The sequence below is a fragment of the Physella acuta genome, unplaced genomic scaffold, assembly GCF_028476545.2.
Source record: "Physella acuta isolate Inbredline_101_S28 unplaced genomic scaffold, ASM2847654v3 ptg000276l, whole genome shotgun sequence".
Lineage (NCBI taxonomy): Eukaryota > Metazoa > Mollusca > Gastropoda > Physidae > Physella > Physella acuta.
In genome coordinates this window covers 26,502-155,000 of record NW_026731795.1, presented here as the reverse complement: position 1 = coordinate 155,000, position 128,499 = coordinate 26,502, and the positions used below count along the sequence as shown (strand labels likewise).

At 34.9% G+C, this 128,499-nt stretch overlaps 9 protein-coding genes and 2 long non-coding RNA genes across 12 annotated transcripts in view; 5 read left to right on the top strand and 6 right to left on the bottom strand.

Moving 5' to 3' along the window:
* Positions 1-2,262: 2,262 nt before the first annotated feature.
* On the bottom strand, positions 2,263-5,027 carry LOC131939369 (uncharacterized). The gene is made up of 3 exons (XR_009386411.1): positions 4,945-5,027; positions 3,476-3,579; positions 2,263-2,358 (listed from the first exon to the last, which is right to left on the bottom strand). It is a non-coding gene; the product is annotated as an uncharacterized LOC131939369 (long non-coding RNA).
* A 5,761-nt stretch (positions 5,028-10,788) lies between these two features.
* On the bottom strand, positions 10,789-17,392 carry LOC131939393 (uncharacterized). Its single transcript, XM_059297675.1, has 7 exons — positions 17,240-17,392; positions 16,881-17,088; positions 15,837-16,121; positions 15,516-15,620; positions 14,425-14,455; positions 13,144-13,187; positions 10,789-11,076 (listed from the first exon to the last, which is right to left on the bottom strand). The coding sequence occupies exons 1-7, from the start codon at positions 17,390-17,392 to the stop codon at positions 10,820-10,822; spliced, it is 1,083 nt and encodes a 360-aa protein (XP_059153658.1). The 3' UTR covers positions 10,789-10,819.
* A 3,042-nt stretch (positions 17,393-20,434) lies between these two features.
* Positions 20,435-31,329, top strand: LOC131939392 (uncharacterized). Its single transcript, XM_059297674.1, has 8 exons — positions 20,435-20,499; positions 20,758-20,939; positions 21,474-21,681; positions 28,759-29,034; positions 29,386-29,493; positions 29,940-29,970; positions 30,407-30,450; positions 31,108-31,329. The coding sequence occupies exons 1-8, from the start codon at positions 20,448-20,450 to the stop codon at positions 31,191-31,193; spliced, it is 987 nt and encodes a 328-aa protein (XP_059153657.1). The 5' UTR covers positions 20,435-20,447; the 3' UTR covers positions 31,194-31,329.
* A 3,538-nt stretch (positions 31,330-34,867) lies between these two features.
* Positions 34,868-39,029, bottom strand: LOC131939368 (uncharacterized). Its single transcript, XM_059297656.1, has 4 exons — positions 38,843-39,029; positions 36,425-36,604; positions 35,537-35,689; positions 34,868-34,978 (listed from the first exon to the last, which is right to left on the bottom strand). The coding sequence occupies exons 1-4, from the start codon at positions 38,961-38,963 to the stop codon at positions 34,944-34,946; spliced, it is 489 nt and encodes a 162-aa protein (XP_059153639.1). The 5' UTR covers positions 38,964-39,029; the 3' UTR covers positions 34,868-34,943.
* Positions 39,029-48,310, bottom strand: LOC131939391 (uncharacterized). The gene is made up of 12 exons (XM_059297673.1): positions 48,209-48,310; positions 47,676-47,725; positions 47,461-47,541; positions 46,728-46,891; positions 45,995-46,125; positions 45,773-45,862; positions 44,278-44,467; positions 42,685-42,823; positions 41,853-41,987; positions 40,725-40,877; positions 40,223-40,413; positions 39,029-39,034 (listed from the first exon to the last, which is right to left on the bottom strand). Exons 4-12 carry the CDS (start codon positions 46,887-46,889, stop codon positions 39,029-39,031), a joined length of 1,197 nt encoding a protein of 398 aa, XP_059153656.1. The 5' UTR covers positions 46,890-46,891; positions 47,461-47,541; positions 47,676-47,725; positions 48,209-48,310.
* Positions 48,311-48,815: 505 nt separating this feature from the next.
* On the bottom strand, positions 48,816-61,872 carry LOC131939389 (uncharacterized). The gene is made up of 15 exons (XM_059297672.1): positions 61,862-61,872; positions 61,285-61,463; positions 60,679-60,788; positions 60,384-60,570; positions 58,901-59,022; positions 58,235-58,293; positions 57,705-57,886; positions 57,164-57,296; positions 56,991-57,061; positions 55,901-55,918; positions 51,803-51,820; positions 51,448-51,465; positions 50,995-51,095; positions 50,506-50,603; positions 48,816-49,035 (listed from the first exon to the last, which is right to left on the bottom strand). Exons 1-15 carry the CDS (start codon positions 61,870-61,872, stop codon positions 48,816-48,818), a joined length of 1,527 nt encoding a protein of 508 aa, XP_059153655.1.
* Positions 61,873-62,373: 501 nt separating this feature from the next.
* On the bottom strand, positions 62,374-63,708 carry LOC131939370 (uncharacterized). The gene is made up of 4 exons (XR_009386412.1): positions 63,546-63,708; positions 63,167-63,238; positions 62,968-63,039; positions 62,374-62,449 (listed from the first exon to the last, which is right to left on the bottom strand). It is a non-coding gene; the product is annotated as an uncharacterized LOC131939370 (long non-coding RNA).
* Positions 63,709-78,773: 15,065 nt separating this feature from the next.
* Positions 78,774-91,890, top strand: LOC131939366 (uncharacterized). The gene is made up of 9 exons (XM_059297655.1): positions 78,774-78,840; positions 80,095-80,281; positions 82,715-82,787; positions 85,302-85,454; positions 87,566-87,772; positions 87,871-88,059; positions 89,835-90,020; positions 90,879-91,025; positions 91,836-91,890. The coding sequence occupies exons 3-9, from the start codon at positions 82,757-82,759 to the stop codon at positions 91,856-91,858; spliced, it is 936 nt and encodes a 311-aa protein (XP_059153638.1). The 5' UTR covers positions 78,774-78,840; positions 80,095-80,281; positions 82,715-82,756; the 3' UTR covers positions 91,859-91,890.
* Positions 91,891-94,553: 2,663 nt separating this feature from the next.
* Positions 94,554-98,706, top strand: LOC131939388 (uncharacterized). Its single transcript, XM_059297671.1, has 6 exons — positions 94,554-94,596; positions 95,796-95,989; positions 96,580-96,772; positions 97,520-97,798; positions 98,404-98,508; positions 98,672-98,706. The coding sequence occupies exons 1-6, from the start codon at positions 94,554-94,556 to the stop codon at positions 98,704-98,706; spliced, it is 849 nt and encodes a 282-aa protein (XP_059153654.1).
* A 1,408-nt stretch (positions 98,707-100,114) lies between these two features.
* On the top strand, positions 100,115-116,297 carry LOC131939363 (uncharacterized). Of its 2 annotated transcripts, none has more exons than XM_059297652.1 (16): positions 100,115-100,222; positions 103,627-103,690; positions 105,684-106,022; positions 106,142-106,239; positions 107,128-107,347; positions 107,785-107,946; positions 108,622-108,663; positions 109,259-109,357; positions 109,520-109,574; positions 110,422-110,462; positions 110,814-110,853; positions 111,255-111,295; positions 111,783-111,843; positions 112,045-112,085; positions 112,681-112,714; positions 114,219-116,297. In XM_059297652.1, the coding sequence occupies exons 2-16, from the start codon at positions 103,630-103,632 to the stop codon at positions 115,108-115,110; spliced, it is 2,226 nt and encodes a 741-aa protein (XP_059153635.1). In that variant the 5' UTR covers positions 100,115-100,222; positions 103,627-103,629; the 3' UTR covers positions 115,111-116,297. The 2 variants fall into 2 exon arrangements, with proteins under 2 accessions (XP_059153635.1, XP_059153634.1); XM_059297651.1 differs by lacking the exon at positions 100,115-100,222 and adding an exon at positions 103,246-103,321.
* Positions 116,298-123,728: 7,431 nt separating this feature from the next.
* The window catches only part of LOC131939365 (N-acyl-phosphatidylethanolamine-hydrolyzing phospholipase D-like), a 5,981-nt gene continuing 1,210 nt past the window's right edge, over positions 123,729-128,499 (top strand). Inside the window, exons 1-4 of the mRNA XM_059297654.1 lie at positions 123,729-123,961; positions 124,558-124,859; positions 126,677-126,857; positions 127,996-128,144. Coding sequence (XP_059153637.1) covers positions 123,809-123,961; positions 124,558-124,859; positions 126,677-126,857; positions 127,996-128,144 — 785 coding nt within the window. The 5' untranslated portion in view covers positions 123,729-123,808. The remainder of the gene's footprint in view (positions 123,962-124,557; positions 124,860-126,676; positions 126,858-127,995; positions 128,145-128,499) is intronic.

Sequence of the window (128,499 nt, the reverse complement as noted above, 5' to 3'; positions counted from 1 at the left end):
ACAATTACCATTTCACTTACTCCCTGTGTATACTGCTGAGCTAGAACAAACAGCAAGTATTTCACTTACTCCCTGTGTAAAGCGCTGTACGACAACTACCATTTCACTTACTCTCTGTGTAAAACGCTGTACGACAACTAACATTTCACTTACTCCCTGTGTAAAACGCTGTACGACAACTACCATTTCACTTACTCTCTGTGTAAAACGCTGTACGACAACTAACATTTCACTTACTCCCTGTGTAAAGCGCTGTACGACAACTACCATTTCACTTACTCCCTGTGTATAACGCTGTACGACAACTACCATTTCACTTACTCCCTGTGTAAAACGCTGTAAGACAACTACCATTTCACTTACTCCCTGTGTAAAGCGCTGTACGACAACTACCATTTCACTTACTCCCTGTGTAAGACGCTGTACTGTTTATTCCAATGAGAGAACTGGAGCACCCTCATGGACTCGACGGCGCCGTTGTTGTGGCTGACAATCAACACAAAGTCTACCGGCACGGTCGATTTGACCTGAATGATCATGAAAGCTGCAGTGGATGTTTTCCCACCCGGTAGGGCGGCCCTGTTTAGAACCAATGTATTATGTTGTGAGTATAAGATGTATCATTAGTTTTAGCAAAGTGTTTGTACAGTGTGCATAGTCTGGCTCTATTGACTTGTATAATTACATAATTACATATTTACATATTTTCGAACTTAAATTATTATTACTGTTACGATTAATTAGTGTTTCAAATACTACGTTTAAAAAAAAAAGTCATTTTTTTAGGACTTATTTTTTAAATATTGTATTCTTTCTCTGTGATATTAAAACGTTTTAACGGAAATAACAAATATATATGAATATCTCTCTCTCTCTCTCTCTTTATATATATATATATATATATATATATATATATATATATATATATAATTCTCTTTTTGGAGACGATAGAAAACACCAAGCTGTAAGCGCGCTCCCAAACACCCCCACCCCCACATGGTCAGGTGAACTGTGGTTCACACTAAATGTTTACAATCGTAGAGCCGGTTTTGTGACGGCTAATAGGGGCAGATAATGTAGTTTGAAATTATTTTAAATTTAGGGGAGGTAACTAAGAGGAGTTTGCTTTCAATGGGGGGGGGGGATTGGGGTAGGGGTTGGGGGAAAGGAGGGGGATATCGTCCTTAAAGACCATCTGATAGCGTTTTAAAGCAAATATTTTCAGTGGCAGCATTGGTACTGTCGAATTCCCAAATTATGAATTACTGAAAAGTAGAAAATAAAACAACTAAATAGCAGCGTATGATACGCCGCGGGTCGGCTCATTTAATATAAACGGTTTCAACGTATTTAGCATTACACTCAGTCTTAATTTTCTGAACTATGTTGTAAAAAAAAAATAAAGCTCTCCTTTAAGATCTAATGACAAACGTCTTCAAGACTAATGTTTAACACAAATCTCGACCACTTCAAGACTAATGTTTATCACAAAACTCGACCACTTCAAGACTAATGTTTAGCACAAATCTCGACCCCTTTGTCAAAACTGTTTAGCTCAAACCTATCCCCCATTTAGGACAAATGTTTAGCGCAAACTATACTCCCTGTAGACAAATGTTTATTCTAAAACCCGATTACTTCAAGACTAATGTTTAGCGCAAGACTCATCCATAACACGTAGCCGACTTGTTTACCTAAATTGTTTATCTTTTGACTTATCAATCACCACCTGTCAATCATCCCCCAGGGTAAAATACTGCCGTTGGATGTTACCCCCTTTTAGTCACTTATCGTCTTCTCTTATACAGATAGAGATAAAGATAAAAAGATAGAGATAGATTAAGGATAGATTAAGGATATATCTGTGCAGTATTTACTTATAACATACCACGAACAAAGTTTTCTTTGATAAAACATGTAAAATACACTACCGCCTAATATAATGTCTGTAGGTCTTAAAAGTGGTAATTAGTAATGAAATTTTCAGGTTATATATTCCACAATACAATTTTTTTTTTTGTCTTTCTATTAAATCAGGGGTCTCCAAACTTTTCAGTCCGAGGGCAGCATTAACTATCAAATTTCAGTTCGGGGGCCAGTTTCTTCCAGACATGTGATTTTTCTGGGCAAATTTCCTCAGCCATCACCAACAAACGTTTTTTTGCTTGGACAAAAGATCTCCGCGGGCCGGATGAGAGGACTTCGCGGGCCGTAGTTTGGAGACCCCTGTATTAAATCAATTGTTTTATGTAATACAATATACCATCCTCTGAACTTGTGAACCGTTGTTTGTTTAGGCAAAAGGTTGACTTTATCTAAGACGGTCGTTTTCCCAGCTGCGTAGTCATAATACTTCATCTGTACAATAATAAAACAACGACAAAACGGTAAATTTACATGGAATTTGAATTAGAATAACATTTTCAATGTAGTATTTGTCTCGATAAAAATAAATATTTTAAAACTTTTCTCAAATTTACATGGAATTTGAATTAGAATAACATTTTCAACGTAGTATTTGTCTCGATAAAAATAATTTTTTTAAAACTTTTCTCAAATTTACATGGAATTTGAATTAGAATAACATTTTCAATATAGTATTTGTCTCGATAAAAATAAATATTTTAAAACTTTTCTCAAATTTACATGGAATTTGAATTAGAATAACATTTTCAATGTAGTATTTGTCAAGATAAAAATAAACATTTTCAAATTTTTCTCAAATGAGTAAACATTGCAACAGTACATTAAACACAAACTACGTACAGTAAATATAATTTTGTATCATTAAACATAAACGGGCTAATTAATCACAATTGGGTGACGATAAATACATATTAGTCCCAGTCAAGACATATAAGTGCATATAGGTCAAATGGTGGGAGGGTGTGGCCTAGTTGTAGAGCGTTAGACTTCTAAGCAATAAGTTTCGAGTTCGGATCCGAACGTCCCTGAGTCCACCCAGCTCTAATGGGTACCTAACTCACGATTGGGAATGCAAAGGCGGCTGGGTATAGTGCTGACCACACTATCCCTTCATATGCCGAGTTTCTCTGAAACTGATGAACTCTGCTTTATCTGTTCTAAATGTTTTGTGCATGAAATAGAAAAAAAAAGATGACGATGTGTCGCAGAAAACACATATGGGTCATGATAAGCATAAACAGAACACAGAAAACATATATGGGTCATGATAAGCATAAACAGAACACAGAAAACATATATGGGTCATGATAAGCATAAACAGAACACAGAAAACATATATGGGTCATGATAAGCACAAACAGAACACAGAAAACATGTATGGGTCATGATAAGCATAAACAGAACACAGAAAACATGTATGGGTCAAAATAAGCACATACAGAACACAGAAAACACGTATGGGTCATGATAAGCACAAAGAACACAGGAAAGACGTATGAATTACAATTAACACACACGGTTATCATAACTTGAAACAGTGGATTCTCACCTCAACGACGGTCGATTGGAGACTGAATAAGTGCCCTGTGACGGTCATTTGCTCCACAGTTACAGAATGCAACCATATATACCAGAGTTCTGGCGGAACCTTATCTAAAAAGCACACATAAATACATACGTATATATATATATTTGTGTGTAAAACAGTGGCGTCGCTAGGTTGGGTGTTACTCGGTAGGCAACTCATGGTGTCTCCCCACCCTCATCGGGTGTTAGTTTTATGCACAGTTAATAGTAAAGATATTCATCTATTTGACAGATATTTTAATATAGGTGGATTAACTCTAATTAACCATTAGTAGAACTGGCGAAAAGCATTTTTCTTCTATATATTTTGCAACTTTTCGCCATGGTGTCACCTCCCTAATTGGTGTCACTCGGTGCGGTCCGCAACTCCCCCCCCCCCCCGTTCCCGCCAACGACGATTCTGGTGTAATAAGCATCACATAAACTAGTATTCAATATTATTTTATTTTGTTGTAGTTTCAGAAAGGTCCTCAATTTTAGCCCGAAACTGCTACTTAAGACAAAGAGGGTTTGAAAAATGTTGAAGAAAAGTAACAATTGTTGAAATGGGTCTCCCCTTCTTGCAGTTTGATTGAGTGACCGCCTGTAAATAAAGACCTCCAGGGTTGTCTATAGATTTTCAAATGAATTGTTTTAAACACTAATAATTAAGAACGAAGAAGAAGAAGTTTTAAATTTATGACACGCAGGGTAGATGGAGTAGAGTTCGTCTGTTTCAAAGTCCTCAGGGATAGAGTGGTCAGCACTATGCACAGCCGCCTTTATTTTCCTAACGCGAGTCAGGTACCCATCATAGCTGAGTCGGCTCGGGAACGTTCTACAGTTGAGAGTTAGGACCGAGATCCGAACGCGAGACCTTCGGATTAGCAGTTGAACTCTATACCGCTCGACCATACCCCGCAAAATGTATTACTTTAGGGACTGGAAATAACCTACTTCTTTTTCTGTCGTGTTGAAAGTTAAAAATCTGATTAAAAAATTGTTTATTTTTTTATTATTCTTTGTGTATTCTTTGATTTTTATTTAGGCATACAAATAGCATGTTCTATTATACCCTCTATAAAATAATGTGGTTGCGTATATACACCATTCTGTAACAAGTGAAAAAAGTAGTAGCAAATTCTAAAATTAAGCAACTGCTGTCTTGTAGTGTGTTCTATATCTAGATAGGAAACTAATCCAAAAAGAAAAGCAGGCTGAAATCGGAGTCAATTAGCAAGTCAACATTCAATTACCAAATTTTGTTTTAGGGCATAACCTTTAAGATCACCATTAGAATGAAAAGGAAGAAAAAAAAATAACAGTATTGTGTGGAATAGCCCCTGTGTTTTTTTTTCCTTTGTGAATGCTAGATCTAGCTCTAAAGTACGGAACCCGGGCTAGATCTAGATATAGATTCTATATTAAAATGATACTGAAAACATATCTCACCCATACAAATGACGTTTATAATCGAGAGAAAAATGAACAGAGCTATCATGTTGCTATGTTAGCAGCCATCCCCATTGTTTGCAATCGTAGAGTCCATTGAAGACTTACAAGACTTACAAATAAGTATTTTTCTTTAGTGTATTATGATGTGTGTCAACTTCCGTTGAAATCATTACTATATTTCTCACCTATACGCGTTCATGAAGTGAAAAGATGGGGAAAATCTATTTCACGCGCAATTTATAATAGCAAATTATAAAAAGAATGGCGTGTAGAATTGTAGTAGTTGTAGAAGTATAGTAGTAAGTAGTAGTAGTAGAAGTAGTAGTAGTAGTAGCAATAGTAGTTGTTGTTGTAGTAATAGTATAATAATAATAATAATATTAATAATAATAGTAGTAGTAGTAGTAGTAGTAGTAGTAGTAGTAGTAGTAGTAGTAGTAGTAGTAGTAGTAGTAGTAGTAGTAGTAGTAGTAATATTAGAAGTAGTAGTGTAGCAGTAGTAAACTGAAACTCAAACTTTATGGAGCTGGGTGTGGTGGTAAAGGGGGGGGGGAGCTATGCATGGGTTAAAGCAGGGGTTCCCAACCTTTTTTTACTCTAGAGCACATTCTAAAATATCGGTAGGGTGGCGGGCACCACCTATTTTAAATCGACCAACTCCTTCCATAACTTGTCATTTTCCCATAATTTATTTTCTTATTTTCTTATAGTCATAAGGTATTAATAAATAATAAACAAAAATGTTTCAAAATAATAAAATAATTTGGCATTTTTTTTCAAATTGCATACACACACAGAAATGTATTTACAAAATGTAAAGAAAGTAAACATATCACATAAATACAAAGAAAACATTTAATTAAAAAATATAATACAGTCAATGTGATCTTCGGCATTGCATTTCATTGGCCAGAGCTTCATAATTAGGAGCGTATAACGATAATCCTGTTAGCAGACAACCACAAAGATGCTCATCGTTGTCGAGATCTATATCTTGATTTTATTAAGTTCATGTTTGAAAACAATAATTCGCATAAATATGTCGAACCGAAAAATGATTCAAATGGCACTAGTAAATAGTGCAGTCTGGCTCGCCGCTAGACAAGTGGGACAAGTATCGAACATATAAACCTAGGCAGTCAAAAAAAATTAAAACTGTAACAAACGAATACAAATAAATCAAATTTTAAAATAATGTTTATGAAAAAAATTCTGTCTCTGTCGAATAGTGAGAGGCGGGCACATACGAATCGTTCAGCGGGCGCCATGGCGCCCGCTGGCACAGGGTTGGGAACCCCTGGGTTAAAGTATATATATTCTACATAAATATTACATTCAATTACGTCTACGTGCTAAATGGTATGGGCGGGTGATGTGCTCCGGATGGCGCTAGCGATGACTGAAAGAAACCCAGCTTTACCGTAGGAAAATACGAAAACGTATTTTCCTAATGTCATTCTCCTAAACGAGATTCGTGAGATTGAAACTCCCCTGTTAAGGTGTAGAGCTGATGTTGTTGACAGCACAAGGTTCGCCAGATGCCACAAGTTCTTGTTGATGTTTAAGGTGAAATCACATTCACAAAATATATGATACGTCTTATGTACGAGCTGTATGCGTTGTTTGATTGTGTTTAAATGACCGAGTTTTTTAATCCAAAGCAGTTCAGTTAAGAATTTATTTTTTTCTGGAATAGGATTACCAAAATAGAGCCGATAGCACAAATAGAAAAGTGCATTGTTTAAAAAACATTTATTATAAGTCCAAAAATTCCATTGGCAAAGATCGAGCTTTGATTGAAATAAAATATGTGTTAGTGATTTTTTTTTCTATCTACAGTATATGTTTAAAAAGAAAATATAATATGTATCATATAATTTAGAAAAAAGTATATGGACCAATTTACTAAATTGTTATCATGTGAGGCGAAGGCCTACCATGTGATAACACTTAATATCCTTAGATAGGCTTTGTTTGTCTATTCGTTATTTGGTCTGTTCGCCTGTTTGTCTGTTCGTCTGTTTCTCTATGTGTTTGTACGACAGAATGACAGACACACCGACAAATGTAACATGCTTCTTCGTAAAAACAGTCGAACAATTAAACACCTGTTATTCGATTTGTTTCTTTGTTTTTTTTTGTTTTTTTTTAAATGTAGAATACGGCATGAACTATGAAAATGTATCAGCAAACATGATCAAGAATAGACAGTTAGACGACACTCGTATTACATGATTTATACAAAGGGAATCAACCCAAATTAATATTTAAAAATTAATATTCAATTTAATTTAGGTAATTATGGCTCATTTGTAGCATGAAATTAAAACCACATTTACAATAATGCAATCCTTTTTTTTTAAATTATTAAAGTATTGATTATGTTTTCCATAAATAATAAGAAGCTTTTATATAAGGAAGGATAATGCATTACTATTTAAGTAACTATAAAGAAAGTGTTGGATCACTATATTACCTATTGAATAGCTTTAAATAATGCTGCGGTAATCCTACATGTTTATGTATTTGTAAACCAAAACCATCGATATATCTAGTTCAGGGGTCGGCAACCTGCGGCTCGAGAGCCGCATGCGGCTCTTCAGCTCGATGCACAAACATAAATAATTATTTTATTTTTAAAACTCATAAATGTATTAGCCTGCAACACTCAGTAATGAACGATATAATAATAAATATAAACATTAAATACTCGCTATTATATAAGAACATTTAGTTACTAGATATTTCAATGTAGAACTACTTCCTTGTTTCCTAATACGTGAGTTATTTAAATGTAAATAATTCCTGTGTTTGGATCATAGTTATCGGGGAACTGGTTTCCTACACTACCGTCCACCACCTTAGCGTGCTGTATGAAAGCCTCGAGTGTAAGTTAATCACTCATCGTAATATCACCGTTAATCACTCACCGACGGTAAGTGGCGCTCTCGTGAACCCGATAACACTACCGCCGGGGCGTCGCGTAGCCCCTAGCTGGGTTTAATTATCGAATGTGGTATTGTAGAGTGCTCCTTAAAACTAAGGTAGGCGCTTAGTGCTCACGGGATAGCCCTGGGCGCCAAATCGCACCCTGCAGTGATTCAATTTAGTGAGCGACTATAGCAATCCATTGTATCCGAAGCCTATTGCGCTGTTTAAAATTAACGTATGTTGCTCATAGTGTACAGCCTTAAAAAAACGAATGTAGGCGCTATAGTGCTCGCAGGTGAGCCCGGGGCTCTTCGGGTCACGCAATGGACGAGGTGCCGGCGGTTGCGTCTGTTGCGGTGTTGCCGCTGAATATAGTAGTACCCCTTACGACTTGGCAATGCAGAACGCCCAATTAACGGATGCCAAGTACTAATAGCCGCTCTGGAACTCTGGGCGTCAAAACGTGTATTGACAAAAAAATGCACTAACTCGGGTGTCGCCCATAAGAAATTTTAATTTTTTTTCGCAGAAATCTTCTCGGGAGTATTTTCATTTACTCCCCAAAGTTTCGTGGCACTCGGATAAACTGTGTCGAACCGCATACAACTTTTTTTCACCGTATATAGAGAAAAATCGCACCTCTACCCCACCCACCACCCCCTTCCCCTGGGGCGCCGCCCTTGCGAAATTAATTTTTTTTTTTTGCACACACCTTCCTAGGAGTATTCTCAACAATTTTCCCAAGTTATATATATATATATATATATATATATATATATATATATATATATATATATATATATATATATATATATATATATATATATATATAAAATATATATATACACAAAATCCTAATTAGAGATCATAATATTAATAATAATAATAATAATATAAAAATGTTGGCGGCTCTTTAAAAACTTGGAAATTTTGTAAATTGTAACTTTTGGCTCTTCTGTCTCAAAAGGTTGCCGACCCCTGATCTAGTTTCTTGCTAACTGGATGGTTCACTTGCTTTTTTTAGCGCAATTTCCAAACTGGCAATTGCGTTTAATAATGCGCCATTTCTGGATGGATGGATGGATGTTTGTCCGCAGCTTTAAGTCGCATCTCCTCCTCAACGAAGCAATATCGAGGACTAGTTCCAAAAGCAAATATGTTAAGCAAGTTCCAAGGATGATTGTGGGCCAAAAAAACTCCCGGAATTTCTTCCTGGATTTCCCGGAAAAGCCAAAAAACCTCGAACAAATGCAGTTTTTGCTCCATATCTCGGCAACCAGACCACTTAGCGACTTGAAACATTTATCAATCGATTCCTGCCATAATTTAGACCAATATATTGCCGAAGAAAATTTTCAAAAATACCCTTTCGTTCGGTCACAAATTTTTTTTATAAATTATTTAAACTGAGCATCTTGTAGGCCTAGGATGATATTTACTACTTATTTAAACTGAGCATCGTGTAGGCTTTTTTCCCCCTTTGATGCGTAGCTGGACAAGTTCTGCGGTACACGCTGCCATTGGCCAGATTCGCGCAGATCTCGCGAGGGGGCGGGGACTAGCTCTGCTCGTGTGGAGAGAAACGAAAAGGGGTGCAAACATCTACGGGTGATTCGTTCGGTCACAAAAAATTAATTAAGGAAATTGCGTTTAAATTGTCACTAGACTTTTTATTAACTTGTTTTTCTTGTTTTATACAAGGGACGTTATACTGTTACTTGTGCATGTGACTAAACCACTGCGGCCTTCAGTTATAAAAATCAACGTGTTCCTTGTGATCAGAAAAACTGTGTTATATTTCTATGTTACTAGCAAAATCTTCAAGAGTGATCGGGTTCAGGGGTTAGTGTTTTTGTGTGACTATGGACAAATAGTTAAGTGGATTGTTTATACCCAAATTACAAAGCAAAAAAAAAAAACGAAAAAAAACACTTCAAAATATTTTTCACCACTTCAGTTCACTTGTTCTCTCTTCCTGAACTAGTGTCTGATCGGAAAGTCATGTAATCAAGTCAAAACACCCCGCATGAGTCAATTAACTGCGTGACTTATCGTATCGCGAAAAACTTTTCAACAAGGAAGATTAAGGAAGTACGGTAAACATGTATTATTTGAACGTTTGATTAGACAAACACACTTTAAAAAATATGAAATTCTTATTTATTTCAAAACTTTGAACCCAATAGAATTCCGATTTTCATATTGCTTAGATTTATTTTCAAATTTTAACCATCCAGTTTGTTTTAAATAAAAAATAAGCTCTAAATAAGCAAGCTCATGTATATATATATATATATATATATATATATATATATATATATATATATATATATATATATATATATATATATACATATATATATATATATATATATATACATATATATATATATATATATATATATATATATATATATATATATATATATATATATATATATATATATATATATATATATATATATATATACATATATGGTGACAGGACAAATGATCTCAGGACAAATGATCTCATGATAAATGATCTCACAGTCAAAAGATACCAGGACAAAATATTAATTTATCATGGCAAATGATACTATGGGCAATTGATCTCAGACAAAATAACTCGGACAAAATGTATATATATATATATATATATATATATATATATATATATATATATATATATATATATATATATATATATATATATATATATATATATATATATATATATATATATATATATGTGTGTGTGTGTGTGTTTGTGTGTGTGCGTGTGTCTATCTGTGTCTATGTGTGTGTTTATGCGTTATACAGACCCTATGTGTATAGTCTGCACTTAAAATTTTTTTAAACCATTGAACTTTGATATAATAACTGTCATAGCTAAAACAGTTTTTTTTTTTAGTTTTTTCCCCTGTCAAAATGTGAAAGTCCGGTTTGTTCGGACTGAGAGTCAATTTATTTTCACATTAAGGTACACGGACATTTTTTCTTTGGGACCTTGGCTCAAAGTTGGGTTCAGGCTGATTTGCCTCCCCTCAGTGTCGTCGGTGGTATTGACAATATACCTGGGGTCAGGGCCCCCCAAGGGCGAGCCCAATCCCGTGACCTCTGACCCCACTATGGGGACAGAGTCGTAGGGGCTGGGGTTTCTTGGGATGCTGTACGCTGATTGAGAATCCTGGGTTGGATCTTCTAGAGGTGGCGATCCTGTAAAATATATAGATATGACATTATTGTGATGGGTTTGGATAATATGCTCAGTGGCGTAGCGAGGTCGGGTGTCACCCGGTGCGGCACTTAATGGTGTCACCCCCCAGAGGCGTAGCAACCCTTCCCGGGGACAAACTTTCAAATTTTCGATTTGCACCCCCCTACTCAAACATTTGATTTGCACCCCCTCCCCCCCCCCCCCCCTCAAGTTTGTCTTTATATATTTTGCTATTTTTTGTCTTGGTGTCACCCCCCCCCCCCTAAATGGTGTCACCCGGTGCGATCGGCACCCCCGCCCCCCCCCTCTTTCGCTACGCCTCTGAATATGCTGTCATACGTTTTTAATAGTATACTAAAACGATTGCATTAATTGTCGTAAAAGCCTTTAATAAATGGAATTTATAAAAGTAACATTGCTTCTATCTTAAAAACTACTGCATTAATTGTCGTAAAAGCATTTAATAAATGGAAAATATAAAAAATTCATAAAAAACGTTTTAATAACAAGCTTTTATGTAATAATGCACTAAAAAGTAGAAAATAAATTATAGACTACTATTTAAATAACTATAAAAAAAGCGTGGGTGTCTTCCGTAACATTAGTAAAGGTATCCAATAGATACTAAAGTGACCCACGCTTTTCTTTATAGTTATTTAAATAGTAGTCTATAATTTATTTTCTACTTTTTAGTGCATTATTACATAAAAGCTTGTTATTAAAACGTTTTTTATGAATTTTTTTTCAGTACTTTACATGTTTTATTTACAATAGAGTTACATGACTAAAAACCATTGCGCGCCTACTGAACATCACGTTCAGTAGGCGCGCAATGGTTTTTGAACGCAGCCATTGAAGCTATTGAAGGTGATGACGCGTGTGGTGTGGTTGGCTAGACATGCCTACTAATTCGGTCCAAATTTTTATTAATTCATAACAAATTAATTAGGCATCCAATTAAGTCAAATTTAGTTTCAGATTGCATTGTCTTCATGTCTTGACCCACGTGCCAACTGTGAATCGTATCGGTCAAGTAGAACTGTCCGAATTTTCACTCCTGCGTTTCCGTCTAGACAGACTGACGACTGACGAGGAAGTGAGTTAAATAAAAGCTTGTAAAAAAAATTCATAAAAAACGTTTTAATAACAAGCTTTTATGTAATGATGCACTAAAAAGTAGAAAATAAATTATAGACTACTATTTAAATAACTATAAAGAAAAGCGTGGGTCACTTTAGTATCTATTGGATACCTTTACTAATGTTAAGGAAGACACCCACGCTTTTCTTTATAGTTATTTAAATAGTAGTCTATAATTTATTTTCTACTTTTTAGTGCATCATTACATAAAAGCTTGTTATTAAAACGTTTTTTATGAATTTTTTTTTTCAGTACTTTACATGTTTTATTTACAATAGCGTTACATGACTAAAAACCATTGCGCGCCTACTGAACATCACGTTCAGTAGGCGCGCAATGGTTTTTGAACGAAGCCATTACGTGATGGCGCAGCTATTGAAGGTGATGACGCGTGTGGTGTGGTTGGCTAGACATGCCTACTAATTCGGTCCAAATCTTAATTAATTAATAAAAAATTAATTAGGCATCCAATTAAGTCAAATTTAGTTTCAGATTGCATTGTCTTCATGTCTTGACCCACGTGCCAACTGTGAATCGTATCGGTCAAGTAGAACTGTCCGAATTTTCACTCCTGCGTTTCCGTCTAGACAGACTGACGACAGACTGACGACAGACTGACGAGGAAGTGAGTTAAATAAAAGCTTGTAAAAAGTAACATTGTAGTTGGTATACATTGTAGTTGATGTGTATCTATAAAAACATACTACTACATTACTTGTCGTAAAAGCATTTAATAAATGAAATAAAAAATTTAACATTGCAGTTGATGTTTATCTTTCTTAAAAACTACTGCATTAATTGTCGTAAAAGCATGCAATAAATGGAATATGTAAAGTAACGTTGCAGTTGGTGCGTATCAAAATGGAAGGAGATTTTAATTAAATATCAGGACTACCGAAAACTAAAACATAATTTTTTACACAAACCTGTCATGCTGTTGTGTGAAAAGTACATTGGGGTATAAACATTTCTGAAAGGAAATAGATATACGTATAAAATATGACAAATATCATTAATTATTTTGCTATATTTATCAAGTATTAGTTAGAACCTCGAATAAATGCTGATAAGAATTATAAAATTCATTAAAAACAATTAAAAAGTATATAGATGTTTAAGTATTAAATGTATTTGTTTATCGTTTTTACTTAAAATATAGAATTTGAATTTCAACACTTACTTTTTATAAAATTATGGAGGGGCTACAATACACTAGAATAATTTTAACTAGTGGATAAATTATCAAATGATTGAAATATTTAAAAGAGACAAGAATATTTTTATAGACATTATTTTCAATTAGGTATAAAAAAGAGAAACAGAAATAAAGTGATTTTATTGCGTGTGCTAAGGCACATTAAATAAAATAAAATTAGCTTTTTGTTATTAACAATTTATTATGTGTAAATTAAAAATAAACCGGGAGTGATCTCCCCAAAACTTTCTCGAATATTCTTATATAAAATAACAGGGGATGGGAACTCGGGCTATAGACATGATTTTTAATCCATTTTAAATACTTAAAGTTTTAAAAATAGAATAAAATCTCGTAGAAAAAACAATTGCACACCAAGTGAACTAGTGAACGCCAAATAAAAAAGTGCACAATAGCGCGCAATATTATTAGTACTTTAAAAATTTACATTAGTTTTTTGAGAAATCGGAAGTAGCGTAAATTACTACTTCCGGTCAACGGAAATTATTCAAAATTTAACAAAAGGTAGAGAATTAGATCTTTTACTTACATGCGAAATTTCATTTATCTATCTGAAATAGTACTCAAGTTATAGGCTTTTGAAAAATTCAAAGTAGAAAAAGTACCACTTCCGGTTATTGGAAATCGCTCAAAAGTTGATACGGATCTACGATTTTGATAAAATACTTATATATTAAATTTCATCAACCTAGCTGTAACGGTACTCAAGTAATCGTGTTTACACACGGACACACACACACACAGACACACAGACATACGGACAGAATTGCAAAGGCCAGTTTTTCAGACTGGATCACGCATAAAACCTCTTAATTTTGATAAATCTGGATTGATAATTTTTGCCCGATTAAAATAAGTCCTCTATACTTCGGATGTGATGAAGGACTGAGGTGTAATACGGTGAAAATTGTTAAAATTTCAAGTGATTTTTGTGCACGATTACAATACTTTCTCTATACTTCGTATATACGAGAAAGTAAAAACAACATACCTTTCGTGTTTTAGCTCTCGGCCATGTTTGGCTGGAGAATTTGAAATTGTGTATTACATATGCATGGTATGTGTTACATATCAGTATTGAATATTGAATATATATGTATATATATATATATATATATATATATATATATATATATATATATATATATATATATATATATATATATATATATATATATATATATATATATATATATATGTATATATATAAATATACATATGTATATACTAGATAAAGGGCCCGTTGAGGGGAAAAAAACAACGGGCGCTAGACAAATAATGTTTTCTTCTCTAAACCGTAACTAAAACACCACCTCAACTTCACATTCAACAGCAAACGAAAAATGTGATTGAAAACGGATTTTTATCAATAATCGGCATTTATCCGGATCCGGAAATCTTGAGATAAAACACGTAATAGACCCAGCCTTTATCCTGGGACTAAAGTTTTCTAAATTTATTACTTTTTGAGTATTTGTTTTGAATATCGATCTACATTCACTTCTAAAATAAGGCTAATCTAGACCTGTTTACTACATTTGGACGCTAAACCTCAATCATGCAGTGTTTCTTTCAGATTTGTTTCTCTCGAAAGGGAGGGGGGAGGAAAGGGGGGGGGGGTTGAATTTTTCTTGAGGGCTTGCTAAATATTGGGGGGGGGAATACACTGGTAAAATTATATATTTCCCATATAAATTATATTTTGTTCGCTATAATATAGAGCGTTCGATGTTTAAAATGACAATATACATAAACCAATATACACACACACATATATGTACATATATATATATATATATATATATATATATATATATATATATATATATATATATATATATATATGTCTATTATATATATATTATATATATGTACATATATATATATATATATATATATATATATATATATATATATATATATATATATATGTCTATTATATATATATTATATATTATGTCTAACACATACGCTAACGCAAGCATACACCAATATATATATATATATATATATATATATATATATATATATATATATATATATATATATGTGTGTGTGTGTGTATTACCTATTAAATATTACCTCTAATGTAACAGACAGAAACAATCAAAAGTGATGTAGATACAGAAACAGCTACCACCAGCGAAAGTAAAACTATACTCATCTGACCTTCTGGTAATGATGCTGCTGTAGACAGAAATACATGTGTCATTACTTTTCTTTTTTGCGCAGATATTTTTAAATGTAATGTATTTAAAAAATTATATTCTTATAATATAATAATGTCCTCAAATTTATTGATATATAAAATAAACTAACAAATATAACATTTTTTATTATTATTTAACCCATGATTTATTTTTAATAACAATTTTAATAAAACAAAAATTAAGCTATTTTTACCGATTTCTATTTTAAAGGTGATTTCCTTTTCTTTTGTAATGTTACAGATATCGTAAGCCAAAGTGAGATTGAAACTCCCCTGCAGATATGTAGAGCTGATGTTGTAGGCAGCACAAAGTTCACCAGAAGCCACAAGTTCTTGTTGATGTTTAATGTTTGCTCTACAAGGTGACGGCAAATCTCGGCAACAGAACGTGATTGTACTCTCGTTGTTCTGAAGTTCAAATACATTCGAGTCTGGCTGTAGACTAAGACCATTGATGGTGTAGTTTAGAGCTGATAGGCCTGAAAACATAAAAAATAGGACAGCATCAAAAAATATAACAGACCACTTTAAATTGTAAAGTTCCCTTTCAAACCTGACGGTCTATGGGGCAAGAGAAGTAAAGTTAACCTCTTTCTGTGACCTCGGCATATGAACGGATACTGTGGTCAGCACTCTACTCAACCGCCTTTACGTGAGTTAGGTACACATCAGGGCTGGGTGGACTCAATGACGTTTTACTGACTTGAACCCGGATTCAAAAGTGAGCCTTTCTTATTAGTAGTTTAGCTCTCTACCGCTAAGCCTTTATTCGAGATAGTAGTTACTACTATTTATTTAGTGAATTTTTTTTATTTGAATAGAAATTTTAAAGACGAAAATGGTAAATTGGTCATTGTTGCTGTATAAAGGAGTCGAATAGATCAAGGTTATTTGTTGGTGCACCATTTATTTAGCTAAATATGCAAGAACTTTAAGTGATCAAAATATTAATATATTTCATTTTAAAGTTTTTTTAATTTAATTTAATAATAATTGTAAATTAAATTAAATTTAAGATGTACTCATGTCTCTGCGTTTTCGGTCTTAATAAAGATACTTTTTGTTTTATAAAATAGACTGTGTAAAATATTTTGATGTCAAAATTAAGCATTTGCATTTTTATTGGCAACAGCCGATAATTATATAAATCATCGGAAATAAATATTACATGTTCTTTACATGTGTTTGAAAAATAGAAATAAATTTGTTTAAATTTAAATATGAGAATATAAACATACTGTAAATTTTAGGTATTTTCTGTGTGTTGTTATATACTTGTCTGTCTTGGTCTTGGACAAGTTCAACTCGTACTTCAGCTTCACTGAATTGCTGCGTAGCTGTTATGTTAACGACAATGTTATACAACCCATTGGGTTCTATTTTACTGCAGTAACAGGTTGGAACTACTGGCTTCTCACATTGTTGTTTGAGGTTTACAATGCAGAGCTAGAAATAATGAATTAAATGATAACGGTTATTGGAAAGTAAAAGATCGAGTTCACAAAATCATTTGTAGTGGACATATTAATTAACACTGTCTTTTAAAGATTAACATATAAAAATGTAAACCAAATTAGAACTTTTCACCATGCCTTACATGTACGTCTCTTGTATTTGTATCAGCAGTAAAGCGCAGGGTGTAGTTTCTTTTTGTTAAAGAAACATTTACCGCAGCATTAAAGGTTATTAAATCTTGATTTTCTATCAAACATGTCGAGCATCTTGGACTCATCATTGAGGTGAAACTCATGTCCAGTCCCAGTAAGTTTCCTGAAGACGTGTTATATACTTATAATATATATATATAAATACATATATATATACATATATATATATATATACATATATATATATATACATATATATATATATATATATATATATATATATATATATATATATATATATATATATATACATATATGTAAATATACTTATATATATATATATATATATATATATATATATATATAAGTATATATTGAGACAGAGAGATGGTAGATAGCTATAGGCCTGTACATTATATATTATAAACACAGAATAGTTAACCAAATGACAAATAAAACATTAACGTTTACTTGGCAACACAGAAAAGCCCTTTGAACTTACCAAACAATACAGTGATTTGAAGAAATAAAAATTGAAAAGTATTTTTGTCCCACATTATATTGTCGGCGCCTAATGCGTTTCTTACTCTTGTGTAGATTATATAATCTTCCTTAATGGAATCAAGGTTCACGCTAATTTTTGCGTTTAAATCATAGATGTCGTCATTCACCATTAATCGCTATTGATGCTGGATGACTCATATCCATAAAGGCAAGTCGCTTCTATTGAATTGAATAGGTTTTGAATTTCCCCAAAAAAAAAATCACTGTTATTAGTGGTTTACCCTTTGGTATTTATTAAACACACATCATGCTTAAAATATCCTTTTTTTAATTTTTACTTATAAATTGCGAATGTAAAAAAAAAATTACCAGCTACATTAAATTAAATATAAGAGGTAAATTGTAAAATATTCTATAAGTTATGATGTTGTTTACAACAGAGGCGTAGCGAGGAGGGGGGGGGGGGCGGGGGGACTAATGTCCCCGGGTGCTGACCTTAGGGGGGGGGGGGAGCGCCAAATTGAAAGTTTGAAGAGGGGGGGGGGGGTGCAAATGAAAAGTTCGAGGGGGGTGCAAATCGAAAGTTTGAGGGGGGGGGGGTTGCAAATCGAAAGTTTGTCCCTGGGCGCCGGGAAGGGTCACTACGCCTCTGGTTCACAATAAGTCTGTATTGTATCAACAACAGACAGCATAACATTTTTTGTTTGTCAGTCACACTGCAGTGTCCACAATTGGTTTTGAAACGTGTTCTTTAGGTAGAGAAGTTACATGCCATTGACGTGCTTTAAATTTAAGTTGTTTCCACTCCCTCCTTTTCGATGTGTACTTGGTCTTATTGGCGCCCGGGGCCAACTATCAATATGCACCCCGATTCTCCCCGTAAAAATGTATACAGTTATTCGGGTTGACGAAAAGTGTCTCCCCCCTTCCCCCTCCCCCCACACACACATATACCGTCCATATTAGAAAAGATCAGGACTGTCATCTAACAGTTTTTTTTAATATGTTTCATACAATAAATGTAGATAAGTAATATATGAAAGTGGCAAAATATTGTCTTTACTTCGACTGTTAGGAGCTCAGAATAAGCTTTTTAATTGTTTATTTTTACTTAGTTTGGCTCCCCTTAAGGCTGACGCCCAATGCGACTGCCCCACCCGTCCTTATTGTATGGTAATGTGCTTAAATGACTCACGTATTGAAATAACCATAACAGTAAACTCATACATTAAACTTCTTATAGAATTTAATTGTATCTAAATTTCCATTACGCCAGTACATCTGCTTTTTACAAGACTACTATTTACTTCTTAACGTATGGTATTTATATCAACATTAGTAATACGAATATCTCATACATGTACAACATACCGTCATTTCTAGTCGTTGATTTTGTATTTGGTTACGCAGCTCATGATATAGTTTGCGAAGGGGGTGGAACATCATGAGACAATATACCAACAAAGCAAGCGCTAAAAACTTTTATTCTGTGCTGTTTGGATAATAAAATGATGTTTGTATTTAACTCTTTCAGACATTCCAGCCTCTAGAGATACATTTACTTTATATATTTTCCATTCTTCTTTTTCATATTCATTTTTCAAAGTGGAAATAGTTGTATATCTTTTTCTAATAGCTCTTTAAGACATCCGTTTTAAGTTCAATGTTAAATTGTTGTCTAAATCGTGTCTAAATCATATCTAAATATTGTCTAAATCGCACCTCTCTTACACTTTCTTTTCTTTCCCTATGTCTTCAGCTCTTTCTTTTTCTCTCACCCTTTAGTTCTTACCCACCCCCCCCCCATATTTTCCCGTTTCTTTAAATATTTCTCCCCGTTTATCTTTCTATATCAATAACTCTTTAGCTCTCTCTTTACCTTTCTTTCAACTTCTTTTGCTCAGTTTCTATAATTCTCTATCAATTACTATGTAGTTCTCTTTCGGTCTCTATCTCTATCTATCTATCTCTCTCTCTCTGTCTACCTCTCCCACTTTCATGATTTCTTTTTCTTTCTTTTTCTAACTCTATTTCTTTCGATTCCTTTTCTGTCTCCTACACGCTCTCTGTTACTAACTCACTAGATCTTTTGTATCTCCTTTTCCCTTTCTCTATTTATCTCTCCCCCGCTCTCACAAATGTGTGTATCGTTCCATGCGTCACGTTCTTTAACAATTTAACTTTCCATTAAAGGAAATATGTTATTACACAACAACTCGAATGAGTAATGACTGTCATATTATTTTTTTTTGCCTTATTTACCATAACGTAACACAACCTAATTCATTATCATTACCTACTGTGCACAGTGTTTAAGTTCCATGGAGCATTTATTTTAACATTGTAAATTAAGGGATAGTTTTCATTAAATTAATTCTATTCGACACAGAAATTTAAAGAAAAAAAACTTCTAGTGCTTAACAAAAATAATTGAATGTTTACCGTAACAGAAGTAAAACAAAACACACATAGATGTGACAATTTTCTTAAAAAATCGATTTAGAGTTTATTTACTTCCTGAAAACTATATCTGAAACTGCACAATGAAATGTAACTTAAAGAGCAGGGTATCTCGTTTATATTTTAAATTAATTTAAATTAAACCTTCATGTGTAATACACTGCTGCGTAATTTAGGTACATTTAAAAATGGAAATAGCAGTCCGAAGTGCTGAATAAAACTTACGTAGCAAACATGTGGATGGGTATAACAGCATGCATTGTTCTATTGTGCATCTGTTGTCATGGTAAGTTGTTTTTATAAAAATAAATGTTACGGTACAACACTATGAAGTACCAGAACATGACTTCAAAATAACTATGATTTAGTAAATAAATACTTATATATTTTCATTATTTATTTTATTATCTCCAATAATGGTATATTTTCTTTTATACTAGCATTTCGAATAAGAGAAACGAATTATTTTTAAACTATGTAGGCCTACTGAACATTTCCATTTCCATTTCTTTTAAATCAAATATATTCCTTGCCGTTTATCCAGCAGGTTGCATCAGTTCCAGCATAACTTTAAATGCACCAGACACCTCCACATGTGCAGGTGTGATACAGGTCAATGCTAAAGTAAAGTTTACTGCAGTTGTAGATTTTTCATCATGGCATGACAGCTGGTCAAAGTCTGTGTTGTTTGAATTTAAACCAACAAGTGCTGCAACGTTTACACATGTAAGAATAATTAAACCGTTGCTCTAAATATTATTTTGAATATTTTGATATTCTGATTTTACTTTGAAATGTTTACACTATATAACTTTATTTTAATGCAATAAATACTTGATGCTTTACTTTTTTAGATGTTCTGTACAGTTCATAAAGGGGCTAAAGCTACATTTGTTTACACTAATAAGAAAAAGCATTACTTAGAATTATATAATTTTATTTATCATTACTAAGATTTATATCGTTTATTTAATATTTCTCATTAGTGAAGTAAAAGTTTCCCTTTCAAACCTGACGGTCTATGGGGCAAGTGAAGTAGAGTTCACTTGTTTCTGTGACCTCGGCATATTTCTCATTAGTGATTCAAATATTAATTGTGTGAAACGAATCGATAAACAGGACATGAGTAGTCAGGCATGACTTAGAAATCAAACATAATAGTTACGTAAAACATTAAAAATTATTAACCTGTGTTGAGTTGTACTGAATACACAATTCATACATTATATATTTGTATTGTTATTTCATTAAAATTGGCAGCTTTGTGTGGTCAACTTAAATAACACAACGTGTAGCTATACAAGTCAACTGATGTGCTACTGCTCTCACAACACAAACAAAATATATCACATCGTGATCAACGCCACACTGTATGAGAAGAACAGCAGGGCAGAGATACGTGGCTATGTCAAATACACGGAGGGGCAACAATGGTATAGTGAAGTACAGAGATATCCACCATTCTATAGTGAGTAGAGATTCTGTTGCGGATCCTCAATGTATACAAAACAGCGACCCCTCCCGGCGCCCGGGGAAAAACTTTCGCTTTGCGCCCCCCCCCCCCCTCAAACTTTCAATTTGGCGCCCCCCTAAGGTCGGCGCCCGGGGACATATGTCCCCCCCCGCCCCCCCCCCTCGCTACGCCTCTGATACAAAAGGTAGTATCACTGACAAACAAACTGAGTCTAAGTATTACCACTTCTATTGACGTGTTTATTGATTTTTTATATTGATGGACATTGCATAAACCAAAAATCATCCATTCCCTTTAAGATTTTTAAACTTGATCTATGTTGCCTTGAGTTATTGGCGACCTAATTCAGTTTTTCTTCCAGACTTTTTTCTAAGGGGGGGGGGCACTTGATATTTTCGGGGGGCGGACATTTCCCAGGGGGGGCGGTAGACTTTCTTAGGGGGGCGAGCCCTCCCCCCCCCCCCCCCCCCCAAAGAGATGCCTGGAAGAAACTCTGACCTAATTCCTTACGTCCGTAGTGTTTCAATTTAGTGCAAGTCTGATGAATTAGTTCACTTCAACTGTCTTCGGCATTTGCAGTTTTAATTTGTAACCAGATGTTGAATTTTCGTTAGAAAAGCATTCAACCTAATCATTACCTGAAGTTAGTTGTCTATGAATTTAGACATACCCTTTCATCCAGATTATACGATAACAATCTTTGTTGACTGTAATAGATTGAAATAATTGTGAGGTCAAGGGAACTCACTCTCCTGTATTAGTATTATATTTATATTGTTATCTTGAGTGATGTCCCTTACATGTTGTTATGTATATAAGTCTCTCGCCACTTCTCACTTCCTCTCTTACCAACATGGCGTCTGTACATAATAAAGATTGTTAACAACCAACGCGGCTTCTCGTCAGTCATTACAATCCACTTCATTTGGCGACGAAGGATAAACATCTACTAGAAAGAGCACCTACTTACGCAAAAAAGAGGTTTGCTAGAGCTTATTAGCTAATTATTTCTAGAATTATGGCGCTGTATGGCCAAATAAAAGAATTTGATGCGAATGATGAAATCATTCAAGATTACCTAGAGAGGTTAAGCTTTTACCTAGAAGCTAACGACGTGACGATAGAAGCCAAAAAGAGAGCTATTTTGTTAACAGTCATAGGGCCTCAACAATTTAGGCTACTAAAGGACTTATGCGCACCAGCTAGTCCAGATACCAAGAGCTTTAACGAGCTGAGCAAATTGCTAACAGACCACCATGCGCCTACCCCATCAAAGTTTTTATGTAGAGCTAGATTTGACAGTAGGACTCGTCAACCAAACGAGTCAATATCAGAATATGTTGCTGCTTTACGTCATTTAAGTAGATTCTGTGAATTTGGAGAAACGCTGTCTGACAGACTATGTGAAAAGTTTGTGACAGGTGTAAACAGCCCTGATATTCAAAGAAAGTTGCTGCTCGAGTCAGATCTAACATTAGAAAAAGCAATACAACTTGCAACTTCATACCAGCAGTCATCAGATGCGGCGAGATCTTTAGCACCTTCAGAGATCCATGCAGTAAACAGCAGGTTAGTCAATAAACATCAACCCCATCAGAGCATTCCAACTTATGCTAAACAGCCTGCTCGTTCAAATCCTAGATCTAAATCTAGTAATAATTATCAAAAATGTCATCGATGCAAAGGTCCCCATGCATCTCATCGGTGCAAGTTCAAGTCTGCAACTTGTTATAAGTGCGGTAAGCAAGGTCACATTGCCAAGGCCTGCTTTGCAAAGTCTTCGTCTGTTGCTAAATCTAGCCAGTCAAGACAGTACCGCAACCAAGGGCAGCACTATGTTAACTCTCACCAAGACTACCTAACCCAACCAATGAACCACTCTACCTGTGAAAATGCTCAAATTGATTCGCAGCCGGATTTCAGCCTGTTCTCTGTGAAATCAATAAGTCATGCTCCCATCAATGTACAAGTTAATATCAACGGTAAGAGCATCAGCTTCCAACTTGACACTGGAGCATCCCTAACAGTCATCACAAAGAAAGATTTTGACGCTGTCATAGGAGGATCAGTGCCTCTACAGCCATGTCACAAGTGTCTAACAACATTCACTGGTGACAATGTTCCGGTAATAGGAGAGTGTATGGTTCATGTAAGTTATAATGGTCAAAGTGTTAAACTTCCTCTTCTTGTGGTTGAAGGAAATGGACCGCCATTACTAGGTAGGAACTGGTTAAGTGATCTTAAGTTAAATTGGGAGAGTATTTGTTCATTGAAGAATGTAAAAGAATCTAGTCTTACTTCACTAGTTAAAGTTATATCTGAAAATAAATGTGTTTTTGGTAACTCTGGATTACTAAATGATAGAACAGTGAAGTTAAGCATTAAAGACACAAATCCAAGATACTGCAAAGCTAGAGTTCCACCTTATGCAATGAGGAATAAAATTGAAAATGAGCTAAGTAGATTGGAATCTAATGGCATCATAAAGAAGGTAGACTATTCCGATTGGGCGTCGTCCATTGTGCCAGTGTTAAAGAAGGATGGTTCTATAAGAATTTGTGGAGATTATAAAACTACACTGAATAAGCAAATAGAGCTAAATAGGTACCCTATACCTAACATTGAGGAAATCTCTTTGAATTTGGCAGGAGGAGACAAATTCACTGAATTAGACTTTAGTCATGCTTACACTCAACTAGAACTGCATCCAGATTCAAAAGTCTATACAACAATAAACACACATAAAGGACTCTACCAATATGAAAGACTATGTTTTGGCATATCATCCAGCCCTGGAATTTTCCAAGCTGTCATGGACAGTATTTTTAAGGATATTCCAAATGTTTGTATGTACTTTGACAATGTGTACATAACTGGTAAGAATGACACTGAACATCTTAAAACACTTGATAAAGTATTGAAAATTGTTGGTGAAAAAGGTTTAAAGATAAACAAAGATAAATGTCAATTCATGTTGACAGAAATTAGTTTTCTTGGTTATATATTAAGCAAACAAGGTATCAGACCTCAACCTGAGAAAACAAAAGCCATTAAAGAAGCACCCAAACCTGAAAATACCCAACAACTAAGAGCTTTTTTGGGCTTGATAAATTACTATGCAAAGTTCATAGGAAATCTGTCTGGTAAACTATCACCACTGTACAAGCTGCTACAGAAAAATGCAACTTGGCACTGGGGTAAACAACAACAAGCTGCTTTTAACACAGCAAAAGAGGCTTTGTCTGCTGACACCTTACTAACTCACTATGACCCAGGGAAAAGACTTATATTAACATGTGATGCTTCACCAGATGGTGTAGGAGCAGTCTTGTCCCACATGGATGAGAAGGGTGACAGACCCATTGCTTTTGCCAGTAGATCTTTGAATCAGGCTGAGAAAAATTATTCTCAGTTAGATAGGGAAGGCTTAGGCATCATTTTTGGTGTTAAGAAATTTCATAAGTTTCTGTTTGGTAGGAAGTTCACCATCTTTACAGATCATAAACCATTGCTAGGTTTATTTGGAGAAAACAAAACCCTACCTGAGCATGCCTCACCAAGAATTCAAAGATGGGCTATCACACTAACTGCATACAATTATGAATTGAAATACAAACCTGGATCTGAGAATAGTGCAGATAGTCTTAGTAGATTACCTTTAAAAAACCAAAGCCTGAGCTATGTACCAGAAGATGTTTTTGTTCTCTTCACTATCATGGATAACTCCAATATAAATGTGAATGATATTAAGAGAGAAACACAAAAAGATGAGTGCTTAATAAAAGTATGTGAGTACTGTAAGAATGGTTGGCCTGAAGAGTCAGTGAATGAGGACTTAAAGCCATATAAAATAAGAAAAACAGAGTTAAGTCTAGAAGATGGATGTATACTATGGGGGTCAAGAGTAATTATCCCCAAAATGTTACAAAAAGAAGTTTTAAGAACTTTACATGATACTCATCTTGGTTCTTCCAAAATGAAGAGTCTAGCAAGATCATGGTTCTGGTGGCCACATATGGATGCTGATATTGAAAAATATGTAAAACTTTGTTCAGGCTGTGCACAACATTCAAATCAACCAGCTACAGCACCTTTGCAAAACTGGGACTGGCCAATTGAACCATGGAAACGTATACATATAGATTTCGCAGGACCTTTCATGAACAAAATGTTCTTAATTGTTATTGATTCACATTCTAAATGGTTAGAAGTTAAAATCATGAACACAATCACTGCAAATGATACCATTATAGAACTTAAGGAAATATTTTCAACTCATGGATTACCAGATCAAATTGTTTCAGATAATGGGCCTAGTTTCACAGCTCATGAGTTTAAACTGTTTTGTGTGGCAAATGGTATTGAGCATATAACCACATCCCCCTATCATCCTGCTGGGAATGGTTTAGCTGAAAGAGCGGTAGGCATATTCAAAACCGCTATGGTAAAAATGAATACCGGTAACAAGTTTTCTCTTAGAGAAAGAGTAAACAGGTTCTTAACCAAATACCGCACAACTCCTCATATAACAACAGGTGTTGCACCATGTGAATTGCTATGTGGTAGGAAAATTAAAACTCATCTTGACCTACTACATCCAACTGTTCAAAGGTCTGTTTCCCAACATCAACATACACAAAAAGTAAATCATGACAAATCATCCATTGAAAGAGAATTTGCAGTTAATGATAATGTGTATCTGAGAAATTATGGGAGAAAGGAAAAATGGATACCAGGTCAAATTGTTCAATGTACAGGACCTGTGTCTTATAAAGTAAAAACAAATGATGGACTTATTGTCCGTAGACATGCAGACCAGTTAAAAATAACTTGTGCAGATAATAAGTGTGAATCTATCAATCCCACCAAGTCTGATCAGTTCACACCAACTCAGTTTGTTCCACAACCAAGTTCTGTTGATATGAGTGAACCAAGTTGTCTGGAGTCAGGAAATGTAAATTCTGGAGTTAATGATTTAAATCCTAGACCTCCTGAGATAGAGAATCCAGATGGTCAGAATATTGAGTCACCAAATCAAAAGCCACTGAGAAGGTCAAACAGGACAATCAAAGTCCCAAATAAGTTAGACCTATGATTTTAAAGGTCAAAAGGACTTTGACATTATTGTTTTGTATTTTGATTATGTTGTAGCATATTGTGCATTGTTTGTAAGGATGTAATCTACCATAGTGTTCATGTTACAATATAATTGGTGATTTTAGGATACTATCAATTGTTCTATTGAGAGATGTGTTATTGTGTTCTAAGGGTAAAGGGATGTAATAGATTGAAATAATTGTGAGGTCAAGGGAACTCACTCTCCTGTATTAGTATTATATTTATATTGTTATCTTGAGTGATGTCCCTTACATGTTGTTATGTATATAAGTCTCTCGCCACTTCTCACTTCCTCTCTTACCAACATGGCGTCTGTACATAATAAAGATTGTTAACAACCAACGCGGCTTCTCGTCAGTCATTACAATCCACTTCATTGACAAACACGAGGAACTGGTTAAATAAACAATAAATAAAAGTAATACAGACACTGGGTTTACAACATGTCACAGGAGCTATTGGTTGGTCACTGGTCACTGCGGCTGCTTGGTCTTCTTCATCACACCAAGGACGTCAGTAGTTGCAATGTTGTTTTATTTAGTTCAGTTACATACATTTTTATCAAAATACCATTAAATTTAACACGTACAATTATATATTTTCCACACTAAAACAATTATTAACATTTTACTGAATACAATTAACAAATACGTTAGTTTCATCCTTATCATCTTCTACTCACGGTGCCAAATAATAAAAATAAGCTTCTCCGTTGAGAACAAATGCGGTAGCACCACAATCTATCTATCTCTCTCTCTCTCTCTCTCCTCTCTCTCTCTCTCTCTCTCTCTCTCTCTCTCTCTCTCTATATATATATATATATATATATATATATATATATATATATATAATTCTCTTCTTTGGGACCATAGAAAACACCAAGCTGTAAGCGCGCCTCCAAGCAGCCCCATCTCTTCCTCTCTAGGCATATCGCTACCACACCCATCCCCACATGGTCTGGTGAGCTGTGGTTCACGCTAAATGATTACAATCGTAGAGCCGGGTTTAGTTACGGCTATTAGTGGCAGATAATTTAGTTTAAAACTATTTTAAACTTAGGGAGGTAACTAAGAGGAGGCTGCTTTCACGGGGAGGGGGGGATGGAGGGTAGGGGTTGGGGGAAAGGAGGGGGGGGGGGTTATAGTCCGTAATGACCTACTAATAGTGTTTTAAAGCAAATATGTTCAGTGGCAGCATTGGTACTGTCGAATTCACAAATTACGAATTACTGAAAAGTAGAACATAAAACAACTAAATAGCGGCGTATGATACGCCGCGGGTCGACTCAAATTATTATTTACTCCTTGGCAAGTGCCTTAGCACAAAAAATACGTGGACCTCCGAAAAGGGGAGGAGGTAGAGTGACTGGACTATAGCATCCCTACCCTACAGGTCACATGACTCAGACATCGCTCTCCTGTCGCAGTCCCATTTCAATATCCGGTCAGCATTAAGATACTGCTAGACACCAGGTCCAGGGGTGTACCATTACTTGTGGGTAACAAGAAGGGGGTGAAGTGGAGACAACACGATTGATATTTAGAATCTATCAAAATAATTGAAAGGAGTCTAACTCTCCCCCTCCCCCTACTCGAGTATTTAAAGGAGTGCTACAGGACCCCTATTTGACTATTTAAAAGAGTTATGAGCCCAGCTTTTAAACTATATATAGAAGAGCAGAAAGATATTTAGAAATTGGTTTTACGATCTGTTCACACTGCAGTTCGTTTTTTTAAGTCAAAGCAACAGCGTGGGTTAATGATTGTAGAACAGTCACCTAGAGTTTTTTTTTCCACAACACTACTTACATGTTGCACAATTTAAACTTACTTTAGAATTTTAGAAACATTATTTATCTAAGGACGAATTTTTATTTTAGCCATATTACCGGCTAAACATTTGATGAAGAGTTGCTAGTTTCCTACAATTTCATTTATCTGTCCCGATTTTCAGACATATCAGCTCTAAACTTCACCATCAACGGTCGCAGCCTACAGCCAGACTCAAAAGTTTTTGAACTAAAGACCAACGAGAGTACAATCACGTTCTGTTGCCGAGATTTGCCGTCACCTTGTAGAGCAAACATTAAACACCAACAAGTTGTGGCTTCTGGTGAACCTTGTGCTGTCTACAACATCAGCTCTACACATCAACAGGGGAGTTTCAATCTCACTTTGGCTTCCGAATTTTGTAAACGAACCAAAGAGATGAACGTCTGGTTTTCCTATGGTGAGTAGAACTACACGTAGTAGCAACAATGTATAAATTAGTTCATCATTGAAACAGTGGCGTAGCTAGGATTTTTGGGCCCCTATGCAAAAAGTGTTAGTGGGCCCCTTCAGAGGCGTAGCGACCCTTCCAGGGCACCGGGGACAAACTTTCGATTTGCACCCCCCCCCCCACTCAAACTTTCGAAAAAGGGCCCCTATTTACCTTGGGCCCCTATGCCTTGCTTACGCTAGCTTTACGGTAGCTACGCCACTGCATTGAAATCTATTTGTTATAAAAATTCATTTTCTACAATAATTACACTCTAAACATGTTATATGATGATACGCATTTTTCATTATATTTTTACAGAAAACAACGACGAGGGCTTAACGGAAAATAATGTCTTAATAGTGTCACTCGTTACAGCTCTCATTGTCCTTATCATTGTCATACAAGCTTCTCTCTTCTACTTCAAGGGTAAGATTAGACAATGTTGTCAAATATAACTAGATGGTCTTGATAAAGGATAGGTTTTATGATAAAGATAAGATGGGCACTGTTGATAAAGTTACTGATAAAAAGTTACTGATGATAAAAAACACTGATAATTAAGAACGAAGAAGAAGAGAAGAAGAAGATAAAGTTACACTGGACTGTGTTGAAAAGGGTAACTTAGACAGTGTTGATAAAGATTACTTGAGCAGTTTTGATAAATGTTTGTTTTGATTGACATTTTTTGTGAGAGTACACTAGGCAGTTTTGATAAGGGTTTAATGGACACTGTTGGTAAATTTAAGATGGAAAGTGTTAATTAAGACTGGGCAGTGGTATTGAAGTATTACGAGAAAAAAGGTAATTAAGCCTAATTTATAATGTTTGAACTTCGTTAAGAAGACACATATTTTTGTGTATACACTCCACAGCACTTCAGAAATCGAAAGAGAACTCGATGAGGTATGTATTCCATTTTTCATTTGTATAACTTATCTTTTTTATAGAGTCTAAAGAAGAAAAATGTATTTGTACGTAACATATATTTATCAATCATATAACATTTTAAATACAATTTACTTTTAATTTTCTTTTCTACCAAAATGTACAATTTTGCATTTATGTATTTTGTGTATTGTATTTATCTAAATCATTTTTAAGAAGAAAAACAAAACTATTTTTCCTTAAGTTTATCCCTTTATGAATAGTTAATACAAGATAAAATAAACCTTAGCAGTCATTAATCTTATAAATCATAATAAGCTTCCCAAGCATTTCATATGTCTGATGTTGATAATGCCTGTTACAAATATATATCACCGAATAACTTATGAGCACCATTTTAAACTATTTGTTTCATCTATATATGTTAAAGTGTTTCTTTGCATTTTTTCTTCAGCGTAAATGGCGTGTCTTTAAAAACTGTGTCGGAGAATGTAAATGGTATGGAATTAAACAAAAACATTTTTTTAAATTTAAACTCTTTAGACATATTAAGACTGTATGTTAATCTAGTAAAATACGATGACTTGTTGGTGTTGAATTGATCAAGTTATTATAAAAAATATAATCATATAAACTGCTTAACTAAATCATAGGCTTAAGATTATTCCAGAATACATGACATAAGATTTCCACATCTAAATGTCGAGATATTACAAATGATGATTTAAAGCCAAATTTACATTTCACATTGGAACTGTATTACTTATGAAGAAATAGATGTATGTCAAATGCTAAGTAAAAAACGTGTTTGTAAAGTAAATTTCATATCAATAGTAAATACTGCTTGTTAAATTATAAGGTGTAGTCTAGTTTGGATCTCGTTTTGGGCTCGTAAGAACATGACTTTTAGTAAGGGGAAAGAGGGTTTAATGCTGATAACATTATTCATTTATTTGCTGAGGTTACAGAAAAAAATTGAACTCTACGTCATCTGCTCTATAGATCTATGTCTGAATCAGGCTTTGCTTTTTGTATTTTTGTAATCCAATATGCCCACTTAGCACATGTAAACAAATGCATTCTCATTTATTAAATAGATTTGTTTTCATTAAAGTAAGAAAAGTGTACTATTAACTTATGAATTGTTTTATTCAGCGGACGCCAAAGACGACGGTTTCTCTGAGGAAGATTCATACAGCGATGGTTTCTACAGCAGCGTTGATTCTGTTGGAAAATACTGAACTAGTGCTGCCATATGTCTGGTTTCTACAGCAGCGTTGATTCTGTTGGAAAATACTGAACTAGTGCTGCCCTATGTCTGGTTTCTACAGCAGCGTTGATTCTGTTGGAAAATACTGAACTAGTGCTGCCCTATGTCTGGTTTCTACAGCAGTGTTGATTCTGTTGGAAAATACTGAACTAGTGCTGCCATATGTCTGGTTTCTACAGCAGCGTTGATTCTGTTGGAAAATACTGAACTAGTGCTGCCATATGTCTGGTTTCTACAGCAGCGTTGATTCTGTTGGAAAATACTGAACTAGTGCTGCCATATGTCTGGTTTCTACAGCAGCGTTGATTCTGTTGGAAAATACTGAACTAGTGCTGCCATATGTCTGGTTTCTACAGCAGTGTTGATTCTGTTGGAAAATACTGAACTAGTGCTGCCATATGTCTGGTTTCTACAGCAGCGTTGATTCTGTTGGAAAATACTGAGCTAGTGCTGCCATATGTCTGGTTTCTACAGCAGCGTTGATTCTGTTGGAAAATACTGAACTAGTGCTGCCATATGTCTGGTTTCTACAGCAGCGTTGATTCTGTTGGAAAATACTGAACTAGTGCTGCCATATGTATGGTTTCTACAGCAGCGTTGATTCTGTTGGAAAATACTGAACTAGTGCTGCCATATGTCTGTTTAGACCTGAGCAATCAACCAGATAATGTGAAGATTTACAAAACATATGATTGACTCTTGATAGATTTATCTGTTAAGGCACAGGTTTAGGTAATAAGGGCAATCAACTGAAATTTGAGACGTGAAATAGTGGCACCATTTGGTAAAATGACAAGCTAATGACATTTTTTGCAAATGTCTTCGTGGTTTTTTTTTGTGGACCAGTCCTTTAATTATTTTTTTTATGCTATTTGATGCGATAATTTAAATTTTGTTTGGCATTTGGCTACTCGGTACATGTTCGCACTAAATTTTATTTGATTGATATAGACTTTAATAATGCGTTATATTTAAATGAAGTATGTATATTATATTAATTAGGAGTAATGCTAGATGCATAGCGTCAGCTAATTATAAGGTTAGAAGGTTCCTTTGTATGTGTATCAAGTTTTTGAACATCATTAGCAATTAGATATATGTCCTCATGTAAATGTTTTGCTACTTTTAATGAACACAAGAAGTTTATGGTTTATGATTTGTGTTAATATATATATATATATATATATATATATATATATATATATATATATATATATATATATATATATATATATATATATATATATATATGGAGAGAGAGAGAGAGAGAGTAAGAGAGACATACAATGGCCCCATTGTTTTTCTCATTAATTATCTTCTTTAGTACATTCCGTCCGTGAAACTGTGAAAAAAAGTCTCTCTCCTGCCATGATTACCATCATGAAGCTATACAGGACTTGACATTAGTTTTAAAGCGTAAATATGCGGTAAAGACCGTCTTAGCTAATGAGCCTTCAATATTTATTTATGTGTATCTAAGTTAGCGTATTTAAGGGGAAATATTTGCATGCACTTTAGACGCTTTTGAAAATATGGTTACCGTGGCAACAGCGTCTGTCTTGAAAAAAAAACGTTGTGTGGAGGTCCAAATTAAAAAAAAAAACTCACATACTGAGCATTTAATCATTAATCTTTTTTAATAATGTCAACTGGCAAATTTTAGTATCAAAAACACTATTGAAAAAAATTTAATTTTGTTATTTGTCCAGACTAAATTTTGAAAATGAATGATGCATGCTAATACTTTCCCTAGATTACCATCGAATAGATAAATAAATAAATAAAGCTGAACAATTATTTAAGTTTTTTTTTCAGGAGCCTAACCCTTTAAGATGTGAGTATTTTTGTTGCATTTGTATATTTAAGTTTGCTGGGTGATAGTTTAATATACTCGTCATTTTTGTGTTTATATTATAGCTTTGCTTTTAAATAAATATCAGTTTCCGAATGGAACTCCGCATAATATTTTTTTATTTTGTTCTCACAAAATCGTTAGTTATGCATATATTTTCAAACAAAAACCAGTTTAAAAAAAATTGTATCCACTAAAGCAAGTACAAAAAAAGGTGGAGTATGCTCTTTCTCAATAATTAATTTTTGTCTATATATTTGATGCTATATTTGAAGTAATAATTTAACTTTAAAAATAATTTCTATAATTGTGATTTCACGGTAATCTCAAAGTACTAGCCTTCGACACGTCATTTGAAATGCATAGAATATATAAAAAGTTCGCTTTGTTTTTTCCGTTTGTTTTGTATGATTTTACGAAACAATGAAGATGGCGCTGGGTGTGTCACATCTAATGGGTTAAGGTGAAAACACAGCAGTGTTGGTTAGCTGGACGACTCAGGGTATCAGGAAACAAGGAAATACAAGAGAGGCGTGACGTAGAGACGCGCAGAAGAAAAAAAAGTTCTAAAATTTTGTTTGAATATAAATAGAAGCATTATAAATCGGCGTTGAGCGAAATTAGAAATGGGTTAATTCAGACTACCTATTACCGAAATAAGAACTTCCTCTAATAATAGGCTAAGAATTAGATTATTTAGATATAAATTGAAGTCGGGACTTTTTGGCGAGAGAAAAGTATATATAGTCAAGCAGTGGCAAAGGCAGGGGGGGAGGGGGGTAGGGGGGGGGTCATAATCCCCCCCCCCCCCATAGACCCCTCGGTATATATATATAAAGTATGAGGGGGATGCAAATCGAAAGTTTGAGGGGGGATGCAAATCGAAAGTTTAAGGGGGGGGTGCAAATCGAAAGTTTGAGGGGGAGGGTGCAAATCGAAAGTTTGTCCCCGGGTAAAAATTGGAACTCCACCCCCCCCTTGAGACGTTCCTGGCAACGCCACTGTAGTAAAGTTGATAGATTCTAGAGTCTGTTGGAAAGCTTCAATTTTACATGCGTGTACTTTCATAGTTGTTTGACTCATCGATTCTATTATTAATCGCACAATCGAGACGTTACATTTTATGGTCTTGTTTAACTTTTTTATTTTTTTCTTGTTCTGTATTCTTTAACTTTATTCAGGTATTATTGATCTAGTTTTATTCTTCTTCTACGTTCTTAACTTTAGTGTTGGAAGAGAATCCCTCCAACACAAATTAAGTATGCGCGTCAACTTATTATGCGCCATTGAGGTCATTGACTCCGATTTCAGCCTGCTTTTCTTTTTGGATTTGCTTCCATAGCCTATGTCCAACCAAGAACAAACTACAAGGCAGTAGTTGTTTGATTTTGTAGTTGTCTCTCCTAGAATAGTGGCTATACCCAGCTGTCGAGCCTTATCTGCTCGAGGTTTCGAACTATATAAATTATATAAATTTCATTTCGTTCGGGGGGGGGGGGGGCGGTAAAAAAATTTCGGGGGGGCTTCGCCCCCCCCCCCCCCGAAGAGATGCCTGGAAGAAACTCTGTTCGAACTTGAGACATTTCGGTTCAGCAACCAGTTGAGTAAGCCCCACATTACACTACAGCTCCTCTAAAATATCTATTACGTTATATAACGAGATCAAGGGTAAGAAATTAAATGAAACTACAATGTATTCAGAAACTCATCGTAACTACCCGTGAAAACAAAATAATGGAACAAATTTAAAAAAAACTAAAGAGTTTTCGTTTTTTACAATCATAGTTTATTATCGAAATTACAATCTCAAAAGATTTTGGAATCAACACAATTTAAACAAAAAAAAAAGCCTGTTTTAAAGTTTAAGAACTATACATTCCTTGTTTCTGATTCAGTCAAATCTTCTGAAAAAAAGTTTAACAAACCCTGTTAACAACGCATACACTTCTATACTGAGATATGTAGTGGTGTTTTGTCATCATCATTATTTATGTGACCCAATATGAAGCATGGAGACTCAGTGGCACATTTCAATCGTATTTAAGACCGCAAAATTTAATGTTTTTTTACCGGACCCAGAATTTTTGAAATTCATAATAAATTAGTTTGAAGGTCTGCTCTAAACATTTTAGCTAAGTATCCCAAAACATGGTAGAAGATTACAAATTCACTCTTAATTGTGCTTAAAATATAATTACTTTATGAATGGTGGAAATACTACAAAAAGGTTAATTTTTCGAAATGGTTGCACATTTACCAAGACTTCCTCAACATTTTTTAAAAAGTGAAACACATATGCGAATATAACCTTTAAAAAGCTACAGAGAAATTTTCCTAACGAGTATTATAAGATTATTTTTTTTTTTACCATAGCCAATCCTCTTAATTTAAGAATGCGCGTACAACCACACCATCTGTATTATTGAATCGTCAATGTGGTAAGTCTCGTGAACAAAGCTTACCTTCTGGCTTTTCAAGATCTTCCAGTTTGGAGATGATTATAGTAAACAGTATACAAATTAATAGTATGTAAAGCAGATTAGTTTCTGTGATCGGTGAAGGCAGAATTAGAACATAATCTTCTGTCTTAAAATTTACTGCAATCGCATTTATACCTGTTGAGTAGGATATTTTTTTTTAAAGATGGGTTGATATTGAATAGAAAGAACGTGAATTATTTATGCCTTGTGGCACTCTTTACATACGCTATATAGATTAACATAGTTTTTGTTGGTATAATTAACCTACGTAGTCTTGTAGATATCACTACGTTATTTTTACATCTACTACAGCAAATCGCTTCCATTAATTGTTTTTGCGCAGTAGCTGTACATACATCATCATCGTGGGGAAGATGAAGTAGAGTTCATCTGTTTCAGAGACTTCGGCATGTAGAGGGATAGTGTGGTCAGCACTATCCCCAGCCACTTTGTTTTACACTACCGTTTGTTGGGTACCCATCAGAGCTGGGAGGACTCAGGGACGTTCTACTGACTTGTACCCGGATTCGAACTCGATACTTTCGGGTTAACCGTCTAGCTCACTACCGTCCATCTTTACGTATATATATATATATATATATATATATATATATACATATATATATATATATATATATATATATATATATATATATATATATATATATATATATATATATATATATATATATGTATATATATATATATATATATATATATATATATATATATATATATATATATATATATATATATATATATATATATATATAGTTACCACTTCATCGTGTTGAGAAAAAATTATGAAAAAAAAAGAATATTGTAAGAGAATTCGTTAAAAAACACAAAATTATACCATATCTTGCTTACTTCCATAGATTTCTATCTCACATAAAGAAAGTCCCATCCCATTTGTTGTTATTTCTATTTGGTAAACATAAGCGTCTAGATGAATGAATGAGGGCCCCCATGTGTGTGTTAGAACCTCTGTGTAGAAAATGGTTCGATTAAAGGCACCTGTGCAGTTCACCGCGTACTTTATCACCAAATCTGTGGAATAACATCACTCATCATTAAATCTGTGGAATAATTGCAGTCAGTATTAAATATGTCGAATAATGTCAGTCATTGTTAAATTTGTGGAATTATTTCATTCACGTTTTGACAGAATATTTTCTCATGCTGTCTGTTTATCAGTCTCGTCTGCAGAGTTTCTTCCAGGCATCTCTTATGCAAAGCACCCCCCCCCCTGAAAAAATTCTACCGCCCCCCCCCCCCCGAACGAAATTAAATTTATATAATTTATATAGAAAATATATACTTTTAACAGTGTCCGCCCCCCCCCCCCGAAGAAAGTCTACCCCCCCCCCTCCCCCCGAAAATTTCAAGTGCCTCCCGGAGTAAAATGTCTGGAAGAAACACTGCTCGTCTGTCTTTCTGTACAGCTGTCTGTCCGACTCTCTGTCTGTCGTCTATCTTTTTGTCTGTTTGTCTTTTTTTATTCCTTGCTACACTTTTGATACGATTTGTCATCATATTGATGGAAGTTATTTCTGCGATAAAAAATGTTTATGTGTGTCTATGTGTCTACGTCGGTGTCTACGTCTGTGTCTGTGTGTATGTGTATATGTGTGTGGATGTGAATGCGGATACGTATATATATATATATATATACTAGCTGCATCCCGTGCTCCGCCGTGGTAAATCTTTTTTAAATGTACCAACTTGGGAACAGAACAAAACTAAACACAACACAAACGAACGCAAAAAAAAAACACAAACGAAAAACAAACACAACACTCATAACATAAACACAATTTAAATGCAATCATAAAGGCATATTGCTCACAGTCTAGCCCGTAGCTCCAAATCGCGCCCTTTCCGAGCGCCGGCGTCTGACACGGTGAATGACTACAAAACAGAGGCGTAGCGACCCTTTCCGGCGCCCGGGGACAAACTTTCGATTTGACCCTCCCTCAAACTTACGATTTGCACCCCCTCCCGTCAAAATTTCAATTTCCACCCCACCCCCTTAAACTTTTGATTTGCATCCCCCTCAGACTTTCGATTTGCACCACTTTTGTTTTGAAAATCCCCCCCCCCCCCCCGCTAAAACATTTGATTTGCACCCCCCTCAAACTTTCGATTTGCACACCCCCCCTCCCTAAAATTTTCGATTTCCACCACACCCCCCCTCCCTAAAATTTTCGATTTCCACCAACCCCCCCCCCCCCCCCGCAAATTTTTTCCAACCCACTTTGGCGCCCCCTAAGGTCGGCACCCGGGGACATATGCCCCCCCCCTCGTTACGCCTCTCCTATAAAAACCCCCAGCTTGTCCGCAAACCGAAAGATAGAATAATAATTAGTAAACAGTATAAATAATAGGCAGTATTTAAAATATCCGTGTTTTACCAACATATATCACTTTATCAATTCACACATTTTTTCACAGTACTTTAAATTTTAAAAATTTACAATAGAGTTTCATAACTAAAACCTATAATAATGCGGAATAGTTGATTAAAAATTAGAAGTAATAAACAGTACATTCAGTGAATAAAATAAATAAAAGATTGCCTATTATCAATCCATGCTAATTATAATTTTCTAACAATAATTTCCTCTTACACATCCGCATAATTTGCATTCACATTTTGCTAATTATATTATTGCAACACTAATTCCTTCTATGACGACCGTATATTTGCATTCACATTTTTTATTAGCGTGAGTTTAATTTTTTTTTTAATTACCTCTTTTGTCAAAATTAGAAAAAAAAGTTGAATTAATTTGATTTTTCTACCGTACTGTTATTATGTTATTAAAATGTATCCACTATTTCTGGGAATATAAACGAAAATGATATTTGACATTGATATGTTTTTGCAATGTGCGTGTATTTAATATTTTCTTTACGTTATGCAAAAAAGAAAAAACAGTGGCAATTATAGAATAGCTCTATGTCGTTATATGAACAAACCCTACTCTATTACTTATACTAAGACACTGCAATGCACTGAAAAGCACAGCATGGTGCGCTGTTTACTTTTATGGTTCCAAAAGCTATAGCGATGACAGAAGGAAGGAAGGAAGGACTGACACACGCTCAGCCCGCTTATATTATATATATATATATATATATATATATATATATATATATATATATATATATATATATATATGTGTGTGTGTGTGTGTGTGTAGGCTATATTTATATGCATTTTCGTATGTGTATTTGTATATGTTCAACACTTAGAGAACCAAACGTAATACCGTTGTGAGTTACCTGTAGGGTAAATGGCAATTCTATAGACTTTGTTCAAACCATAAAACGTGATGGAAAGTGTGTCTGTAGCGTTGGTAGTTATGCAAGTAGTGTCGCGGTCTCCGTCGCTGATTATTTTCATGAGTTCGTCGTTCGCATCAAAGCCATTGCTGGTTAACAGAGCTGTTGCGTTATAGTTTATTAAATTTACACCTGTAAAGTCAAGAAATGCAATAGGTTAATTTGTGGAGCACTTTTTGCTAACACGAAAGTATTTTGTTTGTTGATTTTTATGCAGACACAATGGTAAAACTGTACGGGTCCAGTAAGTTTGAAATGTGTAGTAAAGCCTAAATAAGGGTCTGGAAAATAAAAGTTAACAATGCCTTTTACATGCCGAGGAAGATTAGTTGGGATGTTTAATAAATTCAAAAATTAAATCCCTGTTTGGAAACTGCTAATGTTTTTATCTTTAAGCCAAACTTTTTTTTGTGTTAAATTAGAAGTAGGCCTACACGCTAACATTTGGAGAATTCATAAAAGCGAATGGAAATCATCAGATGTAAAAAACAAAACAAAAAAAAACGAAATCTTCCACGGACTAATTCACAATTAATAGAACAGACCCTTATAATAGTACTTTGTGAAGAGGGAAGCTTGCATTTGCAGCAATCACTACTTAGTATTAGCACCGTTGAAACGCAAACTAAAAGGATTAAAATTGCTGAAAAACTAAGACTACTTGGAGTGATGGAAATAAAAACAGTTTCCGAAAAAAAAAATGATGGCTCTGAATAGGGGACTTCTTAAGGATGAATGCCTGTGATATCCCATGAATGGCACTAAAAGAAAACAGAGAAGGCCAAGACAGACGTAGAAGCGCAGGGAAGCAGATGGAAGAGTCAGGACTGTCTAGAAGGACTTCAAGGACATTTCCGGAAACCGACACAGTTTCTATGGCGGTCCCATATGTCTTGGGCACAAAAGGGAAACAGTGATGAAGTGTACGAAGCACGAGTAGATACTCTTCAATAATTTGAATGTAAGGTTCAAGAAAAACCGACGCGTCTATCTCACGAAGCTGTTGTTTTATAGGGAAAATATAGCAAGTGGAACAAAACAGAAGCGTAGCGACCCTTCCCAGCGCCCGGGGACAAACTTTTCGATTTGCACCTTCCCTCAAACGTTTGATCTGCACCCCCCCCCCCCTCTCAAATTTTAGATTTGCATCCCCCCTCAAACTTTCGATTTGCACCCCCGTCGACCTTTCAATTTATTTTTCCAACCCATTTTGGCGCCTCCTAAGGTCGGCGCCCGGGGACATATGCCCCCCCCCCCCCACCCCCCTCGCTACGCTACTGGAACAAAAACAAAGTTAAATAGTTTCTCACCGCCATGTACATATATAGAGCAGATGGATAAGTCTTTCTTAAACTCAAAGTAAAACTTTCTTTTTCTCAAAACAGCTTTCATCTGCAATCGGAAACGATTTGGCTTCTCTGTAAAAACTAGTATTCTTTCTCTTGAAAAATCGAAGGTTTTTGTCTTCCCGTTGTAGAATTTTACAACGACCTCTTTTTCTTTGACAGTTTCTTTTGTAGAGTGAAAGTTTAAAAATAAAGGATTATTTCGTTAGTAAATATTTTTAAAAAAAATATTTAGTTGCTTTAGAATGTTAGAAATGTTGATGAGTGTATAAAGTAAGGTATTCCTTTCCATTTGTAAAATGTATACTTTGAAGTACGCATAACAAATAAACAAATACAACAACGTGTATTAATCATACTGTTATTAAATAAACATAGAATCCATTCGACTTAAAAAATAAGTGAAGTCCACTAATTAGTTTTCAAAATTCAAATCGATAGCAATTGTATATTTTAACCTTGGCACATATAAATACCTGGTTCTTCTAAAACAAATGTAAATGAGGTTAAGTAGAATCGATCATATAGTTCTATAAACACTTGTTTGTTTTCCAAAGGTCTGCAAGTTGTTGAATCTCCATCGAAATATGCCGAAGGTGAAGCATGCACAGCATAAACCGTTAAGTCCTCTGTGGGTGTTGAAGTTATGTGAATTAAAAGATGTGCACATAAATGCTACATACATTTTGTTACGAGTTGACCACATATTGGAGCCGGCGTGGTCGAGGAGGTAAAACTCATGTTTGCTTTACCGAAAGGCTTGAGTTCGAACCATCGGGGAGATGAGGTTCGACACCCGAGGACAGCAACTTTTCTAAGAGAGACAACACCAAAATCAAACAACTGCTGACTTGTAGTTTGTTTTTGGTTGGTCAAAGGCAATGGAAGCAAATCCGAAAAGAAAAGCAGGCTGAAATCGAAGTCAACGGCCTATACGGGACACTCTAAGTTGACACGTAATACTTAATGGAGTGGCAGGAATTCCTTCGAATACTAGAACCAAGAACGAATAAGGAGACCACTTCTTGATTGCACATTTTTAAACTCATTATTAGTAATTAAATGTATTCATGGGCTATTGTTAAATATGAATCCATCTGTTGTGTGCGTTGTTTTTTTTTATTTTTATTTTTTATTTTTTTAGAATTTCAAACTTTCAAATCGCAGCTCGTGTGTAATTTGTTTCTTATTCGGTCGTAATCGTAATATTGAACTGATATAATTGAATGCCGTTAACATGCTTTGTGCTATTAGGTCCATTGTCACCGACTTTAGCCTGTTTTTTTAGGGATTAGCTTCCAGCTCATTTCTCCATCCAAGTCAATCTGCAAGGCTGCCGGTGTTTCATACATGAGTTCTCTTTCCTTGATGGGATTGTTGTCCCTTTGCTGTTGAGCATTCATTTACAAAAACATCTAACAGTTTCAATAGACACGACCGTTCACATTACCTTTTTTTTTATTAATTTTCTCTATTGTTTATTTTACATTAAATAAGGACGTCATTCTACGGCAAATAGTTTTTTTCATCGCGTAGGTAGATTTTAGTATGGATCATCCGCAGAAGGAATACTGATAACAATAAACAAGTTCTATTATTTTTACCTATGTTACATTCATCGCCAAACCAGCCCTTCTGACAATCTTCTTCATAGCAGGTTCCATTAATTTTGCTGCAGAACGGTTTTGTGCAGTTGCATTCAAACTCACATCTTTGGCCGTAATAGCCAATCAAGCAAACTAAAAATAAAATCACGTTATTTTAATAGTGTATTCGAACGGACTTTCTACATAAAATCCGATATTGCTTTTTTGTTTTAATGAACGGAAATGGATACCTAGTGAGTTTCTAGTCTTTCTTTAAAACTTTAACACCTTTATTGTAGTTAAAACGGGGACGGCTTAGCCTAGCATAAGAGTACCAGATAGCTAACACGGAAGTCTAGAGTTCGAATCAAGATTCACGTCAGTAGAACGTCTCTGAGTCAACCTATCTCTGATGGATACACGACTCACGCTCAAGAAAGCAAAGGAGGCTGGGCAAAATGCTGATCACACTACAAAGCAGAGGCGTAGCGAGGGGGACGGGGGTGCGGACCGCACCGGGTGACACCATTTAGGGGGGGTGACACCAAGGCAAAAAATAGCAACATATATAGAGAATAACTTGAGGGGGGAGGGTGCAAATCGAAAGTTTGAGAGGGGGTGCAAATTGAAAGTTTAAGGGGGGGGGGGTGCAAATCGAAAATTTGAAAGTTTGTCCCCGGGAAGGATCGCTACGCCTCTGGGGGTGACACCATTAAGTGCCGCACCGGGTAACACCCAACCTTGCTACGCCACTGCTATAAAGACCGAGGACCCGGTACAGATTAGCTGCCCCGTGCATCTTGGGCACATACGGAACATATTATGATGTGGTTAAAATGGAATGAAATACCTTTGGCTGCTAAAAACTTCAGAGTAGTCATATCAGTGGTAACATCAATATCAGTGGTTGGGAGAGTCGACATAGCCATAGTGGTGAAGTTATGTTCCTCTACTAGTCCTTCCTTCTTTCTTACATTATCAATGTAATCCTGAAAAATCACTTGGCGTTGAGTTATGATTTCAGTATTAGAAAAAAATGGGACTGATCTCTCCTAAACTATCTCGTTAATTCTTTTATGACATTAAGGGAAGGGGGTGTGACCATTCCAGTCTACGAGGCTTGAGCTACGTGAAAACTTTGAAAGAAATCAGTCCGTGTAGAAGTTTCCGCCATCACGACAAAAAGAGAAATCAAGGCAAGCACACGGACACGTCTAGGGCCTACTCAGGCGAGCACAGAGGCGTAGCGATGGGGGGGGGGGGAAGGGGCAGTGGGGGACATATGTCCCTGCGCGCCGATCGTAGGGGGCGCCAAAATCGGTTGTAAAAACAAATTAAAATATCATTTTAGCTGCATTTTAGCAGTTTGAGGGGGGGGGGGGTTGCAAATCGAAAGTTTGAAGGGGGGGGGGGGGGGGGGGGGGGGCGCCAAATTGAAGGCTTGTCCCCGGGTGCCGGGAAGGGTCGCTACGCCTCTGGGCGAGCACTCGTACGCATAACCACACTGACACGTGCACGTACACATACTCTCATATTTTATTCATGCACGTTCAGAGGCGTAGCGACCCTTCACGGCGCCCCCCTCCCCCTCAAAACTTTCGAATTGCAACCCCCCCCCCCCCCTTCAACCTATTTATAAATGCAAAAATGCTGCTAAAATGACATTTTTATTTGTTTTTACAACCCATTTTGGCTCCCCCTAAGGTCGGCGCCCGGGGACACATGTACCCCCTGCCCCCCCCCCCCCCCTCCCCATCGCTACGCCTCTGTACACGTTACATGTTGTATATTATGAAGCCTCTTTTCAATAATATAATTTGTTCTATTTTAGGTCTTTCGTTTATTGGGCGCATGAGGAATCCACCACAATCCTCGCCTCTCTCTAACTAAGCGAAAAAACAACAACGCAATTACACTACAACTGTACGTAATCTGTACGTATTACTTAAAACACTACCGTCCAACTAAAAGTAAACACATCAGTTAAAACTGAACTAAACGGTAAATCGACATAATCACCTCAAAAAAAATATCTTTAAAATCGAGTATTACTTAAAAAACTACACTTCAACTAAAAATAAATACAACAGGTAAAACTGATTTAAACTGTAAAACGAACTAATCATTACAAATAAAAATTAATTAAAAATCAAGTATTACTAAAAAAAAACTATAATTCAACTAAAAATAAATACAACAGGTAAAACTGGTTTAAACTGAAAACGAACTAATCACGACAAATTTTTTTTTAAAAATCTGTTATCAATTAAAAAAACTACAATTTTACTAAAAAGAAATACAACAAGTAAAACTGAATTAAACGGTAAAACAAACTAATCACCACATAATAATTCTTTAAAATCGACTATTACTAAAAAAAACACTACAATCTTACTAAAAATAAATACACCAGGTACAACTGAATTAAACGGTAATCAATCACCTCAAATAGTTCATTGGGAGACTTGGTATGATACAGGTATTGCCTGAAGGACGAGCTGTTGCCTGAATGAACTGATCTCGCATACATGTAGCATCCAAAGGCAGTATTGGCTGTGATGTAGTTACCCCCGGCGTACCTCAGTGAGCCGTAGTAGATCCCGTCATTTAACTGCTTTTTCACCTCCCACTTGCTAGACGTCATATAATTTGTTGGTTAGTTGTCAGGGGGTAATGTCCTACTGTAGCTTATGTGTAGGCAGTGGCGTAGCGAGGTCGGGTGTCACCCGGTGCGGCACTAAATGGTTTCACCCCCCCCCCCCAGAGGCGTAGCGACCCTTCCAGGGGACAAACTTTCAAATTTTCTATTTGCGCACACCCCCCTCAAACTTTCGATGTGCACCCCCCCCCCCCTCAAATTTTTCTCTATATATTTTGCTATTTTTTTGCCTTGGTGTCACCCCCTAAATGGTGTCACCCGCCCCCCTCGCTACGCCTCTGTGTGTAGGGGTAAAGACCTGGGATGTGGGTTAAATTGATCTGGGGGTAGGGAAGTGGTGTCATTTTTCCTTTTTTTTTACCAGCGTCTACCCCATTTTGTAGCGTTATGTTAAATCTATATAGGCCAAAAGACCTCCATATAATTGCTCGGCGTTTCAAGCCCCCGTCCCCCCCCAACCCCCAACACCACTGCAAATACTAAAAAACAGCATCAAATTTACTACAACATATGGAATTTTAAATGTTGCAGGAATCGTGTCATTAATAGACTGATGCTACAATTTCATAATCTTATTACATTATTATGCAATTAAAATGAAATTAGAGCGCATTTAATATAAATATTCTAGACAACTAAAGATTAGTGAATTAAAATCAGTAGAAAAATAAGCATAGCTCTAAAACACAATAGACAATAGACATTACTATTTTTTTCTATTTCATTGAACTACTACTTGCAATTTTTAGAAGACTGATTATTCCAATCAATTTAAACGTTGGCGTTTAAACTGTTTGCGTTTCTTTTCTTTGATTTTTCTCATCTAATGCATTGTACTAAATAAGTTCTTTGACTATTCAATAGCACTGTTTAAAAATTACTTTGCAAATGTAAATACCAGAGTTCCTTCCAGACACTTCTTCGGAGGGGGGGGGGGGGAGAAAGGGAATTTATTTAGAAATTATATACTTTTACCAGTGCCCCCCCCCCCCCCCACCCCTAGAAAACGTAGCCCGCCCCCCCCCCCCCCTCCCAACTCCGGAGAAAAAAGCCTGGAAGAAACACTGGTAAACCCAGGGTGCTTGAAATATGCGCGCTATACATCCGTATTGTCTATCTGTAATGTATATGCTTTGTTTATATCAACATCGGTTCACATTTAAATTATTAGTCATTACTAATTAATTTTCACAGCTATTTGGAAACAAGTTTTAGCAGTCGTGGTTTAACAAAGATTACAATTCGAGAAAAGTTCCTTGATAGACTATTCTCTACTTACGCAACAGGCTGACTGTCGATCCTTACTGTGTATAGGAGTCTGGAGTAGACCAACACAAAATATTCAAAATCGTTGCCAACGCGAGGTACACTGGAAATATATTCAAGCATATATAGCTCTTTAGAAAGCCGAATCAATTTTAAGGATGTATTGTGTATTTTTACATTAAAACTTTTTACTAAATGGTATATGACTCTAGGTGACTGTTTCTTTAAGACTTACTTAATGAAGTAAAAATCAACCCATTCGGATTTGGGTAATAGCGCAACAAATAACGCATTGGATCCCGTCAAAACAAACACTGATATTGGTTTGTCGCTTGAAATTTTTCCTAATTGCGTAACTGGCTCCAACTATTGATAAATTAATGTTTTTACGATTAATGTACAAAAAACAATCAGATGATTATAAAAACAAATATTTAAGGTTTAAAAAAAGGCATTAAGAGAACAATACATTGAATATGTATTTATATGTATGTATGTATTATACACAGAGTATATATATATTATATATATATATATATATATATATATATATATATATATATATATATATATATATATATATGTTTGTGTCGGCCTACACAGACCTATAATTTAAGAAAAATATGCCACATGTAGGCCTATGTGTATAAGCTTTAATCACTGCAAATTTAATCGTAACGATGTTTATCTATGGTCTGTTCATTAAACAATAGGATAGGATGTAGCATTGTTTTCTCAAAAATTAGCACGTTTACATCATGATGTCACCCCAACCCTCTTGTAATAATTGTCTATTTGTACTTAAAAGACTATTCAATTTTAATTTAGTCATTAATGAAACTGACAAAAAGCATTTTTCTTCTGTACAATTCTCTAGTTTTGGACTTGGTTTCACCCCCCCCCCCTAAATGATGTCAACCGGTGCGGCGACTATGTGTGTGGAAACCTTTCGAATTGTTTAGACTTACGTGAACAAGCTCTTCTGCCTCCTTCTTGAACGTTAAATGTTCTGACGCAATGCTTATTGTCGTGCCGTTGTCAGTGGTGAGCATTAAGTACTCGTATTTACTCTCAAAATTGCTGAATTTTAGCTGGTAAAACTCCTTTCCAGCCGAATGCATAATCAGCATTTCTGTGTGAGAAAACGCAGTTTGTCTTACATATTAAAAAAAAAAAAATCTTTATCGTTTTAAAAAACATATAAAGTATATTTGTAAAATATTGTTTTGATAATAGGTTTACGATGCAAAGTTTTAACTTCACCTTAAATATCATTAGTTCTTATTTAATATGAAACAATGTTTGATTAGTTTTTGTAGTATTTGTTTTTTATTTGTGCTTTATATTGTTTTTTTTTCACTGTCTCCTTAACCTGCACTCTCACATCTTAAAATAGGTATAAATAAATAAATAAATAAATATATATATATATATATATATATATATATATATATATATATATATATATATATATATATACAAATGTATGTATATATATGCATATGTATATATATATATATATGCATTTGCATATATATATATATACAAATATATATACAAATGTATGTATATATATGCATATGTATATATATATATGCATTTGCATATATATATATATATATATATATATATATATATATATATATATATATATATATTGGTGTATGCTTGCGTTAGTGTGTTAGACATAATATTTCCTACCATACGGAAAATAGAATTTAGAATCGCCTCCCTTTCCCAGCAACAAGACTATGAAGCTGCTTTCTGACTTAACATGTGCTCCTGTGGTAGTTACAAAACATATCTTGGTTTTTACATCATTACATTTGTAAACATAATTTTTTTCTTTTAAAAGTTTCAAGATAACGTCATTTACTGTTATCTTCATCAATGCAACAGATTAGCTGGTTGTTTACCTGTTCCATATTTTTCCGATACAGGCACTTCTACTCTCACAGGGGTCAGTCTGAGGATTACAGTGAGGACAATAAAGGGTTTTGCTGTAGGAAAAATACACATTGTGTAACATCTTGTATATTATCCGTCCCGGCTAGGCCCTGCACTGGCCTTAGTGACAAAATTACATGTAAAGGACAGCAACTTGGGTGGTGGCTAGTCACAACACACCCGGCGCGCTGCGAGCATTGGGATTATATTAAAATTCCAATTAAATGTCTATATGCAAATAATAGCATTTGAGAAAATATATATCACCCTTAATCTAACCTAACCCTAACCATTTACCTTAACAATTAACCTTACCCTTACTCTTACCATTATCCTTATCCATACCTTACTATAACCATAACTATAACCATAAACAGAACTATAATCATAACCATAACCAATCACACCACAACCACAAACGTAGAAGTAAAAATAAACATGAAAACCCTTAACCTCAACGAGAAATATAAATATAAAAACAAACACTATTTTCTAATTTTACTTATTTAGGTGATAGTGATGTGTGATCTTCTTCGTAGTGCGTTCGTCGTATAGTGTAACAAAAACTTCTGCGGTTTTAAAACTGAACAATTCAGCAGCAGTATACTTGCTAAAATACACAACCAATTAATTTTCATGGAATGTTCTATTGGACAAATGAACAAATATGTATGTGTGATCAATGAATGGATGGATGGCAGTAGGGAGAGATGGATGGATGGAAAAATGGATGGATGGAGGGATGGATGGAGGGATAGATGGATGGCGGGAGGGAGGGATGTATGGAGTGATGGATCGAAAGAGAAAGGGGTGGACTAAGGGCGGGATGGAGAGGAGGGAGTGAGGGAGGAGTGGACGGATGAAGTGAGGGAGGGATGGAGGGTGGTGTGGAGTGAGAGGGAGAAAGGGAGGGAGGGAGGGAGGGAGGGAGGCAGGGAGGCAGGGAGGCAGGGAGGGAGGAATGAAGTAAGGGTGGGAGGGAAGGATGGAGAGGGAGGGAGGGAGGGAGGGTCAGAGGGAGGGTCAGAGGGAGGGTCAGAGGGAGGAAGGGAGGGAGGGATTGATGGAGCAATCAAGCAAACGATGGAGGGAAAGAGGAAATGATTGAGTCATGGACGGAGCGATGGATAGAGGGATGGATGAATGGATACTTGCTGTATAAATACAAAATAATAAGAGTCGATCCAAAAAGTTAGTCCTATCAAGCAGACCGATTCTTGAATTTCTCTATTGTCGGTGAGAACAATGAACGTTTCCGCTTCGATGAAATCAATGTTCTCAAACTGATACACTACGAAGTCTACATTCGATTCATTTGTAACATCTTTCCTGCAAATAAGAACTTTTCTAATGTAAAATGATTGTTTGCAATCATTAGTCCGTTATTAATTGTCATCAAACATTTATAATTTCTGTCTTATTTTAAGCATATTTTAAACCCTACCTGCATGAACCAAGATTGCTTTTATTACAAAATTATTACATTTTGTTAAAGTACCAGCAGTTTGAAATCAAAGTTTAGAAAACAATTTTTTTTGACAACCGCAAGAGAAATATCACTCAAAATTAAACACAGATGTGTGTAAAAGGAGACAGAAATAGCCTTCGGAAAGTGAGATCATCAGAGAAAAGGTAAAGAAGCTTCGAGCATACTCTGCCCTAGACATGAAAAAAAAAGACAGCAGTAGATTTATTGTGTCCAAGTGGCAAGGAGAAGAAATAAAACCAGCCCCCCTCCCAATGGTGCATTTTTTAAAACAATACCTGAAAACCTATAACAGGTCCCTTTACAAATTGCAATATACAAAATTAATAAAAAGAAATATCGGAAGTGTTGGTTTAATAAAAAAAAATTTAAACTCAAAACACGAATATGCCTATTGGACCCCCTATATTGGTGGCCAACAGGGAATGTTTCCCATCGAACTTCCGTTTCAATAAATGTGACACGCTAGGACAGGGGTCTCCAAACTACGGCCCGCGAGGTCCTCTCATCTGGCCCGCAGAGATCTTTTTGCCCACGGAAAAAACGTATGAAGGCTCTGGAAATTTGCCCAGAAAAATCAAAGACATGCCTGGAAGAAACTGGCCCCCCGAACTGAAATTTGATAGCTAATGCGGCCCTCGGACTGAAACGTTTGGAGACCCCTGCGCTAGGTGCTTGAATAAAACCGGAAGAGAAGATTCCCTACACAGACCTTTAGATAAAAACTAAAAACATTAAGGTAGTACGTAAAGTAAAGTTTCCCTTTCAAACCTGACGGTCTATGGGGAAAGTGAAGTAGAGTTCACTAGTTTCTGTGACCTCGGCATATGAAGAGATAGTGTGGTCAGCACTATCAATAGCCGCCTTTACTTTCCTTAACGTGAGTTAGGTACCCATCAGAGTTGGGTGGACTCAGGGACGGTCTACTGACTTGAACCCGGATTCGAACTCGGGGTAGAACTTCAAGGCTGTATAAATCAGAGTTTCTTCCAGGCATCTCTTCGGGGGGGCGAAGCCCCCCCGAAAAATTTTTACCGCCCCCCCCCCGAACGAAATGAAATTTATATAATTTATATAGAAAATATATACTTTTAACAGTGTCCGCCCCCCCGAAGAAAGTTTACCGCCCCCCCGAAGATTTCAAGTGCCCCACCGGAGAAAAAAGTCTGGAAGAAACACTGGTATAAATCTACAGCCAGAAGCGGGCAAAAATGGACCATATGCTTGACTTTAATATTAGAAAATTTCTAATCAGATACAAGTAAAACTGCCATTACTTTTGACTATTCTAACTTATTTTAAAGAATGTTTACCATTGTAAAAGTTTGTATGCGTTGTCCGAACGTAGTTTTTTAATTTCCTGTACCTGGTGAGCTACAACTTTGGAAGCTAAAGCGTCATAGTATCCAATCTGTTTTCCAATCATTAAAAGAAATTTGGAAACATTTAATACAGAATTATTTTTAAAAAAAAACAGTAAACACAATTTATATCAGGTATGTTCTTTTTGCATTCACACATTTTAAATAGAATAGATATGGACTAGTTATGTATAAAGAAAACCCGGTTTATTTTCAAACTCTATGTAGAAGAAACCTTCCGAGATGTTGGCTGTTTTCGACAACTACACATTTTCAAGGAGATCGGACTAACGGACGAAAGGTGTAGTAATTCATAACAGTTAAACAAACAAACCTAGAAACATACTTATATATATATATATATATATATATATATATATATATATATATATATATATATATATATATATATATATATATATATATATATACAAATCTTACCTTAACACTGCCGTCAGTAACAGAATAAAAATAAGCTGTGCATGTTAAAAAATTTAAATACTCATTTTTAATCCAAAAATAGTAGTTTATCTCGCTGTCACCTTTCAGAAAGAATACAGAGGTTGACAATTATATATATATATATATATATATATATATATATATATATATATATATATATATATATATATATATATATATATATATATATATATATATATATTAAAATGGACACACGTGGTGTTGTCTCTTTAATTGTATGCTCAATTTTAAAAACTCTAAATTTACTCTTTAAAATTGGAAACCTACATTTTCTAAATTAAAAAAAAAAAATAAAATTTAAGTCTAGCAACAGTCATTTAAGTATTATTAAAATAATTTTTTAAAGATGTTAATAGATAAAATGCTTTACTGAAATAAAATTCATAAAGGTAAAATAAATGATTATCATACCTTGTCTTAAAAATGGTTCTGTAGAGAAGAAGTATAAGTAAATAATGCAAGATGAAAACAAATAAATCGACCGTATGCAAGAGAAGCATAGGTCGCTTCTTAAATTTTAGGAAATGAATCAATAGATAATACAAAACCCGTGATTGTCTTTATCAATATATATAAAAAGCAATGTATGTTTGTGTGTGTGTGTGTGTGTGTGTGTGTGTGTGTGCGTGTGCGCGTGCGTTTGCGTTTGCGTTTAAGTCTAGCAACAGTCATTTAAGTATTATTAAAATAATTTTTTTAAGATGTTAATAGATAAAATGCTTTACTGAAATAAAATTCATATAGGTAAAATAAATGATTATCATACCTTGTCTTAAAAATGGTTCTGTAGAGAAGAAATATACGTAAATAATACAAGATGAAAACAAATAAATCGACCGTATGCAAGAGAAGCATAGGTCGCTTTATAAATTTTAGGAAATGAATCAACAGATAATACAAAACCTGTGATTGTCTTTATCTATATATATAAAAAGCAATGTATGTTTGTGTGTGTGTGTGTGTGTGTGTGTGTGTGCGTGTGCGCGTGCGTTTGCGTTTGCGTGTGTGTGTGTGTGTGTGTCTGTCTGTCCTTTATGCATTACTACACCTCTCATCACATTGCCGTGAAACTTTGGGAAGTTGTTGAGAATATTCCTGGGGAGGTTTCTGCGAAAAAAAACATTTCAAATTCGCAGGGGTGGCGCCACGGCAGGGCGCGATTTGTTTTTCTCTATATACCGTATATAAAAATAAAAGTCGATTTTGGTTTGGCATCGTTCATCCGATAGCCATGAGACTTTGGGGAGTTCATTATACAATTCTATGGAAGGGTTCTGTAAAAAAAAAAAAATTTAATTTCGCAAAGGCGGCGCCACAGGAGGGTCCGATTTTTCTCTATATACGGTTTATAAAAATAAAAGTCTATTTCGGTTTCACACCGTTCATCCGATAGGCATGAAACTTTGGGGAGTTGATTAGAACACTCTAGGGAAGGGTTCTGTATAAACATCATTTTTAATTTCGCAAGGGCGGCGCCACGGGAGGGTGTGATTTTTCTCTGTATACGATTTATAAAAATAAGTCGATTTTGGTGTGACACCGTTATCTGATAGCCATGAGACTTTGGGGGAGTTGATTAGAACAATTCAGGTAAGGTTTCTGTAAAAAATATCCTTTTTTAATTTCGCAAGGGCGGTGCCACGGGCGGCTGCGATTTTTCTCTATATACGGTTTATAAAATTTCGGTTTCACACCGTTCATCCGTGTACCATGACACGTCGGGGAGATGATTAGATCACTCAATGGTAGGGTTCTGCAAAAAAAATATTGTTTAATATTGCAAGGGCGGCGGCCCCCGGGGGGAGCGATTTTTTTTCTCTATACACGGTATATAAAAAATAAAACTCGGATGCGGTTCATGAAACTTTAGGGAATAGATGAGAATACTTCCGAGAATATTTCTGCGAAAAAGAAAACTAAAGTTTCTTACGGGCGGCGCAATATAGGGTACAACTTTCGTTAATACACGGTTTGGCGCCCAGAGTTTTAGAGCGACTAAGTTGGCACTTGGCATCCGTTAATCGAGTATCCTGCATAGCGAGTAAGGGATACTACTATATTCAGCAGTAAAACTACAACATGCTTCTAAAAATAACTTTGTAACTCGAGGAAATCCTTCTGCACAGTTTCGTCACCTTGCGAAAGATGAAAAAATAACTTTTTTGAATATGAGGAGCCTAGTGTAGAGTTTCGTCACTTTGCGAATGATGCAATAAGCATCTATTTTTAGACAATCCAGTCAGAAGTTGAGATTGAGCATCTAATAATAGACCATTAGTAACGCTAGCATATTGCATCAGTCACACTGATATTTTAAACACGTCAAATAATTTTTTTTACGTGTTAAAGAAAAAAATCATCTTCATTTGTGTCACTTAAGCGAATGACGAAATCTGCATCATTATTAACAGGATGCTTTTTGGCCGATGGCGCCTGTTAGTTTTAAGGAGCCAGGGGTCGTACGCCGCGTCTATGCGATAGTGTAATCGGGGGGTCGGGGCCCTGAGAGCGCCCCTCTACGTCTCTGACACAGAGATATTTATGATATTCCTGATATTTAAGATCCAAGAACAGGCATTGTTTACATTTAAATAACTCATTTTTAGAAAAGAAGGTCACGCGTCTAAGAACATATAATTATAATTGATAACGCGTTGGTGAAATCCTAATATATTTCGTCAAACTTTCTTCTATCCCCGCGGCAACGCGCGGGGGTCGCGTACGCTAGTTAATAATAAAACTAGGCATGCTGCCCAGCTTCGCTTAGGCTTTCAAAAACATTGAGAATTTGAATGCTTAATTAATTCGCCCGAGTGTCGGTCTACGACCTCAGGAGTTATGAAGAGGTTCCTACGTGGACAAATTTTTTTCGATTTATAGCTCATATAAGGCGCCGGTCAGTCGAGGTCTGTTTTGACCCCCTCATCGTAGACCCTTAGGCCAACTGGCACCGGCCCCCGTGTTCTGTCGCCCCAAGGCAAGATCCTGCAAAAATTTGAAGCGCCTGCGGCGCCGGGAAGTGCCCGATGTCGGGCACCCGACAACTTTGCTTCATATATTATAGAGATTAGCAAATTGCATAGATAAACAAATATTTCCAAAGGAATTCCTTTCTTTATAGTCTAAAATAGGAAGATATTAGGTTTGACTTGATGTGTCTCGATCCGGCACCACCTGTTTAGTATCAAGTACACTATCACCTCAGCTAATTAGGTACCTTATAAAATCTGGAGAATAAAAGAAGTGTTTAAAAAATATGCCTTTTTTCAAATTAATTTTTTTACCGAAAATTAGCCAGTTTCATTGCTAAACAAACAAAGATTTCTATAAAATATTTAAGTCCTGAAAAAGTTTATTATAGAAATTTATTTTTGGAATAGATTCTACAGTAGATAGAGTCTAAATCTAGATCTAGAATAGATCTTAGCGACGTAGCGTAGATTTAGATCTAGTCTAGATCTAGAATCTCTAGATCTAGAATCCAAATAGATAAAATATTTTTTTTAAGTTTAGGCCGAGAATATCGTATTGTATAGTCTACATTTCATAGCGTACATAGCTCTAAATCATATTTGAATGAAATAGTTCATTTCTTTTTATTCTAAACTCGGAAGATGACGTCATCAGTTTCGTGCTCTTTTTTAGTGTAAACAATAAGCGACGTCATAGTTAAATGCGTTGTTGTCCCAAGTATATACATTTTCCGGTTGCATAAATAATACTGTTTCTCTACATTCGAATACGCCTTTATTTTTTTTTTCTTCTTTAAATAGAATTGTGGTTATACATTTACAACATCCAACATATTATTTTCAACAAAAGTCCGTATAAAGGTATCCATATATCGCTACCGATTCTGACGTGATGTGCGGCGAAAATATTTTGCGGACAGACAGACAGAGAGAGAGAGAGAGAGAGAGAGAGAGAGAGAGAGAGAGAGAGAGAGAGAGAGAGAGAAGTGCGAACGTGGCCCATTATATATTAGGATAGTTGCACGTTATTAAGTAATTTAAAAAAAATATGTTTTATTTTTAAACGAATAGGCCTAATTATTTTAAAAGCAACGTGTTATTTAAACGTTTAGGGCCTTTACTGATTTATTTTTAAATACATAAACAATTTAGTACAGTAGAATAGGAAGACTAAAAATAATTGTACAACAAATGAACACAAATAATGTGCGTTAAATAGTGCTGTAAATTCGTACTTTGTATAGGAACTGTTAATAAATTCTTAAAAACTTATTAAGCATTGTCATCGAATCTTAACCCACTTGCCAAGCTGGAAAGAACCTACTCAGTGAAAAGTGGTCGAAATTCACCCCGATCCATTTCAAACATCACGACAAAAGACAAAAGTTTTTTTAAAAAGCTTCTAAAAATGAAGCAATTCAGAAAAAAACATACTCAGAATAATTTTTTTATAGTTAAGAAAAATAATAAATACAACAATAAATAAAACAAACAAATAAAACGATCCTGATAAATTTTACAAACAAAATAAAGCAGAGGAATAAATAAATGAACAAACAAACTAAGTAACCATAAATAATTCACATTAAAAATGATAGATTAATTCATTATTCGATAAATAAATAAATGAATAAATATTCAAATAAAAATGAATGTGTGTGTGTGCGTGCATGCGTGTGTGTGTGTGTGTGCATGTGTACTAAACGGCTGCCAAAATAAATGCCATATTAATATTGCTAGCATGAAAGATTAAGTTGCTATGATGTATTCACTTCTTGACCGAGGTATTTGTTATACGATATGCATACCCAATTAATTATAGAACAGTGTTTTTTTTTAAAACATGATTCTATTAAAATATACATGTTGAAAAATAATAAAAATTGTTTTACCTAATACATTAGAATAACCTGAAATGATAAATAGTATTCAGCGTGAGTTTAGCTTTTTGTAAAATTATATTGGAGTGTTTTATTTTTACTAAGAAATCGAAAACTCAATTTATTTCGACGCTTTTTTCCCCATTAAACGCCTTTTCATTGTTTTCTCCAAATTACACACGTGTGATGTTTGCACCATTATCGTTGATAATTTTTACAGCATATCTGCCTTATTTCTCTTTTTTTTAAATTTTAGAACTGAGATAATTTTTTTACATTATTTTAAATTAGCTAATATATTTTTTTTTCACAAAGCAGCTGTATGATTATAGAAATGTAATCTGGTCACGGTTATATATAATATAGCATACGTTTTTGTTAGAAATGTGATAACTTTGGTAAAATTTCAAATAATTTCTTTACATATATTTAGAATATTTTAGAATGAGCATGCCTTTGGTTTGGTGATAAAATAGTTCAATGCAACAACCATATTAAGTCAATGAATGCAGGCTATTTATTACTTTCTCGTATATACGAAGTATAGAGAAAGTATTGTAATCGTGCGAAAAAAAATTCGAGATTTTTACAAATCTCGACGTTTTACACCTCACTGATATGAAAAAACATAATTTTGCAATCTTGTCCGTATGTCTGTGTGTCTGTCTGTGTGTCTGTGTGTAAACACGATAACTAGAGTACCGTCACAACTAGGTTGATGAAATTTCATATATAAGTATTTTATAAAAATCGTAGATTCGTATCAACTTTTGAACGATTTACGATAACCGGAAGTGGTACTTTTTCTACTTTGAATTTTTCAAAAGCCTATAACTTGAGTACTATTTCAGATAGATAAATGAAATTTCACACGTAAGTAAAAGATCTAATTCTCTACCTTCTGTCAAATTTTGAGTAATTTCTGTTGACCGGAAGTACTAATTTGCGCTATTTCCGATTTCTCAAAAAAAAAATTCCAAATTATATAAGAATATTCGAGAAAGTTTAGGGGAGATCACTCCCGGTTTATTTTTACATTTGGTATTATTGTAATCACGATTTTAAAAAAAAACTATGATTTGATTGTATAAATTTTACTCACCGATTGAGTCTTTGTTTGTTAACACTTCTCCTTCCACATCACCCCACATTGCTACACCATCTAATGAAACGCTTTAAAAAAATGGTTTTAATAATTAAAAAAAAAACACCTAAAAAATTTAGTTTAATCATGTTTTGTTTTTTACAACAATGAATATATTATTAAAATTTTACCACATTCTGGTCAAAAGTATTTCAACGCCGTTAGCCAAAATTGTGTTGTTTTTATATTCGCCAACAACTGCTTGATCCCACTCCACCCATTGAGAATGTTCTTTTGATGTCGCTCTTGGGCAAAGTTCAGCATCTGATGATGAATGTTCTGATATAGCGTATCTCTAAAAATAGCGTTTACTGGTTACAATATCATTATTGGTTGTTTTTTAATGCAACATTTTAAGACTTATTTTTTTAAACATTTTTTAAAAGTTATTTGGAAAATTACGTGTTTTTTAATGCAAACTAAACAAGTCTATGACATTTTTTGTAAGCTTCCAGAGAAAATACTAATAAGGATAAAATGTTGATGGTGTATAATATTGCTCCTCGATTGTGTATTGTTTTGCTAGAATATTGGTAAACACAATTTCTTATGGATTCCCCTTATTTTACCAACAATATAGTAAACCTACATGCTTTTCATTGCTGAGTTCATTAACTCTTCTAATATTTATTGCAAGGACACACATTATTACTTGCTTATACTACACATTACCAGTTAAGTTTATAGACTTTCTGTCTACTCGTTCTTTTCCAAACCAACTACTTTTACTTTCCGAATGTATGGAAATGTCTTTTTGCAGTGTTTGTCTAGCTTCTTCAAAACGAATGACATTGAAAACGGTCACTTCCAATTTTAAAATTACTCGATGGCTTGTGGCTTTGTACGGAACTTCCCTTATTGCAGAAATAGAAACAAGAACTGTTAGACCACAAATATATAATGTTTAACACAACAAATAAGAGTACTATGGTATTTAGGCTACTTAGTTTGGAAACAAAGGTTTTATTAACTGTTACTAAAAAAAAGGCTACTGCGTAGTTATTCATTGCGTTGTTTTCTTTGCCGGGTTCATTAATAAAAAACAAACATTTAAGTTGAGCTATAATACATTTACTTTTGTATATTTTTTTTGGAAATTATCTTATTGACAAATTAAAACATGTCTATTGAAAACAAACATCAGCAGTTTTTATAGCTTTTGTAGAACGTTAATTGTCAGTTAAACCTCCAGTGTTACTTACTCAAAGCGTAATATATAAACATCAAGACCTCCTGGAAGTCCAACGACCATTCTTTTTATCTACAAAACGCAAGACTTCAATTATTGAAACAGTAGTTTATAAAATAATGTAGAAAATAATTGTAATACATAGGATAATTCTAATAAAGTATCATTATGTGGAACGTGTATAAATGTAAATTTTCTCGGATTAATTACATAAAAGTATTTTCCTATTGACGTAAATAAAACTAAACCGAAATAATAAATTGAAGTCAAATTTTAATAACTACGAAATATGAAAGTTAGATTATATGCGTCCAGCAGAACTATTACCATACATATACACATAAACACTTTTTTTAAAAAAAATCCAATTAATGATGTACTCAATTCAAATAAACATATTCAAATTTTAGCCCAAAACGTGTGAAGCAACATCTATAACAATGCTGGGAATAATCATTTATTTCCACTAAACACCCACTCTTGATGTAGTGTTTCTCCTGGCCACTGAGGCATGCTAGTTTTAAAATAACTTTACAATAGCACATTGTACAATCATAATAAAATGTTAGTGTTACATTTAAATATATATATATATATATATATATATATATATATATATATATATATATATATATATATATATATATATATATATATATATTGTGTTCAGCAAACTTACAGCTTCAGATATTCTTTTCTGTTCGTTGTAGAATGTCTCTGATATTCTATGATTCATATTTTCATGAAATGGAACGCCATTTCTAATGTAGGATAAAACGTATGTGTAGTCCACAGTCCTACCTACAGACAAATGGGCAATAAATATTCAATAGGTACAAAAAAAGAATACATTTTGAACTGACTCCTTGAAGATAAAAAAAATAAAGAGAAAAAAAAAACAATTCAGTTTACAATTTTTTTCTATATTGTAAGGATGGCTGGGGTTATTCTAATGCTCCATTATGTGCATAAGATGCTTTAGTATACTCGGCATAGAACTAAACGTAAACTATTTCGCTTAGTTTGCAAAACTAGAAGCTTTGAATAAACGTCAAAGATTTTCAGCTTTTGGAAAAATACATTTTTAATCATATAATTTTCACTCCAATAATGAAATAATTATATCTTAAAACATTCTACATGTAACTACCTCTCATAAAAAATTTAGTTACCTCTCATAAAACATCTAACTACCTCTCATAAAACATCTAACTACCTCTCATAAAACATCTAACTATCTCTCATAAAACATCTAACTACATCTCATAAAACATCAAACCACCTCTCATAAAACATCTAACTACCTCTTATAAAACTTCTAACTACCTCTCATAAAACATCTAAGCAACTCTCATAAAACATCTAACCACCTCTCATAAAACACCTAACTACCTCTCATAAAACATCTAACTACCTCTCATAAAACATCTAACTATCTCTCATAAAACATCTAACTATCTCTCTTAAAACATCTAACTACCTCTCATAAAACATCTAACTACCTCTCATAAAACATCTAACTATCTCTCATAAAACATCTAACTATCTCTCTTAAAACATCTAACTACCTCTCATAAAACATCTAACTACCTCTCATAAAACATCTAACTATCTCTCATAAAACATCTAACTATCTCTCTTAAAACATCTAACTACCTCTCATAAAACATCTAACTACCTCTCATAAAACATCTAACTATCTCTCATAAAACATCTAACTATCTCTCATAAAACATCTAACTACCTCTCATAAAACATCTAACTATCTCTCATAAAACATCTAACTATCTCTCATAAAACATCTAACTATCTCTCTTAAAACATCTAACTATCTCTCATAAAACATCTAACTACCTCTCATAAAACATTTAACTACCTCTCATAAAACATCTAACTATCTCTCATAAAACATCTAACTACCTCTCATAAAACATCTAACTACCTCTCATAAAACATCTAACTACCTCTCATAAAACATCTAACTACCTCTCATAAAACATCTAACTACCTCTCATAAAACATCTAACTACCTCTCATAAAACATCTAACTACCTCTCATAAAACATCTAATTACCTCTCATAAAACATCTAACTACCTCTCATAAAACATCTAACTACCTCTCATAAAACATCTAACTACCTCTCATAAAACATCTAACTACCTCCAATAGAGTGCTCTTGACAATCAGGTCCTAAACAGCAGAAAACACACGTGACCGGAACCCCGCCTGTGTAGGTGCAAAGGTCAGGGTTGTTGACCTCTGAGTTCAAACACACCCCAATGTCCTCACACCGGGCGGTGATCAAAAAACCTGTTTCATCCCACGTGATCTCGGAATAACACATTCTCTGGTAACATAAACATGTAAAATCCTTGATTTGTATGGATCAAATTAAAAAAAAACTGCAAGTTTTCATTCAAGTAACTTTTCAATACGACCTAACATTCTGATTTACCTTATCTCCCTTGCAAACTGTGTAGCCCGACTCTAGACATGCGTAGTTGCTACTTTTGTTTTCACAAGCACGACATTCAACTGGCTCAGAGAAAATGCTAACATTGCCTCCTAGGAGGAAAAATTATTTTTTTCTACGATAAAACATGTGTAATTAAAAAATATGTAATTAAAATATTTAAATGAAATTGGAATTAACAAAATAATTAGTTGTTAAATAATTATTTTTTTTCAAAAATGTAAATAACTATTAGTGAGATTAAATCTTTAAAATGCTTGATAATCAATAACATGTTTATATACATTATAATTTATACGTTACTGAAGTTTTATTTCTACACACATTTCATTTCTTTTACAGGCAGATTTTATAATTGTATATTGTAAACTATTAGATATTAATGAAATGGTATTGAATCTTGGCATCTTTCATGACAACTATGCGCTTTATTTAGATACGCAGCTTTATTGTACAATTCTTTTTTACAATAAAGCTGCAAGAGCATTTAATACACTTTTGTAAACATAGTTAAATCACTCTTTGTCGAATACGGTATTAAAGTTACAAAATATTAACAGTAGTAAACCAAATTAAATTTGTTTGTACCTCTGCATGGTTCGAACTCTGTCTGGTTGGCTAAACTCTTTGGTGTCGTAACGTTGCCGTTCACACATGTAATATTTTCTAAACTGTTTTTTACAGTTTGTAACGAAAAAATGTCCTCCAAACTTTTCTTAGTGAGCCCCAGGTCGCAGCTGCATTTCAAAACGTTGCTGTCAATGTTTCTGTAAACATAACATTCGTATGTAATATAAAACAAATACGTATTAAATAAACTTCTCTCATCTAAACAATAACTACTAAATGTAGTCGAATGCGTTTTAATAAAGATATAACTAAGTTTTAGCAATTTGAATAATATTTTAAACATATTTTTTTTAAACAAAGTAAAATGTATGTAGATTAAACAAATCATTTTCTCAACGAATGAAGTTGGAAAAGTGAAGTAGAGTTCATCAGTTTCTCTCAAATCGGCATATGAAAGGATCGTGGTATGTCGAGCCATTTTATTTTCCTCAACGTGAGTTAGGTACCCATCAGAGCTGTGTGGACTCATGGACATTCTCCAAATTGAACCCGAATTCGAACTCGAGACATTCGAGTTAACAGCCTAGCGCACTACCTTTTAGCCATGCCGTCCCTAAGTTAGCACTAAGATATGAATTACATGAAATAAACAAGGCAATATAATGTAGTTTACATTTTATACGATACGCCTGTCATTACTAAAAGAGTGTAGCCATCTATGAAACTGATGTTGTTTCCTTGCATTCGCCTGAAAAATGATTTAAGTAAAATTTAATTTATTGGAATGATTGTATTTATATAATCTGGGAATATTATAAGTGGATTTAACTGGGTTTTATTTTGGCAACTATGTGTGTCGTTTTAATTCGATAACTCATGAACTACACACTATATGTACGGCATTTATTTATTTGAACAAATTCGAAAATAATAAAGAATAAAATTATTAAAAATTAACATTACATTTTGAAACATTCATCAAACGTTTAAATTTAAGTTTAAACTTTACTTACATACTTTTTTACAACTATTTAAAAAACACCACAGCTTATATCCGCTAATTAACCAATTACAATAAAACAATTTATTTAAAAACCACAACCCTTACACAACTAGATTTGGTACGTGGGGAATATTACAGCTAGAAATGCTTATAGCTGTTAGAAGATTTTCACTCAAATCTCTGAAATAGAAATAAAGTTAACTTCCTAAATATAATATATCAATTCAAAATCGACATAATAAATTGAAATAAACGTTTTATATTCAAGTGTTCTAAGCATTCGTATATATATATATATATATATATATATATATATATATATATATATATATATATATATATATATATATATATATATGTGTGTGTGTGTGTGTATACATATAATTCTATAAAGTCTAATATTTGCTAAAATCATTAAACTATGTTAGTATTAGTAAAAATTGTTCTTGTATTTAATGCAGGGACACATGAAAAAGAAATTGTTTACAAGTAAATTCATTTTTGCAAACAATAGAATAAGTTTATGAATTTGTTTTTATCCAGTATTCGTTTGCTTTGCTAATTATTTATAAAAGCTGCTTTTTTACTACACCTAACAGAAAAGGACCAAATAAAAATAAAACCGATTTTCAAGTATCGAACATTCAAGTTTAAAAAACGACTACAAAATACTAAAAATGAACATAAACAATGTTTACAAAATACAAAGCTGAAATAAGTTTTTGAAAGCGTCAGGGTGGACTATGGCCAATGAATTATTCTTGAGGGATCTGAAAAAAATGAGTTTACAATTATTTTCTTAATAATGAGGTACTTAACCACATTATAATATGTTAAACAAAGCATTCTTAAAAATAAAAAATAAAAACTGGGGTAGATATGTATTTAATTACTTACAAATGCGTTAGTCTTTCAAGGTACATGAAGACATTTTCGGTAATTTCTTGTATTCTGTTGTTGTCCAGCTCTCTGTATATATATATATATATATATATATATATATATATATATATATATATATATATATATATATATATATATATATATTGAGAGAGACAGAGAGAGAGGGAGAGAGAGAGGATGAAATTATTGCATGTAACCTGACGTATATGTTTAATGTTCAAATTCAATTGTTTATGGCTATGATTACATGCATACCTAGACTCCATTAACATATTAACTTTTAGTCATTTCGTTTAATGATAACATCACATTTATCCGATTGTTCTGGACTATTTTATTGAACACAATGCTTAATTAAACATAATATACTCACAATACCAGCACCGTCTGTGGGATATCACTTGGCACTTTTTCTAACTTGGGACTTAAATTTCGACAATTTACAACATTCTCCTGGCATACGCAGGATAAAGATTGTAGATCGAGAGTCGTTAGATTGCATGCAGGTCTACTCGGCGAGGTGCTACTACTGGACTTAGCAACACCGTGTGTTGAACATCTGTAGAGACTGATGAGGCACAGCAGGAACTGAAGACTTGTAGAGTTCCAGCTAAACACGTACAGTTTGACCACACGCTTGACCGTCATAGTGTTTGATGGTCCATCGTGACTTCATTGATTTAGTGATTTTTTTTTGTATCTTGGACTGTATTACAATGATAATCAGAGTCACGTCATTATTGAAAAATACAGTTGTGTTTTTTTTTCTTCTATAAAAATAGAATCTCCATAAACTACTAACCTTTGGGACAGTATAGCTGATTAGGTATAAGGCTAACAACACTAATTTTTCATTTGCCTAGGTTACATGAAACATATTAACTCTACTTCACCTGTGCCAAGGACTGTCAGATTAGACAGGGTAGTTTACTTTTTTAAACCTGCTTTTCCCTGAAAATCTATACTTAAAATACTATACATCTAAACTTAACATCGGTTTTGTCATAGTGTTAAATGCTAGTAAATATGTTATCGACATTTAATGCCATAACTGATCATAAGCCAAATCCTTATTATAGCCATAGCAGAGGCGTAGCGAGGGGGGAGGTGCGGATCGCACCGGGTAACACTATTTAGGGGGGTGACACCAAGGCGAAAAATAGTAAAATATATAGAGAAAAATTTGAGGGGGGTGCAAATCGAAAGTTCGAGGGGGGGGGGGCTGTAAATCGAAAATTGAAAGTTTGTCGCTACGCCTCTGGGGGGTGACACCATTAAGTGCCGCACCAGGTGACACCCGACCTCGCTACGCCACTGAGCCATGGTCCATTTCCTCAATTTGTAGACGCCTTGAATTATACATGAGTGTCGACTCATGTACAATTCATGGCGTCTACAAATTCAGCTCTACAAGCTAATGAACACGTCGACATGCGATTCAAAGCTACTGACACGAAACTAAAGCCATTGCTAAAACAAGAGTAAAACGGTCACAACTGAAACTATTGTTACTACATGAATCTGAATGTGGCAAATAAAACTATCGCTACCATGCAGAGGCGTAGCGGGGGGGGGGGGGGGGTGCGGACCGCACCGGGTGACACTATTTAGGGGGGTGACACCAAGGCAAAAAATATTAAAATATATAGAGAAAAATTTGAGGGGGGGGTGCAAATCGAAAGTTCGAGGGGGGGGGGGGGGCTGCAAATCGAAAATTCGTCCCCGGTAAGGGTCGCTACGCCTCGGGGGGGGGGGGGGGGGGGTGACACCATTAAGTGCCGCACCGGGTGACACCCGACCTCGCTACGCCACTGCTACCATGCATTAGATTGTGACAACTGAAACTATCTTTACTGCAAGATTTCAACTGCAGCAGCTAAAACTATCGACACTACAATAGTCTGGCTGTCACAACTGAAATATTCGCTACTACTTGATTGACACTGTCGCAACTGAAACTATCGGTACTACAAGAATCAGATTGTAACAATTGAAACTATCACTACTACAATAGTCTGACTGTCGCAACTGAAATAATCGCTACTGCAGCAGTAAAACTGTCGCAAATAAAACTATCGGTATTACAAGAATCAGATTGTAACAACTGAGACTATCACTACTACAACAGTCAAATTGTCAGAACTGAAATAATCGCTACTACTTGAGTGACACTGTCGCAACTGAAACTATCGGTACAACAATAATCAGAGTGTCACAACTGAAATTATCATTATCGGTACTACAAGAGTATAACTGGTACAAATAAAACTACTTTTCGCACAAAAAGAGTCAGATAGTCACAACTGAATCTATGGCTGCTTGAAGAGTCAGTCCAGTTTGTCTACTCCGGTAGACGGCGCCACATGCGGCGTTAGAACTAGTTTAGGTTCTAGATCTAAATCTTGAATCTAGAAAAATCTAGACTTTGAAATTACCAGCCTGTTAATCTTAACAACAAGCTATAACCCTTCTAATACAAAAGGCTAAACTTTACACTAGATCTAATCTCTTTACAGAGCAACCGATTAACGACACAGACATTAAATTAAGTCATTAAGTCAGGATTTAGCTAGTTTACCTTGAGCTTGTGAAGTTTCTATTTCTTTATGAATTACCCGCTTGTTTGCTTCGATATTTTTACTTCACTTTGTGTATTTTATCTATAAACATTCCCTGTGTGTTCAACACGGCTCATGAACGTGCATGCGCGAGTTTGATTTTACGCACTTTTTCTGTACGGGGCACTGTTTTAGTTCTATAACCTTTGATAAACGGTGAAAGTGGCTGCTATTGGTATATCATTATATTGTTTGATGGCGTGGGGTTGTGTCTGGTGTTGGTATAAAGTTTAATATCGTGGGATCGGGTTGGGGGTTGGCACAACATTAGATGAGTTTTGATTTGTGGTTGGGTTGAGTACAAGACAAACAAAACCCAGGAAGAGATAGCGCAGTTAAAAGGTTACTAATAAATACTTTTTCTCAAAATAGTTTGAGTTTAAATTTACAATTTTAAATAGTTTTCTTCGTTTAGTGTTAGTTAGCTAAAGCCCTAGGTTTAGGTTTATTTTCTTAATTAACTTTCTCTTTTCTGAGAATACGCTTTTCTTGTAAAAACTACACAGGAAATCGGAACTTCCCGTTTTTTTTTAATAAACAAATGAATACTAGCGCATTGAGCCAAATTGTAAAATATGGATTATATCTGTATTGTTTGAACGGAAGAGATAAGTTTACAGCAACAACAAGTGTAGAAAGTTTCGCATGACTTTTGTGAGCAAGCCACAAAAACATGTACCCTGTAGTAGTATTCATTCTAATCATGCAGCTAGACTATAGTCTCGGGGGTAGGCTTCATCGCTTGATTTTTGTTACAGCTTTCTCTTATACAGTAGGCCTACATATCTAGACAACGATAGATTCTACAATCCAAATATACATGCATATAGATCCAGAGGCGTAGCGACCCTTCCCGGCGCCCGGGGACAAATTTTCGATTTGCACCCCCCACCTCGAACTTTTCATTTGCACCCCCCCCCCCCCCGCCCCCCTCAAACTTTAGATTTGCAGCCTCCCCTCGAACTTTTCATTTACACCCCCCCTCCCTCAAACTTTCAATCTTTCAATTTGGCGCCCCCCCCCCTAAGTTCGACGCCCCGGGGACATATGTCCCCACCCCCCCGCCCCCCCCCCCTCTCGCTACGCCTCTCATTATAGATCTAGAATATCTCTCGATTTAGATCTACACCAGATCTAGATCTAGAGTCTAGATCTAATCTAGACAGTCTAGATCTAGATCAAGTACGAAGTAAAAGACTTACGGATGGTTGAACATTTGGTTATTTTAAGAGTGTTTATGTTTTTTTTATTTATAAAACTGAGTCGATCCAGCTCTGATGGGTACCCGACTCGCGATAGTGAAACTAAAAGCGGCTGGGCAAGGTGCTTATAAAAGTATCAAAACATATAGCGAGGTTTAAAAAAAAAAATGTGCACTCTACTTCACCTGCCCCGTGGACTGTAAGGTCTTAACGGGCACTATATTAATTAATTAAACTAGACGTAGATCTAACTGAATTAAAAATTATGTTTTATCTTTGTAATATTCCTATGCCGATATCATATATGTGTTGTTAAGTTTTCGAGTAGTACAAAAAAGAGGCTGGATCTACCAGTAGCGTAGCCGGGGGGGGGGCATATGTCCCTGGGCGCCGACCTTAGGGGGCGCCAAATCTTGAGGGGGGTGCAAATCGAAAAGTTTGTCCCCCTGGCGCCGGGAACGGTCGCTACGCCTCTGGGATCTACCAGGGCAGAAGCCATATTGTCATCAGAATAAAAGCTGCTGATTTCTTTGAATTACCGAGAACACGCACTATATATGAAGCCCTTAAGGCGTGTATCGCGCACCAACATTGCTTGTCCCAACACCCTTAAAGTGTCTGATATGACCCACAAAGGTCAACTATGCTCAGAGGCGTAGCGACCCTTCCCGGCGCCCGGCGACAAACTTTTCGATTTGCACCCCCCCCCCCTCGAGATTTCGATTTGCACCCCCCCCCCCCTCCTCGAGATTTCGATTTGTACCCCACCCCCCCTCCTCGAGATTTCGATTTGTACCCCCCCCCCCCTCAAACTTTCGATTTGCACCCCCCTCAACTTTTCTATTTATTTTTCCAACCCATTTTGGCGCCCCCTAAGGTCGTCGCCCGGGGACATATGTCCCCCCCCCCCCCCCCCGCCCCCCCCCCTCGCTACGCTACTGACTATGCTACAGAGTTCTTTTGAATCCGGGTCCAAGTAGATCTCTGAGTCCACACAGCTCTGACTGGTATTTAACTAATGTTTGCGAAAGGTAAAGGCTACATGGCATAGTGCTGACTACACTATAACTTCAAATGCCGAGGTCACAGAAACAGGTGAACTCTACTTCACTTGCAACATAGAGCATCAGGTTTGGAAGAGGAAACTTTCCTTTCCACCCCCCACCTCGTTAATTTTTCCTAGATTTTTTCCCAATATAATAGTCCCCTTCGATTGCCTCACCAGGGCGGGAGGTGGGTGGGACTACATACGTTTTTATTTTCCTAAGCATATAAACTGATAGGGGGAATGACCGGTCTAAGGGGTAGAGTTCGAATCCTGGTCCAAGACTTATGGTACCTAACTTATTTTATGGAAAGTAAAGGCGGGCTTGGGCACAGATTCCCTTTATATGCCGAGGTCAAGAAACATCTATAAATACATCTGATCGCTTTATATAAGTAATTAAATATTTCAATATATTTCATTATGTTATAAAATACATGCCTGTATCATGTGAATGTTAAATCCAACAGGTAATAAAACTAAAACTCACCACCTGTGGTAACCCATGCCATCTGTTTGACTATTGCGATCTGACGGTGCATATGTTCGCTGCTCGAAAGGGGGAAGCCACGGTAATGAGTTTTTGTTAAGGGGGAAGGCTTCGGTAAAAAAAAAAAAAGTTTTAAATACTCGTTAGAAAACATTTATTTCTTTACAGTTTTAATGCCCCAAAATTCCCCAAAGTTAAGTGTTTTGAACGGACACAAATTTTGAAAATTCATAAAAAAATTAGTTTGAAGATATGCACTTAAAATTTTTAGGCTGAGTGCCCCAAAATATGGAAGAAGATTATGAATTAATTGTTTATTGGGCTTAAAATGTAATATTTTATGAATGGTGGAAAACCTATGAAGGGGTTAATTTTTCAAGATGGCCGCCGTTGTCATAGTTACCAAGATTTTTCCACCATTTTTTTTAGTGGACAAGCATATGCGGATGTATCTTAATAAAGCTGTAAAGAAATAACTGTTTTCTAACGAGTATTAAAAAAGTTTTTTTACCTGAGCCTTCTCCCTATTAAGGTGGTCATTCATTAAAGGACTACACACTACTAAGGGTGGTTTGTTGGGCGGGGGGGGGGGGGTGTTGACGTGTGTGGTAATGAGTCGGTAATTGCTAATGGTGAAAACTCTTGTTTTTGCATTTTAAGAAGAGTTGTTTGAAACGGAACGAACCGACCCGCGGCATATCATACGCCACTATTTAGTTGTTGTTTTTTCTACTTTTCAGTAATTCATAATTTGTGAATTCGACGGTACCAACGCTGCCACTGAAAATATTTCTTTAAAACACTATATGTAGCTCGTTAAGGACGGTACCCCCTCCTCCCCCCCCCCCCCCCGTTAAAGTAAACTCCACTTAGTTACCCCCCCCCCCCCCTCACCCTACGTTTAAAATCGTTTCAAACTAAATTATCTGCCACTAATAGTCGTCACTAAACCCGGCTCTGCTTATAAACATTTAGCGTGAACCGCAGCTCACCAGACCATGTATGGGTGGGGGTGGTAGGGAGCGCGCTTACAGCTTGTTTTCTAGCGTCTCCCATAAGAGAATTATATATGTAGATTTTAGCTGTTATAGCGATTTCATACGGACACAAATATTTGCCAGCAGGGGTTTAGAAATTTTGATCGGGTGCCTACGGTCATGACATTTACTGGTGGTTTGTGTTGTTTTGTGTTGGTACATTTTAAACATTATTTTTTGACAAGTCAAATTATCATATAGTATAATTAACTTATATTTTAACAATGAGATTAAAAATAACATTAAGTTTAGAATGTAACGTGATTTCGCAGTAAATTTTCAAATATTGATATTACGCTTTTCGATTAATTTATTGTTTTGCTTAAATATCATTTTGTGTTTTAATTAACGAAACAGATAGAATACGTTTACGAAACGCATATAGACACAATCGATATCTTTAAACTGAGGACGACAAGGTATGCCTTTAATCAGTGGTAAGTATCCCTGCTCAATGTGGTGGGCAGGAGGTAAATTGCGAGACGCGAAACGCGAGGTCGCCAGACACAAAGTGACGTTTCTTATTACTCGCATTTTACCCCACCAGGTTTTGTTTTTAATGTTTTTCTTTTTTCTTTTTTTGACAGTTTTTTGAAGTATATTTTCCTTACAAAACAATCTAATGTACACTCTATATTTTGGAGTCTCCTCTCATAGAAGTTGGTGTTCCCACCAAGTCTCGAGTTCGAACCCTCGGGCAGATGAGGCTCGTTAGCTGCGGACAGCCACTTTCTAGGAGAGACAACTCCAAAATCAAACAACTGCTGCCTTGTAGTTTGTTCTTGGTTGGACAAAGGCTATGGAAGCAAATCCTAAAAGAAAAGCAGGATGAAATCGGAGTCAATGGCCTCAATGGCGCATAACCAGTTGACACGTATCCTTGATTGTGATGGAGGCGTGGTCGAGTCGGCAAAAGCTCATAGTTGATAAATTCGAAAAAATCTCGAGTTCAAACCCTCTGGCAGATAAGGCTCGATCCCCTCCAACACTAAAATTAAGAACGAAGAAGAAGAAGAAGAGTTAACCAATATTTTGTATATTTGTTTATGAGTAATAAAAGACGTGTTATTAATTAGGCAAACAGTGAAAATCGCGAAAATAATAAAGTTTAAAATATTAAACTTGGTTTATATCAGAAAACTATTTTTTCCACACATAGTTAGCAATTTTAAAAATAATAGGAATTATTCCTTTGTTCAATAAATATTTTAAAAAAAAATGTTTCTCACTTAAAAAAAAATATTTAAAAACCGATTTACTTTATTTGACAACGTCCACGTGAGAAGTAAAAGAAATGTAACGGTGAATGAGACGATGTACGAAGTGATAATAATCACGTCCACTGTCAACGTTGACATCACTGTCATCACGACTGACAGAGCTTATATCATAGAGGCGGCCAAACTCGTTGACAGGTCCAAATGGGGAAATCAGTACACCTTGTTTCAGACACAGTGAGTAGTTCTTAAGGGGGGGGGGGGGGTTAAGTTAGGGTTGAATGGGGGATTGGGTGGGGAATTGGGTGGGGAATCGGGTAGGGGATTAAGTGGTGGTTGAATCGGGGATTGGGTGGGAATTGGGTGGGGAATAGGGTGGGGAATCGGGTAGGGGATTAAGTGGTGGTTGAATCGGGGATTGGGTGGGAATTGGGTGGGGAATAGGGTGGGGAATAGGTTGGGGAATCGGGTGGGGAATTGGGTGGGGAATTTGGTGGGGAATTGGGTGGGGAATTGGGTGGGGGATTAAGTGGTGGTTGAATCGGGGATTGGGTGGGGATTGGGTGGGAATTGGGTGGGGAATAGGGAGGGAGATTAAGTGGGTTTGGATGGGGGATTGGGTGGGGAATAGGCTGGGGTATTAAGTGGGGTTGAATGGGGATTGGGTGGGGAATAGGGTGGGGAATTGGGTGGGGGGTTAAGTGGGGTTGGATGGGGGATTGGGTGGGGAATAGGGTGGGAGATTAAGTGGGGTTGGATGGGGGATTGGGTGGGGAATAGGGTGGGAGATTAAGTGGGGTTGGATGGGGGATTGGGTGGGGAATAGGGTGGGGAAAAGGGTGGGGGATTAAGTGGGGTTGGATGGGGGATTGGGTGGGGAATAGGGTGGGAGATTAAGTGGGGTTGGATGGGGGATTGGGTGGGGAATAGGGTGGGAGATTAAGTGGGGTTGGATGGGGGATTGGGTGGGGAATAGGGTGGGGAAAAGGGTGGGGGGATTAAGTGGGGTTGGATGGGGGATTGGGTGGGGAATAGGGTGGGAGATTAAGTGGGGTTGGATGGGGGATTGGGTGGGGAATAGGGTGGGGGATTAAGTGGGGTTGGATGGGGGATTGGGTGGGGAATAGGGTGGGGAAAAGGGTGGGGGATTAAGTGGGGTTGAATGGGGGATTGGGTGGGGAATAGGGTGGGGAAAAGGGTGGGGGATTAAGTGGTGGTTGGATGGGGATTGGGTGGGGAATAGGGTGGGGGATGTGGTGGGTGGATGCTTGAGGGGTAGGGAGGGTTTGGGGATGATAGGGATGGGATGGGAAATTAAGTGAATGATTGGGTGGGGAATCGGGTGAGGAATTGGGTGGGAAATTAAGTATTGGGCAGATGAAGTAGAGTTCACCCTCTTGTTTGTGACATCAGCGTGTGAAGCATTCGTGTGGTCAACGCTTTACCCAGACAGCTTTACTTTCTTGAGCGTGAGTCAGGGATTCTAAGCCCGGGAATCGAACTCGAGACTTTCGGATACGTTGTCGATTGCTCTACCATTCGACCACATCGCCAAAATATACGTTTGTACATTTTGATAAAATGTGTTTAAATACCCTGCATTTGAAATGGAAAAATAATGATAGCCTATACTCTAATTGAATAAGCAAGATAACAAATCGAAATTTAAACAACACAGACTTAAAGTTTAGTCCAAATTGCGATGGAATATTAAACCACGCGATTTTATAACCTAGTTATTTCCCTTTTCTTGATTAATAAGCAGATATTGTTTTTCTTAGCGCTTATTTATTTAGTTACTTCCCTTTTGTTTTTCTGTGTTTCACATTACAGCAGTTGCAAGGCCGCGTTACTGTTTAGTTTGGAAGATGTCGACGTCCGTGTATACGACCCAAAACAAGCCCCCATAACAATACAACTTAAACGGTCTGTTTTGCAATATATGTATCATATAAACAAGTAATTAAAAAAAAGTCTAGTGACAATTTTAGCGCAATTTCCTTATGTTATCTAAAAATAGCTCTGTCGTAGCGTAAATCAAGAGCAGGGTTAGTAAAACCATTGGTTAGTTATTAAAACGTTTTTTATTAATTTTTTTTCAGTATTTTACATGTTTTATTTACAATAGAGTAACATGACTAAAAACCATTGCGCGCCTAGCTACTGAACGTGATGGCGCAGCTATTGAACGTGATGACGCGTGTGGTGTGGTTGCATAAAATGCTTACTAATTCCGTCCAAATTTTAATTAATTCAAAAAAATTGTTGTGACCAAACGAAAGTATATTTTTGAAAACTTTCTTCGGCAATATTGTTCTAAATCATGGCACGAATCGATTGGTACATGTTTCAAGTCGCTAAGTGGTCTGGTTGCCGAGATATGGGCCAAAAACTGAATTTTTTCGAGGTTTTTTTTGCTTTTTCGAGAAATCTATGAAAGAAACCCGGAATTTTTATTGCCTATGTTCATCCTCGTAACTTGCTTAACATAATTGTTTTTGTAACTAGTCATCGATATTGCTTCGTTGAGGAGGAGATACGACTTAAAGCTGCGGACACACATCCATACATTCATCCATCCATCCATCCATCCATCCATCCATCCATCCATCCAGAAATGACGGGTTAATAAACGCAATTCTCCAGAATGGAAATTGCGCTAAAAATAACAAATAAAAAATATTGATTATTGTATTAACTTCTGTAAGGTTTATAATGTAAGCACCGCTGAGGTATGTGTGTTTATATTTTTCAGATACACACCATACGAAATTGACATCAAAAGTGTCGCCAAGGACGACTGTGCGTACATAGGTAAGGTTTTCAATTTTACGTAAGTTTAAATGTATATAGTTAACACAATCCGTAATGTCTTTGCTAACTTACCTTTATTATACTAGTTTAAGACATATAAATGTATCCTAATAAGCACACACGCACACGTAAAAGGCACAAACACATGTACAAGTGCTGCTAACGAAGAGGCGTCGCTAGGTCGGGTGTCACCCTGTGCGGCACATTTTACGGTGTCACCCTCCCCCCCTTTTTTTTCGCTGTGAATTTTGCAGTTGGTGCCAGTTCCCCGCCCCCCCCCCCCCGTTAATAGCTTTAAAGTGTTCACATTTAATACTAATGATGTTTATCTACAGTCGGTTTTTAATACAACTTGGTGTAGTATTGTTTTCTTTATAGTTTTAATTTTTACGTCATTGTGTCAGCCCACACCCCCTTATCGGGATCATCATTATGTACTTCAATTACTTTTCAAACTCTAATCAACTGGCAAAAAACATTTATTCCATAAATCTAGAAATTATTTTTTTGTGTAATGTCTCCCCCCCCCCCCCAAAATAGTATCACTTGGCGCGGTCCGCACCCCTAGCCACCGCCCGGCGACGCCTCTGTGTGACGCACACATTTTAAGTTGATATTATAAAAGACCACTGCGTTTTCATTTTCTTCAAGGGACTTTTATATCTGCGGATGAGCCAATAGGCGTCTTGTTAGTAGGAGAATTGTTAGCAGAGTTTTATATAGTCACCTTCCTTTCCGGTACGTTTTCATTTTTATCTTTTACAGTGCGCTCCCTTGAGCAATTATATATATATATATATATATATATATATATATATATATATATATATATATATATATATATATATATATATATATATATATATATGTATATATATATATATATATATATATAGTGGTTTGTTTGACTTGTCAGTGGCTAAGGGTGTTGTCTTAACTTAAATGGTTGCTGTTGGTTATAACGAAATGATATGCTGGTATGCCTAAAAATGAGTACGTTTTTGGAAAATATATTTCTATTTGTAGCGAGTAAATTTGATAGGTTTACTTCCTATATTGTAATATAAGTCCTATATTTAATTTTCATAAATTCAGCGCCAAGGATTTTTATTGTGAGTAATACCAGCGTATAGCGTGAGTAAAGTTACACAGAGGCGTAGCGAGGGGGGGGGGGGGGGGGAGGGCGGGGAGGTACATGTGTCCACGGGCGCCGACCCTAGGGAGTGCCAAAATGGGTTGGAAAAAAAATTAAAATCTCATTTTGGCTGCAGCTTTGCATTATAAATATAAAAAAAATATATGGGGGTGGGGCTCTAAATTGAAAGTTTGTCACCGGGCGCCATGATGGGTCGCTACGCCTTTGAAGTTACACCAAAGTGAACTATGTATTTTTTTCTCTTTAGTGCGTTTATGTCGTTATTTTTTGGGATTTATTTTCCACTTAATAGTCATTCGTCCAAAACGAAGTTGGCACTACATAGCCTACGAGTAAAAATGTTTGCGTTAACTATCTAGCGCTAAGTCATTTGTCCCTAGTTAGTTCCTCGCGGGAGCCGAACGTTTTCCCGAAAGACACTTGCCCGAATGGCGTTTGCCCGAAGGCCGATTTCCCGAACGGATTCTTGCCCGAATGCGACAATTGCCCGAATGGACACTTGTCCGAATGCGACAAATGCCCGAATGGACACTTGCCCGAATGCGACAAATGCCCGAATGGACACTTGCCCGAATGCGACAATTGCCCGAATGGACACTTGCTTGAATGCGACAAATGCCCGAATGGACACTTGCCCGAATGCGACAATTGCCCGAATGGACACTTGCCCGAATGCGACAATTGCCCGAATGGACACTTGCCCGAATGCGACAAATGCCCGAATGGACCCTTTTTTTTTTTGCACATTTTTCTCTAAAGTTCACCATGACCGTTTTTTTTAACGTTTATTTTTTTTTTTTTTTTTTTTAGAAATGTTATCGGCACCGATAATACATTCCAACACCTCTCGGACAGTGTGGTTCATCATGGGCAGCAACAAGTATTTCCCCGAGATTTCTTACTACCTCCTGCCGGCGGTAAAAAACACATCGTACTTCACGAGAGATCCGGACGACTTTTCCTGCACACTCGAAGACCTCCACAGTTTCACAAAGGTCTGTTAGGTCACTTTCACTGTCCGAAAGGTCTGTCTCAGCAGAGGCGTAGCGACCCTTCCCTGCGCCCGGGGACAAAGTTTTCGATTTGCACCCCCCCCCTCAAGATTTCGATTTGCACCATCCCCCACCCCCCACCCCCCACCCCCTCAAGATTTTGATTTGCACCCCCCCCCCCTCAAACTTTCAATTTGCACCCCCCTCAACCTTTCAATTTATTTTTCCAACCCATTTTGGCGCCCCCTAAGGTCGGCGCCCGGGGACATATTTCCGTCCCCCCGCCCATCCCCCCCTCGCTACGCTACTGTGTCTCAGGTAGTCAGTGATATATTGCCAGGAAGTGGGATGCTGTGGTCGAACGATGAAGTGTTTGACAGCTAACATGAAAGTCTTGAGTTCGGCTACTGGGTTGTGGTCCTTACGACGTCCATGTCTACTCAGGTCTGAAAGGTACCTGATTTACGTTAGGGAAAGTAAAGGAACTGACTTCAGTTCTGACCACGCTATCCTTCACTTTGCTGAGGTCAATAAAACAGGAGAGCTCTACTTCACCCGCCATTTGGACAGTAAAGGTACGAAAGGGTACTATTCAAATAGCAAATAAAATCAGCACTGTGCTGTGGAATTATTTGAAATATAGCATACCGTACAACAATATATATATATATATATAATTGTAATAGACCCGTTCGGCCAGGATAATGTTGTGACTTGTTTATTATAACTCACGCAGCTCAGCACAACAACAAGAAAATCTGTTTCCATCCTTGTGGCTGACCACAGCCCATTGATTTATTTTGCTACTGGGCCAAGTGAAATCCTGTCACCCCTGGCGTATCAAGGCTCGTATTTCAATTACATTATGTGAGTCTATGTTTTTATTCTGTTCATTTTCATTATGTGAGTGTGTGGACGTTGATGAATTAAATTTTAATATGTGAGGATGGACTAGATGAATTAAATGTTACGAGCTGACCCGCGACGTAGCATACGCCGCTATTTAGATAATTTCTTATTTTTCAGTAATTCATATTTTGTGAATTCGACACTACCAATGCTGTGACAGAAAATATTTTGATTTAAAACACTATCATTAGCTAGTGAAGGACGATTATCCTCACCCTAACTTTCCACGCCGCTATCTAGTTGTTTTATTTTCTACTTATCAACAATTCATAGTTTGTGAATTCGACACTACCCCACCCCCTTCCCCCCCACCCCCACCCCACCACGCCCAGTGAAAGCAGCCGTTTACAGACGACAATGAAAACATCAAGCAGAACTTATCTCCCCTTAGTTTCAAATCGTTTAAAAACTAAATTATCTGCCCCGAATAGCCGTCATTCCTCCGAACCGGCTCAACTATTGTAAACATTCGGGGTGCCGGCTCTACTATTGTAAACATTCGGGGTGAACCACAGCTCACCTGACAGGTGGGGATGAGGGTGGTGGTTGAGCTGCGTGGTGTTTCTATGGTCTCAAGGAAGATAATTATATATATAGATATATTGATAGTATCACTAGATGAAGTAAATTTTACAATGTGATTGTATGGACTATATGAGTCTTGTTTTTACTGTGAGTCTATGGTTCAGATTGGTCAAGCAGTATCTTCCAGCATGGGGCTATCAGAACCGGACATAGCCGTGTTAAGCCCTTAAGCTAATTATGATAAGAAGACCTTTATAAGCCAATATATTATACTAGGCATGCTGCCCAGCTTCGCTTAGGCTTTCGAAAACATTGAGAATTTGAATGCTTAATTAATTCGCCCGAAGGTCGGTCTACGACCTCAAGAGTTATGAAGAGGTTCCTCCGTGGACATTTTTTTTCGATTTATAGCTCATATAAGGTACCGGTCAGTCGAGGTCAGTTTTGACCCCCACATCGTAGACTTTTCGGCCCCGTTTTCTGTCGCACCAAGGCAAGATCATGCCAAATTTGAAGCGCCTGCGGCGCCGGGAAGTGCCCTATCGGACACCCGACAATCTAGATCTAGATCTAGATTCCTAAAAGAATTTTTTTTTTTAAGTTTAGCCCGAGCATAATAAATAATGTGTCTCGAATAATAATAAATAATATGTCTCGAACCCGCACCACCTGCGTGGTTTAATGTACACTAACATCTCCACTATTTAGGCACCTTATAAAATACGGAGAATGAATACGTATTTTAAAATCTTAACTTACGCGAATATGCCTATTCTTTCAAATTAATTTTTTATCCCAAATTAGCCAGTTCCAAACAAAGATTTTGTATAAAATAAATAAGTCTTGAAATAGTTTAGTCCTAATTTGAAATTTATTTTTGGAATTGATTTTAGAGAAGTTAGAGTCTAAATCTAGATCTTAGCGTCTACGTCTAGATCTAGTTATTGCGTAGATTTAGATTTAGTCTAGATCTAGAATCTCTAGATCTAGAATCCAAATACATAAAATAAATTTTATGAGTTTAGGCCGGAAAAATTGTATTGTATACATTTCATAGTGTACGTAGATCTAAATCAAATTTGAATGAAATAGTTCATTTCTTTTCATTCTAAACACGGCAGATGACGTCTTTAGTTAATGTATAAGCAATAGTGACGTCACAGTTTTATGCGTTCTTTTTCACATATATTAATGCTTTTCCGGTTGCATAAATAATACTGTTTCTCTACATTCGAATACGCCTTTAATTTTTATTTTTCTTCTTTAACTAAAATTGTGGTTATACATTTAAAACATCTAACATATTATTTTCAACAAAAGTCCGTAAAAAGTTCTTCATATATCGCTGCCGATTCTGACGTGATGTCCGGCGAAAATATTTTGCGGACAGACAGAGAGAGAGAGAGAGAGAGAGAGAGAGAGATGTGCGAACGTGGGGATTTATATATTAGGATGTCAGGATACCTTGTTTAGCTTTTAAGTATATCGGCCACTTGTGGAAAATACTATGTAAATATATGTTTTTTTTAATGTGACAAGTGTTTAGTTACCTGCTTATGTCTTGTTTCAGAGACCCGCTAGTACAAGACGAAAATCTCCTTTACAATCTCGTAGTTTTCTCGGCCGATATTGTCAAAATATTGATTGATGGCTCACCTGTTGAGTAAGTCTATACAGAGGCGTAGCGAGGGGGGGGGGGGGATAGCGGACCGCACCCGGTGACACCATTTAGGGGGGGGGGGGGACACCAAGGCAAAAAAAAATAGCAAAATATATAGAGGAAAATGATAATTCTACTTAATTAAGTGATTAATTTGAGTGTTAAATAGTGTTTTAATTAAGAGGTGCAAATCGAAAGGTTTGAGGGAGGGGGGGGGGTGCAAATCGAAAGTTTGAATGGGGGGATGCAAATCGAAAGGTTTGAGGGCGGGGGGTGCAAATAGAAAATTTGAGGGGTGGGGGGGGGTGCAAATTGAACATTGAAAGTTTGTCCACGGGAAGGGTCGACATCATTAAGTGCCGCACCTCGCTACGCCACTGAGTCTATACAAAGCAAAGTTGTTACATGCTGGTTAAGGCCATTTGGGGAGAAGTAAAGTATTCAAAGCTGATTAGATGTATTACTTTTTATAAACATTGTACATTTTTATAAAAACGAAAGGAATTTCCAAAAAAAAATATTTATCCGGGTAATTTTAAAAAAAAATATTATTTAATAAAAGAAAATATTTGAAATAATAAATAAATAATCTTTACAATTAAAAGGCAATAAAACAGTGAAAACTCTTTGAATTTAAAAACGGAGTAGTATCCCATTCATTTATTATAGTTGAAGATTTAGTAACAATTTGAATAATGGTAGATATTTTGAACAGGACGAATTTAAAAACAAAAATGTTCCAGGACTTAGAACCCCGTGTTCTTTTTAAAAGTACTATTTTAATGTAGTTTTTAAATGCAAACAATTTGAATAATTATTTGATGATCATTTATCATCATTGTAATATTGATAAACACATTACAGACATATTACACACGCCATATAAAATATATACAGGTGATTTAGAGATTATATTTTTTTCTGCTCTTTGTGCGGGATTTTTTTTTTTAAATGACGTCAGAATAAGTCTCTCAGAGATATAGCGATGTTTCGACTTCTTTAGATATTAACCATCTGTCTTAATCTCAACTCGCGTCTACCATTACCTGAACCTAGTCTTAACTCTAATCTTAGATGTCACAATGGTTTTGGTTAATGTTTTAATTTGTTTCTACCTTTATTTTATTTTCCATATTTATATTCTGCCTCAGTTTTTAAGTCCATTATTTTTTTTATTTTTTTTTTGATTCTGGTACGTTTTTTTTTTTCAAATTCCAAATAATTTGATTGTTTTTTTTTTAATTTTATTTCAAATAGAAAATGGGATGAAATAATCCGAGTAGGCACAATACATCTAGCGATAACGGAACTGAAAGACAGCTATACTTACATAACCTCATTTGAAAACTCTTTCTTGGCCTTTGTGGTGTTCAAACTACGGACGGCAGACGGTGGAGATCTGTACTCTCACATCCCTTTGGCAACGGATAACGTTGAGCTCGAGGTAACATTACAGGTCTTCAGAGGCGTAGCGAGGGGTGGGGGCGCGGGGGGGGGGACATATGTCCCCGGGCGCCGACCTTAGGGGGGGGGGGTGCCAAATTGAAAGTTTCAGGGGGGGGGTGCAAATGAAAAGTTCGAGGGGGGGTGGAAATCGAAAGTTTGAGGGGTTGTTGCAAATGAAAAGTTCGAGGGACGTGTTCGTGGTTTCTAAATACAGCTAAACTTCCTTCATATATCCTTCAGTCTGTAATTGTAGTTAAGGTAATGCAAGTGTTAAACTAGGAGTCTAGGTGGAGGGGGTGGGGGGTGGACGGATGACACAAGATAATTGAGAGAAGAAATGAGAAATTTAATGTATTCGTGATCCTATTGTAAAAGACATCGTGTTTCACGCGGTAAAAAGTTTAGGAAATGCGTCATGGTTGTTAAATCAGCGAAACCTTCTCCACACATATAGTGTTTATTGTAGCTTTAATTGTGTCAAAATAGGAATATATGTGTGTGGGGGTGGGGGGGGGGGAAGATGACTTGAGATAATTGAACACGGGAGTCAGTTGAGGTAAACAACAAATAATTCAATGTACTAGTGATTGTATTGTTAAATACATCGTGTATAACACGGTATGGAATTAACGTAACGCTCGGTTTTTTTTTCAAACGGCTAATAATCTACTTAATGTTTGAAGTTTGTAACGAGGCAGTGAAAAAAATGAAGCATCCGTTGATTGTTCTTCCCGGGTTGACTATTTTGATCCAATGAGTTTCTGTCTTGGAGTTGTTCTTCCTCGCAGCTTTCAACTCGTATTGGAACATAGACCATTCCAGTGGCGTAGCCAGGATCGTCTCAAGGGAGGGGGGGTTCCAATTTTTACCCGGGGACAAACTTTTGATTTGCACCCCCCCCTCAAGCTTTCGATTTTGTACCCATCTCAAACTTTCGATTTGCACCCCCCCCCCCTCTCATACTTTATATATAAACCGACGGGTCCCCCCTATCAGACTTTCAATTTGTTTTTCCAAACCCATTTTGGCGCCCCCCCCCCCTAAGGTCGGCGCCCGGGTACATATGTCCCCCCCCCCCCGCCCTCCCCCCCCCCTCACTACGCCTCTGGGTGGCAGGTAGTGCTGACTATCCGTGTAAATGCGGAAATAATGGGGGAGAGAGGTGGAAATCAACATGGGATACGCCTTAGGCCCGTGGGGGTCGGAGAGTCAGAAATAGTTTGGCTTATCTGTTAGGGTAGAAGGCAGAAGGTGTAGGGTAGAGGATGACAAATTCGTTCGAATGCTTCTTGGGTGGTAATTACAAGTATAATACATCAAGAATCTGACACAACTTACTAACAGGGAGTGAGCGCCTCCTTCACTACTATTTTAAGCGCCAAACTTTCCAGTCCCAACCTTTTATACCCTAACTGCCAAATATATCACTTCCCTCTTTACTTACTATAATACAGAAGCTATATACAGTTATTTACGTCTCATTCAAAATGCAACACAGAATTTGAAGGTTGATACTCTACCTAAAAACACAAGAGAAGCTACTCTAGACCAGGGGTCTCCAAACTTTTCAGCCCGAGGGCCGAATTATCTATAAAATATCAGTTCGGGGGCCAGAGTTTCTTCCAGGCATCTATTTTCGGGGTGCCGGACCCCCCCCCCCCCCCCACCCCCGCTAAAAGAAATACAATTTATATAGAAATATATACAAACAAATTTCAAGTGTCCCCCCCCCCCCCCCGAGAAAAACGTCTGAAAGAAACACTGTCGGAAGGGTGACATCACACTCAGTTCAAAAAATTTTCTCAAGTTGTTCTTCACGTATTTCATTCTTGAAAATGTTTGTTCACACAGGTATGGTGTTCCAAAATGTGTAAGGTACCATGATGCAAAAGGTTTATTATTAGGAAAGTCTACCTTGGTGAAAAACTTATATAAATCCACCCGCCCTTCTTTGAACTTGTCCTAAGGGGGTCATTTGCTTGCAATTCAATGACCTCCAGCTGCAGTTCATTAAAGGCTGTGGCTTGACTTTCCAGGAAGTAGACCTATTTCTTTTCTTAACTTAAATACTCTGCTGTGAACTTTCTGACCAACAATAATGCTGTCACCAAGCTGTATTTTCTAATAATAGCCTATCTATTCAATATCTTTCGTTACATCAATGTCTAAAATCTATTTTTTGTCAAAGCATTTCCTAGAGATATCAATTGAAAGATATAATTAGATAACACATAAAGCCTTTGGTATCATATAAATTGTTTCTTTGCGACTGGATATCAATGTCTAAAATCTATTTTTTGTCAAAGCATTTCCTAGAGATATCAATTGAAAGATATAATTAGATAACACATAAAGCCTTTGGTATCATATAAATTGTTTCTTTGCGACTGGCCATGAAAATTCAATCCAGCAATTTGTGTGTTCTAAACAGCGCGATGTGAAATCAGCAGCGAAGGCGAACACGGAGACAAGGATGCCTGAACTACTAGAGCATTATGTTTTCCGTAAGTTGACGTGAATCTTCAACACATTTCACACACCTTTTCTAGTGTGTGAATACACAATGGTTTTAAATTATCTTTTTTTTACGAAACGATAAAAAAGTAACATTTTATAATTCACTGCTCATAAAATGTATTTACTAATGCTTGGTTTAGAATGTGTCTGTATTTTCAATGATTTCTTAAATATTTTATAAAATATTTTTACATTTTTTTCGTATCTTTTTTTACATGAATAAAGTTGGTTACCTGAAATGATAGTGTATACTTGACCTAGTATTTGATAGCTTAATATTTTGCCATGAAGTCTGTGTGTATAAATCTCGAAAACAAAATGAACAACGGAGCTAATACAATTATGTTAAGGCAAAGTACAAATGGAATACCAGCTACTGTAAATAACACCTATACCAAAAGGCGTAGCGACCCTTCCCGGCGCCGCCCGGGGTCAAACTTTCGATTTGCACACCCCCCTTCAAAATTTCAATTTGCAGCCCCCCCCCCCCTCAAACTCTCAATTTGTTTTTCCAACCAATTTTGGCGCCTCTAAGGTCTGCGCCCGGGGACATATGCCCCCCCCCCTCGCTACGCCTCTACCTATACCAAAACATGTACTGAAACCTGTACAAAAACATGTTCTTTATCTTAAGCTTGCGCCCCCAATCTAGAACGTACTAAACATTGTCTTTTCTCGATAATGTTTCAATTTAAATGTAGACGTATACATTAAATATGAGACATATATTAACAAAACCTAAATCGTAAACGAAAACACAAGTATTCATTAAATATGAGACATATTTTAACAAAACCTAAATCGTAAACGAAAACACAAGTATTCATTAAATATGAGACATATATTAACAAAACCTAAATCGTAAACGAAAACACAAGTATTCATTAAATATGAGACATATTTTAACAAAACCTAAACCGTAAACGAAAACCCAAGTATTCATTAAAATCTAACATTGATAATTACAAAGCAATGTAATTGAAACAAGCATTGATATGCTCTTCTACTCTGTCTGCTAATGGGCCAAGATTGCCCGACTTCTACATTCGGCACGAAGTGTGCGGAAAAGTGCGAGTGTCCGGATTCGTTCTGTAGAAAAAACGGCAGCTGTTACACCGGCGACTGCCCAATGGGGTCATTCGGTACAAACTGTATGTACGGTGAGTGCCGGTTGCTAAATGCAGAAGCCAGTTATTTTGTTCGTGAGTTCTTGTTTTATTTCTCTACGATATGAACGAGTTGTACTGCACCGAATAATGCGTCATTGAGAAGGTCTTTAACATTGTATTCGCAGGATTTAAATTTTTTACCCTTTAAAAACACACTAAAATTTTCATGTCTAAAGTGTTAGCCTCACTATCACTAAAACTAATTTTGGTATTATAACTATGATTTTAATCATTATGTTTCTTATTATAATGGCTAGTAGTAATAGTAGTCGTAGTAATTATTGTTATTATTATATTTTATAATAAATCATTACTTTTTTGCGCAATTTCCATACTAGACAATTGCGATTATTAACTCGTCATTTCTGGTGATGGATGGACGGATGGATGTGTGTCCGCAGCTTTAAGTCGTATCTCCTCCTCAACGAAGCAATATCGAGGACTAGTTCCAAAAGCAAATATGTTAAGCAAGTTCCGAGGATGATTGTGGGTCAAAAAAATTCCCGGAATTCCTTCCTGGATTTCCCGCAAAAGCCAAAAAACCTCGAAAAAATGCAGTTCTTGGCACATATCTCGGCAACCAGACCACTTAGCGACTTGAAACATTTACCAATCGATTTCTGCCATAACTTAGAACAATATTGCCGAAGAAAGTTTTCAAAAATATCCTTTCGTTCGGTCACAAAAAAAATAATTAAGAACATTTAAACTGAGCATCGTGTAGGCCTACTCGTTAAAATAAAACTATTTCCGTTGATATAGGTTAACATAGTTGTCTTTTTTTTAAGCGCAAAAAAATATCCTTTCGTTCGGTCACAAAAAATAAAAAATTGTTATGGATAACATAAGGAAATTGCGCTTAAATTGTCACTATACTTTTTATTAACTTGTTTTATTACTATGATTAATTTTTTGTTATTGTCATTAATTTTATTATTATTATTTACTGTTTTGTAATTTCTATTATTAATATTATATTGATCTGTATTATTCAACAATAATCATATTTATTAGTACAAATATAATTATTAATAGCACTGTCATTATCAACTGTGCTATGTTTATCAATTTATTCAGTACAATGTGGTATGTATGTATATTTATATATATATATATATATATATATATATATATATATATATATATATATATATATATATATATATATATATATCACAATAAGCTATGCTGTTATAACCTTATCATTCACAATATAATTACTATTTTACTTTCTTTCATTCTAGCTATTAATGCTATGTTATACTTATTAGTATTGTATTAGTCGTCTTAATGTTTACCCTGATAATTATTTACACTACGATTTACCAACAGAGGATTTAACAGTCTATGCCATAACTAACTCGGAAGAAATGCTGACTGATGGTGACGACAGCACCTGTGTGTTTCCTAGCTTCAACAAATTCAATTTGCGTTTTTTCGAGCACTTCTACGTGGCGTCGATTGTTTTTGTTCTTTTCGAAGAAGGTAGAGATGTTGTATTTTTTTTTTACATTTCTTTCTTTCTCATTTAACGCTCCTTGGTGGGATATTGTGCTTATTTATGTGATCTATTTTTGTTTATTCTTTTTGAAGCAGGTAGCAAATGTACTTTTAATAGTAGCTTGTTTTTGAGATTTTATTTAGCTTTCTTTCTCTTGCTTTTGTCCGTCATGCTTTATTCGTCATGGATGGAAACGGACGAGTGAAATTTCGACCATTTATACAGGACCGATTTCTTTCGAAATTCGCACGTAGATCAACGCGCGATGACAATGCAACATGACAGAAATTTAACTAAATCGGATATTTAATTCCTTTTTCAAAGAAAGAACGAATGTTTTCAATATAAGTACTAATTTTATCGCACCATGTGTTCATTATCATTTATTTTACAGATTTTTTTGTCACATAATTCTGTTGTGTAAAAAAAATTTAAATACTGAAAAAAAATATTTAAAATGACGCATTAAAACTATCTTTTATTAAAAACATAATAAGCAGTAAAATATTTATTAAAGTGGTATGCAAAAATAATATTAAAATTTAGTTATTTTTAATCTTAACTAAATTTTCGAGGAAAAGGGCCATTCGGATACAAAGGCCTCCAAGGAAATCGTTGCAGACTGCAATTTATAGGTTGCATTTTAATGTTACGATAAACTATATGCTTTAATCCATTTTAAAAATCGGGTGAAATTCTACTAGTTACCTTAACACTGGTATAACTATAAGTCCGCACCCAGTACTTAATTTGCTCTATGGATCGTTAGGTTTAAAAAGAAGAGTAGGCCCTACGACGTGACGAGGCAAGGGAATTACGTGTTTGTTAGTTTTTTCTTTCTATAAAAAAATTTCTGTCTCATAATTTTGGAAAAATGTTAGCTTCTATGATGTTTTAACCTAAAATGCATAGTAAATATTTGACTGAAAATATAGTAACAGTTTTTAAATCTCGAGTAAAACAAATATACCTATTTACTGTACGTTAAACAATTATATAATAGGGGGTCATCCATAAATGATGTCACACTCGTACGGGGGAGGGGGGGGGGGGTCCGTAATTTTGTGACGATGTGTGATGAGGGGGAGGGGGGGGGGGTTCAGATGTTGCGACGTCACATTTTTGCATTATAAAAAAGCAATGTTAGAAAACGAATTTTAGACGTTATTTCGCGTTTTAGATAACTGTTTTAATAAATTGTAATAGTTTAGACAAGATTTTGGAAAAATATCGATGTTTTAAAAAAATTCAACTGCAATTCTGAGGGGGGTTGTAGGTTGAGGTGTGACGTCATTTTAGGGGGGGGGGTCTGACTTTTTGTGACGACGTGTGACGGAGGGGAGGGGGGGAGGTAAAAATCGTCCAAAAAAGCGTGACGTCATTTATGGATGACCCCTAGTATATGGTATATAGTATATAGTATATAGTATATAGTATATGATATATAGTATATAGTATATAGTATATAGTATATAGTATAAAGTATAAAGTATAACGTATATAGTATATAGTATAAAGTATAAAGTATATAGTATATAGTATATAGTATATAGTATATAGTATATAGTATATAGTATATAGTATATAGTATATAGTATATAGTATATAGTATATAGTATATAGTATATAGTATATAGTATATAGTATATAGTATATAGTATATAGTATATAGTATATAGTATATAGTATATAGTATATAGTATATAGTATATAGTATATAGTATATAGTATATAGTATATAGTATATAGTATATAGTATATAGTATATAGTATATAGTATATAGTATATAGTATATAGTATATAGTATATAGTATATAGTATATAGTATATAGTATATAGTATATAGTATATAGTATATAGTATATAGTATATAGTATATAGTATATAGTATATAGTATATAGTATATAGTATATAGTATATAGTATATATATATATATATATATATATATATATATATATATATATATATATATATATATATATATATATATATATATAGATAGATAGATAGATATATAGATATATAGATATATAGATATATAGATAGATAGATATATAGATATATATACATATATATTCTTTTTTTTTTCTAGGTGTTTTTGAGTCTGACACCTTCATAGTTTCCTATAAGACGATGGAGAGTTATGGTTTTTTGTCGGAATTTAAAAGTGTAACAGCAATGATAACAAATGTGATCAGCAATCGAGTATATGTGGAGTTGGAAGACGCGGTTTTACTAGATCTGATAGAGATAGAAGTGAAATTTCATCTTTCTATTTGCTCAGTTTATCTCAATGGCGGTTAGTGCTCATATTGTCACTCTCATAGCGTGAAGTTACTTTGAAATATTTAAGTTTTATTACTTCACCTGGATTACATGCCATCAACCTTGTCACAGGGATTAATCTCATGCGTAACTTGGTACCAGCACGTCTGGTGGTGGAAGTGTCAAATGCAAACGACAAGCTGCTGTCAATCATCACGGACGGGGACAGGTACCGGACGTGCGTCGACGTCACATCTCCGCTGGTGATTGTCTTGAAGCCGCAAAACAATACTCGCGTCTCCAGGGTCGCCATATACGCAGGTAGAAGACATGATAAGGATAAAATTGTGGGTTTTTTGTTGTTTTTTTTTTGTTTTTTTTAATTACATTTTTGTGTTTGCTAAAAGAGAATAATATATCATTGGACGAAGATTTGGTGCTGTAATAGTGTTATTGATATCTGTTATATAGTGTTAAGAATTTATATTGACGAGCCGACCCGCGGCGTATCATACGCCGCTATTTAGTTTTTTTTTTCTTTTTCAGTAATTTATAATTTGTGAATTCGACAGTACCAATGCTGTCACTGAAAATATTTGCTTTAAAACACTAAAACCCTCCTTTCCCCCCAACCTCCACCCCCCCCCCCCCCCCCTCCACCCGTGAAAGCAGCCTCCTCTTAGTTACCTCCCCTAAGTTTAAAATAGTTTCAAACTAAATTATCTGCCCCTAATAGCCGTCACTAAAACCGTCTCTATGATTGTAAACATTTAGCGTGAACCACAGCTCACCAGACCATGTGGGGGTGGGGGTGGTTGCGATATGCCTAGAGAGGAAGAGAGGGGACTGCTAGGCGCGCTTACAGCTTGGTGTTTTCTGCCGTCTCCAAGAAGAGAATTGTATAAATAGATTCTTTTTTTTTTTGTATGTAGTCAAAGAACGGAATGAATTAAAAGTTTAAACTATTGACACAATTACTTCCCTTTAATAGGTAAAAGAGACGATTATATCATGGGGCGAAGATTTGGTGCTGTAATAGTGTTATTGATACATGTTACATAGTGTTAAGAATTAATATTGATTTTATTTTTGCATGTAGTCAAAGAATGGAAGGAATTAATAATTTAAATTCTTAACTCCAATACGTCCCTTTAATAGGTACAATAAGCCGGTAAATCGTGTTCATTTTCAACCTCTTAAAATTACATTTCTAAGAATCTGGTAATTTTACCAGGAGCCTATGTCACCTTATCTATTCTTTTACTAAATATCAAGTTGGTGTCGCTTCTGTAAGTGATTGATTTAATAAACGCATAGTTAATTTAGAATGCAGTCAGCCTAGGTCAATAGTCACTTTAAAAGCGATTATTTTTTTTTTCAAAAAGACTCCATTTAAAATGAGAGTAAACAACGCAGTTCGCCAAAAAAGAAATTCGCTTGAAATGTATTTACACGTACAACTCAATAAGTGAGATTAACAGAGACATCCTTAAAGAATCAACTTTGCTGACTCGGCGTGGTCGAGTCAGTAAAGCTCATGGTTGCTAAACCGAAAAGTCTCGAGTTCGAACCCTCGGGCAGATGAGGCTCGTTAGCTGGGGACAGCCACTCTTCTAGGAGAGACAACTCCAAAATTAAATAACTGCTGCCTTGTAGATTGTTCTTGGTTGGACAAAGGCTATGGAAGCAAATCCAAAAAGAAAAGCAGGCTGAAATCGGAGTCAATGGCCTCAATGGCGCATAACCGGTTGACACGTAACGCTTAATTGTGTTGGAGACGTGGTCGAGTCGGCAAAAAGCTCATGGTTGATGAATTCGAACAAAGTCTCGAGTACCCACTGGCAGATAAATCTCGATCCCCTTCAACACTAATAATTAAGAACGAAGAAGAAGAAGAAGAAGAAGCTTTTATAGATAGGAGAAAGAAAATGGAGAAAGAAATAAACGTATTATTTTGAACAAAAGACACATTGATTCGCTTTTACGCTACAGTTTTTAGCCTTGTATCTGGTTTCGTCGGCATCAATAACAATCGGTTTCCATGCCAACCGTTTTTTTTTTTAAATTCCTTTTTATTACGTCCCACTGTACTGTAGGTAATCAGGTGATGATAAGCATGCCGTATTCTATCACTAACGAGAAAGAAAGCTTTAAGAAGGATGGGTTCGCCATGTGGCCTAGACCTTGGAACCCAACCTTCGTTCACGACAAATGGATTTCCACGCTGAGAATCAGCCCCGGTGTGAAACATTTGACTCTGTGCGAGGTGGAGGTGTATGCAGGTAGGGAAAGGGCGTCAGGGAGTAGGGCTTAGATGTTGGTGACGTCAGGTAGTGGGGATTAGATGTTGGTGGCGTCAGGAGCTTAGATGTTGGTGGCGTCAGGAGCTTAGATGTTGGTGGCGTCAGGAGCTTAGATGTTAGTGGCGTCAGGAGCTTAGATGTTGGTGACGTCAGGTAGTAGGGCTTAGATGTTGGTGGCGTTAGGTAGTGGGCTTAGATGTTGGTGGCGTCAGTCATGAGCTTAGATGTTGGTGGCGTCAGGAGCTTAGATGTTAGTGACGTCAGGAGCTTAGAGCTTAGGTGTTGGTGGCGTCAAGTAGTAGGGCTTAGATGTTGGTGGCGTCAGGAGCTTAGATGTTAGTGGCGTCAGGAGCTTAGATGTTGGTGGCGTTAGGAGCTTAGGTGTTAGTGGCGTCAGGAGTTTATATGTTGGTGGCGTCAGGTAGTGGGGCTCAGATGTTGGTGACGCCAGGTAGTGGGGCTTATACGTTGGTGACTTCATGAGTTAATATGTTGGTGATGTCAGGAGCTTAGATGTTAGTAGCGTCAGGAGTTTAGATGTTGGTGACTTCAGGCAGTAGAGCTTAGATGTTCGTGACTTCAGACAGTGGAGCTTAAAACTTGCATTTGCGTCATTATTTTTTTTTTACAATCGATCCTTTCCAATAGTTCCCTCATGCCTCATCTTTTATTACCCAACTCCGCCATACGTATTATAGGGCTGGTAAGTAGGTCACCAACCAGTTCTACGGCTCAATGAAACCTGCATGAGCGATACAGCTGGTTGGTGACCTACTTACCAGCCCTATATCTTTCCAGTAACCACACGTCAATAAGTCCTCCATGTTTCGTCCACAGATATCTTCACACCCCGTGTACCCCTCACTGACAGTGCTGCGGCGGGTGACACCATTTTTCGATTCTGGGGATTTGTAGCACTGTTCATTGTGGTGGCCTCTTGCTTAAGTTGTACTATATTTGCCATGAATAAGCGGGTAGACCTTGGTAAGTTCACGGTGATAAATACAATTTTGTTTCCTTAAATAAAATATCGAATTCATGTTTCAGCATATAGAAATATAATTATATTTTAAATGAAATAGATGTACTAGTTTGTAAGCCACGCCGTGGGGCAATGAATATTTTGAACGAAAAGTCATAATTGTTGGTTTATTCTTGTAATACAAAAGAGCCGACCCGCGGTGCAGAATACGCTTCTATTTAGTGATGGGTGAAGACTTACTGAAAGACACAATTGTCCAAATGGGGTGGGTGGGTACACAATGTTGCGCATGCCTGGAGAGCGAGGGAGGGGGCGGGAGGAGGGGTAGAGAGTCGGCGTGCGTGCATGGTTGGGCGACGTAGAGAATTATATATATATATATATATATATATATATATATATATATATATATATATATATATATGTATGCGGTAAGCTTGACCTAGCGGTAGCGCGGTAATCTCCTAAAAGTCTCGAGCTCGAATCCAAGTTCAAGTTAGTAGAATGTCCCTTAGTCCATCCAGCTCTGATGGGTAACCCACTCACGTTAGGAAAGTAAAATCGTCTGAGCATAATGCTGACCACTCTTTCCCTTCATATGCCGAGGTCCCAAAAACAGGTGAACACTAATTCACCAGCGCCATGGACTGTCAGGCACGAAATGAGAAGCTTTCTATTTACCTGGATTAAGTATGGGGTTGATGGATTTTACATTGCAGACACGCCGAATAATATTATTTTATTACTCTTTAAAAATATTAATATTTACTTTAACTTACAACTAGTTCTTATAGCATGCTTTTCTTTCCCAGCTCCCGAGCTAGAAGATGAGTAAAGTTGCAAGGAAATTTATCTTGTATCTTGTTGTATTTCAAAATTTCATTTCTTTTAATTAAAGGTTATTTTGTAAATCAAATGTGTTTATAAATATTTTGTTAATTATACACATTACTAACAATACAGCTCGGTCGTGTTGTTCATTCGATACATTTTGAAAACCTGATCCATATACCAATACGGTGAGTTATTGTTTCTGGACGTAAGGCTGACTTTTTTGTACTTTCAGTGTGTGAAGTAGAGTTTGCCTGTTTCTCTGACCTCAGTAGGCCTATATGAAGTTTATAGTGTGGTCCATTCTATGATGCTTGATTAATTTTTTTTAATTTCTTCTTTACTTTTTGTTTTTATGCTTTTTTTTTAAATTAAATTTCACCAAACGTTAGTCAGGTGTCCACTGAAGTCATGGACAACATACATATTTGGGGAATGAGACGGGTATATGGTACTGCCAAGTCCTATGAATTTGTATACACAAAATACACAAACACTGGGTCAAATTTTAAAATAAAATTGTTTAAACATGTTGTTAAAAATCGTTACAGTATCAAGCTACTAAAAAGTAAACTAAATAAATACAAGAAAGAAAAAAAAAGCTTTCACTTTGAAAATTTCCGTCCTCATCAACTCACATTAGTGATTGCTATTACTTAATTTAGATGTCTCCCCTTTTGGTAAATACAGTATTCTTTGAACGAATGTTAATGACAATTTAATGTAATTTTTATTTATATTTGAAATAAAATATTTAACTTGGAATTCATCTGGAAATTTTGAAATAACTAGTCAAGTATGGATAGGTGTTGTTCACTAATTGAAAGGAAAAATTTCCACTGATCCATATAGAAGCAGTAAGATAAACGTCTTTCCTTTAATTTTATGATTCGAAAAATTGTCTGTTCATTTTCGCTGTACTTGAAGTGCTTCGTCAACTAACACACAGACGCACAAAACACAAATAATAAAATTATTAAAAACTTCACTGGTTTGTTGTTTTAATTAATCATACGTCATGTATTCAAGTATTAGGGTTGACATCGTTAGTGTGTTGTTAGTCAAATACGTATCATCATCATCATCATCATCATCGTCGTCATCATCGTCATCATCATCATCATCATCATCATCATCATCATCATCATCATCATAGTCATCATCATCGTCATCATCATCATCATCATCATCATCATCGTCATCGTCATCTTCATCGTCATCGTCATCGTCATCGTCATCGTCATCGTCATCATCATCATCATCATCATCATCATCATCAACATCAAACCATGGACCCCCAAACGCGCAAATAAAACTTCTATTTTCTCCAAACAAAGAATGTCTCGAATTCATCCATAAGTACCGGTTCCATTTTTGCAACATGACTGAAACTACCAACTTTGTTTGAAATGTTTGTTTTTCGTTTTATACAAGGTTTCTAACTGATAATGTTGTTGGTGGGGTTGTGTGGGTTGGGGGAGGATGTCACTGGAGTTAAGGTCGGACACTGTGGGACGGAGTGGTCTAGCGGTGGAGAGTTGGACTGCTAACCCGTAAGTCTCGAGTTCGAATCCGGGTTCAAGTCAGAAGACCGTCCCTACATATCTCTACATATGCCGAGGACACAAAACAAGTGAACTCACTTCACTTACCCCATAGACCGTCAGGTTTGAAAGGGAAACTTTACGTTTGATTTGTACTGTTTTAAGTTTGTATTTTCAAGCGTTCTCCAGTAACAAGCTTGAAAGAAACATTAGGTTGATAGCCAACGAAAGCATTCAATTTAGCCGTCATTACGTTGTGTGGATGTAAATTGTGTGTGTTTTAATTGTGGTTGTTGGTTGAATTATATGAAGCTGTGCTTATAAGAAACTGATCCGCAGAAGACCGTGAGAGAATCGGATCGGCAGGAGGGAAACTAATGTACTAATGATATCAATAGCACCGAAACTGACCACTTCTCTTACAGGTCTATAGACAGGTCATTGATGCCCCCTCTCTCTCTCAACTTCCCAGCACGTTACTTATTAGGAGATGTTTTCACCGTGCTTTTATTACATCAGTAGTCAGGATTAGTTTAAACTAAAGTGTTTGTGATGATTTCTTAGCTTTTTTCAAGCTGTATTTATATTATCTCAGTTCTTTAGACCTATTATTTTTAAATATTATTCTAGTTCTATCCTGCTGTCCAAAATGTATCATAAACTATTCTATTGTAGTGTTATTATCCTAGTTATATCACGGAGTAGTGGTAATATTTATCCTATTTGTATTTTTTGTAGAGTTGTATTCTCGTTCTATTATACTGTAGTATTATTATCCTAGTTCTATCACGATGTAGTGTAAAATATTATCCTAGTTATATACTATATATATATATATATATATATATATATATATGTACTATACAGATGTTATCCTAAGTATGTCTAAACGGCTTTGTAAAATGTACTTTACAATCTTTACGCTCTTGGTTTAAGTAGGTTTTTCGCTTTGACTTTAAAGCTGAACTTCTACAAAACTTATATAATAAACTGGTGAATCAGCATGCGTCATGTTCCATCATCTCATTAACGTCACAGTTTGATCAGTGACTCAGTGAGTAGATCAATCAATCTAAACTTAAAAATCTGTGTACTCACAGCACAAGAAATACAAGGATCTGATTTAGCTGGCTGAGTATTTGTGTAGGTTTAGAAATGTGGTACATGCATATTTTCCTGGCAATGTCTTTCATCCAAGGTAAGTTTACGATGCTCAATAAACTGCATTTGAAGGTTATGGATATGATTATTATTTATTGACAACATTAAGTATACACATTATAAAATAGTATGCCTACACGGTATATAATGAAATGCGAGGTTAAATAATTATTTTTGAACTTTTTATTACAAAACGGTGTTCTTTTACTTTAGTTATAAAAGCGTCAAGCCTCTTTTCACTGTATTTCATATACAAGATACAATATAATGCAATAACCTCTTTTGTGTGTATGTGTGTTGGTGAGTGCATGCGTGTGTGGAGGGTAAGTTTTTGCAAAATCTGACCAAGCAGATCTAAATACTCGACAGACTTATCAGAAATGTTATATTCAGAATCAGTTTAATGTTTATGTACAGTGGTACTGAATCGCATTTGAAAATGCCATGCACATTCACGTTGACCGTCGGTAATCTTGTAGATAGAAAATCTGGATTAGCGAATACATTCTGATTAATGGTAACACTGAATGCAAGTATGTTGGGTAATATTAAATGTTTTGTGACCATTGACCATAGGTAATATCGTAGGATAGAAAACCTTAATCGGAAATCTAAAAAGAAAAGTAAAGCTCTCTTTTCAGATGTAACTACCCACGGAGCAAATGTAGTAGAGTTCATGTATTCCTTAACCTCGGCATGGATTAGGATAGTGTGATCAGCACTATGCATAGCCGTCTTTGATTTGCCCATCGTGAATCAGGTACCCATCAAAGCTGGAGCGAGATCCAGACTTTGTACTTTCGAGTCTGTAGCGAAACGGTCTACCCTTCAACCATTAGCATATACAAGTTAATTAATAGAACCACAGTAGTAAGATTGGTAACATTAATTCACATATGAAAATAACCTAGTGGCGTAGCGAGGTCGGGTGTCACCCGGTGCGGCACTTAATGGTGTCACCCCCCAGAGGCGTAGCGACCCTTCCCGGGGACAAACTTTCGAATTTTCGATTTACACCCCCCCCCCCCCCTCAAACTTTCAAACTTTCGATTTGCACCCCCCCTCAAACTTTCCATTTGCACCCCCCCCCTTTCAAGTTTTTCTCTATATATTTTCCTATTTTTGCCTTGGTATCACCCCTCTAAATGGTGTCACCCGGTGCGGTCCGCACCCCCCGCACCCCCCCCCCCCCTCTCTACGCATCTGAAATAACCTACGCATTTGCATATACCCCAGGCAACAGTCTAGCACAGAAGATTACCATCAGTGACTACAACCCAACATACAGTAAAACAGAGTGCACGACAGGTTTTATATCATGGAAGGATTATGTTGTGTATAATGTAGCAGTGGACGCAGGGTCGGTCGGATTGGAAAACAAAACGGTGCGCTTTCACACTGCAAGATATAGCAGTGACCAGTGGCACCATGTGAGCAATTTTAACATTTTTAGAAAACTTTTATAGAAAGCTCTGTTAGAATATCGAAACTGTAAACATAGAATAGTTGATTTTAAAAATTGTTCATATAGACGTAAATATTCAAATTGTATATATACAATTGTACCATAAACATCACAAAAGTAAAATTAATCATCAACTTTGTTGACAATTTGAGTTTAACGTTCGTTTAAATACTGAAAGTTCTTCCCTAAGCAATAAAGAAAAATATGAGATAGATAATAGCACACTGAAGTCGTGAAGTTCTATAAAATTGAATGCTCTGTTTTCCTTGGACTTGAGAAAGCAAAAAGAAGAAAAAAAAACACTAATTATATAAATTTAATCATTTTCGAATCGGGGTTCAAGTCAGTGGAACTTCCCTGAGTCCACCGAGCTCTGATGGGTTTCTAACTCACGTTAAGGAAAAAAATGGGTGGTTGGGTTTAGTGCTGACCACAATATCCCTTTATATGCCGATGTCTCTGAAACAGATGAAAGCTTTTGGACACGATGCTGATGCTGATAATAAGATGCTGCATTGAATGTAACTTTAAAAATGTGCTTAACCTCATCTCCAGCTGTGTCTAGTGAACCTGGATCACAAGTGTTCCCTGTCGCAAACAGCCGTGTGTTACTGTAATCAAAGTGAAGGCACCCTCTTTCAAGTGGTCATCAACATGACTGCCTCCAGTAAATACAGTGGAGGTCTCCTTAAAGGCTATGTAGGAGTCGATATTGTCAGCAATGTACAGAAAATACCCCAGATGTACGGTAAGTTGGTATCTTAGTTTAGAAGAGTTTGTATGTTAATACATGTAGCCTACAGAACTTCAATCGATAATTGAAATATACATAACTTACATTAACCTTGAGTATAATTATCTAAAAAATAATTTTACATATAACATCAGCAATCAATCAATAAGAAACTTAACTGAAATAAATATTTACAAAGTACTTGTACCAATAATTAATTTAAAAAATAACAATACTATTTAACATATTGTTTCTTTATAATAAAACTTTCTACTTTGTAAATTTTAAAATAAATATTCTATAAACCACTGTTTTCACAGTTTTTCACTTTTGAGGGGAAAAAAATGGATTTTGTATTTGAGATCTATCGCTGTTCCATCGTGGCATTATTTTAAATTCTAAATATCGAGGGGTTCGAGGTGGTTTTACGCTTTCACATTGTAATACGAGATACATATACACTAGCACTACATAAATATGACATTAACTCAAACATTTCAAAAAGTGAACATCATTGGTTTATTGTGTGTGTCTTCACATGAATCCAATATTTCTAGTGTAAATGTATGTGTATACTAGTGTATACTATTTATACATAGCATAGTTCAAGCTGTTGATTTTTGAATAAAAGCCAAGAATATTATTTGTATTATTGAAAAATAAACTATTCTTATATAAGATTATTAAATGCAGTTATGTATAAATTATTTCAATCAAAACAGCTTATAAAGATAATTTTGAATTTTTTTTTATGCCCTCTAGATCTATCTGAAGTCATGTTTGATGTAAATGGATTCAATTTTACCGGGGACTCAAACGCGTTACAACTTCAGACCAACGAGAGTACAATCACGTTCTGTTGCCGAGATTTGCCGTCACCTTGTAGAGCAAAAATTAAACACCAACAAGAACTTGTGGCTTCTGGTGAACCATGTGCTGTCTACAACATCAGCTCTACACATCAACAGGGGAGTTTCAATCTCACTTTGGCGTATGATATTTGTAAAGTAACAAAGGAAATCAACGTCTTAATTCATTATGGTTGGTGCAAAAGGGTTAATACTCTAATTTTATATAATCTGGTGTGATTTTTTTTTCTACAAGAATATCAAGCTTAAATTGAATTGGACAAAAGCTATTGAAAATTATTTTATCGCATCTTAAACATCAAACCTACTTATTGATTTACCTTCCCATGATTTATTTATTAAAAAGAAGAATTATATGTAATTATTATATTATAATTATTATAAGATGCATAATTAAATAAGAATTATATTACGAGGATACACTAACTCTTTGTACGAAGAGTTAATATTTATAGCCTTTGTCCAACCAAGAACAAACAACAAGGCAGCAGTTGTTTGATTTTGGAAATTTCTCTCCTAGATAGATTGCTGTCCGCAGCAATCCCCGTGGTTGGGGTTGTGAAAGAGCTCAGTCACATGGAGTCATATTGTAACTAACAGGTCAACTCTGTTACTGAGAACTAAAGTCATGTTTACTCACTCTCCGCAGCTCTTCGACCCACCCCCTTCCTCCCACATAACTCGGGCATGATAAATAGTAGTGTACCAATGTTTTAAAGTTTAAATTACATAAGACATCACATTTTCGTACAAGTATACATTTTATTTCTATTCCAGGATTGAGTCAAAGCAACCAAGAGTACTTCGTGTTGATAATGTCCCTAATAACTACAATCGTCGTGATGTCATTACTTCTCATGGCTTCAATCTGTTATATTCAAAGTAAAATTTCTTTTTTTTTTCTTGTTATAACATTAGGTTTTTATTAGATATCCGAAAAGAAAAGAATTATAAAAATTACTTTATAGTGTGTTCATAAGTTTTAATGTTTTTAGCATTTAAAAAGAAATATTATTGTCATCGTAATAATCTTTTTATTACTCAGGTATTAACAGAAAACAAAGCATCGTACAAGGGTAAGAACTGGTGTTCTAATATGATACTCGAACACTCAAAAATGTGTTTTGTTCATTGTAATATAACTTTTTACAAAATATTTAAACTACAATAATATTAAAAAAGACTACATAAAGATGGACAAATCTAACTCGACATGACGGTAGAATATACTGTTATACAGGTTATATTGTAGTAATAAATAGTTACTTGCCTTTATAAGTACTAGTATACTTCTATTTTCACAGAGAAAGATCAGAAAGGCTGTACGTGATTTCCAACGAAGGACCAGCAACTCTTGGTTTGTAAACTTTTATAAATGACACACAAACACAATATGTACACACATGTTATACATTATATATATATATATATATATATATATATATATATATATATATATATATATATATATATATATATATATATATAATTATTTATAATTGGTTATGTAAATTTATAATATAAATATAAAGTTATATAAGGCTGCAAATATTATATGCTTACATTGTGTATGTTGACCTAATTATTTGGATTTTTACACATTACATTACAGATGGAACCCTCCCAAATTTGACAACATTTCGTATGTGTGACAACGATGCACAGCATAACGAATCAAGCCATACATATGAAGAAGCAGCTTGTGTTAATCCCGAAATACTTCCCAAAAGCAACGTCGGCCCTACACAGATTTATTTGAATATCGATATTTCAGGAAAAAAATGAATTTGTCACGCCGAATAATGTCTATAAAAACTTAACATCATGTTTTATATTTTTCTTAATGTGTATCTTTGGATTTCAATCACAACTTCTTTTTTTCTTCGTTCTTTATGGTTTTAATGTAAGTGATTTCATTTCCTCCAACAAAATTGAGTTTTATGTGTCAAGTTGTTATGCTCCATGTGGGTCATTAACTCCGATTTAAGCCTGCTTTTTTCTGGATTTGCTTCCAAAGTCTTTGTCCAACTAAGAACGAACTACAAGGCAGATGTTTTTAGATTTTAAGTTTTATTCCCTACACGAGGGTCTGTCCCCATCTATAGTGCCTCATCTGCCTTGTGTTTCGAACTCGAGACTTTTCGGTTTAGCAATCATGAGCTTTACAGACCCGACCCCTTTACGCTAGTCGTACATTGTGTGCTAAATAAATAGATGACCTGTTATTTTCTGGTTTAAGGGATTCTTGATGACAATCTTCTTTGCTAGCGCTAGAACCAAAAACAAGGATGATTAGATTTTTAAAAAAATCATTTGATAGCAAAAGTATCCACACTTTAAAAAAAATTATAAGTGTATACTACTTAGATATGAATAATGCCACAGGACTAGAGATGATACGATTAAGCTGTAGTAGAAACTCTTAAATCGAAGTAATAATCGGGTAAGTTAGAGACCAAATCTAACATTGGGAAAACCCGATTGAAACAACTTTATCTTTTTTTTCAGAAAAGGAATGGTCTGTTTTGTTTATTGTAGTGTAAAGTATTTTATTTGTTTATAAAGAATCCAGAAGGTATACAATTAGATAATAAATGTACGTATAATCATTTATCATATAATTTTAACTAAACCGTTGTTTTTGTTTGCTTCTTAAATTTGGATTCGTGTAAATAATATTATTCAGCTGCAATCTTCAGGAAAACTTCAACTATACTTGTACAAACTTGTTATTATTTTCAGCACAGGTAGCCGTTATTTTTCTGGTTTTTCCTGTTTGTGTTAGTGAAGTTTGTAAGTTTGTAAGTTTGTGAAGCTTTGTGAAGCTTTGTGAAGCTTTGTGTTTTCTATTATTTGTGATTGTGTCATTAATGCTTGCTTTTATTTCGAATATTTTCAATTATTCATTTTAAGGATTTGATCGCACTAAACTTGTACATAAACCACAATAAAGTTCAATTCAATATGATCAAGATATCATTTTAAGAGTTGTAATATAATAATAGTTTGTTTAATAGGTAGCGACAATGTAAATTGAAAAATCGTTTTCTTAAAAGTATTCTTAAACGTTCACGCAAGTGTTTTAAAGCCATTTTTAGCGCAATTTCCATTCTGGAGAATTGTGTTTATTAACCCGTCATTTCTGGATGTATGAATGTATGAATGGATTGATGGATGGATGTGTGTCCGCAGCTTTAAGTCGTATCTTCTCCTCAACGAAGCAATATCGAGGACTAGTTCAAAAAGCAATTATGTTAAGCAAGTTACCAGGATGATAGTGGGCCAAAAAAATTCCGGGTTTCTTTCATGGATTTCCCGAAAAAGCCAAAAAATCTCGAAAAGAATGCAGTTTTTGGCCCATATCTCGGCAACCAGACCACTTAGCGACTTGAAACATTTACCAGTCGATTCAAGCTATAATTTAGAACAATATTGCCGAAGAAAGTTTTCAAAAATATCCTTTCGTTTGGTCACAAAAAATTTTTTGCATTAATTAAAATTTGGACCGAATTAGTAGGCATGTTTATCCAACCACACCACACGCGTCATCATGTTCAATGGCTGCGCCATCACGTTTAAATGGCTGCGTCATCACGTTCAGTAGCTATGCGCGCAATGGTTTTTAGTCATGTAACTCTATTGTAGATAAAACATGTATTTTAACCAATGGTTTTACTAACCCTGCTCTTGATTTACGCTACGACAGAGCTATTTTTAGATAACATAAGGAAATTGCTCTAAAATTGTCACTAGACTTTTTAATTACCTTGTTTTTAATTGAGAAGAACATATTTACAATATACTGCTTACAATAAAATGTATAACACAAGTATAAAACAATACAATGGATCTTAGAAACAATGAACATCGTGTACGGACAGTTATTGTGAATGTAGAGTAAAAGTGCGATAGTTTCTTTTTATAACAAAATATATTTTTTTTATTCATGAAAAACGTTTTAATAACAAGCTTTTATGTAATAATAGACTAAAAAGTAGAAAATACATGATTTTCTTTACATATATAATAATACACTACTATTTAAATTACTACAAAGAAAAGCGTGGGTCACATTATTAACTATACTAATTATTAAATTTACTAATTTTAATAAACCGGGAGTGATCTCCCCTAAACTTTCTCGAATATTCTTATATAACACTACGGGGTATTGCAACTCGGGATATAGACAATATTTTAAATCCATTTTTAATTAATTAAACTTTTTATAATAGAATAGAATCTCGTAGAAAAAGAATTGCACACCAAATGAACGCCAAACAAAATGTGCATAGTAGTGCGGGATATTATTAGTACTTTATAAATTCACAAGCGTATTTTTTTTTTGATAAATCGGAAATAGCGTAAATTACTACTTCCGGTTCAACGGAAATTACTCAAATTTGATAGAGGACAGAGAATTATATATTTTACTTATGTGTGAAACTTCATTTATATATCTGAAATAGTACTCAAGTTATAGGCTTTTGGAAAATTGAAAGTAGAAAAAGTTATTGGAAATCGCTGAAATGTTGATACGGATCTACTAATTTGATATAATGAAATTTCATCAACCTAGCTGTAACGGTACTCAAGTTATCGTGTTTACAGACACACATACATATGTACACACACACATACATACATACACACAAATAAATTATACACTTTTATTTAAATAACTATAGAGATAAGCGTGGGTCTCTTCCTAAATATTAGTATTTATGAATTTTTTTTCAGTACTTTAAATGTTTTAAATTTACAATAGAGTTGCATTACTAAAAACCATTGCACACGTAATGAACGTGATGACTCGTGTGTAATAGTGCGGAATAGTTTGATCAGACAGCCTACTAATTTTAACAAAATTTTAATTAATTCATAAAAAATTAATTAGACATCTATTTACGTCAAATTTAATGTCATGTTGCATTGTCTTCATGTCTTGACCCATGTAAAAAATCGAACCGTATCTGTCAGTTAGAAGTGCCTGCAATTTCGCCCGGGCGTTTCAATCTAGACACACTGACTGACGACTGACGACATACAGAGGAAGTGAGTTTAATAAAAGCTTGTAAAAAGGCATACAAGAAGTTACACTGGGTTGTATTTCTTCTGCAAGTACAAACATTAAATCGTTATGCGTCCCTGATCTATGTTTTGTTTACTTGATCTTCTGGTAATATTTTCGACCTTGTTTATGTTATGAACGTTAAGATATCATGTTCAATCAAGTTATGAATTCGGCATGGAAAATTTCTTTCAAAATGTAACTCGTATTGATCTTTTTACACAGCAAATCTTGTCTTTGTAATGTAAATAAAACTCGTTACAGTTACGGTAGGCTTGATCAATTGCTACAGGTATAGCGACTCGTGACACACCGTCAATGACAAAAGGGCCCACAGTCAAAAGCCCACAGATAAAAATAACACCACAATTTAGTGTGCACAAAAAAAAAACTTTTGTGACGGTGTTTGTTGATAATTTATACTTCGTTTGCCGGATAGTGTTCGGGGTGGGGCGGCTATACAGTGTATGGTGTGTGTAATATGTGTAATAACAAGACCAAAGTATTAGCTGTTATAAAGATAAAGAATGTTACCGTATATGGTATGGCATTTTCAAAGATAACACATTCTCGGAATACGTTATACAACTACTTAATGCGCCTTTATGTTACCTAGCGTTAGGGGTAAGATAGTGACGTTTTTCTGATAAAAGCCAAATAACCAGAATTCGCAGTTTAAAAAACACAATAACTATTATAATCAATGCATACATTAAAAAAAATTATTCTGTTTATTTAAAAAAATATAAAAGTTCGATTCACTCGTAGGAAGATTTCGCTAAAACAAAAGAATGGTTAAAACTTTGAATTCAAAACAAAATCTATACCTCAGATAATATGCATTTAATTGTAAAATCATTTGACTGTATAAATTAGTCCATATATTCTTTTTGTTTCATGTTAAACAATCGGCTGATTGATGTCTATAGAGAATGGAGCCAGGAAGGAAATTGTGTACTCTGTCTCAAGCAATCGTACTCTCATTGATTGGTGGTTGGTACACTTATCTTTATCATAATAATAGAACTTGAATAAAAAGTGAAAGCAAAGTACCCTTTTCGAACCTCACGGTCTTTAGAGTTAGCAAAGTAGAATCTACAGGTTTCAATGACCTAAGTATATGAAGGGATGATATAGTCAGTACTATGTGCATTCGGCTTAGCTTTCCCCAATCTGAGTCAGGTACCATGGAGAGCTAAATGGACTCGATGACGTCATACAGACCCAAGCCCAGGAACCGGACTCGAGATTATTTAGAAGTCGTAAGCTCTACATTCCCACCAAGCTGTCAGTTGTGTATCATACAATATATTATACTAAAAGAATGCATTGATTAATATTGTTTTAAATGTTGTTTTATGTCGATATACAGTGCGGTTGTTTCAGCCTTGACTTAATTTATTCTGTAGATGTATGTGTGTAGTTTTTTCAGCCCTGTCGTAATGTATCTGTCGATACACATATGCAGTTATGTCATCCCTGACTTAATTTATTCTGTTGATACACATATGCAGTTGTTTCAGCCTTGACTTAATGTATTCTGTCGATACACATATGCAGTTGTTTCAGCCTTGACTTAATGTATTCTGTCGATACACATATGCAGTTGTTTCAGCCTTGACTTAATGTATTCTGTCGATACACATATGCAGTTGTTTCAGCCTTGACTTAATTTATTCTGTCGATACACATATGCAGTTGTTTCAGCCTTGACTTAATGTATTCTGTCGATACACATATGCAGTTGTTTCAGCTCTAACTTAATTTATTCTGTCGATACACATATGCAGTTGTTTCAGCTCTAACTTAATTTACTCTGTCGATACACATATGCAGTTGTTTCAGCTCTAACTTAATTTACTCTGTCGATACACATATGCAGTTGTTTCAGCTCTAACTTAATTTACTCTGTCGATACACATATGCAGTTGTTTCAGCTCTAACTTAATTTACTCTGTCGATACACATATGCAGTTGTTTCAGCTCTAACTTAATGTATTCTGTCGATACACATATGCAGTTGTTTCAGCTCTAACTTAATTTACTCTGTCGATACACATATGCAGTTGTTTCAGCTCTAACTTAATTTACTCTGTCGATACACATATGCAGTTGTTTCAGCTCTAACTTAATTTACTCTGTCGATACACATATGCAGTTGTTTCAGCTCTAACTTAATGTATTCTGTCGATACACATATGCAGTTGTTTCAGCTCTAACTTAATTTACTCTGTCGATACACATATGCAGTTGTTTTAGCTCTAACTTAATTTACTCTGTCGATACACATATGCAGTTGTTTCAGCTCTAACTTAATGTATTCTGTCGATACACATATGCAGTTGTTTCAGCTCTAACTTAATTTACTCTGTCGATACACATATGCAGTTGTTTCAGCTCTAACTTAATTTACTCTGTCGATACACATATGCAGTTGTTTCAGCTCTAACTTAATTTACTCTGTCGATACACATATGCAGTTGTTTCAGCTCTAACTTAATTTACTCTGTCGATACACATATGCAGTTGTTTCAGCTCTAACTTAATGTATTCTGTCGATACACATATGCAGTTGTTTCAGCTCTAACTTAATTTACTCTGTCGATACACATATGCAGTTGTTTCAGCTCTAACTTAATTTACTCTGTCGATACACATATGCAGTTGTTTCAGCTCTAACTTAATTTACTCTGTCGATACACATATGCAGTTGTTTCAGCTCTAACTTAATTTACTCTGTCGATACACATATGCAGTTGTTTCAGCTCTAACTTAATGTATTCTGTCGATACACATATGCAGTTGTTTCAGCTCTAACTTAATTTACTCTGTCGATACACATATGCAGTTGTTTCAGCTCTAACTTAATGTATTCTGTCGATACACATATGCAGTTGTTTCAGCTCTAACTTAATTTACTCTGTCGATACACATATGCAGTTGTTTCAGCTCTAACTTAATTTACTCTGTCGATACACATATGCAGTTGTTTCGGCCCTGACGTGTGATCCAGCCGCGGAAGAAATGCCCTATGACATTCAATACAACATGACGAGCATTCCCAGCGAGTCGAGGATGTTTGTGTGGATGAAAGACGGAAACATCGCTTTCGAATGTACGGTAGCCTCAGGCGATTGCAGCCATAACGACATCCCATGGCTGAAAGCCAGCACTGAGAGAGTAGATGACAGTTTGATCTTCAATATTCACTTCCCAAGGGTTACAAGACAACTGGGCAGAAATTCCGAAGGAGTTTGGTCGTTACACTCTCACACTTCGCATTCTAAACAGGAAACGTTTTACACGTGTAACTTAAAAGTATACGGTATGTTAAATCATATAACATAATCTCAATATTCAGCTGATTTGCGTAATTCAAGTAAACCATGTTCTGTGTTATATATTTTCCTTTGATTTTTGAAAATATTTGTTGTTTTTTTTTAGCAGCGCCAAGCACCAATACGACTCATTGCGAATCTACTTGGTCTGCAAGTCAAATATATTACAGCTGTAATACAACAAAATCATACCCACGATCATTGGTAACTTTTTACATTTTTTACGCGGTGCATTACCTTTGTCACTACTATCGAACTTTAATATTTGACAACACTTCAGGTATAAAAACGTTGCAATTACCGAACACAAAATTTCTAACTCTTGTTTCAAGTGTTCAAATGTTTTGAATCTATTTGAAAGATCAAAATATATAATATTTGTTTTAAGCAATTTAATTTAAAATAAATACAAACACATTTGCAAACAGAAGTCAAATTTCAAATTGTTGAAATTTGTGAATACACCCATTTCTCTACATCACAGACTCTGATTAAGCTCAAGATTTTATTTACTTTATGTAAGAATGAATAGCAAGCGATTTTCAAAGAACATAATTATTTTGATCTTTATATTATTCATATAAAACCAATTCTTCTCTTGGCAATTAATACTCATCTGGAAGTAATTTAAACGGTTTTTTGGGGGGTTTTTTTTGACACATTAAAATCCATTTAATTTAGCGAAACAAAGTAGTATGGGTTTTTTTTTGTGTTCATTAATACGAGTATTTATAGAAAAAATAATGTAGCTCGAAATTCTTAAAATTAAGAATTTTGTAAAATAAGTATTACTAATAACCAGTGTTTCTTTCAGATTTTTTCTCCGGAGGGATGGGTCATTTAAATAATTTTGGGGAGGGTGGAGATGAATATCCGGGGTGGGTGAGCGGGAGGGGGGGGGGGGGGGGGCGGCGATGGACGGCCTATGGTTAAAGTATATAATTTATATATCAATCCAATCTCGTTCGGGGAAGAGGAGGTAGACGTGCTTCGGAGAGGGGGAGTGTTGATACCAAAGAGATGCTTGAAAAAAACTCTTTTAATTACCATTTCTTTCAACTAAATTTAATAGATCCCAATAATGTTCACCAGATGGCGATTCGATGGTACAATGAAATATCCCTAGCCTCATGCAAGTACGCTCCAGTTTCTGTTGAACCAGTCTACTACAACGCCCAGTGCTCTACAAGTCTGAAAACTGAAAAACTGCATTTAACTCCCAACGATTTCAATATTTTTGTGTACCCCAATGTAACTGGTACTCAAAAGGATTTTCATTTTGGGATTTCTTTGTCAGCAGTAGTAAACATAGGTACAAGTATATCGAAATAAGATTTTAATAAATAATGTAAATAAGAGATATGGAATATAAAGCAGAAGTAAAACTAAATGCTGATAGACAAGGCAGTTAATACATTTTTAAAACATTTCTTCGAGTTGCTTACATATTTAAATGTGTAAAGTAGAATTAGCGTTGAAATTAGTGGTGACAATAGCGGAGTGAGGGCGGGAAGGAATTATTTTTCTGCATTTTCGGACTAGATATGAGTACCTTATTCGACATTTAATAATGAAGAAGTAACGACTTAAATCTATTTATTAACAGTCTCTTTAATTTCCGGAGAGGAATTTAACCGTATATTTTCGCGTGTTCAATACACAAACGTTAAGTTGTGCGTTTTGTCGCAGAATAAAATAAAACGTCTTGAAAGTAAATCACTGAGCTAATAATATTGCAATGTTTTACAGTACGGTCATCTGTTATACAGCGACAGTGTCTGGAGGATGGTCTGAGCATTAACTGCTCATGCAAGAAACTAGAACCACTGGACGACTCAGCCTTATTTCTGTGGCACAACGGTGACCAACTTGTCTCAAGCAAACCGTCAAATATGCACGCCTTTAAAAAAGGTATTAAACATTCATCAGGTAACATGTAGTGAAAGTAAAATTATTGAAAAGTAATCCGAGAAACGATGTTGGCGTTACAAATATTAATATATGCTGTAATCCTGTGCAATGGCGTAACGATGCGGGGAGTGGGGTGCGAACCACACCGGGTGACAACATTCCAGGTAGTAACACCAAAAACCGAAATAACTAATTATACGTAGTATGTCTGCTTTCTTTTTTTTTTCCAGTGAATTTAATAGCAGAATAAAGTTAAAAACACTATTGGGCACAATGTGATATCATCTTGAATGGGGTGACACCTAATTCCCTATATATATATATATATAATATATATATATATATATATATATATATATATATATATATATATATATATATATATATATATATATATATATATATATGCAGTAGTTGGCGCAAGTGGTGCCACTATGGGTTACCGCACCGGTTGTCATGAGAACTAGTACCAGCACTTATAGTTAGATAATTCGAAGTATTTTATTTACCATAACAGTAGCGTATTATCTTTTTGGAAAAATGGTAATGTGTTAACTTGTAAGACACGAGCTTAATCCAGTTTAATCTTGACATAGCACCGACCCCACACGCACGCAAACACACAAAAAACACACAAAGCAGTAGGTTTTTAATGTACTCAATTATCTTTCGCAGGAACATCAAACATTACATGTGAAGAATTAGTTCCAAATCAACGTAAGTTTGCTGTTGTAAGAAATACTCCACAAGAGATTGCTTGGTCTGATCATACTTTAAGCCTAAAGACACTTAAAATTGTTACCAATTAGGTTCAATTCATTTTTGTAAGCAATTGTGTTAAAAGTTGATCTATAACAGTGACATTGCTTGTCACCTGTTAAAATGAAATTATCTTATGCTCACTAAAAACTTTGAATTTATTAGTAAATATTAGCATTAGGAACATTATTGTGATAAATGAAATATTTTAAAATATAAGTATGAATACTTTATAACCGAAAATAACAAAAATAACTTCAAAAACGATACAACTAGTTACAGTATTTCTAATATATTCACTCAACAAAATGAATATTAAATACTTATAATAATTATACATTCGCTGAAGGTTTTAATATTATCATTTTAAAATAGGCTATAGTATTGGTAAAATGTACGCATAATGAAAATATTGAATTAATGAACTATTCTCATACTGGGCAGTACATTGTTAATTGTTTTACAACGAATATTTTTTTTTCGCTTTCTCCATTTTATACTGTTCGCTAAACAAATGCAGTCACAAAAAATATATTGGTTTTCATATTTTCAGATAGAAACGATATAGTAGCAAACGGTCTAATTGTTGGCCTCAGTATATGTGTCTTTCTGATAGCCCTGTTCGTTGTGTTCATTGTTTTGATACTATGTAGTAAGTATCTACAATATTGATATACCCAATTTTAAAATTTTGGAATTAATTCAAATATTTCAAAAGAAATTTTTAAAAATTATCTCGTGCAAATTAATTGTTTTAAGAGTGACAATTTTAATTTAATTATGAAATCAATTTGCCCTTTTATTTTAAATTCAGGTAAAAGAGTCAGATCTAAATTTCCTGATAAATTTCGAAACTATATGGCGTCAAGGTAGGTAACCTGGGAAGATTGATTTTACTACACACAATTGTAATATAGTTTTATTTCTATTTTCTATCCAAGTAGCCAACTTGTGATTGTCATGGTGGTACGTCGTTTGGTTATTTCTTCCGGAAATGTTTACATTTCTTTGATACTAGCTATGTTGAGCTAAAGAAGAAAGTGATCCGAAGATTATGTGCAATGTGGATTGAAATGTATAACGGAAAATGATTGGGAGTCGGTGTCCTTACTGCATCATTTGCAATGCCAAGATAAGCGAATGGAGATGGAAATACAATAACACAACGTTCGCTGAATTAAAAATAAACGGTTCTTGTATACAAATTGTACTTTAATGAATTTTCTCTTTGAATACAGTGATGTTGAACCACAATTCATGTTGTGGACCAACGAAATATATAGGCCTAACTATATTTTGAATTTGAAAAAGAAATCATAATTTATAAAATCCATAAGACAGTCATTTTTTTTATGTTAAAATCGACAGAAATAATCGCAAATACTATACATATTTTGTTGTGAGATATTTTGTCTGATATCATTTGTTCATAGTATCATTTGTCCGGATTTGTTTTGTCCTGGTATCCTTTGTAAATGAGATCATTTATCCTTGAGATCATTTGTTCTGAGATCATGTGTCATGAGATCATTTGTCCTGTCACCATATATATATATATATATATATATATATATATATATATATATATATATATATATATATATATATATATATATATATATATATAAAGTTCAGTGCTAACAGTTTCAATTTTACCTTATAAAAACTTTTAATAGTTCGGGTAATTACAAATAATATTTGTTTCAACTTTTTCAGGTTTGATGCTGATAAAACTATTCCAAATTTAAATAACCCAGGCAAGTTATAATTTTTTAAAAATATCCCGACACGTTTATTCTCCAAATCAGTAATGTCGGTGTATATAAGTTACAGAGTAATGTTATATTATTTGGCACTGTAGTAAAACAATCTAGTATCGAAGGCAGTGGTTTTGATATCCTGTAAAGTGATATATTTTCTTCGTTTTATTGTCAGTATAGCCTATCGTGCAGAACAGTTGGATTCTACATAAATTGATACGTAATCATTAACTTTGTAGGAGCAAATCGGCATCAATATAACATTTTTAAGAACGAAAAGTAGCATACTTTTGTTTTCCTTGTACAATGTATGTATTTAATTGCCAAATGCTTGTATGTATATTTTAGCTCAAGAGCAAGCTCATCTACCACAAAATAAAGAGGAAATGTAAGGATAATTTTAGTATTTTCCATAAGGCCATTTTTGTGTTTTATTCTAAGCCTCATTACTAGGGTTATGTAATTGCATATATTAATTTTCTAAAGTAAAGTAACATTAAAACGTTCTTTTTCTAAGTTATATTTTATTGCCAGTAAAAGTGGCAGATAGGACCGAACTCTCGATTTTACGCCAACGTTTGCTGCAATTTATGTCTGAAACATTCTAATGTATAAATAATGCACATTGATCAATCTTTCTGGCTCATTAATTGTAATATTGGAATAAATTTTAGAATGTTATTATTTGCACAATGATTTTGATTACAATCGAAACTTTCTTACTTAGAAAAAACAAATTTACAATTGTACAATATTTATTAAAATAACTTTCACTCAAAACAATTTTAGGACAAGTAACGAATTAAACATTGAGAGTGCTGGATTTGTCGGTGAGTTGATTAAATTAATTGTTAATTAATTGTTGTTAATGAAAATAACATTTAACATATTTATACATGTTTACATATATATATATATATATATATATATATATATATATATATATATATATATATATATATAGTTATCGCTTACAGGTGGGTTTATTGAAACTTCTTATAACACTATTTAATTCTTCATACAAATAAGAGTTTTTGAAAACAGGTTATTTACGCTATTTACCTGAAGATGAAAATAACAATGCAACCGATCAATTACGTTTAGAGAAATTATTAATCTTAACGTTAAATATGTTATAAAATATTTAATTTTTTCTAAAATGCTACTCAAATTTAATGTGTGTTCAATATTGTAAATACGCTTAAGTTAAACGCAATTTGAAATTTTAAAATGTTTATTTTGAACCACTTAAACATTAACAAGTAACTACCTATATTTGCAATTGATGTGCTGGAGATTTTACTTATCCTCTCTTAGATGTTGCAAAAAAAGTCGCTTTCAATGACCCTTTACAAACTCAAGGAAAATTAAATAAAAGGTGAGATAATATACTTGGAAAATTTATATATATATATATATGTATATATATATATATATAAAGAGAGAGAGAGAGAGAGTGTGAGAGAGAGAGGGAGAGAGAGAGATAGAGAAAGAGAGAGAGAGATGTATATATTATATACGTTAGCAATACGATACGTTATATGATATGTTTTTTTTGTTTCTCGATATGTATTAACAGGCCAAATAATTACGAAACTAAAGAAAATGACGATAATGAAGGTAAGCTTTTTTTTAGATTATGTTTTGCAATACAACGTAAAATGACTTTGAAGGTTTCACTAACATATAGAAATGATAAATTATGCATTTGTCTTTAATAGAGTACTGAATATTGTGTTACATTTTATTTTGATCTTGTACATCTGAACAAGAAATTCTTTATTATAATTAGCAGTGCATTTTAAAAGCTTGTTGCTATAAATGTGTTCATATATTTTGTTTTATTTAAATAATTGAATTGATACAATAATTCTAAATGGCTTCTTAACGGCTTATATTCAACACAAAATTATAAAACTCAGTGAAATCGACGGTTCTTAAAAGGCATCATTTTTTAAAAAATGTAATTATAATTTTATCGCTTGCAATATAAAAAGACTTTTTAAAAATTTAGTATGATTACATACACTTTTTAGCCTATTTAAAAGCCCTATCATAAACATTTAGAAATGTCATCTACCAAAAAAGCACATTTTATTATATACCGCATAAACGTGATGATGTTGCAGATAAATGTGTTAACTTTTAATTTTAAACTATTTTTTTTTGTTTTTCTTTATTTTTCAATCATTTATAATACACATTATATCTCTAGAAATGGCAAGTTTACTACCAAATGAAACGCAAGTGTAAGTTATAGTATCCTTGTTTTTACATTATTTACGCTTTTATTTATAGTAATTTAAATAATATTGTAGGCCTATATATATTTTTTAAATATTTCTTTTCTCCTTTACTACATAAAAGTTTGTTATTAATGCATTTTTTATTATGCATTTTTTTTCAGTACTTTAAAATTTTATATACAAAAGAGTTGCATGACTAATGTCTATTGAGTGCCAAATGAACATGATTATGCGCGTATAATATAGCGGAAAAATTTAATACAAGACTGCATACTGTTTTCAGAAAATTGTAATTAATTCAAGAAAAATTAATTAGCCATCGAATTTAGTCAAACTTAATGTCAAATTGAATTGTCTTCAATTCTTGATCCACGTGCCAACTTTTAAGCCAATCTGTTCGTTAAAAGTACCAAAATATTTCCTTGCCCGTTTCGATCTCATACAACAGACTGACGACAGACAGACTGTGGACAAAGGAAGCAAGTTAAATAAAAGGTTGTAAAATATTAAACTTTACGTGACCTGTGAAAAAAACCAAAACTGAACAAATGGAACAACACGGATTGTCTTAAAATACAACAGCGCAAACATGGATAGATTAACACACCTTGCTCACACCAACAAAAAACAGCCCCTGATTGACGATGGATGCCAAAAAAAATTTTGAAAAAAAAATTGTTCTCCGCGAAGCATGAACCAAACTAGGATTAATCGACATCAATAGAGCACGAAAAAGAGGTACGTTTGCATCCACGCGGTACACATGGGTCAACGAAACGATGGAGATGATGAATTCCTAATAAATACAAAGCGTATGATACTTTTCTGATACATATTTTTTTAATCCGTGGATTTTTAGTATTGATTAGTACAAATATATTTTGATTTCCACGGTTAAAGCTCTGTTTATGATACACGGTCATGTACTACATAGTAATATGCCTCCTGGGCATAAGCATGAACACCTTTGTTTTACAAAGGTATACTATTGACAGCTGAAGCATAAAGTAATAACAAAAACAATTGAGATTCATTTAATCTCTGCAAGAGAGATTTACAGAGGAATCGCCACCGAGAACAAACACGCCATATTTTCCATATCTTTGCGTTTTCAAGATTTTTTCCTATGCCTACTCTTTTACTTCATGGTTGACGTTTTAGTTTCACATTTATCGTTTGCAATCAGCAACATTAGTATACAAAGCTAGTTATTATTCCATGCTACGAAAAACAAAGAGACTCGACAATCAAAAACACAAAATTACAACAGACTAGTTAAGATTGAATTTATTTATTACATAAATTTAGTTAACTGGGCAAACTGTCAGAAGATCACTGACGTGTAGAGGCAAAATCAGTCGAAACAAATAAAAATGTTGTATCTGGTAAATCTGCGCATATCTGTTCAGTTTGTAAAAAGAACTATGTATATTGATATGATACATCTGATTGTTAACGCATGTTTTACTCTGCTAACTTTTCATCGTAACTTATTTTCTTGTTTTAGAGACTCCAATTATGAGGGTTCTACCAATGCTAAGACTGTTATCCTTTTGTTGGGAACACCAAAAAGTAACAAACACCTCCTGAGAAACGAGATCCTACGAAATGAAGAAAAAATAAGTAAACTGCCAGATAAATCAAACACTACGAGTTTAGCTTATTCTTCAATCAATGGTAAAGTGACAAAACTTGTAGATGTACCAATAACTGACGATGTAACCATTGATGAAGATAAAGAAAATCTAAAATCTGCTGTTGCAATTATTCCAGAAGGGTATAATGCAATTATCGTGGTTTTGGCAATTCAAGATATTATACAATCTGTTCAGAAGATAGAGAAACTACTAAATGACAATTTTTGCATGGAAAGCGTAATATTTATTGTAACATACAAAGATGATTTACTTGAAACTGATCCTTATAAAACCGAATACGAAATATTTAGAAATAAGCATAGCTCGCGTCTTTTAACTATGAACATTAACGGTATAGACATAAGAAATGTGTTAAATATGGTTAATACACAATGTATACATCGTGATGTTAAAGGGCTATTTGCAAAAAGTGTAAATACTTTCCTCACTACCAACGACATCCTGTTGGAGGGGTTTATGATACAGTTGTGTTCGATAATGCAAATACTTAATGATGAAAAAGAATCTAATACCTTAGCAATGAGAAAAGAAAAACAAAATCTACTAAGTTTGTACGACAAACTGAATAGTAATTTGTCGAGTGAGTGTGAAGACATTAAAAACATTATTACAAAGACAGAATACAAACATCAAGGTAAAGTTAGAAAAAAGGTTGAATCGATTTTTGAAGAAATTCAAGATTGGTTTTTAAAAGACCTATTGAAAGCAAGAAAGAAACATGTCAAGAATATTAAATGGTAACAGTTATTTTATAAGAACTACATATAGTGTTCGTTTTATTAGCTTAATTATGATAAAGCTTCAAAAACGAAGCTTGATATGATTATAATTTTGTTATGTAAGTACACACAACCACACTGTTAACACATTGCATAATATTTAAATTTATTTTACTACTAGCTATAATGAAAACAGTTATGTTTCAAAGTAAAGAATGAATTCAAAAACATAATTATTATTTTAAAACAAAGAAGTTCTCAAATTACGACTACGATAAACCTACCAATCATATTTTACTTTCACGTTAACACCAGTGCAACATATTTTTCATATTCACTGATGTCTTAAAACGCACATTAGAATCAAGCGTTTAAACATACTACTATAATTTGTAAAGCATTACAATTATAATAGCATGTTGTAATTTCATGTATTTATTGTACTTAAAAATATAGTTTTTTGTAAAAAGTTTGGTTATCACGTCTGATAAAACGTCGAAATAAATTAATAGGTTTTGTTTTGAAGGATAAATAATTATTATAATTAATTATTATATAAAAATATACTATTACCTCATATATCGAAACATCAAAACGCGTTTTACTTAATAACAAAATAATGTATCGCAGGTTTGAAAGGGGAAAGAATCATCTTTAAACCTAGCAATCCATTGGTCAGATGAAGCAGAGTCCTTATGTTTCTAGACCTCGGTATATGAAGGGAATGTGTGGTCAGCACTTTGCAAACATGAGTTACGTACCCACACGAGCGGGTAGACTCATGAACGTTCTACTGACTTGAACGCAGACTTGAACTCCAGACTTTCGAGTTAGTAGCCTAGCGCTCTACCGCTTAGTCCACGACGTCCCATGATTACAATAATAATTTTCATCTTTAATCTCACTAATATCATTAATAAAAATATAATTTTAATTTTGTTTAATATTATAGCCCCAATTAACACTATTTACTTTGTTACTACTAAAGACAATTTTGTTATTATGTTTACTTTTGTTATTAACAAATTTTATATTACTAGTATTAAAAAATCACATTTGTATTTTACACTTGAAGATCAAAAACTTTTGACAAAAGAGAAAGAAAAAAAAATTATATGTATGTCGTTTCAGGTGTTTTACGATTTCTTTCGGTAGTATCTTTATAATGTGTACTACTGCGCTTTGTAAAAAAAAATGTAAATGATTTATTTTTACTTGTATATTCTTTGCTTTTTCAAAATCATATAAATAAATTGTAATCGTTTGTTTAACTTTATTGTTTTCTATTTTTCTATAATTCTGTTTTTTAATTCAACCAATACACAACAGTGGCGTAGCGAGGTCGGGTGTCACCCGTTGCGGCACTTAATGGTGTCACCCCCCCCCCCCCCCCAGGAGGCGTAGAGACCCTTCCCGGGGACAAATTTTCGATTTACACCCCCCCTCTCAAACTTTCGAATTTTGCACCCCCCCCCCCCCTCAAGTTTTCGATTTGCAACCCCCCCCCCCCCCTCAAACTTTCGATTTGCACCCCCCCCTCAAGATTTTTTCAATATATTTTGTTATTTTTTGCTTGGTGTCAACCCCCTAAATGGTGTCACCCGGTGCGATCCGCACCCCCGCACCCCCCCCCCCCCTCGCTACGCCTCTGCACCCATCCACCCCACCTCTTGAAAGATTTTATTTAAACATTTTATCTGTAAAGTGAGAAACCAGGTATAATAATTACTATAGAGTTCATCTGGCTGACAGAGAAATAAATAAATAATTGTATTTTGTACTTTTCATTGGCATTCTGAAGAAGAAAAAAAATCATTTTAACCTGAACAAAATTTGTAACTGGAAATAAAACCGGAAAGATAAGGGACATTTACCAAAAATCAAATCTTTAACCGGAGCCTATACTGAAACTAGAATGACGATTAAAAAAGGAAGCAATATGAACTGGTACGTTATCCGGAATCGGTAGTGGAATGGGAAAGCTATCTTTAAATGCCACTTTAACTGTAACGGGAAACTTCAATAGAAACCGGAAATTTTAACACGTTGAACGTTAAGCAGTACGGAAAGTTCCCTATAGGGAATGAGATTTAAAGCGGAACCGAAATCAGTCCTTTAACCAGAACTAAAAAACTTGAATTCAAAACGGACAAATTTACAGAAACTGGAGCAAGATATTGTTTTCAACCATAGGCTTCTGAAAATACAATTTCAAATAGATTTATTTGTCAATAAACGCTTCGTACAGGCTTCGTGACTAAACTGTTTGTACATAAACGATTTGCTACTTACAGCCTTTGTGATTAAACGCTTCATTTATGCTTCTAGACTAAACGATCCGTATCGAATTCGTTACTTCTTCTTCCTTCCTTATACGGAAACCGGCTCAGAAGGTTGACTTCCATTAGCTAGGCAGGCCTCAGTGTAGCAAACTCCGACCACAAGAGTTTCCCACACATCGGTCGCTACTTCCGTCGGCTCTCACCAGGCTTTCCTTCCCCACCCACCAGACGCCGGACGTCGTCCTACCGCCTGGTACCCAGCTTGATCGTGGGGGGCGTTCGGCCATTCTTTGAACCTAGCGCATACAGCAGTTCTACTCGGGAGTCCGACGTACCAGTCTCTTCGGAAGAATTCGTTGCTAAACGATTCGTATCGTCTTCATGTCTAAACGATTCGTATCGTCTTCATGTCTAAACGATTCGTGTCGGCTTTGTGACTAAATGCTTCATCCAGGCTTCGTGACTAAACGCTCAATACAGTCTTCGTGTCTAAACATTCCGGCTTCGTGACTAAACGCTTTATACAGACTTTGTGACTAAAATCTCCTTACAGGCTTTGTGACTAAACGCTCCTTACAGGCTCTGTGACTAAATGCTTCATCCAGGCTTCGTGACTAAACGCTCAATACAGTCTTCGTGTCTAAACATTCCTTACAGGCTTCGTGACTAAACGCTTTATACAGACTTTGTGACTAAAAGCTCCTTACAGGTTTTGTGACTAAACGCTCCTTACATGCTTTGTGACTAAAAGCTCCTTACAGGCTTCGTGACTAAACGCTCCATACAGGCTTCGTGACTAAACGCTCCATACAGGCTTTGTGACTAAATGCTCCTTACAGGCTATGTGACTAAACGCTTCGTACAGGCTTCGTGACTAAACGCTTCGTACAGGCTTCGTGACTAAACGCTTCGTACAGGCTTCATAACCAAGCGCTTCATACAGGATTCGTAACCAAACGCTTCACAAATGCTTAATGACATAATATAATATTATGTTGTGGGGATAGTAATCTGAAAAAAATCTAAGTAATTGGCCTACAACACAGTTGTAGTGTCAAGTAAATTACAATTAAGCTACACAATGCATTTAAGTAATCGAAACAATCTTTTAGAATTGACCCTTTTGTGAATCCACGTTTTTATTCATGCAATGTGAAGCTTTGAATAATCATCTCGAACTCGACTTTGATTCTTGAAATAAAGCTATCAATGATGTAACATTTTTAAACGACAAACAGAAGTACTCATTTTATAAAGTACCTATTATTTTTTTTTAATTTTAGCTCTTACAACATACATCAGCATAGTTTATTTTGTTTTTCTTGTTACTTTATTTTAAATTTAATTTAGATATGAAAATTTTCTCGTAGTTATATATTAAAATTAAAGGTGGTGGCACTTGTGTAGTGCAATCGTGAAATTCCAAAACCTTGAGTATCGTTTCAGTTAGGTGGACGAAACTTAATTATTATTTACCGGTAGTGTTTTCTCCATGGGAGGGGAGGTGGCGGGGGTATAATTGGGGCGGACAATGGTAAAAGTATATATTTTCGATATAAATTCTATTTCGTTCGGGGGGGGGGGGGGGCAGTAGACGTTTTTCGGGGTAAAAATATTGCGCAAGTCGACTTTCCGATGCACTCTTAATAAGTTTTGGAGTCTTAAAATAGTACTAGATTTCGCTGTCAATTTTAACACATAAGAAAGGGAAAGAGTGTGTAGGCTAAAAAAAGCAACATAATATTTCCAAAACACGTCAAGGGAAAGTACTCTAGATCTATTATTTCTAGGAAACTGGTTGCTGTTTTTCCGGTAACAATCATGTCGTGCAATAATTCTTAATATCTGGCTTTTAGATTTAGATCTAGATCTAGATCTAGAATCTAGATCTTGATTCATACTTATACTAAATTATTATACTTCACGCATACAGATCAACTTTAGATTTTGAATTCTAGACAAGATCTAGATCTAAATCTAGAATCTAAACATAAAGAAGGTCGTCTTGAAATATCGTCCAGCCAGCACATCTCCACTGACTTGACAATCTCCACTTATTTAATTATAATTATTTGTGTTTGCAGGTATCGTATTGTAATTGTTAGTCCAGTTTTGAATTTTCATTTGAAATTTTAATTTATTAAAGTGTTTGCTAGTCTCGGATTCTTTCTAGATCTAGAATCTAGATCTAATCTAGATCTACTAGTCTGGACACTAGTCTAGTCTAGGAGTATACTTATATATTAATAATAATATATATTATAATATAATACTCTCGACACTTTAAAGTAAAGTCGCTCTAGCTAGCAGCTAGCGGTGATACTACAATTTATGGTAATCTGGTAATCTATCGTTTTAGGTAGGCCTACGTAAAATAGTCCGCGGCTAGATCTAGAAAGTCTAGTACTGTACAAAAAAGTTACCTCATTGTCAAGGCTTTAATAGAAGTATATTGTGATATATTTGAGACAAATATTATAGATAAAAATATAGATAAATGAATAATATAATAAACCTAAATCAATGGCTAAATACTACTAAATATATCTGTAATCTATTGTTTTAGTGTAATCAATTTGGCCGTCGCTAGTAATGTAGGGATAAGGTAACTAACAAATATGGCTTAAATATGAGTGTATTTTTGCATATTTTTACTAAAATGCTTAAGATAATTGAATATCAAACCACATTTAAGGGTTAAATCAATTAAAATGTCATGAAATTAAGGTTTAACAACGATTTTCCTGCTATTAAATTTAATAGGGTTTAATATAGAAATAGTGTTAGCAGTGGACAGCCTCTAAGATGGTGCATTAGGAATACGGCCGTCGGCAAAACGCCCAAGTCTGACGATATCTGAACATCAATTTTGTCTTTTATGAAGTGCGGAGTAACTTTAAGAGCTGAGCTTGGGGGGGGTCACTGTTGACACCACCACAAGCGCCGCTTGCTTATGTCCACATATTAATCACAAGTTTTACGTGGAGCTTAATGGACAGACGAAGTTTTTAGGTGGGACCGGGAGCCTAAATGCATTTACCAAAGCCGCTGTGTCACAGGCATTTTAGAGCCGAACGTCTCAGGGCAGCATGTTGCAGAAATTAAAAGCACGTGAATTAGTATGGAAGAGGGAGAACAGCATGCAACTTACTAAATTAAACACCAATATAATTTACCGAACTAAAGTCATTTAGATCTATTCGTCAGGCTAAACGTCACTGTTTTGATTTTTTTTAATTATGCGCTATCTCTTTCTTTAACATTAGCCTAATGACAAATGACGTCACGCGCGCCTCGTACTTCGTGAGGTTGTTCTTAGTGTGGGATGAAACGGCAGGGTTGAGAAAAATGACACATTTCTTTTTTTTAACAGAAGAATCTAATTTTCCTACGTCATACTTTTCCCGATGAATTCCCTTTCCCCCAATCGTCACTAAAAGCAAAATCATGATTTAATATCATATCGCAGTTCTACTATACCCCAACTCTTAATCACAATTTCTAATGAAAACGAATATATTCTAATGAAAACGAATATATAATTCTTCATCATTTTAAAAAAAATATTTTACCCCGTCCCATATTTTGAGTCCAACGTCATTTAACAGGAATATGGACGACCTAATAATTGATAAGTTAATCAAAACAAAAGGGTTTAATAAATGTTGGACCTCCCAAAAGTTTTTGAGATCTTGGAAGTACATACATAAATACATAACCTTCATTTCAATTGAAATTAAAGATAAAAAGACAGCTATGTATATTAAACAGCAAAATCAACACAATATACATACGAATAGACTTTTTTATCAAGGGGAAACTACTCTAAATTTTATTTGGAAAGATGGCAGATGTTTTTATCTACTAATATTTATCTCAAACACCTTGTTTAAAGTTAGTTTCACGATATTTTAAATTGTTTTGGTCACTGATTGTTATTTTAAATCAATTATCTGTTATGTTTTATAAAATTTGACTTAAATATACTTATTTAAACAAATATATTCATCAGTTACCTCTCACGCACATTACTACTGCAGCCGAATAGATTACGTGTAAACGATAGATTATCAATATTTGAATATAGGCAAGAAATTATCTTTAAACAGCAGTGTTTGCGATAGATTATCAATATTTGAATATAGGCAAGAAATTATCTTTAAACAGCAGTGTTTGCGAGCGGGATTTGCTATATGAAGAGCGGCCATCTGTAAGTAAGAGTGGCTTCCCCTGAATCTTGCACAATAAGTTTACAATAAAAAAAAATTCAATTAATTCAATTGTTTAAAAACAGGTACATAAATTAAACAAGGAAACATTTTTGTATTTTTCACAACATAAATCCTACTCAAAATGTGAAATAATTATTAAAATTTAAGGAGTCACCTGTTTTTCACATTACTAGTCGCGGGCGATTTTACATACCTAAAACGATAGATTACCCAATTTATTAATATTATTAGGCCCACATGATATGAAGCATATCATATGAGACATATGATTATGGCGCATTACCAGTTGACACGTAGATCTAGATTCAAATAATAAGGCTCTAATTAAATAGTGTTGGAGTGAATCTCTTCCAACACTAGAATTAAGAATAAAGAAGAAAAGAGGTTCTATATATCTTTACTAATCTTACTTTCAGTTTACATTAGGCCTACTTAATTAAATATAGATCTAAATAATTTGGCCTTTAATTAGCCAGTCCAGTAAGATTCTAATTTCTAATATTCTTAATGATTAGTCATTAGAACCTCTACAACTCTACATATTTATAATTCGAACTACGCTAGATCTAGTAATTTTTTTTTCTAGTTCTAGTACTATAATTCATTAACTTTAATTCAAGACGTGTGGGCTTAAAATTATAAATTTTACAGACTTGATTGGTTTTGCCTATCTTTGCATTACATTACAATATTTACAAAGATAGGCAATACCCCATGGTCCGCCATAGTAAAATGTATTCAACGTATCGTACAGTTATTTATTAGGCCCAGAGGCGTAGTGAGGGCGGGGCAGGGGTGCGGGCCGCACCGGGTGACACCATTTATGGGGATGACACCAAGGCATAATATTGCAAAATTTGCAGAAGAAAAATGCTTTTTTGCCAGTTCAATTAATAAGTTAAATAGTCTTTTAAGTACAAATCAACAGTTATAACAAGGGGTGGGGTGACACCATGTCGTAACTGTGCTAACTATATAGAAAACAATGCTACATCCAAGTATATTATTAACAAAGTATAGCTATATAGTATATATATATATATATATATATATATATATATATATATATATATATATATATATATATATATATATATATATATATATATATATATATATATATATATATATGTTACGGTCAAAGCCTGAAGAGCTTAGCACTGAGAGCGTATTTCATACATTGGCCATTCAATGTGTGCACTGGCCGGGACATAAGACATAATGGCCTAATTCCGAAGAGTTTAAAATTGACGTTTTCCTTGTAAGTTTTCCTTACATTGGTCAGCCAATGCCATGATCGATGCCACTTCTGTAAGTTGAACAATCGTGACCAAGCGACTTGAGTTCATGTGGCCGTCAGAAACCATACTTCGCCAAATTAAAGAATACCAAATGAAGTAGACCAATCACCGCACCTTGACTGCACTGCATGATCCCCGAAGCGTCCTTGCAGTTGTCATGAGCATCGAGGGCATTTTCTACAAGTTAGGAATGGAACATGGTGTTCCAAAACAATTTTACGCTAGAAGTGAGTTTTCAGTTCTTCACAAAAAAACTGCTCTCATTGTCATCTGTTGGCACTGGGGAAAATTACTACGAACCATCGCATATTCTCAATCACTGACGGGTGACCAAGACTACACGCGCTGTAACCAAGTGCACAACAGATCGCTGCAAGTGAAAAAATAACAAGCTACTATGTAATTCTAAATGCCAAAAAAAGTTCAACTTGTTGTAACAACTGAAAATATTGATTTAGACTATAGTACAATAAAATAATTTGAATGTTTTTTTCATTTACTTTAATTAATAAAGACTTAATTTCGTGATCTTTACGGTATAAAATACCCAAAATCTGTTCACCATCTTCTAATTTGGCCAGTCAAAGTCTGAAATCAAGTAAATTTTGGACTTAAACTGGTTGCTGTGAGGCGATATTGGCCAATATTTCGAGCTGTTTTATATTTATTTTGCTACATGTTTTTTTTTTCCTTTAAAAAATTAAACAATTAGTTTGGCACAATGTCTTTTTATATTCTTTTTTATTGTATTTTTCTTCCCTTACAGTATTTGTATTGCTTAGAAATAGCAAATTTTTAACTTTCTCTGATTTATATTCCTTCAGTTACCAGCCAGTATATTCTATCTGACTTAAAAAGTCACCAAACCCACACGGTAACAACTTGATAGGTGTTTGATGTAAACAATGGACACCACTGAAGCTGAGGATCTTGTTAGACCACTGTACAGAAATGGGAGGTATGAGAACCCCTGGTCACCATGGAAAGCTCCTGCCTTCACTCAGCTGTTTAAGTTCATGTTTCTCACAAAGAGTGAGGCAAACATCCCTAATGAACAGGTAACTGATCTATGTAAATAGAAGCTCTATCCAGAATATGTTCTTTGTGGAATAAGCTCATGCATTTATCAATGCAAGTTCCCCAAGCTCAGTTTTAAAATTGTAGTAGGCCTATATGGTCCTACTATTTGCTTTATATTAATTTTTAATCAATGACAGTTTAAGTATACATCAAGTTTTGTGAAGAACTTCTATTCTTTTTTTTTTTCAGTTTAAAATTTTTAAAAATTTATTTACATCATTTTACACAAATATTAGAGATAAAGAATTTTTTTTTTAAATTTGTTTTGTTTAAAGAGCATTTAAAAATATCTAAATGATGGAAATAAAAGCAATTATGACCATTTTGACAAAAAAAAGATACTTTTTACCTTTTTTAAATCAGATCTTTATTTAGCTAATGTGGTGCTACTATCATGTAGATTCAATTTATATACAATCTGTAGAGACTAGAATTAAAATCACAGTGAAAACAATAACTGCAATTTGAACTGTTAAACCTCTCACTATCATTATCAATTAAACAATATTTTTTTTCTTCTAAAATTTGTTCTGGAATAGCATCCATATTTTAAATCCGCCCATTTTTCTTTCAGGAACTCAACAGCAAATTACCAGTTATAAAACCAGATTTATCACAGTTCAAACAACCTCCAGATTCAGGCATCCGCCACATGTGGATTGGACATGCCACATCTCTGGTCCAGTTTGAAGGTGTGACCTTTTTGACTGACCCAGTCTTCAGCCTGAGGTGTTCACCCAGCCAGTGGGTGGGTCCCAAGAGATACCGACCCACACCCTGCTCTGTGGAGGAGCTGCCTAAAGTAGATTGTGTTGTCATCAGTCATAACCACTACGATCACCTGGATTTAGAAACTGTGTATTCGTTGAACAAAAGGTATGTTGCTTTATTCTTAGAAAATGTGTATTCATTGAACAAAAGGTATGTTGCTTCATTTTTAGAAAATGTGTATTCATTGAACTAAAGGTATGTTGCTTCATTCTTAGAAAATGTGTATTCATTGAACAAAAGGTATGTTGTTTCATTCTTAGAAACTGTGTATTCATTGAACTAAAGGTATGTTGCTTCATTCTTAGAAAATGTGTATTCATTGAACAAAAGGTATGTTGTTTCATTCTTAGAAACTGTGTATTCATTGAACAAAAGGTATGTTGCTTCATTCTTAGAAACTGTGTATTCATTGAACAAAAGGTATGTTGCTTCATTCTTAGAAAATGTGTATTCATTGAACAAAAGGTATGTTGCTTCATTCTTAGAAAATGTGTATTCATTGAACAAAAGGTATGTTGCTTCATTTTTAGAAAATTTGTATTCATTGAACAAAAGGTATGTAGCTTCATTCTTAGAAACTGTATTCATTGAACAAAAGGTATGTTGCTTCATTCTTAGAAACTGTGTATTCTTTGAACAAAAGGTATGTTGCTTCATTTTTAGAAACTGTATTCATTGAACAAAAGGTATGTTGCTTCATTCTTAGAAAATGTGTATTCTTTGAACAAAAGGTATGTTGCTTCATTTTTAGAAACTGTGTATTCATTGAACAAAAGGTATGTTGCTTCATTCTTAGAAACTGTATTCATTGAACAAAAGGTATGTTGCTTCATTCTTAGAAACTGTATTCATTGAACAAAAGGTATGTTGCTTCATTCTTAGAAACTGTGTATTCTTTGAACAAAAGGTATGTTGCTTCATTTTTAGAAACTGTATTCATTGAACAAAAGGTATGTTGCTTCATTCTTAGAAAATGTGTATTCTTTGAACAAAAGGTATGTTGCTTCATTTTTAGAAACTGTGTATTCATTGAACAAAAGGTATGTTGCTTCATTCTTAGAAACTGTATTCATTGAACAAAAGGTATGTTGCTTCATTCTTAGAAAATGTGTATTCTTTGAACAAAAGGTATGTTGCTTCATTTTTAGAAACTGTGTATTCATTGAACAAAAGGTATGTTGCTTCATTCTTAGAAACTGTGTATTCATTGAACAAAAGGTATGTTGCTTCATTCTTAGAAACTGTATTCATTGAACAAAAGGTATGTTGCTTCATTCTTAGAAACTGTGTATTCTTTGAACAAAAGGTATGTTGCTTCAATTTTAGAAACTGTGTATTCATTGAACAAAAGGTATGTCGCTTTATTTTTAGAAACTGTGTATTCATTGAACAAAAGGTATGTCGCTTAATTTTTAGAAACTGTGTATTCATTGAACAAAAGGTATGTTGCTTCATTCAAAAGGGGTGAATTGCACAAGCTGTGTTAAATTTGTACAGGCTGGGGTAACTTGAGTAGAGCAGTGGTAATTTTACACAAGCCGGGGGTAACTTTACTCAAACTGAGGTAACTTTACACAAGCCTTGGGTAACTTTACTCAAACTGAGGTAATTTTACACAACCCTTGGATAACTTTACTCAAACTGAGGTAATTTTAGAAAAGTCTGGAGTAACTACTCAAACTGAGGTAATTTTGCACAGGCCTGGGGTAACTTTACTCAAACTGATAACTTTATTCAAACCTTGAGTAACTCAGTTACTTTACATTAGCCTGAGGTAACTGCATAATCTCAGGTAATTTTATTGCACAAGCTGGGGTACATTCCCACAAACTAATGTAAGTGTACTCAATTTGTGCTAACTTTACACAGCTAAATTCAACGTAATAAGACATAGACGTATGAAGCTGCTGCATACCTTTCAGGTTTGGGGACAGCCTGAGATGGTACGTGCCTGTGGGACTGAAGAGCTGGATGAACAGCTGCGGCTGCACTAACGTCGTAGAACTCTCCTGGTGGGAGGAGCACACCCACGAGTCTGGCGTCAAGTTCGTCAGTACCCCCTCGCAGCACTGGTGCAAGCGTACCGTGTGGGATGACAACAAGGTATGCTACTCTAAGTTTTAATTGTTTGTTTTAAATGTTTCTAACATTGTCTCCGAGTGGGTCCAGGCAATAACGCTCTGAAAATATACCCCCCACACCCCCAAATTAAATCCTGATGGTTACCCCCTAGACAAAATACTCCTGTGATACATATTGATATAAGGAAAATTGAGTGTTAAAGAGAATAAAATTTTAACTTAGACCTAACTTATTATATTCATAAGTTTTTTTCTCATTACCGTTTGTTTTTCCTTATGCATGCCTCAATTCAGTGTCACCGTTCAAGTGAATATATGGCGGGGGGGGGGGGGGGGCAATGTCCAGTGGGTTATGCTCCAAAAATTTAACATTTTTTATTAAGTTGTTTTTGTTGGGTTTTTTTTCTTAACATTTTGGCAAAAGTTAGGTCCCCGGTTTTAAAATGCTGATTGTTTTTTTTTTTGCTTATTTTTATTATAATTGAGCTCCATAAATTGTCCCCATTTTTAAACACTGGATTTAACCTTAAGTCAAGCTGATATTTTTCAGCTAAATATTGTTTTAGACTCATTATATTTAAAATAAATAATGTTTTTAGAGTAAATACTGTTATAGACTTATTTTTAGATGAAATATTGTTTAAGGAGGATAATTTTTAGATTAAATATTGTTTAAGGCTGATAATTTTTTTAACTAAATATTGTTTTAGAAGGATATTTTTAGACTAAATATTGTTTAAGGCTGGTAAATTTTTTAAATAAAATTTTTTTTTGGGCTGATAATTTTACAGTTATTTTTCTGTTAGCTGATATTTATAAACTAAATTTTGTTTTAGGCTAATAAACTTAAAACTAAATATTATTTTGGTCTGATAATTTTTTGAACAAAATTTTTTTTAGAATTATAATTTTTAAACTATATATTGTTTAAGGCTGATAATTGTTTAATTAAATATTGTTTAAGGCTTATAATTTTTTGAACTATACATTATTTAAGGCTGGGAATTTTTAAACTTCATATTGTTTAAGGCTTATAATTTTTTAAATAAATATTGTTTTTTTTGCTGATCATTTTTTGAACTAAATTTTGTTTTGGTCTGATAATATTTTAACTAAATATTGCTTTGTGTCTGATAATTTTCAACTAACTATTGTTTTAGGCTTTGTGGTGCAGCTGGTGTGTTATTGGATCAAAGAACAAATTTTTCTTTGCTGGCGACACAGGATATTGTAACATTTATAAGACGATAGGAAAGAAGTATGGACCCTTTTCATTGGCCACCATTCCTATTGGAGCCTATAATCCAAGGTAAGTACACAAACTCTGGATTGAGCACTGGTTATATTTTTTTTAGTGAATGCTACATTTTTGTACAAATTAAAATTTTTTACCTTTTTTTTTTATTTTTTGGAAATTTAACATTAGACCTATTATTTCTTATAGCCCTTACAGATCAATTACTGTATTTAGGATATAGTTCTATCTCAACTTTATATTTACCATATCAAATAAGTTAACTTTATATACATATTTTATTTATATTCTATGTAGGCCTACTAATTCCTTAAATTATTTTAATTTTAACCAAAATGTTTAAAATAAATAATAAACTGTAACTTATTACCAAATAATTTTTTAACTCAAGTGAAGCTAAATTTCAGGA

Excerpts from the sequence above, each read along its gene's own strand:
- LOC131939393 (XM_059297675.1), bottom strand. The coding sequence starts at position 17,392 with ATGAGTTTCACCTCAATGATGAGTCCAAGATGCTCGACATGTTTGATA. Across the intron at positions 17,089-17,239 it reads CAAATACAAGAGACGTACAT|CTCTGCATTGTAAACCTCAA; the intron begins GTAAGGCATGGT and ends CATTATTTCTAG. Across the intron at positions 16,122-16,880 it reads GAAAATACCTAAAATTTACA|GCCTATCAGCTCTAAACTAC; the intron begins GTATGTTTATAT and ends TTATGTTTTCAG.
- LOC131939392 (XM_059297674.1), top strand. The coding sequence starts at position 20,448 with ATGTGGATGGGTATAACAGCATGCATTGTTCTATTGTGCATCTGTTGT. Across the intron at positions 21,682-28,758 it reads GAGATATCCACCATTCTATA|ACATATCAGCTCTAAACTTC; the intron begins GTGAGTAGAGAT and ends CCCGATTTTCAG. Across the intron at positions 30,451-31,107 it reads TGTGTCGGAGAATGTAAATG|CGGACGCCAAAGACGACGGT; the intron begins GTATGGAATTAA and ends TGTTTTATTCAG.
- LOC131939368 (XM_059297656.1), bottom strand. The coding sequence starts at position 38,963 with ATGAAAATAATCAGCGACGGAGACCGCGACACTACTTGCATAACTACC. Across the intron at positions 36,605-38,842 it reads AATTGCCATTTACCCTACAG|ATTTGGTGATAAAGTACGCG; the intron begins GTAACTCACAAC and ends GTTATTCCACAG. Across the intron at positions 35,690-36,424 it reads TGAGATAGAAATCTATGGAA|GTATAAATGCGATTGCAGTA; the intron begins GTAAGCAAGATA and ends CCTACTCAACAG.
- LOC131939391 (XM_059297673.1), bottom strand. The coding sequence starts at position 46,889 with ATGCTGATTATGCATTCGGCTGGAAAGGAGTTTTACCAGCTAAAATTC. Across the intron at positions 42,824-44,277 it reads CTCCCAATGAACTATTTGAG|GATTACATTGATAATGTAAG; the intron begins GTGATTGATTAC and ends GTGATTTTTCAG. Across the intron at positions 41,988-42,684 it reads GAAGTTTTTAGCAGCCAAAG|TTTGCTTGATTGGCTATTAC; the intron begins GTATTTCATTCC and ends TTTTATTTTTAG.
- LOC131939389 (XM_059297672.1), bottom strand. Across the intron at positions 60,789-61,284 it reads AGAGTTCGAACCATGCAGAG|GAGGCAATGTTAGCATTTTC; the intron begins GTACAAACAAAT and ends TTTTCCTCCTAG. Across the intron at positions 57,062-57,163 it reads ATACTTTTGACCAGAATGTG|CGTTTCATTAGATGGTGTAG; the intron begins GTAAAATTTTAA and ends ATTTTTTTAAAG.
- LOC131939366 (XM_059297655.1), top strand. The coding sequence starts at position 82,757 with ATGCCTGAACTACTAGAGCATTATGTTTTCC. Across the intron at positions 88,060-89,834 it reads CAGGGTCGCCATATACGCAG|GTAATCAGGTGATGATAAGC; the intron begins GTAGAAGACATG and ends ACTGTACTGTAG. Across the intron at positions 90,021-90,878 it reads CGAGGTGGAGGTGTATGCAG|ATATCTTCACACCCCGTGTA; the intron begins GTAGGGAAAGGG and ends TTTCGTCCACAG.
- LOC131939388 (XM_059297671.1), top strand. The coding sequence starts at position 94,554 with ATGTGGTACATGCATATTTTCCTGGCAATGTCTTTCATCCAAG. Across the intron at positions 94,597-95,795 it reads GGCAATGTCTTTCATCCAAG|GCAACAGTCTAGCACAGAAG; the intron begins GTAAGTTTACGA and ends CATATACCCCAG. Across the intron at positions 96,773-97,519 it reads GAAAATACCCCAGATGTACG|ATCTATCTGAAGTCATGTTT; the intron begins GTAAGTTGGTAT and ends TATGCCCTCTAG.
- LOC131939363 (XM_059297652.1), top strand. The coding sequence starts at position 103,630 with ATGGAGCCAGGAAGGAAATTGTGTACTCTGTCTCAAGCAATCGTACTC. Across the intron at positions 106,240-107,127 it reads AATCATACCCACGATCATTG|ATGGCGATTCGATGGTACAA; the intron begins GTAACTTTTTAC and ends AATGTTCACCAG. Across the intron at positions 107,947-108,621 it reads TATGCACGCCTTTAAAAAAG|GAACATCAAACATTACATGT; the intron begins GTATTAAACATT and ends TATCTTTCGCAG.